Source organism: Raphanus sativus, chromosome 6 (assembly GCF_000801105.2).
Source record: "Raphanus sativus cultivar WK10039 chromosome 6, ASM80110v3, whole genome shotgun sequence".
In the NCBI taxonomy this organism is placed as follows: domain Eukaryota; kingdom Viridiplantae; phylum Streptophyta; class Magnoliopsida; order Brassicales; family Brassicaceae; genus Raphanus; species Raphanus sativus.
Window position 1 is genome coordinate 22,038,675 of NC_079516.1, and position 141,511 is coordinate 22,180,185.

A 141,511-nucleotide genomic window follows, 5' to 3' on the forward strand; every position below is an offset into this window, starting at 1 on the left:
TGCGGTTCAAGCTGATAGATCTAGACCAAGAACCTCAGAGAATGTATTAGCATCATCAAAGGACACAACAACACCAGTGAGTTATCTTAGAAACAAGAAAATATTCTTTTGTAGGCTCTTGAAATCTCTTTTCTTGAAACTTTATATTTCTTGATTGAAACCAGCAAAACTACGAGAGGGTCGAGAGACCAATATCGTCAACCAGACACGCAAGTTCTTCAAGAAAAGCCATTGTCTCAAGCGTTCGAGCCACTTCCTCAGCTGATTTCACTGAGAACCGCTCAGCCAGAGTTGTCCCAAATAATGGCCGTTCCTCGACCGCTCAAAGGATTCAGCTTGTACCCGATTCGACCTCTAGACCATCGTCTTCTTTCACCCGGGCTGCGCCATCGAGGACTGCTCGCGACAGCATGCTCCAGAGCTTGGAGCTACTCACGATAGGGAATGGGAAGAGGAAGTGAGAGGCTTTTACGTTTTATGAATGTGGGACATTTTTATGGTTACTTTTTGTTTTTATGTTGAGAAATAATCTGTTTTGCTGATTGAAGGAATAAAATGTGATATATGTATATTTTATGTTTTAAGCTCTGCACCAATTTCCATGTTGTAGGCAATTGGGATAATACAAAAACAAAACTAATATTCCGTGTTCTTTTACTAGCAGGGAACAACCATATCTATAGTAGATGTAGTTAATTTTTGCTTTATTATGCTTGCTAGATTATGATTTGCCTTTCGAATAGCTGGTATACTTTTATTTTATTTTTTTAAAAAATAATTTTATATTTGAAGTTTTAATCATATTTAATATAATGTGATAGAATAGTCTATTAAATAAATGAAGTATATAGTTGGATATAATATTTATCAATAAATTATATTTTTATTTTTATAAAATAGATATACATATTATATCCATCAAAAACAACATTTCAAATACTTTTGGTATATAACAAAACCATTGAGAATAAAAAGTTGGTTTGAGTAAGTTTTTTTTTATCAAAAGAAAGTAGTGATATATAACAACCAAACCCGTAATGTATCGGTCGGGTTTATATTTAAATTTCGTTTGGTCCGTTAACCATAACCAATTTATATTTCTGTGATATAAAATTGTGTCCAATGACATTTTTTATCAAAAGAAAGTAGTGATATATAACAACCAAACCCGTAGGACGGCTCATGGACCTCTACTGATCGTTTTACCGGAATAGAATGGACTTGAAAAGATAGTATGGGAAAGATTCAATTAATGGGAACGAGAAACTTGAGGAGACGAGAATCATCACTACATTCGGAACTCGAAGCTCTAAAATGGGCAATGGAGACAATGCTGCAACACTCGGACTGCCAAAGATTTGGGACAGACTGCAAGGATCTTATTGCAATGATAATGGAGCTACAGGCATGGCCAACCTTTTCTACGAAGCTAGAAATGATAAATACCTTGAAGATATGCTTTAGGGATTTCTCCATTCATTATATCCCAAGAAACCAAAATGTAGTAGCTGATTCGTTAGCTAGGACTGCTCGTACTTTCCATCGTTCTCTTTGTTACTTTGGTTGTTCTATTCTGGTCTGGTTACCCATACCACCTCAAATTTGAGTAATAGAATGGCCTTTCGATGTTAAAAAAAAAAACCAAACCCGTAATGTATTGGTCGGGTTTATATTTAAATTTCGTTTGGTCCTTTAACCATAACCAATTTATATTTGAGAAATTAGGACTCATACCAAAGAACTTTAGCGTATTTAGCAATCTAACAAAATTCACTATTTCGTAACTGTACACAATCATATATGACTCTGCTACCCCTATAATACAACAACCCATTTTGCTCGAAAATATACACAAAATCTTGAAACTGGATACGTGAAGATTTTATTTTCTGTTAATATTTTAAACTTTTCATCTCTCTTTCACAAGACGTGAAGAAAACTAGAACATAGACTGCCTGTCAAATTAAAATCCCAATGGAAAAATAAAAACAAAAACAAGAAGAAGAAGAAGAAACAGAGCACGAAGAAGGAGAAGAACAGACAGCCATGGAAGAATCAGAAAAAGTTTTTCTTCTACTTAATTATAATTCTCATTTCTTATATTTAATCATATAATTTCAATTGCTAACTAACAAATATATCATTACAGTAGCAAAAGTCAAAGATCTGACAAACCCATCATCAGCCTCATCATCTTCATCACGGAAAACCAGAGAGGAAGTAAAGGATCTCTTTGTACAAATCTTCAGCAACGATGAAGGAGAAGAAGAAGAAGAGAATTCTCCAATACGAGAAGTAGCACTTATATTTCTCTCATCTCTACTATTTTCTTTATTTTCTTTCCTTGTCAATTCTCCAACCTGCCTTATCCCAAGAATTTTGTTTTATTGCGATATTTTGCAAGATCTTTCTTTTCCTAAGTAACTCAGAAATTAAATTGGAATAAGTTTCTTTATTGTTGTCTTCAAATTTACATAAAAGTAGAACTGAAACTTTCTATATTAATTGATTTGTTTAGGTAATTTTTTCTAGGAGAGATGAGTTTTATCAATCTACAAAATTTGTCTTTTAATTGGATTGACCTTTGAGGTACTCCCACCAAATCTCTATCTTTGAGTTGATTGGGAGTGTAGTTTTTCTTCATGTGTTCAGTTCTTCATGTGTCTTCAACTGATGATGCGGCAGCGAACGACACATTTGGTAGCCTCCTGGCTGTGGGTGATAACCATAAATTCTTAATGCCCTCAAACGACGAAGAAATTACAGTTGCAATTAAACACCTGTTAACAACATGGAGTGATTCTCTAGTTGTAATAAAATGCAATAATTATTTTCTGTGTAATGTTTAGATAACTAAATTTATTACCAGTTCGGAAAATTGTTAACCGTAAACTCTATTCAATGGATAGTCACAAAAATTATTGTACCATAACAATGAATTCTGGATAACTGAAAATCTGGTTTTTCATTACCGTTAACAAGCTATCAAATAAGTTACACATCCAACCACAAATTTAACAAGCACTCTTACATCATGGACTGTAAAGGTATAATAATTTAGAGCTAATATTTTTATAGGCATATCCATTAATTATGTTAGCCATCCAAAACATATGGTAACTATCCACAAAGAAAATTGGACATTTAATAATTGATATATATATATTTCTTCTCCATCTATCAAATCTTGGATTTAATGAAATTGTCTATTTGGTTGAGGGTCTAATTGTGTATCGTATTCTAGTATCAATTATGATCAATGGTTTAAGGTCTAAGATGTTATTACTGTGTTTAGTGTATTGGTTTAGAGCTTAGAGTTTAGAGCTTAGGCTCTAGGGTTTATTATTTAGTTATGGTTTATGACTTGGTTAGGTTTAGGGTTTACGATTTTGGGTTTAACGTTTAAGATTTAGCGTTTAAGGTTTAGAGTTTAGGATTTAGGGTTTATTATTTGATTAGGGTTTATGATTTGGTTAGGGTTTAGGGTTTACGATTGTGTACAGTTAGGAAATAGAAAATTTTTGGATGACTAAGTTTAGTACCAGTTCGTAAAATTGTTAACCGTAACTCTATTCAATGGATAGTTAGAAAAATTATTGTACCATAACAATGAATTATAGACAATTGAAAGTTCGGTTTTTCATTACCATTAACAAACTATCAAACAAGTTACACATCCAACTATTAAATTAACAAGCAATCTTACATCATGGACTATAACGGTATAATAATTTATAGCTAATTTTCTTATTGACCTATCCATTAATTATGTTAGCCATCCAAAAAATATGGTAACTATGCACAAATAAAATTGGACATTTAATAATTAACTTATATTTCTTCTCTATCTATCAAATCTTACATTTAATAAATTTGTCTACACGGTTTATGATCTAATTGTGTATCATATTCTAGTATCAACTATGATCAATGATTTAAGGTCTGGGATGTTATTACTATGTTTAGTATATTGGTTTAGGATTTATGTTTAGAGCTTAGGATCTAGGTTTTATATTTGGTTAGGATTTATGATTTGGTTAGGGTTTATGGTTTATGATTTTGGGTTTAACGTTTAGAGTTCGAGTTTAGAGTTTAGGGTTTATTATTTGGTTAAGGTTTATGATTTGCTAGGGTTTAGGGTTTAAGATTTTGGATTTAGAGTTTAAGATTTAGGGTTTAGAATAGATTATCTGGTAAGTATATAAAGTTTGAAGATTTTGGATTTAGGGTTTAGTTTTATAACTTTGAAGCATAAGTTATTTTAAATAGCTAACTAACAATTTTATTTGACGTTAAGTTAGTAACCATTTTAAAAATTTAACCTTACAATTTTCATGTTAACAAACCAAATATTTCCCTGGTTTTGTATCCAAAAAACACTGTTAATTTCAGAATTATGTGGATGAAAAACCTCTTGAAAATAGCACTGTGCCTTTTTCGTTAAACGAGACAAATTAACCATATCTTCACCATATCTTTGGCAATCTTAGCATATCTAAATAAATTCATGTTGCCAGCTAGTAAACCTACATCTTTACTCTCATAAAGCTGAGTCAGACAATGTAAAAGGTCATTAACGTCTTTTAATTTTGCCAACCAAATCCACATAATCTTATGTTTCACTGTATTTGGCATTCACCTAATTTCCCTATCTTCCATTGTTTTTCAACAAATTATCCCTTTATATTTCTATGATATAAAATTATGTCCAATGACATTTCATTGTAAATACTCTAGTAAATTAGGTTTATTTGTTTTTTTATTTTTTTTCAAAACAAGGGATATCCGGCGACCCGTAATCTGACATGTGGTTTCCGTTTGCCCGAGGGCCCGTAATCCGCACATGCTTTTCCGACTGTCAACCGACTAATCCCCTGGAGGCCTGCAACTCGGGTACTTGCGGACGGTAACTCTACAAGGCAAATTTATTTTAATAAGTGGACTGAGAAAGGTTATAAATGTGCTATATAAATAATGATTTTTTTATTAATTACACATGAATGCAAGATTATTTATTAAAAATGCTTCTCAAATAATAATAAGAGAATTACGGTTAGACTAGTATATAATCAGAAGCAGTTATGAAATAATCATTTTTTAAGTAGGTCCAGTGGCATTTTAATTAATATACGAAATAGGGATAATGGCAAAAATATAGGAGTGATCCTGTTTTAGTAATATTGATACTCTTCGTTTTTCTTGAAATAATGTTTCAAGTTTTTATTTAAAAATTGTGTTTTAAATTGAGATAAAAAAGTGTATTGAAACATAATTGTTCTCTAAATTAAAATGCTTCGATTCCTATCTCACTCACACTAACTTCATTTTGTTTTGTTTGAACCTGTAATTCGAAGTTATTTTCCCAATGAAGACATTACCGATTTATTGTTGTTTGCCTCAACAAAAAGGGAATAAAGTATACAACCAATATTACCGTTGAGAGGCCATGAATGTAACTATCAAGCCGATGACATATACATATCGGTCCATATATATATCTTGTCGGTAGTAAAACACTTTATAGACACTCACAGTCACACCTGGTGAAGGTGATCACCGTCGGATTTCCTATACTACCCCTGACGTCTTCCAACCTTTACATTTCCGCCACTGTCTTTTCACTCTACAATTCTTCTTCGTCTCCATCTGATTCTTCGGTTCGCGTTGTGGGTTCTTCTTTGGATGATTTAGTAATCTAAAAAGTTTCAAGATTTGGGATGAAATCGTCGACTCGGCTTGATTCTGTTGTGTTTCAGCTCACTCCCACTCGAACCCGGTAATTATAATCTGTTTAACTGTAATTGATCCATACTGTTTAGTTAACCCTTGTGTTTAAAACTGTAAAGTCGCTAACTTTTTGGTGATTGCAGGTGTGATCTGTTGATAATAGATGATGGAAAGACTGAGAAGATAGCAACAGGGTTACTTGATCCTTTTCTTGCTCACCTGAAGACTGCACAAGATCAAGTTGCTAGAGGTGGCTACTCCATTGTTCTCAAGCCTAAGGATAGTGACAGTGCATCTTGGTTCACTAAAGCAACAATTCAAAGGTTTAATACCACCAATATAAACCGTCTCTGTAAAAAAAACGGGACACAGTGACTGACAACACTTTTTCTTCTTTTAGGTTTGTTCGGTTTGTGAGCAATCCGGATGTCCTAGAACGTGTTTACACTTTAGAAACTGAGATCATCCAGATCAGGGAAGCAATTGGTATCCAGAACAACTCTCAAGTGGCATTAACTGTTGTAAGTTAAAACTTTTTCTTTTCTTTTTGTTTGGTGAATTGTTAATTTTAACGTTAGATTTTTGTATAAGCAGGTGAAAGACAATCTACGAGCAAAAAGAGCAGAGAAAAAGAGTACACAAGGTAATGCTATAATGATGCCAGCGTTTCTTTAATGCCAGTCACTATTTCAACCAGTATTTGAGAATGTGAATCAGGTGGTAGTAGGCCATTGATACATCACAACGAGGAGAAAGCCATTGTCCTTTACGAGGTTTCTATTATCAAAATAATTTTCTTCTCATCTTTGTTTGTCCTCTGGAGAAAACAATTAAAATTCCATCTTTTGACAGCCTGATTCGCATCCAAAGCAACCAAATTTGTCTACCACATCAGATGAAAACTCTAAGTATACCCACTAACTTTGCATGAAAGATATTTCTTTTCTGTTTGTTTAAAGAAAGATAGTAGTGGAGTATCTGATCAGGTGATAGTGAAATTGTTTTTTTATCAGAGTTCAAGTTCTGAAAGTTCTGGAGACAAGGAAGAAAATGCTGCAGAAAGAACAAGGAATGGCTTTTGCACGTGCCGTGGCAGCCGGTTTCCAAGTTGATGATATGCTGCCTCTTATATTTTTCGCCAAATCCTTTGGAGCCTCACGTTTGATGTGACAATATTTTTTTATTTTTTTTATTTGTTCGAGTTTGATAGAATCTTTTGAGTTATGACATTGTTTTGCTTCATCATAGGGATGCCTGCATAAGATTCATGGACCTGTGGAAGAAAAAGCATGAATCTGGTCAGTGGGTTGATATCGATGCAACACAGCCAAATGCTACTAATAATATGCGTAGGAACTCGTGGCCTGGGACAACTGAGAATAATAATGGTGAGATGATTAGCTCTGAGTCATAGTCATTGTTTTTTTGCACAGTCGATATGTATATACCAATAATACGCTTCTTCTATTCAGATGTGAAGTCTCCTACAGATAATAAAGGAAATGTAAATCAAGAACATGTGCCAATGTATGTTCACTCTCCGCCAGGGACCTTTCCTGTGTTTCAAGGTTATGCAATGCAGGGCATGCCGTACTACCCGAACTATCCATATCCATCTCCCTATCTCTCAACCGATGACTCTAGACGTAGCTCTGGCCAAAGAAAGGCTAAGAAACATCATTCTTCTTGTAGCAGCGAGGACTCAGGTTCAGAAGATGAGAAAGGAAAATCAGGTAGGAGAAGGAAATCAGGGAAGGTGGTGATTCGGAATATAAACTTCATTAATTCAAAGAAGCAAGATCATTCAGGAACAGAATCTGATGCTGCTGAAGAAGGAGAAGAAGGGGAAATAGTAGTAGAATGTTACAATGATGGTAAAGAGAGAGAAACAAAAGGGACAGAAGCTGGCACTGGGGATTGGCAGGCCTTTCAAACTTTATTGTTGCAAGATGCTGATAGAGAAGAACGTACCTTTGACCCTATGATGGAGAAGAAGAAGAAGCAAGGTACAGGGAAATATGATCCCTTGGCTTATGATGAACGTGAATCAGAAAAATATAAAGAAAGGGTGGATACAACTGACATTCGGAATGGAACTGTGACTGGTAGAGTCAGGGGATCTAGTGACTCTTTTATGGTTCACCAGAGAGAAAATGGTTTTGAAAATCCTCTCAACTTGAATGGTTTTGATAATCCAAGGAATGGTTTGGATAAAAGATCATCAGTAGTTAACATGGATGATGATTCTTATATTGTTACTCGGGAAGCTGCTGGAAGCAGTACTCGAAATGCTTTAGACATTGGATCAGAGATCTCATCGTACCACCAAGCTGATGGAAATGAAAGAAACAAGATCAATTATGAGCCTCATGATCTGAGCCTGATACCAGAGCGAGAAACAGAGAAGTTATCAGCTGGCTATGATCCTGCACTAGATTTTGGATCCAAAGCTTTAAAGAAAAAGAATAACCAGGAAGCTGGAGTTGCAAAGAAGTCAGTGAGAGATCATCCAACATCAAGACTTTCTAAGGATGCTGCAGATAAGAGGAAGGCTTCAGGGGTAATAGGAAAAGGAAGACCCACAAAGATGAGCCCTTCAGATGAAGCAAGAGCAAGAGCTGATAAGCTTAGAAATTTCAAAGCTGATCTTCTGATCATGAAAAAGGAAAAGGTAAAACTAACAATTTGATGAGATACTACTTGCTTTCTTGTGTTTAAAAACTTTGCATCACATATTCTTATTGTCGTTTTTAGGAAGAGGAAGAGAGGAAACGCATTGAAGGTCTGAAAATAGCAAGACAAAAGAGGATTGCTGCTAAAACCAACTCAACGGTAGGCCAGTCACAGTTATCTGCACAACAAACAAGAAAACATTTGCCAAACAGGTTTTCTCCTGGGGCTCCTAGAGCATCTAAGTTCAGTGACACAGAACCAGGATCACTATCACCTCTCCAACGCCGTCTTCCCATAAGAAGTGCTTCTTTAGGCTCAAATGAATCTCAGAAAGTTGCCCAAAATAGTAAACTGAGTTCCGGAAGTAAGTCAACAGGGGATAGGCTAACAAGCTCGATATCACCGCTACCTTCATCCAAGAGAGAAAACATAGCTACCAGAATCAGTCTTGATAGTCAGAGCAAGTCAGTTTCAACAACAAGACGAGTATCAGAACCTAAAATGGGTAATGCACCAAGTTCTGTAGTGAGATCACTGCACACAAGACAAACAAGGTCGATCTCACCGTTACCTCTTTCTAAGAGAGAAACCAGAGTTAGTCTTGATAGTCAGAACAAGTCAGTTTCAAGGACAAGGCGATTATCAGAACCTAAAATGGGCAGTGCACCAAGTTCTGCAGTGAGGTCACTGCGCACAATAGCATCCAAAAAAGCATCTGATGCTCCGGAGGTAAAGAAAATATCTGCCATTGTTAACTATGATATAGCGAAAATCGCATCTCTTCCAGAGCTGAAGATAAAACCATCCAAAGGTGCCAACAATGTTCTAGTGAAAGGGGCAGAGAAAATTAAATCTTCAGTTTCTGAGATTGAACCAAGTGGTAACAAGAACAATGTTGTTGATGAAACTCCAGTGATTGAGAAGACAGTGGTGATGGTGTTACCAAGTTCAGCTCGAAGTATAAGTGCAGATCAGACGAAACACGAGAAGTCCAAGGTAGCTGATAAGAAAGTCAATGAAACAATGCAGGAGAGTGGCAATGATCTGGTATTAGTAAGTACTCTTCATTGTAGCCAGATCAGTTTGATATTCTGCTTACAAGGTTTTCATGACTGCCATGTGTTTTTTTTTTTTTTTTTTTTTTTGCTTTCAGGTTAGACCGGAAACTCTGAGTGACTTAATAACAGAAACACCAAAGTTTCTGACAATTCAAAGTGTTGTTGAGAAACCAAGTGAAGCTCCAGATGCTCGGGTTTCTTCGTTGGAAGTTCCAGGTACAGTGTACTCAGAGTGTTCCCAAGAACCTGGACCAAGCTTTCATTCAAATGAAAAAGCGCAAGAAACTGTCAAAGTTCTTGCACCAGAGAAGAAGATAAGTGAGGCCTTGGAGAAATCTCAAACAAGGGAGTCAGCGACAAAAGGGCTCAGAAAACTGTTGAGATTTGGAAAAAAGAGTCTGTCCTCGTCTATAGGTGAATACTATACCAAGTCTAATAATGCTGCTTTCAGTAGCAACAAGGATCATGAACCAACTGTAACCTCTGCTACCACAAGCGAAGGTACAAACATTTTTACATTCTTGTACCTTAAGTAGAGTCAGTATCTGGTTATATAACTCGGAGGGGTTGAAGTTTATGTTTTGTCATCCAGCTTTGACACTGAAGCATCTCATATCTCAAGATGAAACACCTACAGCAGCAGCAACTACTTCACAGAAATGTAAGCAGTTTTTTTCCGTTTAGAAACACTATAAAAGGAGTTCGCTTTGGCCTTCTATGCTTTCTGGTCAGTAATCTATATGCGAGAGGTCTCACTCTGTTTTTCATTTCCTCAGCTTCTCGCCATTTTTCATTGCTGTCTCCTTTCAAGAACAAGAAGAGAGTATCATGAAGACAGAGATCAATCTCCATTTACAGTCTTCAAATCTTGTAGTGACTTAGTATTTATAAAGTATCCATCGAGCCTCGTCTGGGTCTTTATGAAAACTTAATTCCAAATGCAATGAGATGGATGCAATAGTCAATTGATATAGTAGGGTTCTTCTCTTTTCTTTTCTTTTTTATAAGAAAAGAAAAACAGGGAATTTATTTTGGATTTTGATATTCCACATTTCTTATTTTACTGCAGCTATTAGAGCATTATTTGGGAGTCTTTTTTTTTTTTTTGAGCAACAAATTTGGGAGTCTATTACTCTACATTTTCTAAAATTGAAATAACTTGTAAAATAAGATAACATATAACATTTTCACCAAAATTCTCTCATATACATTTGTTTTCCCATTTTTTAGCAGCCGTTCTAACAGCTATCAAACCAGTGTTCTAAAAATCAGTATAAACCTTGTTTAGACGTCTGTATAGTCAACAAATCAGACTTAAACAAAACAATTTTTCAAAAATGAATAAATCTATTTCAATAATATCATATAAATCACCTAACTATTGTCTAGCGATTTCTTGAACATTGCCTAAAACTAATTTTCATTTTTTAGTAACACTTTTCCATTTATTTTCTTGCTATTTGCAGTTCTATCTTGATTGGGTAGATTAGATTTAGAAAAGAAGTGTTTAATCTAAAACTCAATCCTTTTTTTTTCAACTCAATCATAAAACCTAAAAGAAAAACCTACCTAAAAATTAAGAGTGATTTGGGTAAATATACCCATTTGATGATAATATTAGAGCTTTAACCATGACAAGATGTAAAGGTAAATTGCTTTACCTTTTGTGTCTTGAAATGCCGAAATTGCACATATCTCTTTCTTCTTCATTAATCGTTCTCTGCAACTCATCCTGAAACAAACTTTCATTTTTTGAAAATCTTTTAGCAAAAAAAAAAAAAGAAAAAAAAACAAACTTTCATTTTGGTTTCTTTAAAGTTAAACCTTCCAAAAACATACATCACTCTTATCAATTCCAATTATTTTCACTCATTTTTTTTCAGCTTGAATCTTCTATATAAGCTCACGAGGTGATCCTATTTTCATTCTTACATTCAATTCTTCAAATCTGCCTCCCTCACTCTCGTCTTGAAATCTCTCTCACTCACCACCAATTTCATTTTCAGCTTTAATCATTTGATGGACTCTTCTTAATATCACCACTATTAAATCATATATTATTAATATAATAAAAAAATAATTTCAATAACGATTATGTCAACTGAATAAAGAATCAATAACTATTCTTAAAAAATAGGTAATAATTAGAAGATCACTAACAAAAATAATAATCAACTAGATTCTGATAAGGGCGGATATATTTTTTATTTTTTATTTTAATTTTTAATTTTCATATTTATGTTTTTATGATTATATTTGTGAATAAGTCTTAATCAAAATACATTTTATTAAATAATTACAATTTAAAAATTGATCCAGTATACATTCGGTTAGGACTGTGTTGCGGGTTGAACCTGGTTCGCTGACCCGTCAACCTGCGGATTTCAATTTCTTTTGGTCAAAAAATCTGACCCGCATAATCCGCAAAAAATAATTTTGTATTTGCTCTGCTTAATTTTGCGGTTACCCACATGCTATTTAGCTACGAAAGATCTACAAAATTAATCTCTCGCTATATAGCTACGGATAGCTACGCATTGCTACGAATTTAGCTACAAAAATAAAATTATGTGTTCTATCGCTATCTTTTGCTAATTTTGTAGCTAATAAATTTGGCTACGGAAGTGTTCTCGCTGGTCCGTAACTATTTTAGAGAATTCTTGTAGTGAAATTTTGGCATCGTTGGTGAGTGTGCAGTGGGGTTCCGACAACTCTCCTTAGGTATGGTTGTTCTCGTCCCTTCTCTCCTTTGGATGTCTCGCGCTAAATTGACAAGAAAGAATGCAAACTTGGCAAGATCACTGGTTACTAGCTACTTCAGGCGACGTCTTGGGATTCCGGCATTCCGAGGCAACGAGGTAAAACTCACCTTCCTGGAGTTAATGTCTATAGAAAAGAATGGTCTTTGATTATTTAGCACTCTAGCTGAACGCGTCAGATAGGTGGTATTGCAAAACTAGAAGTTGTAAATGTATTGATCTAGATTATTTTGCTCAAGTCCGCTTTGTATTCGAATTTGATGCTCGTTGGGGAATAATTTATATAACTATTTATATTTAAAAAGAAAAACAATTAACACGATTAAAAAGAGTGTTTTATCTATTTTAACAGCAAGACTGTAACATTTGGAATGTAAACCATACTTCTAGATGTCGGCTTGTAGTAAAGTTCTGAATATTGAATAGCCTCCTCTCAAGTCTAAAGTTTGTTTATATAGATCATCATCATTGGCCAGATTTATGTTAAATGTGATCATATCATAAGATATGAGAAGATTCTCCAGTATAGAATTTTTAGCTCGGAAGCAGGAGAAACACTTGATTGGGAGGCTGACCGGAAACCCGGAGATGGGCTTCCTGCTTTAATCCGACAAAGTTGCTAATGGGCCAAATTATTGCCTAACATTGGCTTTTTATTTTTCAGATTCACGTTTGAAGGCGGAGGATAACCTGTACTTTTCAGTTGTCTTGTGCCTAGACAGTATGTTCCTTGTAACCTTGGGAACATGTGTCCTCTGGTTTCTTGCTTGAAATCATATATAGTAAGACAATATATGACTGAATAACACTTCCTTAGAGTTTGGAATTGCAAAAACGTAAGTACCCTTTCATAGATATACCCAAGAAAGCTAAGAGAATTGTTTTTAACATATATAGCCAGACAAAAGGAGGAAGAATCCTCACTGTAATCCATCTTCTTTCCATATTTCTCTAAGAAGCTGGTATCTTACAGTCTTCCTGCGTCCATACCCTTTCGGCATCCACTCTGATGAACTGGTTGTTCCAGGAGGAGATATTATAGAGTTAATGGATGTATCCAAGTCATCCAACTCATCGTCACTTGTGTATTGTTTCTTATATACAGATGATCCGGTCTCAGATAAAGAAGGATTGTTCAACTCTCCTATGAAGCGTCTTATGGATTCTGTAGACGGCATTAAGTAGACTGTGGATGATGCAAAGGGAAGTCTATGATGCATCCATTGTCTTCCTCTGTTAACCCCTGAGTTGCAGGCAAAAGGGTCAACAACACACACAAAATCTCCTGTTATTGGTAATGTGAAGACGGTTTTTTTTTTAGAACACGAAGACGGTTTTTCTAACCTCGGAATTTAGAACATCAAATAGTCTTTTAGGGATTCTGTGGGGGTTAAACTCATCTGGAACAAAGTTTCGAAGATATCTCTTTATTATTGGTGGACAAAGTGTTGGACAAACCTTCAGACGGGAACAAGAAGTAAAAAAATTAGTCAAAAAGTGTTATACAAAAAAAATTATTGAGTGGTCTGGTCTAGTTACCTCTCTTCTTGTGGATTTGTCTGCAAGCATTTTGAATGGAAGCATCATTAGATCGCCTAACGAGTTGAGTAGATGGAACAATCTGAAATTTTCAGACTTCTTATTATAGCTATCAGATTTGTCTTCCTTTTGCTCGAACTGATCCTCAAGCCATCTAGACCAAGTTCCAATCTGCAAAGGCAAATAACATATTACATACCAACAAAGCAATGTTTTCTTTAACATTGTTTATGTGAGCTTAAGTTACCGCATTTTTTAGCTGTGCGCCTGCCCCAAAACTTGCTTTTCCTGCTGGAATTGGAAGAACATTAATGTCACCGATCGGATCAGAGACAGGATCTGTCGGCATTTCACCTGCTGACTCACGAAGTATCGCGTTGAACATTGCTACATCAAGTCTAATGATTAATTGTTCCATAACCTGATATCAAAAGCAAATTTTGACAAGAAAATGGCCAATCCTGTTTAACCTAATAGATAAAACAATTTTTTTTTAACTAAAAGCTAGTCTTATACCAGTTTAGCGAGCATAGATAGACAACCACATTCTTTTCTGGAACCTCTTAGTGGGCAGAGTCTTTCACAAGCAGCTTTAAAAGCATTCTTCCATAGATCTAATGCGTATAGTCCATGGTTTTTATGACCTAACCGTCTTTTCCCCGAAACTTTCCTTGAGATCGATCCTTTAACCGCTGCTGATTGCATATACGGCGTCATACTCTGCAATGTAATGATCATTTCCAAGTAAATGTTTAATTAGAACTCTTTTACAAACCAAATTTGTTACTTTTTATATTACCTGCCACCATACTGATTTAACAATTCGGGAGAATATCCAAGACTCGAACTTCTCTAAAGCCGCAAGAAATGCTTGAGGATCTTCCCATTCATCTGTACCGGGTTTAATAGAGACCAGGTTCAGTTTCTCTATACCACGGCTTAAAATTGCTCTAAGAACAGTTGAATTTGATAGCGAAAATGTTAACCTGTGGATATATATTTATAGAAACAAAAATACATTAGAAACTTATTGACTGAATAAAACCAAACTGATATGGTTATGCATATATACCTTGGAGAATATGATTATCTAGTGCATATTCTCTGTATGATACGTGATATTTTGTTGGAATGTAAAATATTTAGTTTACATTTTTAACGTTATCGGAGAATGACCAGTTTATATTTTCTTAATTTACAAAGAAAAAATAGAGAATTTTCTTAACAATTATAATCATCTCTTTTTCAAAACAAAATAAAAATTATAATCATAAGAAAAATTAAAAGAAACTAGAGAATAGACGTACCTCAGATCTAATTCCAAACACAGCGCCTCTAATCAAAAATTAAAAAATATATAAACAAACAAAAATATAAAAATTAAAAAATATATAAACAAACAAAATTCCAAACACAGCGCCTCTAAGAGCATGCTTATCGCGGTTTCTCTTAGGAGTTTTTAGAACTAATGGGGCATTTAATTAAATCAAAAAGAAATTAATTGCATATAACCGATCCTGAGTGTGGGACTTTCGCAACCGATTACTAAGGGGGTTCTATGAGCACGTGTCAGCTAACCATGATAGAAAGATTTATTAATGTTTTTTTTCTTCAATTTCTTTCTTCGACTTCTCTCTTCTCTCTTCTTTCTTCTCTCGTGTTCACCGAAGGACGACGCGTCTGATCCGTAGAGAACGATGCCATCCTCGGCATCAATCTCATCGCCTTCTTCTCTAGCTATTCTCTCAGCCAAGACTCGATATCCACTCTCCTTCTCCAGCTTCACTTCAGCACAAGGTCGAGAATCCTTGATCTTCCTCTTCTCTGTTTGCTTCCCATCAACCCTGCAATTTCATCAACGTAAGGATCGATTTTTCCTTTTTAGTAGATTCGATTTTTTAATTGTTTTTGTGTAGACGATTCAGTTTCTGGGTCTTGAACAAGGGGGTTTGTACTGTTCTGTTCATTGCAGGTGGGTTTGTTCAGGGGATCCTTGCGTTTTTGTGGATCTTGAGGCCTTTGTCGAGGTAAAGATTCATGCTTTAGTCTCGTTGGAGGCTTTATTAGGAGCGGATTGTTTTGTAATGTGTTCGGTACTGATGTTTTGTGATGTCTTGTCTCAGTCGATTTGTGTTGAATGTCCCTGAAGAAGATCAACACTCGTTGATGTGTTCGGTACTGATGTTTTGTGATGTCTTTGTCTCAGTCTATTTGTGTTGAATGTCCCTGAAGAAGATCAACACTCATTTGAGAGGATTTTGTTTCTGGTGAAGTATGCTTACTGGTGATGGTACGATTACTCCACTTCTCTTTACTTTCAATTTTCTTGCTTTACTCTTTATTGCTTTCGTCTGGAATAAATGCTGGTTAGAGTTAGGTTGTTCTGGTATGGAGTTAAGTTTCTTGTTCTTATGTCTACTTTGTGTTCTTGCGTTCTGTTTCTTTGGTTCTTCTTATCTTGCTGTATCTTGTTCTAATACTCATGCATATGTCACTTTGTACTAGTGTGTTCTCAGGGGCCATTCTCTTGTGTATTATGTGACTTGTATTCTTGTGTTTTTGAAGTCACAGACTTGTAAAGAATCAAAGTCGAATGCTTGTAAAGAATCAAACATGCTTATGTCTACATAATCACAACAACAAAGTCACTTTTTTTTCAAAGTTAATTTTTTTAAGAAACCCTAATTAAGAAACTACCATTGGAGCACATATTCTAATAGTTTCTTAACAAGTTTCTTAAGTACAATTAAAGTACAATCAATTAATTAAATAATCATTAAGAAACTCATATGGGATTATAGGGATAAAGATGCTCATATCGTACCATCACCAGTAAGCATACTTAGACGAACACTGCGACGAAGCATCATCATCGTCATCCGTCAACGACGCCAAACTAAATTCACTACCTTCTTTATCCACAGAACCTCTCATTTTTGGCCGCGACGAAGAACAGCTACTCCGATAACCTTCATCGTCATCCTCTCCCGCCGGCTCAATGGTCAGGTAAATCTCAGAGTTCACATCATTCCTCGAGCTCTTCTTGAAAGTAAACGGAGCTCCAACGGGTACAGAACTGGTTAACACGCCGTAATCAGCGAGGTTGACCACGGCCGAGCCAAGGAGCTTGTTCTTGACGCCCTGTTCTTTCTTCTTGGCGTCGTAGACATGAAGCTCAAGAAGATTCTTTTGAAACTTGTTTTCGGCCCCACCTTTGGGGTCAAGGGTCAGGGTTAGCCTGAAAGACTCGTTGAACATAATCGTGTCTTTGCCCACCACCGCGATGAATGAGCCTGAGCTGTTTTTGCCATGCTCCCATTTGAGAAGGACGCATTGTGCAGGGACTTCGCTCGTTGGCCATGGCTTTAGCTCCTTGATTGAGATTAGATACTCAACTAGCACTCCATTGTCTTTACGGCTCTTTGTTCGGAGATTCAGCATCATTTTTTGTATGTGAAACAAAACGTGATAGTTGACTATGATTTATTAAAGGAGTGTTCGGTTGGGTTATAATGGAGTTCATGCTTTGGATTAGTAATAAACAAAACCACCGGCCTGAAACGGGCGTTGAGTTGCACCATTTTCTTTTTCTTATTATTCGAGGAGGCATATCCATTGGCTTCAACGCCGGCGGGCGGACAGCGACCTATGGAAAATTTTTCAGTGTATCATCAATAAAATGATATTATATTTAAAAAAAAAAAAATGATATTATTATTGATATATATTCGTTAACTTTATACATATTATTCGTCTCATACCCATGTTGTTTCAAACATTAGTTTTCACTAATTTGAATATCAAATATTATAGTTTTGATGCTTGCAAATATAAAATAAGTAATAACTAAAAAATGTAACCAATCCGATTCGATATTATTCATTACTTGCAAAGTTTGTACAAAACAGTTTATTTTTTTTTAACATTCATTCAAAAAACTGATTATTTTTATTATTTGGCTTGTGATTAAAAAATGATAATTGAACTGTACGAAGACAATATATTTTTCAAAGCTCAAAACTAGGAAATATACATTTTTATTGTGAGTAAACAATACTCTCATATCATATCAAAAAGTTCATGTCTTTTGCTTTTTATTTTTCTTTATAACATACACAACTGAGTTATGTTTTCTCTTCGTAGAATAAATAAATTAAAATCTCATGTCCATTTTTAGTAAAGTATTATCCAGCAATAATTCTTAAAATATTTAAAAATAATTACAAGTAATTCAAAAATACTCGTAAATAGTAAATAATAAAGCATGATAAGTAATTAAATAACTTGTTCTTAAATACATATTTGAAATAATAAGCACCTGTTTTTGATAGGGCTGTGCAAAAAATCCTGATCCAAAAAATCGAACCGAATCCGATCAAAAAAAGTAGTACATAACCGAACTAAAATTCAATAAATATTCGAACTGATTCAAAATTTTGGTAGTTATAGAACCGAAACCGAATCTGCCCCAAACCGAAGTATATTAAAAACATCCAATATATACAAAATATATTTAAGTTGTCTAAAATACTTGAAATATATACAAATAATCAATAAATATCTAAAATAGATAAACTATACTCAAAACACCAAAAATATTTAAGAAAATGTATTGATTCTCTATCCAATTATTCAAATCAAATCAAACCAAACCATATCCACTAGCTTCAACACCGGCGGGCGGACGGCGACCTATAGAAAATTTTTCAGTGTATCATCAATAAATGATATTATTTTTAATATATTCGTTAACCTTATACATATTATTCGTCTCATACCCATTTTGCTTCAAACATTGATTTTCACTAATTTGAATATCAAATATTAGAGTTTGACGCTTGCAAGTATAACTATGAAATGTTACCTATCTAATTCATATTACTCACTACTTGCCAAATTTGTACAAAACAGTTATTTTTTATATTTAGTTTAACATTCATTCAAAAAATGATGAATTTTATTATTTGGCTTGTGATTAAAAATATGATAAATTGAGCCGTACGAAGAAAATATATTTTTCAAAGCTCAAAACCTTGGAATATACATTTTTTTTATGAAATGTTAAATTTATTGATCATCAGAGAAACAAATGTTTATTTACAGAAAAATCAAGAGAATCTGTAGCTATGTATGCCCAATGTAGGCTCTGAACCAGCACCGAAGAAGACCTCGTAGTCTCGGCTTCCGATAGTAACATGTAGACATGATTCTTTGCCTGATAGTTTTGTCAATAATCCTTGCAAGTTAATTCACTGGAAAAGCAGGTTGAGAGTGCCTTCTACCATTCCTTTCCCGCCAGATGTAGTATATGAAGACTTGAAAAACTAGCCTCAGCAGAATGGAAGTGAGCAGATCATGGGAACCTGCCAGAATAAAATGAACACTCTCCTCCCAGTCCGGGGAAGGAGCAGGCTGCAACAGGGTGCCTAAGACCTCCAAACAAAGAATAGATGTAAAAACACACGAAATAAAGGTGGGATCTCTAGATTCTTCCTGCTCTGAGAGCTAACTAACACTGGCTCAACATCCACCTCATCTGACCAACAAACCCAAATGCGCCCCAACCTATGGTGACTATAATTATGCAGACACTTCCAACCCATAAAAGGATCTGTTAATATGCTCTGAAACTTATCTTCATTAACTTTTGTCTCAACCAAACAGCCTATAGAAATTTTGTTAATCGCACCCAATTCTTCACTGGTTTTTGTTTGCGCGGCTGATTGAATCCACGCAAATTTCAAGCAAATATTAGCGTCATTTATTCATGTGAGAGGAATTCTTTTTGTTCTGATTAGTCACCACCACATGCACCAGTCCTCTCGAATTAGCAAAAACAGGTCTGTTTTTCACACGCCCTCGTTGGCCTACACTCAGACCCATGCGCTTCGGAGCTTCACTCTCTGCAACAGCATTTGACATTCCAAGGTCTGACTTAGAACAGTTAAGAGATGCAACCTCTGCAGTACCCTCATCCTCCATCACAACTTCCCCTCCTCATGGATGCTCTCGAGCATCTGAAACCCATTCGGAGAGACTACTTCTTCAAGAGAACTCAGATTATTTAAAAACAGTGTCATGTCTTTCGCAGTAGCATTAGGTGTGACTTCTGACAGACTCGCGTCCACTGGCAGCCTCTCTAGTTTTTCAAGCAGCTGAGAAACCACTTGTTTCCCCGAGCATTCCCCTACTTCTTTGACCGAAGGAGTAACATCCCGCATCTGCTTCCCCTCCTGTGATCTCTTAAGAATAACCATTGGCTTCTCCACACGACACTCTTTATTTGGGACAAACATTGCAACACGGAGGAAGCCAGGGATAGTGAACCAGAACAGTGGAGTCCTGCCCATGACATCCTTTGAAACAAATCTTCTGAGGCAGTGGTTTGTGTAGATCAAACTCCACTAACATTCTCGCAACACCCAATCGAACACACCGTTCCGTATAAGGATGTAACTTCACAAACTTCCCTGTAGTTCTAGCCAAAAGCTTAGCCCTTTCTTCGAATACAGATAACCAGGAACATTCTCCAGATCCACCCACAGCAGCATCACTGAGAGATTCGGAGGAGATTACGCAGACTCTGGTTTTCACCCTTTTCAAAACCAGAGGCACCTCTGAGATATGCCAGAATTTCTGTTTCAGAATCCTGTCTCGCAGTTGTGCATCCTCAACTTGAAACAGAACAATCTTTTTGCCAATGAACTGCACATCAATCTTCAAAACCTTTCCCGGTGAAGTCCAAATATGGTTCACCGTAAAATGAATCATACTAATGTGAGGTGTATCATTCATGAAGTAGCGCACTATGATATTATTATTGATATATTCGTTAACCGTATACATATTATTCATCTCATACCCATGTAGTTTCAAACATTGGTTTTCATTAATTTGAATATAAAATATTAGAGTTTTGATGCTTGCAAGTATAAAATAAGTAATAACTATAAAATGTTACCGATTCGATTCGATATTACTCACTACTTAGCCAAGTTTATACAAAACAGTTTATTTTTATATTTAGTTTAACTCTCATTAAAAAAAAAACAGATTAATTTTATACTACATTCTTTTCTTAAATAAAAGATAGGGAATTACCTAATGTTATTCATATATATATGACAATTAATGATTTTCAATAATAAATATTTGCTAACAATTTGTACACCTTCTATCATTTTTGTTTAAATATTTGTTATTAAAATAAATTACAAAATTACATTAACCATATAATAAAAATTTAAATTTTTTCGTATATATTGTATTTTGAATTTTTTAAAACGAGTGTAAATTAATAAAATGTTAAAAGTCTCACATAAACTTTTGTGATCAATGATAAATTTTTTTTGTTATAATAAGATACAAATTGATTATAGAACTACATGAGTAAGAAGTCTTATTCAATAGGTGTTTATAATAATATATATACATATATTTTTATATATATCATTTAAATTAAACTAAACCATCTAAAAATACATACTTATATTTTGATATTTGCATTGAACAAATATTGAGAATTTAATATTTTAATTTTGAAATATGGATTGAACTTTTAAAAATGATTATAAGTTACTAAAAATATTAAACAACCCACATTAAAATAGTTTATCAGTGGTTAAAAATTTTTGTATAAAAAGAGGCTGGTAATCATAAAACCATATGACTAGGAACTTCATTTAATAAATATTCATATTAAAAATATATTGTATATCTATGTTAATATCATTTAAATTTAATTATATATCATATACAATAGATAAAAATTTATTGTTTTGATTTATTTACCACAAAATGACCGTTAATAGAAAAGATTGATCGTTTGATTTACACATGTGCACTTCAATTTAGTTATATACGTAATAGTTATTAATTCCTCAACTATTCAATATATATATATATATATATATATATATATATATTTTTTCATAATATGTAAAAATCATAAAATATTAATACACACAAGGGAAAATTCCTTAAAAATATACAGACTGAATTTCTTTTGCTGAAAAAATACACGAACTTTTTTGGCTTCCCAAAAATACACAAACTAATTTTGATTGTTCATAAAATACACGAACTTTTGAATTTTGAAGGTTTCACACCTCGATTTTAACGGTGTAAACAGTGACTAACAGAATAGTAAGACGCCGTTAGACGCCATTAACTCTGATTAAAAAGTTCATGTATTTCATGGACAACCAAAATTAGTTCGTGTATTTTTCGGGAAGCCTAAAAAGTTCATGTATTTTTTCAGCAAAGGAAATTTAGTATGTGTATTTTTAAGGAATTTTCAAATGGAGTTTGGATATTTCATATACTATTCAGAGGCTAAATATCTGGACCCAATACATATCCAAAATTTTATATTTGTAAACTTTCGGTTTGGTTTTGGACCAGATATTTTCGATCTGAAAAATCAAGATCCGAAAAAAAACGGCCCAAACCCGACCCAAAGACCTGAAAAAAACACATTCTCTATCACATGATACAGGTCCGAAATTTTATATTTGTAAACTTTCGGTTTGATTTTGGACCGAATTAATGTCTAGCCGGATTCAAAAACTTGAATCGGACCTGACCCAAAAATATTCTGTCCAAAACCAAACCAAAAGTTCACAAATATTTGTTGAGTCCAATTTAGTCGAAATCTATCATATATATCTAAAAATTCACAAACAACTCTAAATTTTACATTGAAAGTTTCATATTAATTAAAAATGTTTCTGTTACAAAAACAAAACTAAAAAATATTGCAAAAATAATAACAAAATTGTTTGCAGAAAGATCTTGTCGAATTGAATATATTCGTGTCGATTTTATTAGGCCCAAGTCTATTCGGATCAGTTCTTTTTGGTTTCAATTCTATCAAGTAGAAGAGTTTTGGATCCAACAAATATTTGTAAACTTTCGGTTTGGTTTTGGACCGAATATTTTTGGGTCAGTTCCAATCCAAGTTTTTGAATCCGGCTAAAATGTCAAGATTAGGTCTAGATATTTTAGCCGGATTCAAAAACTTGGATCGAAACTGATCCGAAAATATTCTGTCCAAAACTAAACTGAAAGTTTACAAATATAAAATTTTGGATCTGTATTGGGTCCAGATATTTAGCATCTGAATAGGATATGAAATATCCAAACTCCATTTGAAAATTCCTTAAAAATACACATACTAAATTTTCTTTGCTGAAAAAATACACGAACTTTTTAGGCTTCCCAAAAAATACACGAACTAATTTTGGTTGTCCATAAAATACATGAACTTTTTATTCAGAGTTAACAGCGTCTAACGGCGTCTTACTATTCTGTTAGTCACTGTTTACACCGTTAAAATCGAAGTGTGAAACCTTCAAAATTCAAAAGTTCGTGTATTTTATGGACAATCAAAATTAGTTTGTATATTTTTTGGGAAGCCAAAAAAGTTCGTGTATTTTTTCAGCAAAAGAAATTCAGTTTGTGTATTTTTAAGGAATTTTCCCTACACACAAATATAATTTGTATGTATAATTTTTTTCCGCGCAATGTGCGGATCTTAACCTAGTATAAAGTTATAAATTAACAAATAACCCCAATTTTTTAATAAAGTCAAAAATTCAAATATCAGTAAAATAGTTTATATTAATATTGATATTATATAGTTTACATAAAAAAAATGGGTAGTGGATTGCCCATTTTCCAGAAAGAGAATGTGAATGCTTTGGTGGCCAGCGTGAGTTGAACATATATGTGGCTTTTTGTATTGGAACCAAAACTCCCTCGATTAATCACCATTGGACCAGTGAGCCGGTTTAAGTTTACATAATAATATCTTTTCATATTCTATTCTACTTTAAAATTTATTTAGTTAATCTTGTTACTCGATTTATAATTATAACTAAACCATTTTTATATTCTGCGAAATTTAGAAAAGAACAACATACGTTTTATACAGTATAACCATAACCAAAACCAAAGCATATTCTTGGTTCGAATTAGTGCAAGTTGAACATCCTTAGTTTGTTCGTTGTTCAGAAGGTATCATAGCTGCAAAAAATGATACAATGATATGTGAAAGAAAGATGAAAACTAGTTCATGCGAAAAGCACAGTTCGGTTGAGCATTAATCAATACTATTAATTCTTCAACATGACCAGTTGATATAGGTTAGGTCCAATTTTAAAAAAAAATTAGTTTTATATAACTGCATCTATTTTATAACACTAACCACGTTATGTTTTTCTATAACAAAACAGTTACTTTTCTCCTGCATCTACTATTTCTATAACAGTTATTTCTTATAAACGAGAGAAGGTTATGTTCGCCTTTTTTGTATCCACTCAATCCAATTTTAAACTTTGAATTCACTCTAGATATAAGCGTAATCTTTCACTTCTCTGATGAGAATCTCTAATTATGAGAGTAATTATGATGGTGGATTCTAGATCAAAAGAGAAGAGATGTACGTTCAGCAAATTACTGCTCTATACTTACCAATAGTTATTTTTTTTCTGAACTGAATTACCAACAGATATTGGGTTTCTTAATCTGGTGATTTCATAGTTTTTTGTTATCTCTGTTACTGATCGTGGAGAAGAAATAAATGGGATAATATGTTCTGTGCCAAGATTAAAGCTCATAGAAAAGAAAAAAAAAACAAAAAGAAGCTCATAGATTGTGATCCGTGATCGTCGGCGGAAGCAGATTGCACAAAAAAATATATATTTCATCTCAACTAGATACGTGTGTAAATCCCTTGCAGACTATCTTGGGTTTTTTTTTTCCTAAAATATTTTCTATTAGTTAATTATTTTGGGCTTTAAACCTAATATCTCATTTATATTTTTTATATCCTGTTTTAGGATTCTCAACAAGTTTTTTTGGATAAAATATAGTTCTTAATAGTGAATTATTGGTAAATGTTATATCCAATTATTTATTTATTTTTGTTTAAGGAATTATTTATTATTACTTTTATATAAATGTATGTAAGTTTATTTAATCACTAACAACCACATTATAATTGTATTGCCAAAAAGAGTTCCACATTTTACTATTTGATTACTAAAAAAAGTTGTTACTATAATTTCTTATAAAAATCACTATTTAGGATTGAAGTATAAAATTAATATGTAAAATAGTTACGACCTAATTGTACAGTTATGAACATCACAAATTCAATAAAATTATCAAAACTTTTTACTAAATAATTTATAAAAAATCTTATACACAAACATATAAATCAATTTTTAATATAAAAGAAAAAGTTATACAAAATGTTACATATTTACACAGAAAACTAAAAAAATTACAAAACAACTTTGTATCTATTATCCACAAATTACATATTGGATTATATGCATTTTCTTTTAAACCATAACAAAAACTCGACCAACTACACAAATTTACAAACTGTTAATGGAGTTTTGTATCCAACTTTTGAAGATGCTTATAATGCTCTCTTTTTTGAACTACTATTTTTTCTTTAGGGGTTTTTTTATTTCTTTGTAAGCTTTCGTCCAATAATAATTTCATTTCAATGTTCAAAATAAGAAGCCTAATCATTTTGAAAAAAAAAATACACAAGTAAAATTAGAAATAAAAATAAAGATTTGCCCAAAACACACATATCTGATGCAAATATATATATATATAATAACAAAAAAGCATACGCTTAGAAATGCAATTTCAAAAAAACATACAAAACAAAACATATACCCGCCCTCTTAGGGCGGGTCCAAAACTAGTTACTTATTAATTACTTACACAGCGCTTAGCATTACCTCAATATCAAAACACCAATTTAAAGTTCACCATCTTAATATCTTAAAGATGTTTGTCTCTGATTAGTTTTATGATCTATATATAAACTGTAGACGCAAACCAAATCAAATCGTACAATCTTTATTACATTTGCTTTGACCTTTTGTTATCAATACGTTGTAATATTGTGTTCCTTAAAAGCTACAATACCTCAATGGCTTCTACTCTCTGTTTTTGCAGTTGTCCACAAGTCCCAACATAAATTAGTTGCGTTTTTACCTGGTGGCAATTTTCCAGTCAGTTTCGAGGTGACTGCATTCAAGTGAGTCGTGGACTTTATCCAATGCTCTCCTCCGGTGTTGCAACAAAGCTTCACTCTGACTCATCTCCTCTTCTTTGTCTTTCTTTCTCCTCCTCGGTAACTTTCTCGTGAAGATCTTCCATTTCGATTCAAACGAGGAAGCTGGAGGATTCAGACAAAGGGGAGGCAGGCTCATCATTCATAACTCATAAGGCAATGTTTACGATTCCTAGAGATGAAGAATACCTTGTCTTAGACAAGTGAATCCAGTGATGATGCAGGCACAAACCCAAGGTCTTCCTGCACTTGAAGCTTTCGCACCACCTTTGATTTCACCATTGTGCTGCTTTAATCTTCAACCAGCGACAAAAACGAGAAGCATTTTTCTTTTTCTTTTTAGAAACAAATTAGATTCAATTTAAAAGGAGATGAAAAGATTTGACGAACCGGCGTGCGAAATCGGTGGTGATGCCGACATAGGTTTTGATGGGTTCGTTGGTCGAGAGAATGAGATAAACAGACCATAATTTGGGGTTTGGAATCTCGGAATTTTCATGGGAAGAAGAGGATGAAGATATCGGGACTTGGGTTTTACAAGTTTTCGATTTAATGGAGTTTGGAGATTTTTTAGAGATAGGGTTGTAATCGCGAAGCTTGACGGACGGGAACGTCCCAGATATCAATCTCATCATAACCTCAGTGATCTCGGTTTGAAATCATGATTGTCTCTCATGATTTCGTGAAGCGTTGATGGGGCAATACGAAGAAGAAGGAGAGGTGCTAAAGATTAAAAATCGACCCGATCTGCATAACGTGTTCTGTTCTGTAGCGTTTTGTCGTATTTCTGTTATGGGCTCACCTCTATTGTCAAGATGGGCCCAAAGACTAAATAAAACCCAAAGTGTCAAAATGGAGTCGCTAAAAAGACGTCGACCTTTTTTTAGAAGGTTTCACCAAACGAGGTCTTAATTTTGTTTTGGTAAGAAATGCACGAAAATTCAGAGCAAGAAACAAAATTCACAACAATAAGCATATAAGACCAATTATATTAACAGATATTTTATGCATAGATTTGAAATCTATATTTTCTCATAGTGTTATGAATTTTTAATATATTTTAAAAATAAATTTAATTTTTAATTTAATAAAATATATTAAAAACTACCGGCTAAAAAGCAACAAAAATCACTGATACTGAATATCATATGGTTGTATTCGTTATCATCTATTTTCATATGCATTAATACGGGAAAACGACCACTTATACCCAACATATCGCATTATATTCAGTTTATGCCCGACTTATATGGTAATGCAAAAACATATCTGAACTTTCGAAAATTTCAAATAACATATTTTTTTGGAAAATCATACACCAGTCGACACATCAATTGTCATGTCATCTAATTTTGCTGACGTAGATGTTATGTGAGCTAATTTTTTCATGAGGATGCCCCGTGAAATTTTATTTTGAAAAACTTAAATAGTCTTTTTACAAAAATAAATTTATATATTTTTATTATTTTAGTAAAATCAACACAAATTAATTAAATAATTAAATTTTAATCTTGTATAAGAGATATATTCATAAATATTTAAATCCTCAAAAACCGTCGTTATAAAAGTTATATGTGTTGTAACGATTTCAAATTCGATGCTAGTGTTGTAGTCGTGTTACTCTTGATTAATCATGGATGTGTTTACATTTTATAAATGGAGTTGAAGATGGATATATTGGATCTGAAAATCTCGCCTAAACATTCTATAAGTGTAAACACAACCATGATTAAACAACACTAGCATTGAATTTGAATTAATCAAAACATTTACGAATATATCTCTTATTAAGATAAATTTTAATTATTTAATTAATTTTTGTTAATTACACTAAATAATTAAAATTAATAAAATTTTACATTTTCTATAAATTATTTTTGTAAAACGACTATTTAGATTTTTCAAAAAAAATTGTGTACACATGGCATCTTATTAACAAAATTAGCTAATGTAGCATTCATATCAGCAAAATTATATGACATGGCAGCTGGTGTGGCGACTGGTGTATGATTTCGCCAAAAAATAAACATCGGACATGTAATTTGAAATTTTTGAAATTCAGCTATGTTTTTGTACTGCCACATAAGTTGTGTATGAATTGAACATATAGCGATATGTTAGGTATGAGATGACCATTTTTCCCCATTAATATTTTTTTTGCTAATTCTAGTTATATTGTATAGGTCTAAAAATTAAAACTCTTGTTGCCCAAGCAGATAGTTATAGCTCAAGAACTCACCCAAGATCAATATCATTAGATCAGACTACACATGGCGAGCAAGAGTAGAGACAAGCGCTGGACAATGCTGAACCCAGCAGCCGAGACTGTTTGAACAATGCTCCAAGGAACCGACCTCCAATCACAGATAAGGAATGATGCTAAGACACAAAACCAGGGACTAATACATTGCGTTAAAACCGCACAAATCACAGTAAACACCATCCCAAAGAAGCTGATGAGCATCTACCGATTCTGGAAAAAAGGATTCCACTGTTTACCACCTACAAATCCTACTCCTCCGGGAGACTACTCCGGTGAAGACGAACTTGCGACACGTTGCGTCCGAGAACCAGAGCAACAAACCATTAACCGCCGTTTGACAACCACTTCTCCATTCTTTACACCACCACGATAGGAAGTAAATAAAAGGTGGAGGAGGAGACCCACTGGCTTCACGCACTGTCAACACAAAGATAAGACCGGATGCAGTTGAGCTTGAGAGAAAAACCTTGACATATCAAAGAGTTGACCATTGTTCGATCTTGAGAGAGAGACACGTCCAGGAAGACCGGATACATCTAGTTTCATCATTCCATCCACTGATCTTGTTGAGAAAGACACACGTCTGGCAACAAGGATCCCATATTCCATCGATCTATCTTTTCCTTTAAACTTGTTTCAGTATCGCATATCATTCATACATCCATCGACCATCCATCTATCATAATCATCCCCATTCATATCTTGCCCATCATTGCTAGATTTCTCATATTTTACTTCTGTTTGCATTTATAAAACACATAAACCTTATAAATATTTATTTTATTTGTTTTAGGTTGCATCTCGGTTCCGTCTTGTTGTCGGATCCGGAAACTTCAGTCGATCCAACTGATTGATCCGATCGGTGCCTACAACAATAACACTACCACATATACATAATAAAATATAATAAAAAACTAATCAAACATTTACCAATAAGCATTAATAATTGAAGAAACTGAACCAAACAAAAATAATCCAACATCTAGAGTGTAAAAAGTGTCATCTCTCATAAGTGTTGTGATTGATGTTTCTGAGTTGGAGCCCCGGTTGTCATTCTCAACAGTGTTGGAAAAGTTTTTGGAAAGCAATGTTTCCATGTCCACCCAGAAAGTATACCATGTGCTGGAATATCACTTATCTACTGTTCACATCACAAAATTTTGTTTCTTCGACACAACATAAGATTTATGTCGTGTTCCAGAAATCTCTTAACTCTTCAATCAACGGATGCAAGTAAACATCCAAAAAAAGTTAGATGCTTAACACAATAAATTCCCTAACTAAACTAAAATAACCCTAATCACAAACACTAAATAACTCTAAACTAGTCCCATTACATAAGGTACATTGCCCAAGGAAAGTTGGTTCACATACCACATCGGTTTCAGAAAATGTGCTCATCCTCCCTATTGTTCTCCTGGTGCAAATAAAGTGACAAAAGTGACATATAGGTAATGTACTCTCTTTTTATTTTCAAAAAATATATGTGTGACTTGATTGATATCAAAACATCGACGATCAAAATCAAGAAAAAATATGAGAGTGGAGGAAACTTCTTAAATTAAGAGACATGGCTTATGAGTTTATGAGAGTGGAGGTCAGAGATTGTGCTACTACGCATTTTTGGTTTGATAATTGGATGGGGGTAGGGAAATTGATAGATGCCACAGGCGCCATAGGCACTACGTATTTGGGACTTACTCGCCGAGCACTGGTTTGTAATGCTGTCTCTGGAGACGGATGGAGTATGAGGAACAAACGAAGCAGGCGGTTTCAGCTTCTGTATAATCAGATCCTTGCGGAGCAAGTTCCAAGTGTGGACAGGGGAAGCGACTTGGTTTTATGGAAGCAGGGGGAGGATGATTATAAGGACAGTTTCTCTACGACTAACACATGGGAGCAGATCAGAAGTAAGAAGCCAAAGGTAGATTGGTGCAGGGTCGTTTGGTTCTCCCAGAACATTCCTAGGTACGCGTTTATCACTTGGCTGGCGATACAAAATAGACTATCCACGGGAGACAGGATGAGGAGCTGGGGTATCACGCAGGGCTGTGGACTATGTGGAGAACAAGATGAGACCAGGGACCATCTTTTCTTTGCATGTCCCTACTCTTTTACAGTGTGGGAAGGACTGGTGAGAGGACTCTTTGGGCGCAGAACAAACCCCGACTGGTCTATCACCCTGAATGAGATCAAACGAAGTAGGACGAGTCAACTCGACACCATCCTACTTAAGTTGATTTTCCAGGCAGTCATCTATCACATATGGAGGGAGCGTAACTCAAGACGACATCAGGGCAAATGGACGACTACAGATCAAATACATAAGGTTATAGACAGATCGATGAGGAACAGAATTGTCTCACTGAAGTACGGGCCGCAGCACAAGCACGCGGGACTACTGCAACGCTGGTTTCAGCTCACAAGCTAAACCAGTTATCGGTTTCTACTCTTTTTTCTTTTCCTTATCTCTTTCTCTTCCATAGCTTAATCCTCATTCCTTGATTCTTTTGTAAATGTAATTCTTTTTTACTCATGATCAATAAATTTGAAATTTCATCAAAAAAAAAAAATCAAGAAAAATATGGTAAATATCTATTGCTTGAATGTCCTATTTTTTTAATCTCCCCATCATAATCAAGTTTCAAGAGTATCCATAAATAGAAAATGGCCAAAACTTCAAAAGAAAATATAACAAAACTACTAAAAATAAATATTAAAACAAAATAAGAGATGTCATAAACATGTTTGAGGAGAACAGGATTTTTTATGTGTTGTCATTTTTTCTTCTCATCCCGGAGAAGAAACTCAGGAGATGGGAAGAAAACCATGGAGTTTGTTAATGAACAACAATATAAGACACATCAAAACTTTTACACGGTACGAAGACAAAGAAGAAGAAGCTGCGTTGATCTTCCCAAAAGATCCTCCATGGTTCAAGGCATGGATGGTTCCAGTGATGATGCTTTTTGTTTTCTTTATCATTGCTGTTGTAGGAATTTGTCGACATTGTCGAAATTGTCGTCGTGGTGAAAATTCTCCCAGCATCCATCCTATCTCACAGACCACATAATTTGTTTAGATTGCTTCTTCTTATCAAATGCAAATTTTTTTTGTGGTGCAATGTGAATTCTACAGTTTCACCATCAATTTTCTGATCACTTTGGTCTAATGGAAAAATTAATAGCATAAGACTATAAGTTGAGCAATGCGGAAATAGAACAGAGATAATCCATGTGAGGGAACAAAAAGAAAATAATTTTCAATCTCATTTGTATTTTGCAGCAGTGAAGAAAAATGCCAATAAAAAAATCTATTCATAATCCATGTCCCAAATGCATGCAAGAAACAAAGGTGATTAATTAAAATATATGGGAATTCTCTAGCTATTAACTTTAGAAATTTTATTGGATTATTTACTTCGAAAATGTCAAATTCGCAACAAAAATTTACATAATTCTGAACTAGACATTCATATTATTGCTTCAAAATTTAATATGGATTTCTGAATGAAAAATGTTTATCTATATATACTTATTTTTATAGATGTGGTTCATTTTCAAAATCATTATTTGAATGACTTCAAAACTGTAATCATATTTAATAATGCATAGTTGCAAAATAATATACAAAATCAATTATTAGAGTATGGTTGATGGATTTCAAAATCAATCCAATAAAATATTATTGACATGAGAGTTTAAGATGTTTACTCCCATCAGAGTCAGTCTTGACTAGAAGCTAGCCAAGCATGTGCTTGGGACCAAGGTTGATTTAATAATTGAAGGGGCAAATAATTTGTACAAAAACGTCTACATCCCTATTGGTAAATTGCTTTATATGTGAGTTCAATGGTTCAAAATTTGCAAGTACTTTTGACTTTTTCCAGAAGTTAATTCACCGTTGACATTGGTTAGAAATGAAAGAAAAAGACTTTGGTCAGCTGCGATTGCAGAAGTAAAGACTTAGATTCAATATTTCCAAAAAAGTTTCAAAAATGGATTTTTTCTTAAATATAAAAAAATTCAAAATATAAATTTTTCATACTATGAAACTTTACTAAAATAGAAACTTAAAAAAACTAGAAATTTCCAAACTAGAACTTTTCTAAAAATAGAATTAGAGTATTCTAATTAGAAGAACAAGGTTTGGAATTTTCATATTTAGACAAATTGAGACAAGTAAAAATTAAACGGCAATAACGTACATTGGTTTGTCGATTAGGAAGATGATCGGGAAATCTGACAGAGATATATTTTCGATAATACCTAACTTACATAATAGGTCCTTCTGGATCAATGGAAAATAGCTGATGAGGTTGACTGTCCGTTGATCTTGATCTGATAAGTAGAGATCAGTCTCGGAGAAGCAACTATAACACTTAGACCATAATTTCAAATGATGATTAGCTTTCAGCTATAACTAGATCTATGTGTGCAGAACATACCCTGGAATATTTTCTTCAAAATTCATTGTTCTAAGAATATATTTTCATGGTCTCCCAAAATGTGTCCATATGCCTTATTCCCCTTTTCGGTATATGTGATAGCTCCTCCTTCATGGTGCGGTGACATTTTGGCAGGGCTCCCTCTTTAAATAGAGAATATCTAGGGAATTCTTAAAAAAAATACACTACAAAACCATGTCCATAACGAAGAATATTTATAAGAAATATGTGTCGTCGTAAATTGATGAGGAGGTGACGATGATATTACGAGGAGGAAAAAAATTTCTTAAACTCGAAGTAAATTTATTAGAAGAATATTTCCTTGTAAAATACATGCAACTTTACCATAATTATACAATGTAAGAGAAGATTCCTCATAAACAGTTGTAAAATAACAACCATTTTAAGAGGGGAGTTTTTACAATTTAGCTGCATGATCAATATAGTGATGATAACTTGAATAATGAATCTGGATGATGTAATATGTTCTCAGAATTATGTTTCTATAATTTCATATATTTTTTTCCAATAGACTGAATAAGGCAATTTTGGTCCGAAGAATAATTAGTTGGAAAAATCTTCCTTCAAAGGTTTTTACGAGAATGTTAAAAGTTAAACAATTGTTACGAAAAATCCATAAAACTAACTTAGATATGTTTTATGGAACATCTTAACGTAAAAAGAAACTAAACATTTTTTACGAAACATCTTTTATAAAAGAACTAACAAAATTTACGAATTAAAATTCTATAAAACTAACTCTGAGTTTTTTTACGAAACATCCTTCATAAAGTGAAACAGTTCTTTACAAAACAAACTTCTGTATAACTAACTTCAACACATTTACAAAACATCTTTTGTAAAAAGAAGCTAAATTATGAAACAAAATCCGTAAAATTAATTCTGAAAGAGTTTTATGAAACATCTTTTTAAAAATTAAATGAAACAGTATTTACGAAGTAACTTTTTAAAAATCAAATGAAATTAATGATTTACAAAATAACTTTCGGGAAACTAAAAGAAATAAAACGAAACCATCAACGATCAATTACATTGTTCTCTCTCTCTCTCTCTCTCTCTCTCTCTCTCTCTCTCTCTCTCTCTCTCTCTCTCTCTCTCTCTCTCTCTCTCTCTCTCTCTCTCTCTCTCTCTCTCTCTCTCTCTCTCTCTCTCTCTCTCTCTCCCTCTTGTTGTTGCATATTATCTCCCTCAGTCTCTCTCTCTTAATTTTTCGTTACCCATTCCTCTCATTTTCAAGCCGTCGCACACTTCTCCTCGAGCAAGATTCATTGCCCACTTTCGTCAGCCATAGAGTTTTCTCCCGTAGAAGTATCAGTTCGATTAATGTTCTTACTATAGAACAATTAAATACATAAATAACTTAATAATTATATTAATTAGTTAGTTAGGTACTATTGTATTTTTAGTATATTTCAGGTTTATGCATGTTTTATTTTTTGGATATTCTTTTCTCTGGTTTTAGGTACATTTATGATTTGGATATTTTTTGTTTTCGAATAATTCTCGATATTCTTTGACTTGTGGCAGAGTATTTGCTGAAACTAGTTTTTTGGCATCTGACTCAGCGGAACTTAGTTGGCAACTTCGCATCTTACTGAGCATGGTTGACCAACTACATTTCATTCAGTGTTAATTTTTTTATTAAATTTTATATTTCAGATAGTTTATCTGAAAAGTAGTTAAATCGGCGCGATATCAAAGATTTAAATTGTAAATTTTTTCAGATAAAACAATAGTTCTATTTTGATATAAACACACACAAGACCCACATAATACACATCTAAAATACCAAGTTTTGCTTCTTATATTTTTGAGAGATAAAGATGAAAACCATGAAATAATACACAAAACAACTTAAATTTTTTAAATACATGAATAAATGATTTAAAATTTAGTGTCTTTATGTTCAAAATGGTCACTGAGAGGTTAAAGGTTAAAGACTGAATATTAAGAATATGGTTCAAAAGATCCAGCAAAAAAAATGTAAATTATATTGATATAGAAAAATAAAAGTTTAAATAGATTTTAAATTCTGTTACTTTATATTTTTTATGAAGTATAACAATTATAGTCCAAATGAAGTCTTCTAGACCACAAATTTGTAAGTTGAATTGAAATGAAATTTTCTAAGCCCTAAAACTCTAAATCAAATCTAAAAAATAAATTTTAATAAAGTTTTCTAGACAACAAAATTTTAAGTTGACAACAAATAAAATTTTTAAACTCTAAAGTATAAATCAAAATATTTTCGAGTTAATAACCAAATTATTATTTAGTTGCACTAATTTTAATTTAAATAGTTAAATTATTTTTATAAATTTTTAATATCTATTTTATTTTTCTTTTTCAGAATTTGAAACCATGAACTCAAACCCCCACCCTTTTAACTCTAAGTATACATTTGTTAACCATATGGACTAAGTGTATATTTAACCTTTAATAAAACTTTTCTTAGTCAGTTTTTTCATTGAAAACTATTTTTGTGAAAATAAACTAAAAAGACTATTCTAGGGAATTTCTCAGGATTATGATATTCTTGTTTCCAGTTGCATTATTTAATAAAGGTAAAATTTTAATCTAAAATCTAATTTAAAAAATATTTTAGAAAATTTCTTTAATATTTATGGGATTTATATAAAAAGAAAGGCAAATGAGGTAGTTGCATTTACACAAAAATTAACGAGTCGTGACTATTGTTAGGTGAAATGTCTACCAGAAAAAGCCATCACATCATCACACAATACTTGTTGATTACTCTTTTGAGAACTGCCCTTTAAATAAACTCAGAAGCAGCCGACACCTTTATACAACAAACATAGAGTAAATGCACACTTTATTTGGACACATCGGTATCTAACATATTGATCCTGACATTTCTTCTTTCTTCGTGGATTCATTGGATGAGAACTCCTTTTTAATTAAGATGATTTTCGTTGGCCACAAAATAAAGTCTCATCTGTTTAAAGGAATATGCATGTCCTTTTTTCTTCTACTTTTCCAAATGGAACGATTAAAAATGACAACCTAGATCCCACTATTATCGTGGAAGCCCTTACTCTATTGGTTTGACCAAGAGTTCATAAACGCTTCTATATATGAGATCTGGATTTCAATTCCTAGAAATGACGGAATTATGCGAATTAAAAGGGAAAAAGACGTACAAGAGATCTACAGAATGGCGCAAGGAATACCGTCAAACGTGGATTCCATAGGACGACTCAGATGATGCAGTTAGTCGTGAATCCTCATACGGCAGGTAGAATAGAATTATCAGATGTAGAATCGTCTATAATATTTCTCATAGTTTTAATAGCATAACTATTCAGTGTAAAAATGATACCACTATTATTCTCTTTATCCAAAAATTTAATGACTTTGGCTCCGAATTGTGAATATCCGATCCAAATTACATCGCACCAGAGTAAATATTAACAAAAATCTCTATATATACACATGTACGTATCTAGGAATTTCAAAAGATATTAGCGGATCAAAATGCAAGGAGGAAAGGATGGACGGATAGATGAATTTCGAAAGGAGGAAAGGAAGTATTGATCAAATCTATCTTGCTTGCTCTCCCGACATATGTTATGTCTAGTTTTTTTCTCCCATTGGAGATATGTGAAAATCTTGCAAGTGTCATTGCACAATTCTGGTGGAATTCCAATCCCTCGAAGAGAGGAATTCATTGGACAAAGTGGGAAAATGTCTGATTACCACGAGAGGAGGACGGGAAAGGTTTCCATATGATCCATGTGTTTAACCTACTAGCAAAACAAGTATGAAGGCTAATTCAATACCATGATTCGTTGGTGGCTAGAGTATTGAAAGGAAGATACTACATAATGAGTTTGTCTTTAAAGGAAATCTTGTAAGTATTCCATCATATGTGTGGACCAGTATTTCATCAGCACGAAAGCTATTGTTATTGGGAATCAGACAGAAGATACACTCAGGATACGAGGTCAAAATATGGGAGGATCCTTGGATCCCTATAATACCAGCTATACCAGCTCGCCCCTTAGCCACTGGATAATCTGGTACATTTGGAAGGCCATAAATGATAAACTTTTTAAGGGAATAGACAGAGATATTTTGGACCTAGTTCGATATGCAGAGCGTGAATGTCAAGCCTGGTTCAATGCAAAAGGATGGTGCCATCAACTCCACAACATTATAGTATTGAAGAACCTCAAGTCTTAAGCATAATATTGATGAACCTCAAGTATTAAGCATGGGTAATATCTGCATGATAGACGGGTCATGGACATCTACAACACAGTTCAACGGGTGCGGATGGGTTTGGATGGACAGCTTAAGGAAGATTAAACTTATGGGGACACGAAATTTACATTCGGCGAGAGTCTTCCCTGCATTCAAAAGTGGAAGCACTGAGAAGGTGATGGAGAATATGCTTCGGCACTTGACATGTCAGAGCTTCGGAACGAACTGCAAGGATTTGATCACCATGATTAAGGATCCCCATGCTTGGCCAAACTTTTCGACATAATTAGAGAGGATAGAGACTCTGCAGATATGCTTTCCATATTTCAAGATTACTCATATTCCACGAGTGAAAAATCAGATTTCAGTTTCTTTAGATAGGACGGCAAGTTCTTTCCATAAAGAGCTATATTTTATTGATTGTTCTATTCCGGTTTGGTTACCAAGACCACCTTAAACTTAAGTAATAGAATAACCTTTCGTTCTCAAAAAAAAATACTATTAGAACTTCACCATAGTTTTTTACATGTTTTCAGACTTTTTATCATTGCATATATTCTATTAAAATAGAAGTCACAACCTCATTGTGATTTTTTTGAGGAAATATTAAATTTATTAATCATCATATGAATAGGAGTTTATGTACAGGATTTGAATAAAAGAATAATCTATCTATCTAGCTGTGTGCTTGGTACCAACGCTGCATTAGTCCCCTTAAACGAGGCTTCTCCCAATATCGCACATACAAGATTCTATTTCTTACTGTCTTGTCGATGACCTTTGCCAGTTGATGAACCTGTCTAGGTTTCTTAGTGTGCTTCCTATCATTCATCTCCCTCCATATCATGTAAACTGTGACTTGAAACACCAAACGCACAAGGATAAAGCAAAGTTGATCAAAAACACCCTTTTGTAAGTGATCAAGAGTAATATCCCAGTCAGGATCAGGGTCTCTTCTAAGCAGGTTACCTACCACATCTATCCAGGGTCTCTTCATTTTTCCTTCATAAGACATCATTTCCTGTTCGGTCCTCCGCCAAGCGATGATTCTCGATCATGTGGATAATTTCTCGCATCCGGACATCACGACACCGACGAAAGGTCCACTGATCACCATTCCATACATCACAGATCAATGCAGACCTTGCAATACCCAGTTTTTGGGTCAATTTCACCAGCCACTTCTATCAATCTACCAGAAAGGTGCCATAGATCATAAGAACAAAATGTTTTGCAAGGCAACAATAATTCATGTGTGATTTTTAAATTGGACTACCCTTTATAAATTTTACTAAATGTATTTTAACAAAATTATTTATTATAGAATCTTTGAACTACTTTATTCATAATATATTTTGATATCTTTTAATTTAAAATTTATATTTTTGTCATTAAAATTTTATATATATATATATATATATATATATATATATATATATGTCTGTGTGTGTGTGTGTATGTATTAAAAATTCAAAAAATCTGTTTAAAAATAATTTAACAAGATCTTAATTTCAAAACATATGTGTAAATATTTTCACTAATTTCGTAATTAGTTTTGAACTATTAATATATTCAGTTTTCGTTTATAAAATGAAAAATAAATATTATATCATATTGTGATCTATTAAATAATCACAATCAATCATATTAAAAGAAAATTGAGATTTTTGTATTTATGACTCAAAACTCAAAGTCAAACACAAAATTAACCCATGACTTTTTTGGAACTTTTATTTGACCTATTCACCCCCAAAAATTCAGATTATTCACGAAAATGTAATTATTATTTTTTCGAAAATGAGTTTTTTACTCTCTCATCCTCATCTTGTTCAAGTATTTACAATATTGTCATTGCCATCAATAAACCAACCACCATGAACAACTAATTTGAATCTCTTAATGCACCTAAAATTGATTTACACTCTTTCTTTCTCATTCCTTATGAACTAAAAATAACATCTCTTTAACTTTCTCTCTATATTCTTCCGAAAAACCCAAGATTTTTATTCTAAAGTTTTTATGGTTCATAGAGTCATTCAAGCTCATGACTCTTGGTCATTAACAAGTGGGTCTCTTTGGGGGTGATGTTTTGTGTGGTTAGAGAAGTTTAAAAAGTTATCTCACTGGTTGAAGCTATGAAATCAATTTTTTTTTCACATGTGTCCGTCAGAAGACTTCGTTCTAAGTCTTCTGGTAGTAGACGGCTTACACGGAAGTCTTCTAGTCAATGCAGATGTTAGTTTTGAAATTGACTTTATGTATTTTTAGAGATGACTTCTATGGAAGTCTTCTACTATTCTTTGTTAACAAGAAAATATCAAAAATACCAGAGAAGACCTCCCGGTAAGTCGTCTAGGATAAACATGTTAGTTTTGCATATGACCGGACAACGTCAGAAGTTTGACTTTTTCTGAACGACTTACATGTAAGTTATCTATCAAAAAAATAAAACTTCAATATTTATTTATAATTAGACGAGTTTCATGTAAGTCGTATCGGGTTATTTTTGCAATTGAAAAATAATACATAAATATTTAATTTTATCTGGACGGCTTACACGGAAGTCTTCCAATAGACGACTTACACGGAAGTCGTCTGTAATAACCAAGGTTTGACCAACGACTTCCGTGTAAGTCGTCTACCAGAAGACTTCCGTGTAAGTCGTCAAATAAAATTAAATATTTATGTTTTATTTTTCAGTTGCAAAAGTAACCTTATACGACTTACATGGAAGTCGTTTAACAATAATTAAATATTGAAGTTTTATTTTCGGCTGGACGACTTCATTGTAAGTCGTTTACGAAAAGTCAAATTTCAGACACAATCCGGTTAAATGAAAAACTAACATGTTTATCCTAGATGGCTTACCACAAGTTTTCTCTGGTATTTTTCGAGATTTTTTTGTTAACAAAAGTAAGCCTCAATGTTTAATAAACTTTCATTTTCTCTAAAACTGTAAAAACTTTTTAACATTTTCTTGTTAATTCATGTATATTAGCCGATTTTTGAGCTTCTTAATGAAATTCATAACTTAATTGGTTTCAATTATGAGTTTACCAACAATCATGTGTATTAATGTTTCCAACTAATTCGAGAAGACTTCCATGGAAGTATTCTACATTAGTTTTTAGAAATTTGTTAAGTAACTTTAAGATATGTTTTTTATTTTATTTTTATAAGTGTTAAGTAACTTCAAGAATATCAAGTCATATGATTTAATGTGTCTTCTTAGATCATAAGATATATTTTTTACCTTTCATGGAATTTTAAATTTCAATTTTCACTCAAAATTTTGAGTGATTCTCCTGTTCTTCACTATCTCATCATTGTGTTTCCAACTACTATATTGGAAGTGTCTGATTCCGTGAAGACGACGTCGGCAGCGGCATCCCGCTACGATGTCTACAAATCAACTTACAAAGCAAGAATTCAAATCAAGGCAGCCAAGTCCTATCAATCTAGCATAAACAATGAAGAATAAAGGAAGATATACAAAAAGAAGTAATAATCAAGAGGAGGTGATATGAACCACCCTGATTAAAAATCATTTGAACAGAAAATCTCGTCACTCTGAAACCAGCTGGAAGCCACACCATCTTCAAGCTTTCAACTTTCAACGCCTGATGAAAAAAAAATGAAAGCAAACGCAACGTTAATCATCGAAGAAAGGATAAAGGAGAAGTCTTTTATGCTGAGAATCATATTCGACAGATCGATATGAGATAAGATTCGAAACCCAACAAAGAGAAAGAGGATCAAAACATGGTGTGGTGGGACGGCGAGCATGACATAGAAAGGAGGAGTAGGATTCGCTAAAAGACAGAGAGGCTGCTCGTTTGATTCTTCGTTCATTGAGTTCATTGGCTGATTTCTCGTAATGTGACAGAGGAGATAATTGATTTTTTTGTGTATAAAGTCTGGTCAAAGATTAAAGTATTTTTTGACTAACATTTGAGATATTTTACATTTACGATAGCGTTTAATTTTGGATCTGCAATGGTAAGGCGTCTATACTTAGAAAATTAACACAGTTAAAAAAAATTCCGTGATACCAAATATAGCGTTTTAAATTTATAAAAGTTATTAAAACAGTGTTGGTATACAATAGTAGAACTGTCATAAATGCTATAATTTGAAGCTATTAATACCCACATTTCATGTAGTGAATTTCCCGCTTAAATTTTAATTTCTCGCTTAAATTTTCTGCTTATATTTTAATTTTACGTTTTAAATTTAAGTCTTCCGAGAATCCTTACAGGATACTTCTAGTGAAAGTGTTCTATTTTTGAACCTATTTAACGTTTGATGTTTTGTGAATTTGACTAAGTTTTCTTGAGAATTCTTCTCCCTTAGTTGTAATAAATTTGATTAATTCTTTGTGTTATTGTGTTTTGTTGTTGATGTTGTATCAATAACTTCAATAATGTCAAATAATTTTGGAAATATAATATTATGGAAAATGAACATATTTACCAATTTTATCATTTATATCTCTTCATATTTACAAAAAAAAAATAAAGAATACAAATACAAATCACAAAACAAACCACAAAAAAAATTATTATAGATCATTTCACCACAAAGACAAGCTTGGAGGGAGAAGACGAGCCCATTATATGTTAGAAGACTTCTCAGAAGACTTCCCATAAGTGTTAAAAAGTCTGACTCAGATCTAAAAACCTGCAAATCCAAAAATGTTCAAATGGCTTCAAAAAGAGAAAATAAGTGGAAGATGAAATAGATCTACCTCAAAGAACACACAAAAATACATATCCAAAAATTTAGATCTGCTTTTAAAGGAGTGAAAGATGAGAATCATGTGATAAAAACCTACAAAAACAAGATAATTAGTAAGAAAGACATGAGAAAAAAGAGAAAATTATATAAAATTTGGTGTTTTCATGTTTAAAGAGATTAGAGAGAAGTTGGAAAATTTTAGTTTAGGAAAAAAGTTAGAGCTTTATGCAACAATAAGTTACTAAATATTGAAAATTAGACATGAAAACTTACCAAAACACTCAAATCTGTTATGAAAGAGGAGAAATGGGAAAAGACTCCGTTAGAAGACTTCCTAGAAGTCTGATTCATGTATGAAAAACATGTATATTTAAATCCAGACCTGGAAAACCTTCATATCCAAAAAAATTCAAATGACTTTAAAACAGAGAAATGAGTGGAAGATTAGATAAATATACTTTTATAGAACACACAAAAAAACATATCCAAGTGGAAGATGAGAACTATCTAATTAAAAACTTTTTTAAAAAATAGATAGATTACTAAGAAAGACATGAGACAAAAAAATGAAATATTCATATAAAGTTTGGTGTTTTCAAGTTCAAAGAGATTAGAGAGGAGTTGGAGAGTTTTAGTTTGGGAAAAAAGTAAGAGCTTTATGCAACATGAGGTTATCAAATGAATAAAGTCAGACATAAAAATTTCTCAAAACACTCAGGTCTGTTATTAAAGATGAGACATGAGAGAAGACTCCGTCAGAAGACTTCGAGCACATTATATTTTTGAAAATTTTCGAGAAGACTGGAGAAGAATTTATTACAACTATTATGACATTTTCTTCTAAAATATAATTTATATCAATTTCTCATTTTTGTCTCATGTCTTTTTCACTAATTTATTTTGTTTTTGCAATTTTTAATTACATTGTTCTCATCTACCACTCATTTAAAAGTAGAACTATAAATTTTAGATATTTATTTTTGTGTGTTCTATAAAGGTAGATCAATCTAATATTCCACTCATTTTCTTTGTTTTAAAGTAATTTGAATGTTTTTAGATATGCAGGTTTTCAGATCTTGATTTGATTAATTCTCCCTTAGTTGTAATAAATTTAATAGTTTTATATTTATGTTAAAAATATAAGATGATGACAGAACGGATTAACATTAGTAAACTATAGAATACATGTATCAAAATAAATGTAAAAAGATATTGCTAAAAGAAAATCCAGTTTTGAAGGGCGGATAAAAATTTAACATAAATTAAATGAAAAATAATTTTCAAATATAATTTTTCATGCACATATTAATATGTTTAATAACAAAGAAACGTAAATATATAATAAGAAGCAACAATTACATGTGACGGTTTTAAACAGTTGATTATTTAAAACATGTTAACTATAAATTATTGTATTTGAATTAGTTATATAAACATTTAAATATATGATTGAAATTAAAAATATATACCACTAATGATCTAAAATAAATATATATGCATATAAAACTTAAAATAATACTAGCGCGGTTGCGCAGATCAAAATCTAATTCTTCAGAAAGCGGCTTTTTAATCATCCAACCATTTGAATATTTTGACATTTTTACGAATTAAAAAATAATAAAATATATTATATGTCCAACCCAATACAACTAGAACTTCTGGTAACTTGAAACAACAAGAACTTTTGAAATTATTATTTCTTTCATCATTTTCGAACATATTTAAACTAGGTGCCTATGACAAGAAATTGCTTAGAAGTTCTAAAACTAATAATTACTTATGAAGTTATTATAGTATAAATCTTTATTTTAAAAATAAAACTTAGGGGCTGACTGGTTTTCCCGCTACCACCCGCAAACGCAGCTTTTGCGGTTCATAGCGGTTGTTGGCGTTTCGAAACAATCACAGAAAATGATATAAATCGCTTCAAACCGTTCCGAACCTCTTAAAATCAAAAGCTGGTTCCAGCTAGCGTTTGCGGCTGCGGGCGGTTGCGGGAGGGTAAATTTTTTTCTTTAAAAACAGAATAAATAAAAATAATACTAAAAATATCCAATAAAATTTTTCAATTGAAATAATAGAAATTGTAAAATGTATTCATATTATATTTCAATTTATATTATAAAAATTCAAAACTAAAATATTTTCTATAAATTTTCTAAAATTGAATAATATGATTTTATAAATATAAATTTTATATTTATCATATTATTATGATTTTAATATTTTTTATAATTACATAAAATGTAAATATTGTTAAATTATTATTTAACAGATGTTGCGTTTGGTAGTTTACTAGTCATAAGAGTCCCGCAAACGCAACAATTTCTAACAGCTGTACCAGTCGTACAAATCTCTAGAAAACGCTTCAAACCGCAACCATCCGCACACGCAAACTCCCGCAACCACAACCGCAACCGCTGCGGTTACACCAGTCAGGCCCTTAATCAGATATAAATTAAGGGTGCATGAAAGAAAATAATTACTAGTATTATAAATTAAGGTGTAAAAGTATATGATGAAGTCAAACAACTGATTCAAATTCATACACAGTAAACGATATGATCAAAACTCATGCAGTCAAAACCCTTTTAGTGTTAAACTCAATGTCCACTCCAACGTACAAAACAAATTTATTCCTATCATTTTTTTTGCTTTAACCATTTTTCGATCGTCTATCTTTCATTGAATGCGACTACTTCGGTAGGAAGATCAAGAGGTTGAGATCGGTTTACTCTCTTCTTGTTTTCCTTAATAGGCTTTGATTGACAAGACGATATCGTGACAAATTGTAATCCTCCAGTGATAATGTTAATTTTTTTGATGATAACTGTTATTTCACTGTATCTGGTCTTCTCCCGCATTTAGCATTTTGTTTGGCCAACTCCATTGGGATGTTTTGTTCGACGGCGAATTTCAGCGGTACTTGTCCGAATGGTCATTCTGGCAGTCGGGATCCTTCGTGTTAGTTATATCGATGGGCTCTTTTGTGATCAAATCTGCAGCCAGTTTAGCAGCTAAAATTTTTCAGTTCGTCTTTGAATGTCTGTTAGCCTGATGGTACTCAAAGAAATCACTCTCGCCGTATGACATATTTTGTGTCCAAGTGTTGCCCGAAGTCTTACGTGTTTTGTTCTGGATTTGATGTGATAGTTATATGCACCTTCGACATCTTCACCCTCGTGATCGTGATGGACGTATTTGTCGTTATAAGAGTTCTTTCTTCTTAGTATGCAGTTTTTGAGGGATACTTTTTCTCTGTACCTTTAGAGGCTTGTGATTTTACGACAAAATTTTTATCTTTTCGTCGTTAATGATGAATCTAATGCGCGATGGAGAGCATTCTGGTTATTTTCGCGGTCATTTGGGTGTGACTTAGTTCTTGAATTTGGACTCCTACCAGATTGCCTTCTTCAGTGCATTCAAGGCTACTTTGTCGCTTATGACATCGGTTCTTGACATCACGGCCTTGAATCTCGTCACAAACTGTGTAGAGATCCGGTGGGAGATTTCTCTTAGTCTCATGTGTCCTCATTGAAGGTAGAATATATATCACATTACCAAAAGAAGGTAGGTTATATATACTGAAAGTCATAACTTATATTCAAGAAGAAGGTATACCGACGAGTTATATGGTCATGATATAGATAAACAAATTATGGTATGAGTAAAGTTGTGTGTGTTTCTAATGTAAATGGGCAAAATCAGAAAAACACATAGATAAGCGTAGTAGCATCAAAGTATGGAAGCATTTTATATCTTATATACAACAACATTCATGTAATGATAAAATTCATATTACATACATGGAAACATGCCATGGAAATACGCCAGATAAAACCGTTCAACCTCCGATTTTATTATTTCCCGAAATTTGTCAATAACCTCACCACAGTTGCAGGGGACCCGTCAAGGCTCTCACAAATTACAACTATGGTTTGGAACTTGTTTAGGTTTTAAAAAAAAAAAATATTTATGATCAGAATCTTTGGCAAAGATATGAACCGAAGAGATTCCAACAAGCTTTCTTCTTCTGTTGAATTCGTTTATTAAACTGTGTGCTAGGCGTCGGTGAAGGATCTTCGATCTTGTGCAACAGATTCCACATGATGTGTATGTCTTCGTACTCGCAAGAACTCACGTCGTTTTGTAACCTCAAAAGTCCTGCAACACACAAGAAAGACCCATCACTTAATTGTTTGTCAAGAACAAGAAAATATGATATTTGTAAACAAGAGCCAACTCTGAATTTAAATCCAAACCAAAAAGAAGATTCTGAATTACAATTTAAATCTTCTACCGACAGTTTCAGGAAGCACATAATAAGACAAAATCTAATCTTAATTATGATGAAAAACTTTCTCAAAAAGTAATAATAAAAAAACTATGATGAAAAACATGAGGAGGAATTCGATTATTTTTTTTCTTAAAGAGATGATACAGAAACAGAAACAGAAACCGAAACAGGAACAGGGAGAGAGATGATCATCAGACGTGGACGGTGGAGGGAGGATCAGAGCTTACCGCTGTGGTGGAATCCGACGCGAACGGTGAAACGATTCCAGATTCGCCGCGTGGGGAACGCCATCGTGTTCCACCACTCTCTCCATCTCAGGCCGGCCATATGAGAGAGCTTACAAAGACAGAGAAGAGAGGAGAGAGAAAGGGGAGAGAGAGAGACTGTACAACAAACCGAACTCCCAAAACTGACGTTACAAGCAATAGCTTCAATTAAATAGGCGGAAAAGACAGTTGTGGTGATCATTTTATAATGAGAAATTCTTAGTTTCACCCAACCAATATGATTTCGTTATTTCATATTCGACTTATTCTTAGGTTCATCTCTAGAGCGAATCTAAAGGTTCACCCAACCAATAGAAATCACTCATTTCACAGTTAATATCTTTTAAAAAAAGAAACAAAATATTATCAAGTTATATTATATTTTTAAAATAAAAAATATTAAAAATAAACAAAAATAGTAATATATGCAGCAAAAAAAATTAAAATATTTTAATTCCGTCCTCAAAACACGAAACATTAAACTCTAAACTCTAAACTAAAAACATTAAACACTAAATCTTAAAAATACCAAACACTTAATCCTAAAAAAAGTTTAGAGATTAAGATTAAGGTTTTAGTATTTTTAAGATTTATTGTTTTAGTGTTTAGTTTTTTTAGTTAAAATTTAGGATTATCCAAGTGTTTATGATTTACCTAAGGGTTTAGAGTTTAGTATTTCGATGATGGCATTAAAATATCTAATTCTTTTTGCATATACTAGAGTTTAGGGTTTAGAGTTTAAGATTATACAAGGGTTTAGCGTATACCTAAGGGTTTAGCGTATACCCAAGGGTTTAGATACTTAAGGGTTTAGGGTTTATGATTTAGGGTTTAGGGTTTATGATTTAGGGTTTAGAGTTTATTTTTTTCGATGATGTTAAAAATATATTTTTAAATCATTTTTTAACTACTATTATTTTTATTTGTTTTCATTTTATTTATTTTAAAAACATAATATAACTTGACAATATTTTATTTTCTTTTTTAAAAGATATCAATTGTGAAATGAGTGATTCCTATTGGTTGGGTGAACCTCTAGGTTCACTCTAGGGGTGAACCTAAGAATAACTCTTCATATTCAGTATCTTTTAAAAAAGGAAACAAAATATTGTCAAATTACATTAATATTTTTAAACTAAAAAATAAAAAAAATAAAAATGAATATTAATTGCAAACAAAAATACGTTTTAGAAAAATATATTTTTAATACCGTCCGCCAAACACTAAACCCTAAACCCTAAATCATAAACCCTAAACCCTTGGATAAATCCTAAACCCTTGGTAAATCCAAAATGTTTGGATAAATTCTAAATCCTACGGTTTATGATTTATTGAAGGGTTTATGATTTACCCAAGGGTTTAGGGTTTAATGTTTTGCTGATTGTGTTAAAAATATTTTTTTTTAAATCCAATGATTTAAGATTTATCCAATGGTTTACAATGAATTTAAGGTTTATGATTTATGGTTTAGTGTTTTGTTGACGTATTTTAAATATAAAATTTTTTTTTGCGACTACTACTAATTTCTATTTAATTTTTATTTTAAAAATATAATAAAACTTGACAATATTTTGTTTCATTTTTTAAAAGATACTGAATATGAAATAACGAAATTCTATTGGTTGGGTGAACTTAAAGGTTCACTCTAGGGGTGAATTCTTGGGTTCACCCCCTAGGGTGAACCTTTAGGTTCACCAACCAATAGAAACTTGTTATCTTAGATTGAGTATTTTTTTAAAAAGGAAACAAAATAATTGTCAAATTGCATTATGTTTTTAAAATATATGTAAAATAAATAAAAATAGTAATTAACAAAAAACGAATTTTAGAAAAATAATTTTAAATCCGCCAGCAAAAAACTATACCCCAAACTCTAATCCTAACCCCTAAACCTTTGGGTAACCCTTAAACCCTTGGATAAATCACAAACTCTTATTCATAGATATCAAACTCTAAATCATAAAAACACTGCATTTTTAATTCTAAATCTTAAACCTTTAGATAAATTTTAAAACTTAGGAATTATATATAGTTTTTTTAAACACATTTATACAATTACTATTACTTTTATTTATTTTTACTTTTTTATTTTAAAACATAATATAACTTGACAATTATTTTATTTCCTTTTTCAAAAGATACTCAATCTAAAATAACTAATTCATAAAGGTTCACCATAGGGGGTGAACCGAAGAAAAAGTCTTTTATAATTGGTCTCACTGTTGTCAAAAAAAAAAAATTGGTCTCACTGCCTCAGTAATAAACATTTTAACGAAAATAAAATATCAGCGGTATTCTTTATGATTTGTTCTTAATTAAATAAAAAGTAATGCTATATGAATACTGAATAAATCTATGCAGAGACCTTTGAGTCCGTCTTCACCTGGTGACAAAAAAAGTTTCCAAAGAGAGCAAGATAATATTATTTGTCTTTTTAGATAAAATATAGGTATTCGATTCAATTTTGTTGTCATCTATATTATATATATATATATAAAATAAAACTGAACCAAAAAATATCATAAATATTCTTATAAGATCAGTTCAAATAATAATATTAACAGTGGTATTTTATTAGTTAAAAATATTAATTCATTATTAAATAAAGAAAATTAGTTTGCAATAAAAAAATTAATTTATATTTTATATATTTTTGCCACGAAAATTTTTATTATAGTATTTTAAAATATTTTTCAGTTGTTTATTATTAGTTGGGGAGAAATTTAAAAACTTGAAAGGAGAATAGAGTTTGTCCAGAAAAAAGAGGAAGGGAGTAGTAAATGAGTTCACCTTATTCAGGAGTGGGCACATATATCCGAAGTTTTAAGAAAATCTGTGATCTGATATGTTCTGTAGGAATAATCAATTTTCGATCTGATCCGTAATATTTCGGATATCCGGTATTATGTATATCCGATATTACGTATATCCGAAAAATCAGTATTTTTACTGGATAACCGATTTGATCTGTTGATCCGGTAAAAATAGTAAGAAATTATTTTTTTTGAAAAGTATTAAAAGAAAAATCAAAATTTTAATATAAAATAATAATATTTCATAACAAATTATTTAAAAATTACATTCTTTTAAAAAATTAGTGATCAAATAATTAATTTAGTATATAAAATAACTAAAGTCTATATAGAGATATAAATAATATATAATTTTGTATATATTTATATATGCTATATGTATATTACAGATCGGATCAGATATCTTTTTTTAAATGAATATTTGTGATTTATTCCTTATTTGATGGATATTGGGTTTTATTCGTAAATTTATGGATATTTGGATTTTCCGTATAGAATCGGAACAAATAAGAGATGGAATCAACTTTCACTGAAATTTTGATGAACTACCTGCGTTTTTATGCTTTCGGCATGCTGTCGTCAGAAACGTCAATTAGATTTCCGCCACGTATAGAGAATCAATGTGGGTCCTTTAGTCGAGTGCTTTCGATTATGACAATTATATATCATACATACTGTCGGTACGTCTTAGTTGTTCCCACGTGGATATTTCTTGATGGCTTTAGATTACAAGATGGTTTTTAATTCATTTTCGGGAAAATTTCATAAAAAACCCTCAAAGTGTCACTTACTAGCACTTTAAACCTTGAATTTTTTTTACTAACACTTTTAACCTTCAAAGCGACATTTGTATCATAAAAAACCTCCAAATCAAAAAATTGACCGGCTCAGCAAGTAATTTTTCAAAAATAATTATTTAATTAATAAAATAAACAAAACAAATAAATAAAAATCCAAAAATAAATAAAAATCGAAAATTTTAATAAAATTTACAAAAATCAAAAAAAAAGAAATAAAAAAAATAAATTAAAATTTTAGAAAATTAAATAAATATATTAAAAATTAAATTATTTTCTAAAATATTAATAAAAATAACTAAAAAATTAATAATAAATAAGATTAAATTTAAATAGAGAAGAACTAAATAAAAAGTTCACAGTTTTTTTTTAAAAATGGAAAATATAAAACTCAAAATTCAAAATTCACAAGTGACGATGATGGTTTCTCACGTAACCATTAACAATGACGATGTGGAGAAATGACGAAAAAAACAAATATCTAATGTTATACTCTTTTTGTTTATTCAGCAAGTATCTCGTGAGTCGTGTTCAAATTTTGTCAAACAACAAGACAAAAGAGACCAAACCAAACAAAAACTACAATTATATTTCAGAAAGATTGGTTATTCTTCTGGCCACTATCAAGATTCACGAGGATGTTTTATGATTGAAAGCAAAATCCTAAGTTCGGTTTGAAATGTCAATTAAGTGGTTAACTTCATACAAATTTCTACCATCAATAGTTCTGTCTGTATATATAAATTAAAAATTTAGAGAGAAATAATGAGCTGTTACAAAATGTAACGAATGATGTTATTCTAAAGGGTATTAAATTAAGTAAACTAGCCATCCACTAGTAGAAAACTCTGATAAAGACACGAAAATTTTCGTTACTGAGTCCATTTTTCGTGACTATAGGACATCATAGACACGAAAAGTCACGAAAATAAATTGTGTATATAGTTTCCCGTGAGAATTCGTGACTAAAATAGTCATGTTTTGGATACAGTTTCGTTCGTGATTAGAATGGTCACATTAAGTCATAAAAGTAATCATGTCTACTCAATCATGTTTTTATTGTGACTTTACGTGATTATTTACAAAAAATATTAAAAAAAAATAAAAACAATAAAAATATTTTTTATTAACTTATTTACAAAATAAAATTATGTATTTTTTTTGTGACACACAAAATAAAATTATGTATATATACATAATTACATATATTTACAGAAAATACATACATATAATACATATTATATGCAATCAACACCTCCACCGCTCCACCATCGGTTCCGCCACCGGCTTCTCCACCTACACCTGCTCCGGATGCCATGGCTTAAGCGATGACTCAGTATGGTGGTAGAGCCACCGGTGTTACGGCTGACGCGACGAAATGAGATGCTCGCGACACCTCCTTCGCCGCCAGGCTTCTAATGCCTCCTCCGCCATCAAGCCTCTTCTATCTCCTATGTGTCAAGTTTCTTCTGCTCCCTCCCTCCCGATCTGTTTCCTAATATCTTCTTGTTTTAAATCTGCAACTTAGTGATAAATTCGTGTCTATTTGCTGTCATGTTTTCATCCATCACTATTTCATAACTCTTTTTTGTCACGTTTCTAATTTTGTGACTATTTCTAGATATTTTAGTCACGTTTTTTTTTGTTTCGTGACAACTTAGTGCTAATTCAGAAATAGTCACGTTTGTTCGTGACCACTTCGTGTCTATTTGAGTTTTTTTTCTACTAGTGATCTTTTATTCTAAGGAAAATTGCACCTTACAGCATAAAAAATTATAAATCGTTATCTAATTATAAAAATCAAAAACCCATCACTACAAGAAAACGTCTTCCATGCTGAGGGCCATGTTTGTCGGAACGTCATCGGAGTAACGTCTATCGGACCGTCTGCCGAGAAACCATAATTGGTCGGAGTTTGGGCGTCGGAAATAGACGTACGTCGGATAGTTGTCAGTAACTACCGATGCGTTATATTCTCGGAAAATTTGTCGGAAACATTTCTCGCTAATTACCGAGACGGCACCGATGAAATGCTATGATACAAAAGACGTCGGAGTCTGATCAGAAATTAAATTATTATATACAGACTAAAACAAAAAAATAATATATATAAATACATATATGTGTACCATCTTTATACACATACACATACATACATGTGTACCATCTCCATCATAATGGAAAACCATCATAAGGAAAGGCTTCATGTTAGCCCAAAAAAAAAAAGGAAAGGCTTCATGAATAACAACATACATGTACATTCTTTTTTATTAAAAAAATACATAAAGGACATGAGAACCACCGTGCAATTAGGAGCCAACTAGAAGTTTCACCGGAAAAGAAAAAATGATAGTACAAAACTAGTCACAAACCTTGGAAGATCTAACTAAAAGTCTCTGGACACAAATTGGCGAGTAAAACGAGTTTCAGAGTGAGACGGGAATCTGACTTATCCTGTCACACAGAGTCTCCCCCAAAGACAAAACCAGAGCACCGGAGTTTCTGTTTCCGAGACTACAGCCACCGTCAAGCCATCAAAGCATTTGCTTCATGTTGTCGCTCCGATAACCAAGCCACATCGTTTCAGAGAAAACAGGGCATCCTCAATTCGCCGCCTCCACTGAAGTACAACGATACTCATTAACACAGATTAAATATGGAAAACAGACTAAATCTAGATCTAGATCTAAAAACAGAGACATTGTCATGGTCATCACCGTCGTTCCGAACCGTCGTCATCAGCTTTGTTGTCGCTTGGAAGAGAAGAAACGTGAAGAGGTTCTCCATTGTTTCATCACCGCCAATCATCACCACCATTGTCCATGAGTTGTACACAATCGAAGGTAGAGGAGAGATGTGATAATGGGAACCATGAAAAAAAGAAATCATAACCTGTAGATATAAAAGTTATAATTTCCGTGAAATTGGCGAGAATCAATTGTCGGTATCTTATCGGTAACACAATAATCGGTATCTCATCGGTAACACAATTGTCGGTGTCTCGTCGGTAACACAATTGTCCGTATCTCATCGGAATACTCCTACATCGAGAACATGTGTTTTTCGCAATATCTCATCGGAATACTCCTACAAGTTTTCGCAATATGTCCACTTTGTCTACATCGAGAACATGTGTTTTTCTCCTAAGACGTTTGTTTGCAAGTGCAACAATTAAAGCAGATTTCATAACATTTTTTTTAGGTTTTCCTGATGTTGATGAATAGACGGAGGCAAGCATGGTTGGTTAGCTACGATTTCTGGAATAGGTTGCGCTAAGTCAACCGACATGACCGATTCAGCGTATCCGTTTACCAAATAAGCGTTGTTATAGTAAGGACTGTACATGGATATACGACAAATATTCATGTACTCCACAGCTACAATTGTGTCTACACATGGTAATTTCTCGCGTTCAAAACGCCGGCATATGCACTTTCTCTCTACCAAATTAACAACATGCAAAGACTCGCCAGAAGATCCATATATAACTTCAGTGTGATGATCATCAATCCTTTGTACCTTCAACAATTTGACAACAGTTACACAACCCTATTAAAAATACAAAATAAAAATGTTACGGCTGACTTATTACATTTAAAGGCTGACTTAATAATTATTATGGCTGATTTATGAATTTAGAGGCTGACTTATGAATTTTAAAGGCTGACTTATAAATTTAAAGGATGACTAATATCAGTATTTTTGTAGTGTTTGTAATGTAAACTAGGGAAGTGACAAAAGATGTAGGCAATGATATCCTTAGAACACAACAATATAATCGGAATTCAGTTGATAAAAATGGACTTTTATTAATTAAGAGGTCGATTACAAGGAATAACGAAGAGATCGACTATAACAACGAGATCGATCAATAGTAAGATCTAAAACGAAGTGAGAAAGGTGAAAATGTGTGGTGTGCTCTCTCTCTCTAGGGTTTTCGCTGTGTCTTTAGCATTGATCTCTCCTCCCTTTTATAAGCTCGACTCCGCTATCCTTGCAACTGCTTCCGCGACCTTCTCGACTTCAGCGACCTCCTTTTCTACTTCGTTGACGTCGCTATGGGCCCTAGCTTCACGGCCCATCTGTTTTGATCATAAAATGTTTGGTTGAAGTTCAACATCTTCCTTGTTAACTTCTTTCGAACACATCGATATTCTTCCGCGGGCTTCTCATTCGCGGCCCGTTTCCGAAATAGGCCCAATAGTTTAAATGACCGAAATTTGGTCCAACATTTGTCCCCTAGCCCAGTCGGTTTACTTTTAAGAAACCGAAAGGGCGATCACCTTTCCTCTTAGTCGCGAATCTCGGAGCGAAGTAACCACGCGTGCTCGTTTGATTTGACCTGTCGGCCACTCTCCTAGATCGTGCGGCTCTCATTAATCGCGGGGATTGTCTTGGGAACCGTCATTTTTCTTTTATTTATTCAGTGGATTTTTTGTAATGGACTCATCTTCTTCTTCTGCTTCGACTTTCTTTCTTCTGCAAATTACTTCTATCTGCTTGTATTCCATGGCGTCACTAAACAAGCCAGGCCCGCTTAACGGAGCCGAATACGAGTCCATCCGGGAACTTTGGGGAGTTCCGTACGAAGCCGTCATCGATTATCCGAATGGGGATACTCCGGAGAATGTGAGACCGGGGTACTGTGGAGCTTTCATGTCCCATTTTCGTGATGGTTTCATGTCATTACCTATTCCTTCATTCCTACTCGAGATTCTAGCGGAGCTGGGATTGGCGTTTACTCAGATCACCCTGACCTTCTGGCGTTACGTCTTGACGACGTTCGTTCGGGGCAGAGAGGAAGGGCTGGAGTTTGGTTTAGCCGAGTTAAATCAGCTTTATACCCTAAAACGAAGTAGCGGCTTTACATGAGCGATTCTTCTTTCTCCGCGCGTAGGCCGCTCAGTTATTAGCGGCATTCCTAATAAAGATGTCAATTGGACGGACAAGTTTTTTGTCTTCAAGATCGACCCGGTGACGGTTGGGGATTTTGACTTTTCTCGGATCCCGATGAAGTGGAATGAGAACGTTGGTAAGTGGTTTTTTTATTTATTACTTGTTAAATTTTGATCTCGGTTTTTCCTCAGAGTTGTTTGGCAGCTCGAGTTTGACTCCGGAGTTACGAGTTTTAATCGCGGCGCTTCGTCGAGGCGAGTGCCATTGGTCTAGTTTTAACTCGGAAAGGATTCGTGCTGCTTATGCTTTGCCTCCTGGCCTTAATCACGGCGTTCCCATCCCACTTGCGGAGCCGATCCGTCCTCGAAGAGATCAGAAGGGGAAAGGTGGGTTATTTCCTTGTATTTCAAATAATTCAGCGATTTTAATTTGTGGCTATGGCTGGACTTTCAGGGGTGAAGAGGGTGGAACCTCCTGCGGAACCTTCAGATGCTAATTCTGACTCCGTGCCCTTGAAACGGGCTCGGGGGACTCTGGAAAGACGGGTACTTCGATCGAGCTCCCAGGCTCAGTCTCCGGTTGTTCTGGCTACACCGGTTTCTGTGGTTCGCCTAGTTCGCAGTGACCAACCGGAGTCTCGAGTTCCAGGTGAGACGGATGCCGGTGGAGAAATTGCTTCCAAGGTTCAGCGACGTCGTCTAATTTTGGGGGAGGAGACGTCCGGAGATCCCAGCGCATCGAGCTCGGAGCCTTCGAAGCAAGACCCAGGAGAGGGTACTTCACGGCTTAGACCGATCAATCTTCTTTCGGATTATCGGAGTGGCTCTCCGATGACGTTCTCGTATGACGTCGATGCTCCGATTCTGGAGAATCCTGAACAACTTGCATCCATCTGGCGAAAATTAAGGAATCCTTCTTGCGAGCTCCCTCCCTTGGAACATATGCGAGGTCGTGATGCTTATGTTCAGATGGCTGTTGCAAATGACAAGGTAAGTCGTGTGAAATAGTTTTAAGATACTGAAATCGTAGCTCCAATCTTTTTCGTTTTTAGGCTATGGAGGATAACAACGAGTACGCTGCTTTGATGAAAGAGCGGTTGGCAAATTTCCCTACTCGGGAATAGCTCGATGGCCAGCTTACTTTGATCCAACAGTTGCGATCAAAGTTAAGTGCATCGCAGTCGAGCGAGCAGCAGCGAGCGAAGGAGGTCGAAGACCTGAAGGTGCTACTGACGGCTAGTGCAGCGGAGAAGGTCACGCTTGAGGGGGACCTTGAATCTTTGAAGACGAAGTTTAAGCGAGAGGCTGAGTTGCGAGAAAAGCGGCTCGAAGGGAGAGGCGAGCTGCTTGTCGGTTGGTAGCCAAGGGTTACGATGCTGCTCTTGATAAGGCGAGGGAGACTATCCGGAGGAGGAAAGCGGAAAGCGCTGCGGAGATACGCTTGCAAGAGGTTCGTGCGAAGATCGAGGCTTTAACTGAATACGGGGAAGGCGATTTTGATCTCGAGGAGGAGCTGGATCGTCTTAAGAGCCTGGAGACGTCGGTGGAGATCGATTATGGCCTGCCTGTGGTGTCGGATGACTCTCTTAGGGGTCTCGACCTTCCTCAGGTCTCTGGTGATTTGGTCAATCAAGGAGGTTGAATGACGTCGATTGGACCGACGTTTTATGTTTTGTATGTTTTAAAAACTTTGTTGTTTGCTTTGTTTTTGTTGTTTATGTATGTTGTGTTTTGCTGTTGTTGAAGAACCTTTATATATGTTTTCAACGGATTAATGGATGATACCTATGCGTTTAGTATTTTTTTAGATATTTTTGATGAAGTAGAGACTGATCACGAATCTACTTTGTTGGAGTTCGCGTGATGAACGATGTTTTGTTGGAAGATTATTTGGTTGTTTGGGCTGCGCTCGATGTTGAGCTGCCTACGTACCCCTACTCGCGGGATCAAGCCGATTCGTAGTTCTGAAAGAGTTTTTTATTTTATGTCGTTGGTGGCCCCCAGTTCGATGTTAGATCGGAGATGTAATTGTATATCGGGGTTCTCCAATCCGGTCTGTTTTCGAGCTCGTCCTGGAAAGTTTTTTGTGATTCGTTGTTCACCTCGTAAACGGGTATTTCTTTGGGAATCAAGTGAGCAGGTACCATCCTAGTGTTGCCTGATCGGGTTCGTCGAGAGGACTCGCCTGGAATCCTCTGGTTCTGTGGAGCTTCGAGTGACTCCTCGTCAGGTTCTTGAGTGTGTCCCTTAGATTTACTGCGAGTGATGATCAGAGCAACTAGCGGAAGATCGTCTTCGTTGTTGGTGATCCCTCTCCGAGGGATGTCTATACTGGGTCGATCTATTCTTTCTACCAGAATTACTCTTCTTATGGTTGGATTCAACGTTGATGCTAAGGCAGCAAGGGCGTCTGTCGATGTGTTTTGTCCCCTTGGGATTCTTGTAAGTTCGAATTCGTCGAACTGTTGTGCAATTCCCCTTAGTACTGCTAGGTAGGCTTCCATCCTTTCGTTTTTAGCCTCATATTCGCCGTGAAATTAGCTAGTGACGAGCTGTGAGTCGCTGAAGGCGCTTATCTTCCGGGCTCCGATTCTCTGTGCGAGTCGTAGTCCGGCGATCATAGATTCATACTCAGCTTCATTATTTGACCCGTTGAAACCTAAACGGAAAGATTGTTCGATCATCTCTTCAGTTGGGGATTTGAGTTGTATTCCAACGCCCGACCTCTGCTTCGATGAGGCTCCATCGACGTGGAGTTTCCATTTTCTGGTCTTGTCATTAGCGTCAGTTTCGCTGGGAACGAGCTCGATGATAAAGTCTGCTAGTACTTGTGCTTTCGAGCTCGTTCGAAGCTTGTACTTTATGTCGTACTCTCCGAGCTCGATTGCCTACTTTGCTAATCTTTCGGATTGGCTTGGGCTATGTAGAACCGTGCGTAACAGTTGCGACGTCATTACCATGATTGTATGGGATTGGAAATATGGCCTCAATTTCCGTGCGGCATTCACCACTGCAAGGGCCAGTTTTTCCATTACGAGATATCTTGTTTCGGCGTCGAACAAAGATCTGCTGATGTAGTATATTGGTTTTTGTTCGTTGTTTTCTTCGCGAACTAGAACTCCGCTTACTGCATGTTCAGAAGTCGCGACATATATGTATAGAAGTTCGCCGTGAACCGATTTAGATAAGATAAGAGGTTCGCTTATGTGAGCCTTAAGTTCGCTGAGAGCGGCATCGCAATCGACGTTCCATTCGAACCTTTTGTTTCCTTTAAGAAGTTTGTAAAATGGAATGCATCGATCCGTTGATCTCGATATAAAGCGGTTTAGCGCAGCGATCTTTCCGGTGAGTCTTTGTCCGTCTTTAATCGACTTCGGGGGCAAAGTTTCGATAAGCGCTGAGATCTGTTTAGGAATGGCTTTGATCCCTCTTTTGGTCACGAGGTATCCCAGAAATTCTCCAGATGCCACTCCGAACGTACATTTGGTCGGGTTTAGTTTCATTCCAAACTTATTGAGGATGCTGAAGCACTCTTGGAGTTGAAGAACGTGGTCGTTGGCTACTGAGGATTTCACCAGCATGTCGTCTATGTAAACCTTCATAGTTTTTCCCAGTTGGTTGGAGAACATTTTGTTTACCAGCCTCTGGTAGGTTGCTCTGGCGTTCTTCAATCCGAAGGACATTACTTTATAACAGTACGTCCCTCGCTTAGTGATGAAGCTCATTTTTTCCTGATCCTCGGGGTTCATGAGGATCTGGTTGTATCCGGAGAATGCGTCCATGAAGGAGAGTAGCTCGTGGCCCGCCGTAGCTTCGACCAATCGGTCTATATGGGGCAATAGGAAACTGTCTTTCGGGCAGGCTTTATTTAGATCTGTGAAATCGATGCAGACTCTCCACTTCCCATTCTTTTTCTTTACGACGACTGGGTTGGCGAGTCAGTCTGGGTATTGAACCTCGCGAATCGATCCTCTTTTCAACAGTTTGTCGACTTCATCGTTCACTGCTTTAGCTCTTTCTGGCCCAAGCTTTCTTCGTTTCTGTTTGATTGGCTTAAATGTGGGGTCGACATTTAGGTCGTGCGATGCGACGTTGATATCGATGCCAGGCATGTCGGCGGCAGACCATGTGAATGTGTTGATATTATTTCTTAGAAAGATTATTAGGTCGTCCCTGATCTTTGGTTGGAGATCACGTCCACTGCTAACACATTTCTCCGGGGATTGCGGATCTAGGGAGACAGTACATGCGAGGTCCTTCTCAGGATCTTTCGTCGAGGGATCTCGTACCACTGGTTGGTTCGCTCCTTGCGGGAACATCTTGCGGTATTCTGCCATGTAACAAGATCGAGATTTTTTTTGATTTCCGTAGATGGTCTTTTTCCCGGTAGGGGATATGAATTTTACGCATTGGTGATAAATCGAAGGGACCGCCTTCATTTAGTGGAGCCAAGGTCGGCCTAAGACAGCATCAAACGGCGAGAGGTCGTGCATTACGGAAAATTCTGTTTCTTTTTCGAAGTCGTGTGTCTTAACGGCGATCGCTATGTTTCCTAATAGGGGCACCCTACTTCCACCTCCAAAGATGTAGAGAGGGGAATCGTATTTATTGATCGCTATATCAGGTCGACTGGGTTTCTCAAAGGTATCGTACGACAGCAAATTAGCTACGCCTCCAGAATCGATGAGAACCTTCGAGAAAGAGACGCCGGCAAGTTCTATTGTGATGATCAGAGCATCATCGTGGGGCATGTCGAGCTCGACGTTCTCGTAAGGGGAGAAGGTTATTGTGCTTTTGTTCAAGGTCTCCTTTCCGAGCAGATGATTGTCTCTTGTGTCGTGAGATGGAGCGTCGCGTGCGAGATTCTTGGAAACCGCGGGCTGCTTCGACCTTGAGTTATTGGATCTTTGTCTGCGGATCCATAATTGTGCTTAGAAATCCTAGATCGGGTTCTTATCAAGGATATTTTTCGTTTATCTTCCCCACAGTCGGCACCAAAATGTAGAACCTAAAATCTACACTCAGTATTTTGTAGTGTTTGTAAAGTAAACTAGGGTAGTGACAAAAGATGTAGGCAACGATATCCTTAGAACACAACGATGTAATCGGAATTTGGTTGACAAAAATGGACTTTTATTGATTAAGAGGTCGATTACAAGGAATAACAAAGAGATCGACTATAACAAGGAGATCGATCAATAGTAAGATCTAAAACGAAGTGAGAAAGCTGAAAATATGTGGTGTGCTCTCTCTCTCTAGGGTTTTCGCTGTGTCTTTAGCATTGATCTCTCCTCTCTTTTATAAGCTCGACTCCGCTATCCTTGCAACTGCTTCCGCGACCTTCTCGACTTCGGCGACCTCCTTTTCTACTTCGTTGACGTCGCTATGGGCCCTAGTTTCACGGCCCATCTGTTTTGATCATAAAATGTTTGGTTGAAGTTCAGCATCTTCCTTGTTAACTTCGTTCGAACACATCGATATTCTTCTGCGGGCTTCTTATTCGCGGCCCGTTTCCGGAATAGGCCCAATAGTTTAAATGACCAAAATTGGGTCCAACAGTTACCCTTAATGAAATACACGGTTTAAACTAAAATACACGGTTTAGATTAATCAGCAGGAGCAATTAGGGTAAAAAATTGAAGTGTAATATATATTCTAACCTATTGTAAACCAACAATATCGTATAAACATGAAAAAGTAGGCAAATAAAATTGGGAAAATTGTCATTTAAATCACGAGCTTTTAAATTTGATTGAAAAAAACATGAAGTTTCCCTTAGACCAATTAAAGCACAAACTTGGTTTGAATAGTCATTTTAAATCTCAATTTAGTTTGACTAAACCAAATTAAACATGATATTAACTCGGGTAACAGATTGATTAGACGGGGCTAATCGTCATCTCTAATCTTCGTTAAGTCCAAACGACGTCGTTTTACATTTTAAGAAAAATTGCACCTGAAAAGAATCGACAGCAAGTACACCTTGACGTTTCTGTATATTATTTTGAAAGGGATACAGAAAGTAGAAGGAAGCGCTAAGCAAGTGAGAATAACTGTAGTACTTACGGAGCAATGAGGAATCGAATGAGAATTGGTGAAATAATTTCCCTGCTCATTAGGCCAAAATCTTTCACAAATTTAATTACACCTACAACATCTGCGAGTGTATGAAAAGTTACTTATTTTAAAAGCAAATGAAGTAAAAATATTGATTAATTAACAATTTTCATTATTTAATATTTTTAATAATACTTATAAATAAATTAATAATTATTATAAATTTTAATATTTTTATAATACTCATGAAGTTTTTAAATTATTAAGTTATTTACAAGTTTTAATATTTATAAAATCATTTACGGATTTAGGGCGGAAGAAAATGATTTAGAGATTTCATATATCTATTAGTATTCATTCAAGTCAAGAAAATTGCAAGTGGTCTATTGGTTCAGTCTTGAGTGTGTCTTTGGTCAAGGATTCTTATTCCTTTCAAATAAAATTGGGTTCCGGCTTGGAGTTAAACACTCTAAACCAGGAAAAGAAAGATAACGGTACCGAGAAACCTAATTACTCATTTATATAAGGACTGATTCCGCAATTTTAATTTTTTCGTCACACGAGAATACTTTTCCTTGTCTCTTTTTCTCTCTTACAACAAAATCAATGGATCCTTCAATTTTCAAGCTCCTCGAAGAAGACGAGGTTAGGTTCCCTTTTTCAGAATCCTTACATCTGTTCTGTGTGCCTTATTGTGAATTGTGTGGCTAGGATGAATCGATGCATTCGGGAGCTGATGTGGACGCGTTCCAGGCCGCTCTAAATCGAGACATTGAAGGAGGAGGTTCTACTTCCCTCCCTACGAACCCTCCTCCTGGTATGGTTCCGTTTCAGTGTTCACCTCTGAGATTGTATATGAATAGTTTGTGAGGAACCCTCCCTATACCACGTTGAGTGTGATTCAGGTGCTCTGTTAGGGGTTGGTTTCTGTCTCCGCATGTTTAGCATACTTGTGTTCGTTTTCTATTCACATAGTTTACTATTGTTCCGTTAATTGTGGAATATGGTATTATTATAAAATTTAGAAGTCAGTCCATTGCTTTGAATTATTTTTCTGTAGGAAACGACACCCATTCTCCCAACCAACACTTCACAACGACATGGAAGAATGGTGGTATAGGAGGAGATGCCAATATGAATCTCCTGACGCAGCAGCACAGCCTCGAAAGCACTCAGATTAAGGATCAACAAGGATCGGTTATAGACAGTCAACAACAACAACATGATTCAAAACGTGCAGATGAATCTCAGTTACAGCACAACCCGCCTCAAGACCTTCATCGACCAGCTCAGCTTTGGGAGAAGAATCCTTCGCAGATTTCTGAAAAGAATCCTAATGAACCAGAAAGACCGCATAATCAAGAGAGCGAATCTCAGTTTCCGAAACTGCAAAAGATGAGTAGTAATCAACAGGCTCAGGCTCGTGGAGTGGAGCAGCCTGTTAATCCTCTGAACCGTAACCCTAAGCAAGTACCGTTTGCTGCTTTGCTTCCTACCTTATTGGCTCAACTCGATAAAGACAGAGCGCTGCAGCTCCGTACCCTATATTCTAGACTTAAGGTCTGTGAAATCATTTGACACTTGCTCCATCATTATCCCTGATTTCCCTCTGATACTTGCTTGCAGAAAAATGAAATCCCCAAAGAGGGGTTCACACGACATATGAAGGATATTGTAGGCGATCAGATGCTTAGGTTAGCAGTTAGTAAACTACAGCAGGTATTGCATATATTGTGTCTTTAGTTTATATATTTCCGGATACTGTTTTGTTGTCTTTTTACAGTTAGGAGTTCAGTGAATGTATAACCTTTTTTACTTTCACTTCTTGCAGTGGTTTAACAAATTAGTAGGATAACATATATTATATTAAGCAAAGCCCTCAACTTACCCTATTTTAAATCACAACCAAACAGTTAAAATATACCTTTTCACAGTATGTTATCTTAGTTGATTATAATCTTTTCTTAGGCTGTCACACTTGCGCCTGGGATGATTTAGTCATATGGTTTTACCGACTTACGTTTGTCCCACATTGCTTTTGTATTAGTTTTGGTGTTTTCCCCTTTGCATTACGATTAGGGTGTTTTCCTTTTTAAGTTAGATTTACGATTGTATAAGGGAGGCTCTCTTATGATCTCTCTTAAATACTTCTTTATTAGTAACTTGTGATCGTTTTCAGGTGGGTTATAACCAGGGGAAAATAGGAATTCAAGCTCCTTCTACTGGTATTGATAATCAAAAATCTCCGTCTGACCCTCGTGGAATCGTCCACCTTAACCAACTACCTTCGTCAACAGGCAGTTCAGTTCCTGTGCAGGGGCTTATCAAACATCAGCCGCACCAGATGCAGCTTCCACCAAGCTCTTTTCCCATGTATACCAGCTCCGGTAATTTCCACTCATTCCCGGGTTCAAACACCAATGTTTCTGGTTCCCCATTGAGACCACACCTTCATGATCCCCATATGAGACATGTGGCACATAACCAGACCATGGGATCATCTGGTCTCGGAGGACCGCAACAGTCTACAACAAACATGATGACTATGCCCAAGTTTGAGAGGCCAACTTCTGTCAATGATCCTAGTAGGGTTCAAGGTGGCGCTACACCGCACTTCCAGAACAACTCGTCATTGCCTCTAAACTCTGCACCTGGTCAAGGATCATCAATGTCTCATGTGAAGCAGGAATCAGTTGATCAAAGTTTTGAACAGAAGAATGCAGCCTCAGGGACTTCGAAGGAGGATTTAGAGAAGGACTCCTCTAGAAACATGGCGCAGACAAGCTCTGTTTCTCCTTCCATGACAACTCAACTGGATGCTAGCACAGCGGTAAGAGCTACTTAATATATATAAAAAAAAAGTTAGTTTCAGTTTTTCTTTGTTTGCCTCTTCTTTTTTAGTTTTTTTTTTTTTTTCACAACCTTTGCATCTATCTTATTGGGGAAAAAGTTTCAGTTTTGGAAAGTATTTCTCGTTGACCAATTATTTATGAACACCAGATGAATTCTCGTGGTCAATTGGGTACGTCTCAAGCAGGAGTTAATACTAGGATGCCACCCAAAAAGCCTTTCGTTGGTCAGAAGAAACCTCTTGAGACATTAGGTTCTTCATCGTCACCACCAAGGTAAATCGAGCTCCTCTTGTTTAGAAAAAACTGAATTATTTACACTTTTCTTAAGTCCTTCGTTTTCGTTAGCCAGTTAAATTGTAGTTAAGAGTTCTATAATCATATGGTTATTCTGCATGGTTCAACTTGCAGCAAGAAGCAAAAAGTGGTACAGAATTCTATGGATCAAAGTATTGAACAGCTCAATGATGTCACTGCAGTCAGTGGTGTTAATCTCAGGGTGCGTTTTCTAGAATAATATAAATCTGCTTATGTATGTAATACTGAATTTTTTTATTTTATCTGGTTAGGAAGAGGAAGAACAATTGTTCTCTGGGGGCAAGGAGGATGGTCGTGTTTCTGAAGCATCTCGGAGAGTTGTGCACGAAGAGGAAGAAAGACTAATTTTGCAGAAAATTCCTCTGCAGAAAAAGCTGGCGGAAATTAGTTGCGCTACTATCCGTATCTTCTTATCTGCTTTCGGTTTGTGAATCACTTAGAGAAACTTATATATTTATTTGTTTATCATATGTGACAGTGGCGAAAGTCGGTTTAAAGCAGATAAGCAATGATGTTGAACGGTGCTTGTCTTTGGTGAGATGTCACAACTTCTTCTGAATTGTTCTGCACATAGTACCCTCTTTTTTGTTTGTCTTTTCCTTTCTCATGCATTTTGTGCTCTCAGTGTGTGGAGGAAAGGATGCGAGGACTGTTATCTCATATAATTCGGTTGTCAAAGCAGGTCAGTCTAATTGTGTGTTACTTGCTGCCTCAACATTGTTGTATCTGATCTTTCTGAAGTCTTACAAGTGTTTCTGCAGCGGGTTGATACTGAGAAATCTAGACACCGGACTGTTATCACCTCAGATGTTCGGCAGCAAATCAACGAAATGAATCAGAAAGTGAAAGAGGAATGGGAGAAGAAACAGGCTGAAGCAGAAAAACTTAAGAAACCGAGTGAGGTATATTCCGATTATATCTTAATTTAATTACAGCATACAGACATTGCAAAGTTTTTCTGAATGTTGCAGGGTGAAGAAGGTGATGGTGGAGTTGATAGTGAGAAGGAGAAAGAAGATAACCGTTCGAAGGGTTTGAAGGTAAGGGAGAAATTTAAAACACACTTTTGGAGGCAGTTTGAATGTAACTTTGCAATGTTTGGTTTTTAATGTATGAAGGGAAACAAAGAGGATGATGACAAAATGAGAACGACAGCAGCAAACGTTGCTGCTCGTGCTGCTGTGGGAGGAGATGATACGTTTTTAAAATGGCAGTTAATGGCAGAAGCACGTCAGAAATCTGTATCTGAATCTGGTAAAGATGGGACTCAGAAAGCTACTTCAACTGGAGGAAGAAACTCCAAGGACAAGCAAGATGGTGGGCGACGGTTTACTGGAGCTGGTGAGTTTTTTATTTTGTCTTAACAGCTTTTTATTTACTTCACGGTTTTGTTCCATATAATAATCTCTGGATTCTTGTTTTCAGGTGGTCGAAGATTAGGGAAGAACCAAGGTTCGTCGCTTCAACCAAAAGTGGTGAGGACAATCTCGGTGAAGGACGTGGTTACTGTCTTGGAAAGAGAGCCTCAGATGTCTAAATCTATTCTAATGTATCGGTTACTTCAATAGTCCTTATCACAATCGTTATATTTATAATCATTAATGAAGTTAAACACAGCTTCATAAGATCTTAAAAGGAGACTAAATGCATATTGTGGTGTGATATGGGACGCTTCAAGGAATGTTTACTGAACTTGGTTCATTGTTTACTGTAAATAGCATAACCTGGTTTGTTCCAGTCGATCTATTACAACAACTGTATATAGTTAGGGCTGGACATTTTATCTCCAAACCATGTGTTATTCACTTGTGACGTGGTCAGACAGGTGTTGGCTCTCTCAAACTTTCCATCTCCTTTGAACGGGTTCCATCCTGATTCTATGTTTGTTAATTTCCACTATTTATTCCAAATGAGTAAGAATATAAGAATCCCAATGGAGATTAGAAGTTGTTATCCTTGGATACCATGATTCCTTTGGAAGACTAGGAACAAATTTCTGTTTGAAGGACCTGAGTTTAAGGCAGGGGAGATTGTTGACAAAGCTTATGATGAAGCTTCCGTTTGGTTCGCGGCTCAAAAGTTAGACAAAGAGAGAGAAACATGTGATTTTGAGCCAGAGCTACCACATAGAAGAACTTGGAGCAAACCTTCTCGGAACTGGCGCAAATGCAACTATGGAATCACGTGGTCCAAAAAGAAAAAGTTGTTGGGCGCAACTTGGATTGTTAGAGACCATAAGGGTGACACTCTTTTGCATAGTAGAAGATCTTTTGCTAATGTGTTGTATTTTAAGGAGGCAAAGATGATGGCTCTATGTTGGACCCTTGAATCTATGGCTTATCATAACTTAGATAATGTTATAATAGCAGGGGAGGATGCTACTTTGCTCAAAGTTATTGAACGCCCAAGAGCTTGGCCTTCTTTTACTTCAGAGTATCAGTCTCTGAGAATCCTTTTGAGTAGATTCAGTGGGTGGAAAAATATAGTGGAATCCCGCAGCTCAAATAGATATGCCTTTTTCATAGCCAAAAGCGCTCAACAAGTGCAGTGGGGTCAATCCTATGTTGCTAGGGGAGCTTCTGGTGGTTTTTTGGTTATAGTAGTTGGTGTTTAGATTTTTGGAATGAACGGTTCTTTGGTACCATGTTGGTTATAGTCTCTTGTACTTATTGGTGGCTGCTAAGCCTTTTATATAAAAATCTTTTGAGGAAAAAAAAAGATTTAATCTTTTTTTTTAGAAAAAAGTTTCTCAGCTACACGAGATTTGCTATAATATGGTGCAAACCATCCGAAGTATTGAAATGTGTCGGAAACTACACAAAGTTTATGATAATGCATGCTACATATACCAAGTAACATTAAATATAGTACCAACATCATAGACGGATTAAATTGATTTTAACAAAACATAATAGGGTCAAATTGTGATTACATTAAGTTTAAACCGGTTCAGTCAATCCCGACCCGACCCGGACGTTATATCCACCCCTGGTCGACTTTAATATATGTCCTTCTCCAGAAATCGAAATTAGGGTTCATAAGAGAAAAATTGATTTGTTACAGAGTCGACCACAACCCAATATCATTTCTCTCGTTCTCTGTTTCGATTTCTCTGCGATTTCTAGAGAAAGACGTATATTAAAGTCGAACAGGGGTGGATATAACGTCTGGGTCGGGTCGGGATACATAGCGTATAGTACTTTTTGATACATAGCGATCGATCGATGATATGAGATTAGCGTCAATCAATGGTCTCTTAGGCAAGCTTTAACGAGCTGTTCGATAGGGTCACTAGGGTTGTCTAAAGCAACTATCGCATGTTTCTAGCAATCCTATCTCAAAGGAAATCTATTCATGTGCAGAACCTACGGTGATGGTTGTCCACAATCATAAAATCAAGATTCTATTTAGCTACTCTAGAACATAGGCAATGCAAACAGTTCATTGAAGGAAATCTAACACCTTAGCAGTTCTATATTTTGTGCTAATATTTCATAACCTATTTGAACCCTAAATCTAACAAGTGAATTATTCAGAAATAGAAAAGTAAATCGTAGAAAACATAAACATAAATTGCATAAAAAGATAGAGTAAGAAAAATTGGAGTTCCAACAGCTCTGAAGGAGTCTTGGATTTTCTCTCCAAACTACTAAAAACCCTAAATATGTTTTGTTGTGAAAGAATAGAAAAATAAGAAAGCGTGTGTTGCCTAGAACAATGGCAGAGCACATAAATATTATGTTAAAACTCGTTATGGACAATCTCGTAATTAAATATAACCTTGGACTTTAAGTCAGTTGGGAATTAAGTCGGGCCCTGCGTGCTTCATTGTCGATCGACGACACTTAGTGTGAATTATTAGGAGTGATTGGTTCGACCTTAACAAATGACTTTAGCTTCAAGTTTCATCTACAACCATATAATTTACCAATCATGCTTTATCTAGTTTTTAAAGCTAAAGCAAAAACTTAAAAAATATGACTGCAGGAGCCTTATTTTCTAAAGCAAAAAAATAGTGATGGGCCGATTGGTAATGACTGTAGCTTTAAAATTTTTGTTGTAGGAAAAAAGCTGTAGATTTTTTGCTGTGACTTTAGATTTTATTGCTGTAGATTTTACAGAAAGCTAAAGAAAATTGTTTTGAATATTTGGCTTTAGAAAGCACTTGTACAGCTGTACGTTATTTCAGGAGCTGTGATTTTTAAAAATTCATTAAAGCTTGATTGCTGTGAATTTAGTGCTTTAGAAATAAATAGTGCCCTGGAGAGAACCTACAGCCTTTACCAATCACACCCGTAGGAATATTTTTCCTTTTTATTATTTTTTCATTTAATTTCTACATCTACATTAGATACCGCTAGATCAAAACATTCTACAGACTAAATTCTACAGTAAATCTCTACAACTACAGTTTAACTAATTGCCCCCATTGACTCTGAATGTCAACTTCCGGACTAGTTAGATGATCAGCTACGAAACTTCTTCTATCTTTGTCTGCAAAATACTTCAAAATTACAATTTTATTCCAAAATACTCAAGTTTTTGTCTTTGACGTTGATGCCCTATTTTGGGGTTATTAATATAGTTATATTTTCATTTTCTTAAAACACTAAACTGTAGAAATAATATTTGGAAATAACTCTTTCTGAATGTCATTTTCGCCCAACGACAAACTGGTATCCATTTTCTATGTTCTAGAGTAGCTAACTATATCTTCAAAATTTGAGTCTTAGCATGTGGGTCTCGCCCGTTTGACCCGCCGTGGCACGGATGCGGGTTGAACCATTTGGAAAAATCGATTTGTAGGTGCAGGTGTGGGTAATAAATATTTTATGTGGGATGAGTGCGAGTTGGTTGATTTTGAATCATGGATACTCGAAAAAAAAGAAAATTTTGAAAAATGATTTTCTTTTTATAAAAAGGTATATATTTTGTAATGCGTGATAGGTAAAAAAAATTTATGTAAAAGTAAAAGGGTAGATAGGTAAACGACGGCGTTTCATTGTCCAAGCCAGAGAAGAAGAGCAAATCGGTATTTTAGCATTCGACTAAACCCATCGCCCAAGAAAAGTTAGAACTAGGAAAAGTTTGGTGACTCGTTTGAGATCTGTCCGTAGCTGAAGCAGTCAGAGAGGATGAGCGAGGGGGACGATGCCGTTAGACGCCGAACCGCAGCGGTGGCCGATTATCGGAAAAAGCTCCTCCAACATAAGGAGCTCGAATCCCGTGTTCGAACAGGTGATTTTCCGATCTGTAATAGGGCTTTGATTAGTGTAGATCTGAAGCTCTCTCTGTTGAGTTAGTTAGTTATATACATGAACCTGATGACTCGTGAGTTGGTATTTTGTGCAATAATAGCGAGGGAGAACTTGAGAGGATCTAAAAAGGAATTCAACAAAACTGAGGACGATCTCAAGTCTCTTCAGAGTGTTGGCCAGATCATCGGTGAAGTCCTTCGTCCTCTCGATAACGAAAGATGTAACTCTCTTTTTTTCCTCTTACTATAATATCTTCAGGTTTCCTAAAGCTAATAATATATATTTGTTTTTTAATTAGTGATTGTGAAAGCGAGCAGCGGTCCTAGGTACGTGGTGGGATGCCGTAGCAAAGTGGATAAGGAGAAGCTCACATCTGGAACTCGAGTTGTTCTCGATATGACTACTCTTACTATCATGCGTGCCCTTCCCCGTGAGGTTGATCCCGTTGTCTACAACATGCTTCATGAAGACCCTGGCAACATTAGCTACTCTGCTGTCGGTGGTTTAGGTGATCAGATTCGAGAACTCAGGGAATCTATTGAGCTTCCTCTCATGAACCCTGAACTTTTCATCCGTGTTGGCATCAAACCACCAAAGGGAGTTCTTCTGTATGGACCTCCCGGCACCGGCAAAACTCTACTAGCTAGGGCTATTGCCAGCAACATCGATGCCAACTTCTTGAAGGTGTTTTATTAATTCTCAAATTGTTTTATGGCAATATCCTCCTGAGGTTTAATCTAAAATCTATTTCCTCTTTGTTAGGTTGTGTCTAGTGCAATCATAGACAAATACATTGGAGAAAGTGCTAGGCTCATTCGGGAGATGTTTAACTATGCTCGTGAGCACCAGGTAGGTCTCTTGCCTTCTGTGATTATATATATATATATATATATATGTTTCTGTTCTATGAGCTTCGTATCACGTTCCTGACTTTATTATATATATGCTTCTTCTTTCATCTGGCTAGCCTTGTATCATTTTCATGGATGAAATCGATGCTATTGGTGGGCGTCGTTTTAGTGAGGGAACTAGTGCTGATCGTGAAATTCAAAGAACACTTATGGAGTTGCTAAACCAGCTTGATGGGTTTGACAACCTCGGAAAGGTAATGGCTCTCTCTGTTTCTCAATCTATATTTGCATAAGATTTGGTATATATTGGCTGTCATGACATTTGTTGGATATCTTTATTGGATTCTGTTTGCTGCTACACTAAAAGCCATCATCGATGCTATTAGTGTGTGTGAGTGTGAATGAATGTGCTTTAACTTGGTTTGTATAAATGTATTAGGTGAAAATGATAATGGCAACGAACAGGCCCGACGTGCTTGATCCTGCACTTCTCCGTCCTGGTAGGTTAGATAGAAAAATTGAGATCCCTTTGCCGAATGAGCAATCAAGAATGGATATCCTCAAGATCCATGCAGCTGGTATAGCCAAACATGGTGAAATAGAGTACGAGGCTATCGTCAAACTTGCGGAGGTTAGTTTTAGTTTTTTTTATTATTATTAAACGTGAGTGTTGCTTTTAGCTCCATGAGGCTTTCGCTAAACGTTTTCTCCTCTCCCAAAAAGGGATTCAATGGTGCTGATCTGCGTAACATATGCACGGAAGCTGGAATGTTTGCAATCCGAGCAGAGCGGGATTATGTGATCCAAGAAGATTTCATGAAGGTATATTTGAGATTTTGTGGTTAAATCATGTTTTTGTAATTAATATCTTGGTTTATGATTTCGAAACGAGCTAATTTTTGCAGGCGGTGAGAAAGCTGAGTGAGGCCAAGAAACTCGAGTCGAGTTCACACTATAATGCTGATTTTGGAAAAGAGTGAGAGAAGATACATTCATTAGGTGAAAAAGGGACAATGCAATATCAGTTTCGTATTGATTATTTTTGTTTTTTTTTCTTGTGACAATGTCAAACTTCTTTCTTTTACTTCTTCGAGGAGCAAAGATTAGTGCTTACTACGTTGTAGTAACTTATCGCTTCAAGCATGCGTCTCTTTTAAGTAAGTTCTCTTGCATTTGTTCTTAGTAAACAGCAATTTGCCCAAACCAAAAGAGCAACCTACAGTTAGTTTATCTAGGCCTTCGGTTCTGAGCTTGACTGAACATGCCAAACTGAATCAATATCTTTAGTTTTTGGTTCATGCTCAGTTTTAGATTTGAACCATTCAGCAATTTTCCAATATTAATTTATTGATTTAGTTTTGCAGCGGGTTAGTTTGCTTTTTTGAGTTTTTCATATTTTAACCAGATCAAACTGACTTATACAAAGCTGTGCTCGACCGACCTAACACAATCATAACAAAACTTGACGAAAATACAACAAAATTATCTTTTTGGAAACTCTTACAGGATCTCTTGTAAAGATAGTAAGTTTGGTAGTGGTCGGATGAATGCTTGACAACATTTTCTATGGGGCTTCTTATTCATCTTTTTGGACGAATGAGAAAATAAAAAACGAGAAGAAAATATCAGTAACAATTATTTTTATCGTGAGACACTTCACAATATCAAATAGATCTATTATGCGCTTTTGCACTTAGGCAGACTTCATAAATTATACTGTATATTTGATCAAAAAAAAAAAATTATACTGTATATATTGTCTCTTGTTCATTTCAAAATACATTTAAGATTATATTGACTAATGAATATGTAAATGTTCTTTTTTTGAAAAAGGGTTTGCTAATATGTAAATGTTAGTATTGATATTAAATTTGAACTTCATGTCCTCGTTAAAATCAAAATACTGGATACTTCATCAAAATTTCCATGTAGTTGTATAATAGTATACAATAGTAATTTTCTTTTGACATTTCACTTTGTTTCGTAAAACACTATTTACTAATAGTTTGAAAAAAACAAAGACACTGGACCATGTCCTGTCCAAATGTCTTTGCAGTCTGTTGAGAAATGATTTCTTGAGTAAAACCTGCAAATGAAAGGAGTGAAGACAGTGAGGAGAAGAAGAAACGTAAAGCACAAGAAACAAGCAAGAAGAAGAGAAAGAAGAAAGAAGAAACGTGAAGGAAGGAAGAAGAAGAATAGTCAAGGTCAAAGTTAACAAGGAAACTAGTTATGTAACTAGTAGTTACGTTAAGGTTTAGTTGGTAAGTAATATAACTAGTTCACAGTTGCTAAGAGAATTGGTAAGAGTTGTTAAAATAGTTAAGCTATGAAATGTGAGAATGGTCTAAATATTAGAGGTATGCGCTAGGTGTGAGTGAGCAAGAAGGAATGATTAAGAGTCAGTAAAGTTTTTTTATAAAGACAGTGTGTGATCGTTTGTAAGAAAAATAATGTAAGAATGAATGAAAAATCAGTTTGGTAAAACAAAGTCTTACATAAACAAAAACAGAGAAAGAGACAAAACTAAAGAACAAAACTGAAAACAAGACTGAATCACTACATGGTATCAGAGCTCACTTGATCGTGGAGCCTGTTCAAGAAAATTACAAGAAGAAGCGAAGTTAAAAGAAGAAGAAAGGAATGGCGATTAACCTCATATCATCTTAACTGGTGGATGTGTTCGATGGTCAGAACTACGAGTTGGGCGGAAAGGATGCGCACAACTCTGATGAACAAAGAACTATGGGAGGTGGTGAAAGATGGAGTTCCAGATCCTGCAACAAAGACTACAGAAACATTTGAGACACCAGGAGGAGACCATGCAAAGACGATGACAAACCTGAAAGCACTAAAAGCCAAAGATACATCAGCTCTACAAATCATTCAGCATGGTATCAAATGTAATCTTTGACAAGATTCTCTCAGCAACAACAGCTAAACAAGCCTGGGATCTCTTGGAGCATTCATACCAAGGAAATGAAAAAGTGAAGATGGTAAGACTGCAGTCCTTAAGAGGAGATTTTGAAAATCTGAAGATGAAAGAAGGAGAGAAGGTGAAAGCTTACTCTGACAGAATTCAAGCTGTAGCTAATCAAATGAGAGCTCTAGGAGAAGGAAGATCCAACTTCGATATGGTGGTGAAGATGCTAGCCTCGATGCCAAAGAGCTATGCACCTCTATCTTCATTGATGGAAGAAACTAAAGATATCAGAACAGTCACATATGCTGAACTGATTGGATCTTTAGAAGCACATGAGAAAAAGTTCTTTCCTGAAGAAGAAGAAGAAGAAGAAGAAGAAGAAGAGAAGAAGAAGAAGAAGAAGAAGAAGAAGAAGAAGAAGAAGAAGATTCAGAAGGAGCATTCCATGCTCGGTTCAGAAATATGAAGATGGAAGACAAAGAGAGAGCAAACTCAAGTCAGACAAATTACAGAGAGAAGAGGTGGTGTGGTTACTGTAAAAAGGATAATCACAATGAAGATGTATGCTTCTTCAAGCATGGAAGAAACCAGTTTGATGCCAACAGAAATAGAGACATGAAAACTTGTTTCAGTTGTGGCAAACTGGTCATTTGTCAAGAGACTGCAGGAGCAAGAGACTTGAACAAGCTCAAGCAAATCAAGAAGAAGATGGTGATGAAGAAGAAGAGGAGTACCAGATGTTCTCAGCAAGGCAAGAAGACAAAGAACCACTTGAAGAAAACATGTGGCTCATCGATAGTGGTTGCACAAATCATATGACCTCTAACGAGAATCTGTTCACCAGAATCAACTCAAGGGTCAATGTTCCAATCCGTGTTGGTGATGGAACGGTGTTGATAACTAAAGGAAAAGGAGATATTGAGGTGGAGACAAAGAAAGGCAGGCGAATCATCAGAAATGTCTTCCTAGTCCCCAACATAGCCAAGAATCTACTAAGCGTTTCTCAGATGGTTGAAAACGGCTATGGTGTTACCTTCAAGGATAAAAGGTGTGTCATCCATGACAAATCAAGAAGAAAGATAGCTGATATTGGAATGGCTAAGAAAAGCTTCTATCTTCACTTGGAGATAAGCAAACGACCAACCACAACTACTGAATCAAAGGCAAGTGAGGACGTATGTACCCAAGGAGCTGGGTACGCTGAAGTATCAAAACTGAAATCATGGAAGATTGAAGCAGCTGTCAATGATGAAAAGCAGAGAAAGACAGAGTCTAACAAAGAGAAGACTGAGATGAAGAAGATCAAAGAAGTGATTCAAGGAACGAGAATGAAGAAATTCATGATCAAAGAGAACACCAACCAAAGAAAAGAAATCATATTTGAGAAAGAGAGGGAGCAAAAATAGATTGGCAGACCAGCTGATCAACACTCAAAGAAAGAGAAAGGAAGGAATGAAGAAAAGTCTCATGGAAAAGAAAAGATTGATCAAGAGCCAAGGCACAAAGGATTTAACTTTGGAAGTTTCAAGAAAGTGGACAAGTATGAGAAGAACTGCCCACCAATGCAAAATATTCAACTACCAAGTGGGGAAGGAACAAGTGAGTTACGTGTATGTGGCAAGTCAACCACCAATGAGAAAGAAGGGAACGTCATTGCGAGGTCAACAAAGGTTCTTACATCAGAGGCAAAAGTTGCAGGGAGCAATGTGATATCAATTCAAGAGGGAGCTGAGAAAATCAAAGTTGGAAAAGAAACCAAATCTGACAAGATTCAAAGTGCAAGTAAAACAGAGAATTTGAACATGCCAAGGAGCTATGCAAGTGTGTTGATGAGTCCTCCTCCAACAAACAACAGAACAAGCAAAGAAGCTACTAAGGTAACTAATCTTAAAATTCTGAGTTGGAACCAAGGCAACAACTCAAGGAATCAAGAGGGAGTGTTGAGAAATGATTCCTTGAGTAAAACCTGCAAATGAAAGGAGTGAAGACAGTGAGAAGAAGAAGAAACGTGAAGCACAAGAAACAAGCAAGAAGAAGAGAAAGAAGAAAGAAGAAACGTGAAGGAAGGAAGAAGAAGAATAGTCAAGGTCAAAGTTAACAAGGAAACTAGTTTTGTAACTAGTAGTTACGTTAAGGTTTAGTTGGTAAGTAATATAACTAGTTCACAGTTGCTAAGAGAGTTGGTAAGAGTTGTTAAAATAGTTAAGCTATGAAGTGTGAGAATGGTCTAAATATTAGAGGTATGTGCTAGGTGTGAGTGAGCAAGAAGGAATGATTAAGAGTCAGTAAAGTCTTCTATAAAAACAGTGTGTGATCGTTTGTAAGAAAAATAATGTAAGAATGAATGAAAAATCAGTTTGATAAAACAAAGTCTTACATAAACAAAAACAGAGAAAGAGACAAAACTAAAGAACAAAACTGAAAACAAGACTGAATCACAACACAGTCCAACCGACCATGCGGTGAGAAGTAACATATGTTTTTACAGGCATTTGTGGGAGATCCCTGGTAAGGGATATTATGTCTCAAATCTGATCGAACCATGTAAATACAGAACCAATGTGCAAAGGTAGTAGAAACAAACAACAGTCACCAACATCTCCACCCATTATCGTATGATGAGTTTTTAGTGAGATCATAATCTTATGCCTATACGTGGTCACGTAAGATGGAATAGAACTAAACCAAGACACATGCATAGGTGGACTAAACCGACGCCAACAACAAAACTCATAAAATAGACATGAAAGTAAATCGCCGATGGTGAGTATGAGATGTGACAACAACTATATCCTCATAGCAAAACTAAAACATTTTGGACGATTTTCTTGTAATGGCTTTCTTTATTATTCAAAGCCTAAACTAATAGATATATTAGACACATAGTTGTCCCACATCGGTAGTTGGAAAGGATCCTTAGTAATATATAAGGTGGATGGACCACTCCTCTTATCACCAATTGGTTTTAAGTGTGAAGCTCATCTAGCTTAACATGGTATCAGAGCCCGATCCACGCAGTCCAACCCGATCTTCATCGATCTGGCCCAAAGTTGGCCCATCGATCCTTACCCGAGCATTCCGAGATTGACGCTCAAAGAGTCATCATCTCGAGGGGGCGTATTAGACACATAGTTGTCCCACATCGGTAGTTGGAATGGATATAGGTTAATAATTAAAATGAGAAGAAGTATGGTGTTAGGAATAAAAGTTCAAATGATAACCATGCATTTTGTAATATAAACGATACAAACTTAAACTGCAGTTTCCTTTTTCAAAAAAAAAAAAAAAACTTAGACTGCAGTACGTTTAACGGCATAGTTCCGTTGTTCTGGTTGTATCCGTTCTTCATGGCTTAGATTTAGACAAGTCCAAAAGATTTCACAAATTACAATAATTTGTAGGAAGCAGAGACAATGAGCTTTGAACCGTACCTAGTGTTCTTGAGCTTTCCCAAAAGAGAACAATTTTAAAACTCAACTCATACAAAACAAAGAAACAACAGAACTCTAAATAGGACATCATCGATTTTTTAGCATAAAAACATAACTCTAAATATATTTTTAGACCAAAAATTCTAAATATATTTGGTAAGAAAATTATTATATAAGTAAATATAGCGCAGTTGTAGCATGAAATTTTGTCAAAGATGTTTGAGCAGGATCTATATTATAGAACTATAATTTAGTTAAGACCACCTCTTCAAAAATTTGACATGCCGACATTACGTACGTCGTAAATCACCAAACAGCCTGGGTATTAACTGTATCTATACTATTAAAGCAGGATCCTATTGGTTTTTTTACTAAATCTACCCTTCTATTTTAAAGAAGTTCCATGTTTCATTAAGGGTATTTCTGTTATTTTGTATCATTTTCAATTAATGGGTCCTTTAATTATAGGCCCAAACTTTTTTTGTTCCTTTAATTTCACGGTTTTGGGCTATTTGGGCCGATTTTAATATTTATCTAAGTTCACATTTTTCATTTGGGCCATTTGGGCCAAGTTCTAATATTGATATTAACAAATATTTACATATAATTATTATTATTTATTTTTCTCAATATAACTAAAACTTTCTGAAAATATTTTAATATTGATAATGAAAGACTTAAAATTATTAAAAGAACATAATATTAATTTATTCACAAGTTAAATCTGTTAAAAATTATATCTTTCAAAAATTCAGTACATAAAAGTAAAAGTTGATTGAAAAAATTTAAAATACCACTTCAAATTTTTGAAAAAAATCAAGTTCAATTTTAAACATAAATAACCATTTATAAAATAAAAATAAAAATAAAACAATACAATAAAAATAAATGAAAATATTTCATTTCACAAACTTATTCAAAATTTATAAAAAAAAGAAAAATAAACCCGCGCTTTTAAAGCGCGGGTCAAATCCTAGTATTATGCTTAAAAAAAAAGTAGAATATTGATTTTCATTCTCTTATAGTGTCCAGCTTACTTGCAATGATAAACAAAAAAGGACCTGAAACGCAAAATACAAAATAACTTTATTTGGTTCCCTATGCAGTATGAAAAGTGAAGAGTTCTTAATTAGCACAGAATTTTCCAAGCTTAACTTTTTGACTTTTCTCTCTAATCATGTGCTAATCGTCCCTTCACATCACTATAAAAAGCACCACGTACCAAAGTTCGTAATATCATATTTTATTAGTTTTAAATTATTATTTAGAAAAAATGCCGATCCTAACTCCGGCAATCAAACTCGTGGTTTTCAGGCAAAGTCTTCGACCACATTCCGCTGTTGCATTCCTCGTTGAGTTCCTCTGCTTTGTCTTAGAGCTACTCGACAAGGAGAAAGATCTAGCAAAGATATTCGGCATAGTTTCTGCTTGCGACACATTAATCTTCACTATGCTCGATATAATCCAAAATATGATCGAAGAAGGAGTGAAAATACGAAGATGCGGTCAAGTGTTTTGGCTTTACAAAAACGATGGGAGTCTCTATTGGCACACGCTAAACGCGTATCTACTGATGTTGTCCATTGTCCACGTCATTGGCTCTGCCATTTCTTATAGGTCTCGTAGACGTTATCTAGTGTTGCTCCCGCTTTTTATTGCTGGCCTTGAACTTCTTCCTCAAGAGGCATATCAGGTTCTTGGAAGTGATCAGAGTCTGAACCTTCAAGATTACGTTGAGCCAGATCAAGTGCCACAAGATTGTATTGGGCCTCTTCAGAACCCATTAGATGGTATTGAGCTGGAGGAAGGCGACAGAGTGCTAGATCAAGAATTTGCTGACAACATTGGACCTGATGGTGGACATGGTGGCTCGTAAAAAATTAAGGCTTACAGAGGAATATAAGCTGAAAATATATCGTATTAATATATACATATATTTTGCTAAAAAAATACATATATATTATGGATGTTTGATGCACTCTATCTTACAAATGTTATGTACGATTCTAATTAGAAAGACAATTGATATAGGAGATGTGGTAATGTAAAAGAATATTTACAAGAACTTAGTATGAATTACAAAATGTGAAAATACTTATTGAAAAATGTTTATTCAAGCAATTAGGTTTGAGTTTTGTGGCATTTTGTAATTTCTTGTATGTTTGATGTTGAGCTGGTCATTTTTTTTCCAACGGAGCGGTTACATCCGAAGACATACAGCAATTGCCATATTTGTTTATGTGTTAAGATTCTCGTGTTCTTGATGAGAGAAGAAAACCTTTAGATCATGCATAAGATAGAGAAGAAGAGAGAGAGATGTAATGTGTATTGTCTATCTTTAACAATAAGGAGGAGATACATATATATACAAAGTATATGGTCGACCCTAAGAGGGATATAGGCGATGTGGGATGTTCATAAGGATAAACTTGGATTTAGACATCCATTAAACCATTCGGTTTACAACACTCCCCCTGATGTCAAATCCTTATAGAGCTCGTGATACACTTTACCAATAAATTGGTGTTGCCTCATTAAAACCTTTCCATGGTAAACCCAAAACCCAATGTGGTAAAAAGGGAAGCCATGGATAGGAAAAAGAGTACAACATGTATCACTCCCCCTGATTTGTACCTCCATATGTGTCTTTCAATTTGGCACGTCCAACTCTGATGAAGAAGCTTCATGGCCGCCAAGTTGAAGTAGATAAGTAGTACCATCTTGTTGCAAAGGCATAACCTTCCATCGTGTAAATCTTCTAATCGAACTTGTACTACTTGTAACTCGTCTGTCTTTGCAACTCATGGACCGCAAAGGTAAGGCAGTACCATCACGTGTAAACTGATGTAAACTAAGTACTTTGGACTCTCCATCCTTGTCCAAAACGTGAATGCATAACCTGTTTGAGATCTTAGCATTGTATGGGTTATAAAACATAACCTGCATCATCAAAATCAAAACCAAAACAAACTTTCATTGGGTTGGTTAGTATAAATCAATCTCAAACCTTTAGTTCCTTATATATGTAACATAAGATGTATTTAACATCATGTTTCAGTGCCTCATGGTCGGATCTAATCAATAGATGACAATACTCATGTCCAGAAGTACCAACTACATCAAATGCCTAATGGCATTTGAGTAAGGAACGTGTATGCTTTGACAAAGTTATGTCCGGACGTATAGGGCCTTAAAGGCACTAAGGTATGGCTTGGATAGTATAAGACAATCCCAATTCTATTGTCTTATGGTCGGATATGAGCTGAACCAAAGATAAGAGGCTCATAGTATATAATCTGTCCGACCTAGAACTGCTTGTGTCAAATATCACTTAATTCACTTCATGGACCAAGGGCTTCTTCCTTGTCCATCTTAGGATCAAAGGATCCGTGTTTAAGGACATATATCATGTCCTTCTTGAGACCAGACGGGTCTAAGTCCAAGCCAAAAGGATCATACGACCATGGGATTTATAAACAGTTTGTATCCGGACCAGAAGACAACTTCTTTGTTCTTCTTTCGACCAATGGGTCTCATGTCCGAACCAAGGGACTTTATGGGACGTGGGACTACTTATTGGTCTATGCTAAAGCATTCTAGGACCTTTAGATGCACAAGGATTCAATCCTTTTAAGATTTCAATCTTGTAGCCCAAACAAAACTTGTTTGTCCCGAATCTTTCATTCTTTCTTTAGATATCTCTCCAGAGGTTCCTAGGATATTCTTAGATTTTATCATACACTTATACACTTTAGTTCTCTAGAACTTGTTGCATTTGGAAACTAAATATCCTCTGGGACTTTCATGTCTATTCATTTATCCAGTGGACCTATTCATTGTCGGTTTCTACATCCTTTAAACCGAAAGTCTAATTTCATTCTTATGGCCAGACTTACTAGGAATCTAATCGTTTATTGCATCCACCACAAGGAGTATGTCTCCTTTATAATTGATTCCTGGTCTTTGTGAGAATCCTTGTGCATATGGTCGTGCCTTATAATTGGCTATCTCACCATGTCTCATTTCTCTTACTCACAAAGAATCATTCATGTCCAACTGGTTTTATGTCTGGAGGTGTCCGAACTATGGGACCAAAACCTCTCTATCTTTATGAACTTAACTCCACGTCTCCTTATTCCTTTGATCTTAATCCCATGTTGAATGCATTCATCTATGGACGTGGGTTCATGATCCTCATTCGTTTCATAATCTCAAGTGCTACGTTGCATGCATATTATATCATCAATGTTTGAGTACTCATTTGTTCCATTGTGTCCCAGACATCTCATAACTCTTTGAGGTTTTAATATAACCTTCAATACCCTGAAGCTTGGCGTCCCAAGCATCATTAGGTACCTTAGGTACAACCATGTCTTATGGTTTCCTCATCCACGGCCGTGGCTTTTGGTTTATCGATGTTTAGATTGATCATGTCTAGGATTCCCTCGTCTACGGATTTATTAGCACCTTTCTATGATTTTCGAGGGATCTTAATATGGAACTCATTAGTCTATCATGTTTCAAACATGTCATAGACTCATTAGCAACTTGATTGTGTCCTTCTTGGACATCAATTCGAAATTTGGTGCTGCTGGTATATATATGACTTAGTCATTCTATTCGGGTCAGGAATCTGGCAATTGTACTAAGCTAGCCTTTGTATAATCTTTTGGACTTTCAAAGTCTCATTCTTTAGTCTGAGGATCTTGCCAATATAAGGATGTATGATTCCATGTAATCTCATTTTATCCAGCTTATTCTTTTCTCCCCCATGAATGTTGGATGCTCGGATTCACTGAGGTGACTATCCGTGTACTTGGCCTTTAAACAACTCATCCGTAGTTGGCTCAAAGTACTTAAGAACGTGGGGAACTCATATCAAGTCATATCCAACATCTATTCCCATCCTCCCATCTTATATCTCTGTGGTGGAGCAATTTGGATATCCATATATCTTAAGATGGGATGTCTGGCTCTTTGACCCGTTTAGTTATTTGGGATGGGTATCTATGTTCACTCATATGTATATGTATGTCCATGTGCCAAAGGAGTTATTTTATTCTTACCCCCATGGACATATCACACTCTTTGAATGCTTAGGATGTGAACATATCAAGACATATAGTCTTTTCTTTGAAAGGAACTCATTCCTTTGCTCTTAGTTTCAACCGTATGGTGAAACATCTTTCTTTTACTTTTTATACACGTCCATATTGAGTATGTCCATCTTTCATGGAGTGTTATACACTTACCCCATGGACATATCATGCTTATAAAGTACTTGGACGTGAGCACATTGACTTTTATCAAGACATGTAGTCTTTAGGCATTGGTGAAGGAAGTCTTTTCCTTACCTTATGTTTCATTCGGATGGTTAAGTTTTTAGTCCTTTATCCACGTCCATATGTATGTGCATGTGCCTTGGGATGTTTTATTCTTACCCCCATGAACATACAATGGTCATTAAGACCCTTTTGGACGTGAATACATTAGCATCCATCAAGACTTTTAATCTTTGCCACTTTCTTAACTCTTTGGATGATTCTTTAGATGAATGAACTCTTTGTTCTCTTTGCCCATGGTTTCAATATGAAACCATTCATCCATTAATTTTAAGTTTTTCATTAGGCAAAGGAGCAAACAAATTCAAAAGAAACATTCAAGGAAAGAAAACTCAAAAGTTTTGATGCTGAAAACAACTTGAACTCTCTTTAGACAATCTGAAATTTCATACTCAATAAGATCATTTTTCTTATGATCAAAATCATCTTCACCATCTTTGTAGAACATGTGGGATTATGTATTCTTTTAAACTCTCTTTATAGAGATGAATAAGATGTTTTAGGAGTCTTATGGGTCTTAGCCCAATAGTTAACTTATAATACACTGATTTGGTCGAGTGTTGTGGTTCTAAAGAGATACCACGGCCTATGTCACTTTCATGGCATCCCCCACGGCCTTATAAGTTTCCTTGACCTTATCCACAGACTTATAGTCATAGATTCAATCACATATAGCCTTTGGTATGATCACTGCAAAGGTGATCATATTTGATCTCAATTCTGTCCAAAGTGCTAAAACATTTGGTATCTGTCCAAAGGTCTAATGGATTCTCAATTATAAGACTCTCAATAAGATGATGGTGAAAGATCAGTATTAGATCTTTTAGACAATGTTCAATAGAACAAGTCAAGTATGTCCGGACTTTTCAATCGGTTTGTGTCAGGACTGATCAATATGTATATGTCTGGACTGATGATTGTGGCTATGTCCATGTTGCCACGGAGTGTACTCTATTCTTACCCCCATGGACATACCATCCTTATTAGGATTGGGTCCAGACGATTTCAAAGAGTATGTCTAGACGGTTTCAAGTTAATGGTTCATCCGGATGGTACATGGTACGTCTGGATGTGTGATCAAGCAATAATATGCTTAGGCATGTCTAGAATATGATGTCTAAGAGTAATTTCGTTCATTCCATCAAGTAAGAAATGGTTAACCACCAAAAGAAACATGTTTGGTCGAATATAACAATCTGTGGTACGTGCTTATGACCTGATGGTCGTGCGATCGTACCATGTACGTACCAAAACGTACTAGGGTGTACCATGTACAAACTCAACGACCCGAACAATCAAATATGCTTTCTGGTTCGTTCCAGCAACCTATATGATCCATGAATGGTGCATGGGACGTGCTATCCTCTTAGGGAAGCAATGCTTAATGCATAGGACATGCTAGCAACCTTAATGAACAAGCATGGCTTATACTAGCCACTTAAAGTATCAATGCTAGTTCATGGTTTGTACTAGCAGTATGAACGACCAAGTGGTTCATATAATGATCATGCAAGTATTGATTCATTCTTTATCAAACTATTATGCAAATATAATCTTGCAACTTAATGAATCAAGTGATCATTATAATCAGTTCAAGCAATTGTCTTTAGACAACAAGCAAATCGATTTTCAAAACCAAGAATGTTTAGGTTTGGTATCCAAAACCTATTTGGTTTATGACTTGATCAAAACCAACTAGACATAGGATTTGGTCAAGGTTTATAACCAAGACCACTTAGGATTATGAATCCAAAACCTTTTAGGTTTATGTCTTTTGATCAAGTCCTATTAATTTGTTTCTAGCTTTAAGAATTCTAATCCGATAACCTAACAATTTGTTTCTATCTCAAGAAACATTCATTGATCAATCGTTCAATCATCTAGTAACCTAGGCAATTGATTCTATCAAGATATTCAATCAAACATTATGATCTCTAGATTAGGGTTACCTTAACCTCCTATTGGGTTGAATGGTATTATGAATCAGGAGTTTGATCTTGGTTAAACCTTAAACACAAGAGTCAAAACGAGTTAGTATGAGATCAATACAAATCGTTTGAATGAAACTTTAAGCTAGAGAGATGATATCTTAGCTTTGGGTTTAGGTCAAGAGCTGGTTGTGAATCAGGGAAGCTCTTGGTCTAGGATATCAATCTATGTCTTGTGTTTAGCAAGAACAACTCGTGCCTTAAATACCTTAAACACAAGAGTAAAAGCAAGTTAGGTTAAAGATCAAACATAAATCACATAACAAAACAATGAAAGAGATTAGGGTTTTGCGGCTTAGGGTTTTAGATCAATTGACGGCGCATATTGAAGCTGAGCGTGAGGACGCGTCTATGATCGGATTGTCGCGAGGTTTGCGGCACTGAATTCTCCTTGTCAAGATCTTCAAATTGGTATGTGGTACGTTGTCTGGGTCGTTACGGTTTGAGAGAACGATCGATTTGAAGTTGCGTCGGAATTAGGGTTTTTAAGCAATTGACGGCGCGGCTTGTAACTAGCGGTGAGAGCGCGTCTGATCACGGAATGAGGTGAGGTCAGCAGCGCTGGATTCTCCTCTTCAAGAGCTTCGGTTTTATAGGTGGCTCGTCTTCTGCTTCTTCACCGTTTTGGAGATACGTCGGTTTGAAGTCTCGTCAAGGATTAGGGTTTTTAGGGTTTTTCTCGATCAAGTTGAGCTCGTGGTTTGGAGGCTATCGTGCTGATAACGTGTTAAGATTCTCGTGTTCTTGATGAGAGAAGAAAACCTTTAGATCATGCATAAGATAGAGAAGAAGAGAGAGAGATGTAATGTGTATTGTCTATCTTTAACAATAAGGAGGAGATACATATATATACAAAGTATATGGTCGACCCTAAGAGGGATATAGGCGATGTGGGATGTTCATAAGGATAAACTTGGATTTAGACATCCATTAAACCATTCGGTTTACAACATTATGTATTTTTTTAGTTTTTTTTTCGTTTCTTCACTTCTTACTCTCTCACAGAGTTGGTTCTTGATAGAAGTTGACGCTTGAGATGTTTTGACCTATAATAATTTTTGGGGCCAAACGTCTGTGGCGGATCTAGAACTGCATTTAGTCGGGGGCACATAACTTTTTTCACTGTATTTTATAATTATATAGGGGGCACTGATCTTGATTAACTATAATTGCTTAAAGAAAATGAAGAATGAGACGGGGGCACGTGACCCCGTACGTCCCTTACTACGTCCGCCCCAACGATGTATATAGATTTATGTTTAGGTGGTATTAGGTTGGTTAAGACTGTTAGTTCAGTATGCATCAACATTCTTACTGTAGACAATATATGGAAAGGACACTTGTGTAATTATGTTGTAGCTAGAAACCCTTGTATAGCTAACTATATATTCTGAAATCACGTCATCTAATAAGATCATTCAGTCTCTTAACCTATATGGTATCAAGAGCTTAGATCCTTAAAACTTTTTTTTTTTTAACGCCGCCATCTTTTATTCATCTTCTTCTTCTCTCCTACAACAATGGCGACCTCACCACTCTCTTCTTCTTCGACTGAGACCGTTATCGTTCCTGACTCGAAGAACCTTCTCAATGTCAATATGACAAACGTGACCAAGCTTACGGCCTCCAACTTCCTCATGTGGAGTCGCCAGGTCCATGCTCTCTTGGACGGCTATGCTCTGTCCGGCTATCTCGATGGTTCAACTCTTGAACCCGCTGCAACCATCACCGTTGACAACAACACGACGGTCAATCCCGACTACCTCTTGTGGAAACGACAAGATCGTCTGATCTATAGTTCGTTACTTGGTGCAATCAATGTCTCGATTCAACCAATTCTCTCCACTACAACAACGTCGGCTCAGATCTGGAGTATCTTGTCCACTACGTATGCGAAGCCTAGTCGCGGCCACATTCAACAGCTTCGACAACAAGTTAAGAATTGGACAAAAGGAACAATGACGATCGATGCCTACATTCAAGGCTTTACTACTCGGTTCGATCAATTGGCCCTTTTAGGGAAGCCGTACGATATAGAGGATCAACTTGAGTTTATTTTGGAGGGCCTACCAGAAGACTACAAACAGGTTGTAGATCAGATCGAAGGACGTGATCTTCCTCCCTCGATCACCGAAGTGCATGAGAAGCTACTTAATCAAGAGGCGAAATTGCAGTCCAAGTCTCCAACTTCTGCAGTTCTTCCCATTACGGCCAATGCTGTCAACTACCGACCCCCATCCAGCAATCAACGCAACAACTCCTCAGGCCAGTATCGCAGCAACAATCGCAGTCAACCCACTTGGCAACAACATCAGTTCTCTCCTCGCGGTAACCACCAGCAGCGCAATGATCAACAGCCTCGGGGTTACCAAGGTCGTTGCCAAATTTGTGGGATCCAGGGACATAGCGCGCGTCGTTGCCCTCAACTTCAGAACTCCTTGCCCTCTTACAGCAACCCGCAGCGTGCTCCCTCTCCCTCTCCTACATCGTGGCAGCCAAGAGCTAACATGGTCAGTGCTTCCGCGTACAATCCAGGCAACTGGATACTCGACAGCGGGGCCACGCATCATTTAACGACTGATCTGAACAACTTGTCATTGCATCAGCCGTATACAGGAGGCGAGGAAGTCACGATTGCTGATGGCACCGGTCTTGCGATCTCTCACACTGGTTCAACTTCCCTTAACACCAACTCTCGAAACTTTACTCTTAATGATATACTTTATGTTCCCAATCTCCATAGAAACCTAATTTCTGTTTATCGCTTGTGCAACACTAATAACGTCTCAGTTGAATTCTTTCCTGCACATTTTCAGGTGAAGGATCTCAGCACGGGGGTCCGGTTACTCCAAGGGAAAACTAAAGAGGAACTGTACGAGTGGCCAGTCTCACCTCAAAACACCATCTCTCTCTTTGCGTCTCCTACTTCCAAAAGTTCTTTAGATTCATGGCATTCCCGTTTGGGCCATCCCTCTCTTCCTGTTTTGCAATCTCTTGTTTCTAAATTTGCCTTACCTACTTTAGCTACTTCAGAAAAAGAAAATCATTGTTCTCATTGCCTCATTAATAAAAGTCATAAACTCCCGTTTTATTCCAATACAATCTCTTCTACACAGCCTTTGCAATACATATATACTGATGTCTGGTCTTCCCCTCTTCTTTCTGTTGATCAATTCAAGTATTATCTTGTTTTTGTTGATCATTTTACCAGATATACATGGCTTTATCCTTTGAAAAGAAAATCCCAAGTTCACGATATCTTCACCTGCTTCAAACCGTTGGTCGAGAACCGCTTTGGTACCAAGATACAAAACCTGTACTCCGACAATGGCGGAGAGTTCATCGCCTTGCGGCGTTTCCTCTCTCTCCACGGCATCACTCACCTGACATCACCCCCACATACACCAGAACACAATGGCGTAGCTGAAGGCAAGCATCGTCACATCGTCGAGACAGGTCTTGCTCTTATGCATCAAGCGTCAATGCCTCCTACATATTGGACCTATGCCTTTGCCACTGCCGTGTACTTGATTAACCGCCTACCTTCTCTGGTTCTTGGCAACGTATCTCCATACCTCAAGCTGTTCCAAGCTCCGCCAAACTATCACAAGTTACGAGTTTTTGGTTCATTATGCTACCCTTGGTTGCGCCCCTATACAAAGCACAAACTTGAAAGCCGGTCTCTCCCTTGCGCTTTTCTTGGCTACTCATTGACGCAGAGTGCCTATTTGTGTTTACATATTCCCACGGGTCGCATCTACACATCGAGGCATGTCCAGTTTGTGGAATCGGCGTTTCCTTTTGCCACCATCTCTCCTACTTCCGGTGAGCCTGAGGAAGCCACTACACCCGCCTTTACTCCTCCTGATCATGTTCCCTTCTCAACGACACCACTAGTACAGTCCTCGTCTACTGCACCCCCGGGCTCGGATTCTTCACGACAAGAGCAACCCAGAAATGTGTTGTCTCAGCCGACAGGTGATACTGTTGCAGGAACTAACTCAACTGATTCTGTTGTTGGTGATGTGCAGGTACGAACAGAGGTAAACCCTGAGCAATCTATCCCACCTCCTCCACCACCGCAACCAACGCCACCAAACCAAAACACAAACCCTGAGCCTACTATCCTACCTCCACCCGTCTTACCTACCCCACCTACTGATACCACTCAACCTACCGCCCCTCTTATTACTCCTGAAACCACAACCACCCAAAACGTCCACCCTATGAGGACCCGAGCCAAGAACAAAATCTCCAAACCCAGTAACAAGCTGTCTCTATTAACCTTAAAACCAGAAACCAAACCCCTGATACCCACGACCGTTGCGCAAGCGATGAGAGATCCAAACTGGAGAGGTTCTATGGGAGAAGAGTACAATGCTCAAATCAGCAATCATACTTTTGAGCTCGTCCCACCGAATCCAAACCAACATGTTATTGCGACTAAATGGATCCATACGATCAAATATAATCCTGATGGTTCTCGTCGCAGGTACAAGTCTCGGTGGGTCGCTCGTGGATTCAAACAAGAATACGGAGTTGATTATGCAGAGACGTTCAGTCCGGTCGTAAAATCACTTACTATACGGCTAATACTACAGCTTGCGGTCACGAACTCCTGGAGTATACAGCAGCTCGATGTCAACAATGCGTTCCTTCATGGCACCCTTATGGAAGAAGTCTACGTCACGCAACCTCCGGGCTTCGTCGATCCTGATAAGCCACATCATGTCTGTCGCTTGAAAAAGGCGCTTTATGGTCTCAAGCAGGCTCCCCGCGCCTGGTATCGAGAACTAAAAACTTATCTCACTGACATGGGCTGTCATAACTCACTCGCGGATACATCAGTGTTCATCTACATTCATGGATCTCACATTCTCTATGTTCTTGTCTATGTTGATGACATCATTGTCACCGGAAGCAGCCGCAACTTGTTGAATGGGTTCATCGCGGTTTTAGCTTCACGGTTCTCGCTGAAGGAACCAATGGAGTTGACATATTTTCTTGGCATAGAAGCAACCAGAACTTCGCAGGGTCTCCACCTAATGCAACACAAATATATTCTGGATCTTCTCACCAAGACAAACATGCTTACGGCCAAACCGGTTGCGACTCCAATGGCTACAACTCTGAAGCTTACGTTAAGCTCAGGCGTTCCGATTGATGACCCGCGTGAATATCGTATGGTGTTGGGCAGTCTTCAATATCTTGCCTTAACTAGGCCTGACATCGCCTACAGCGTCAACCGGCTCTCTCAGTTCATGCATAAACCCACAGACTATCACTGGCAAGCGCTCAAGAGGATTCTCCGTTACCTGGCTGGCACAGTCTCCTATGGAATTCTCTTGCGTTCTAACTCACCTCTGATGCTACATGCTTTCTCAGATGCAGATTGGGCTGGAGATAATGATGATTTCGTCTCCACAAACGCCTACATACTCTACTTGGGCTCCACCCCAATCGCATGGTCATCAAAGAAACAGTCTGGCGTCGCACGTTCCTCGACCGAAGCTGAATATCGCTCGGTTGCAAACACAGCAGCAGAAATTCGATGGGTCTGCTCACTTCTCACAGAACTCGGCGTCACTCTTCCCGCAACACCGGTGGTGTATTGTGATAATGTCGGAGCAACTTATCTCAGCGCCAACCCTGTTTTTCATTCAAGGATGAAACACCTTGCTCTTGACTTTCATTTTGTTCGGGAGAATGTGCAGTCGGGAGCTCTTCGTGTTACTCACGTCTCCACCAAGGACCAGCTAGCAGATGCCTTGACAAAGCCGTTACCAAGACCACAGTTCCTTGATCTCGTACGCAAGATTGGAGTTCGACCACTCCCTCCATCTTGAGGGGGCGTGTAGACAATATATGGAAAGGACACTTGTGTAATTATGTTGTAGCTAGAAACCCTTGTATAGCTAACTATATATTCTGAAATCACGTCATCTAATAAGATCATTCAGTCTCTTAACCTATACTTACCACAAACACATGGGAGCAATTAAGATTGAGGAAAGACAGAGTTGATTGGTCTAATATGTGGTTCTCACAATGTGTGCTAAGATACCTTTCGCGCTTGCTACAAGAAACATGTTAGAGCATCATTATCCCAAAGACTCAAAATGAATCTCTTAATATTTTTTTAATAGTATTAGTAGTAAATGTGAAGTTAAGAGACATATTTAAGAGACCCAACGTTTGAAGTCCTCCAATGCAAGTCTCTTATTTATGAGTTCTAAAAAAAAATAAAAAATTTGTGAAACACAATCTAGCAAAATTGTGTACTGATGAATCATATTTACCTGATTCCATAAGGAGTTGTTAAAGACGTCAGCTTCAAGGAGCTCTTGGCAGTAATCAAGCTCATTCTCCCATCCACCTAATGCTTGTAGTGCCCACTGCAGATTGTTTCCCAACATAACATAAAGCAAAGAAGATAACAAACATAGTGAATGCTTTAAACAAGTTCTTGAGATCACCAACCGGCCTATGTGACTAAGTCAAGTTCCTTTCCTGCAAAGTCAGGATCCAGTTTCCCTGCAACCCATCTCCGATGATGCCTATAACAAAACCAAAAAAAAAAACAAAGCAGAACCATTGATCATCTCTGCAACCCAAGTCAATGATCCTACTACAAGACATAAACATGTGACAACCATAAGAAGCAGAAAAAAATACATGTGAGAGATGGAAGTGGAAGTGTACCTGTCATGAAATAAAGAGATGGAAGTGGACATCTTTAAACCTGCGTTTCTACTACAATAAGACTAGAGATAAACATTGATTTCATCAAGAAGCTAAATCAAAACATAGATGAACCTTCTTAGAGAAAACCAATACAAGAGATTGCTCATGTAATCTCTATCTTCATCATATCATACAGTGGATTTGTCAAACCGTTTTTTCTTCAAATATCACATACGTTTTTATTAATGATTTTAACTTAAATCAACAATTTAAAGAAAAAAAGCCAGAAAATTTCCATAAACCAATTACCTTTTATCCTAGTTCTCTACCTTTAGAAATCAAATCATACGAGGATTGTAAGAATCCAAACCCTAGATCTTGAATCAAACTGTTCTCCAGATCTAATTGGACTCGTTTCACCATTGGAGGCTCCGATTCAGTTGATGCAAGGCGGGAGCCAATTCCTGCTTACAAACCAATAAGGCAAAAGCACCTATGTGGTTGTGTCAGCCAATCAGTCCCGACCTGCATCAAGCGGATCCGAGCCCGATCAAACAGAGACAAGATTCGAGGAGAGATGACCAGAGACAGTCGGTTTCGTCGAGGAGTCAAGAGATAAGGAGAGAAGAGCATCCGTCGAGAGAGAGAAGAGAAACGTGAATTTATGACGCGTGTCCCAAAAAACCGTCTCTTATTCACCATAATTAAGTGACGTCTCTTGTTTAATTGAGCAATTTTCCTTTTTTTTTTAAAGCTAAAAACACTAAATACGGGCCTAAAAGACCGCGATGAAGGTGCTCTTAGTTACCCTCCAGAGATCGTATATAGAAGCATGCGGATGCATGTATCAAGCATGTGTGTATGTTTTGCAGCGACCTTGATGAAACATGGGATTTTTTCTATACTTAAGGGTCGGAGGTAGCCTTTTTTCATCTATGGTAAGTAACACCAGACTGTACTAGAGTGAGAACGTGAAACCTAGTAATCGGTGTAACTAAATCATATATTATTCTGGAAAAGATAAAATGTAAATTGAATATTAATCTCTCTCACTTTATATAATGTGAGTAAACCGTAAGTGTTCTTAGAACATGATTAATCCCGGTCTTTTAATCGGGAGTTCTTAACTCATGATTTGACACTTTTTTTTTATATTTTTGGCTAAGAAACGACTCTTATATCTCTTATTTAAGAGATGATTTTTAGTTTTTCATGTTTAAAATCTAAAAAAAGCTAAAAACTATCTCTTAGCCGAAACTAAAAGTCTCAGTTTAGAGATCGGGATTAATCATGGTCTTAGTATTATAAATAACAAAACAATGGTTTTTTTTTTTTTTGGTAAAATGTTAAATTTATATTAGAATGGAAAAGGGTTTATGTACAAAAGAATCATATGAATAAGAGAATAAGAGAAAACTATCTGTCAGCTAGTGACCCCTAAACCATCTCTGAAGTAACCCTTGAAGCTTGGAGGTTTCATAATATCTCGTAGACATGATTCTGCTCCGAACTGTTTTATCAATGAGAGCAGCCATCTGAGTAGCTGACTTTGTCTTCCCTTTGTGCCTCCTTTCATTCCTCTCTCTCTCCACAGGTAATAGATAGAGGTTTGGAACACCAACCTGAGAAGTATAAAGGTCAATCTGTCATATTTATGTTCCATCAACCTAGCCAGAGTTGCGTCCCAGTCTGGATCAGCATCAGTTTCCAGCAGATCACCTACCACCGCCAGCCAAACAGTAAAGGTGTACGGACAGGCGAAAAATAAGTGGTCCCTAGTCTCAGACGGCTCTCCACAGAACATACATCCTTGTGTTACTCCCCAACTCGCCATTCTTGCTCCTGTTGCAAGCATGCCTCTGATCGTCAGCCAAGCAATGAACGGAACCTTGGTACACCTTGCGCAAACCAGATCACCGTACTCCATATCTTCTTTTCCTTATGCATACGGATCTGTTCCCAGGCTTTTGTGGCTCAGAAACATGTTGTGTATTCCTCATCACCCAAACGCCACAAAGTCCTATCCTCCCCTCTGTCAGCCGTTGGAGCGGTAAGACGGCAGATACTTGAGATTAGCTGTTGCAGATTGTGGTCTCTGCATCTCCTAAAGTTCCAACCTTCCAAATTAACAGTGTCTGCCACCATTGCGTTGCGCCCAACTCCAAGCCTTTGGGGTCCATTGTACCCAATGAAATCAATAAGCCTGCCTTGGGGAAGTCAGTAATCCGACCAGAAAGAAGTACTTTGACCATTTTTTATTTTCACTCGAATAAACTGAGCTGCCAGCGGCCTCATCCTAAGGAGGTTGATTTTGTCTTGTCTTTTTGTTGAGCTCGAGTTCTTTCTCTAGCATAATATTAAAACTCATTTGATTTTTATTTCCTTTGTTTTCTTCTTTTCATTAACCTAATATTTTGATCATTCTCGATCAAAATTCTATTTTATCTTTGTGTGTCAAATCACCAAGAATCAATAATAGTATTTATTCGCAATGGTGGATCTAGAAGTTATTTTACCTGGAGCAAAATTTTAATATGAGTGTATAGTTTGAAATATCATCAGAGGAATTATGAAAAAATGGTATACAATTACATGAAATTTTCAAATATCATAGGGGGCAACTGACTCACCCAAAATGGGCATAGCTCTGCCACTGCTTGTTCGGAGCTTTGGATCTTTAATAGTGGTGATAGTTCTAAGTCTACATTTTGAATAAACAAAGCAACATTGTCATCTCAAAGAATGTCCTTTACTCTAATGGTGATCGTTCTAAGTCTACATTTTGAATAAACAAAGCAACATTGTCATCCTATAGAGACACATTTTCTTTATAGTAATAGATATTTTTTATTAAACTAATCATAAAGCTAATTAAAATGTACAATTACTATTTTCATTTCTTTAATTAAATAATATGAGTAATAAATATATGAAAATTTATGATTTTAATAATAAAGATTCAATAACAATTTTTATCTCCTCCATCATTTTTCTTAATTCAATATTATTAAACTAAATTAAATAATCAAATTAATTATAAAATTAAAATTTAGATTTTTTCTATACGTTATATTTTGAAATTTTAAAAACGACTATAAATTATTAAAACTGTTAAAATTCTTATGTTAAAAATTTATGATCAATAGTTTAACATTTTTATTTAAAAAAATATACATGACCTTAAAATCATATAAGTAAAAAAAATCTTATTTAATAGAATACTAGATTATGATCCGCCCTTTAAAGGACATGTATATTTTTGTTTCACATTTTTTAGGAATTTAATTTTCATATTTCGTGTGTGTTTTAGTCATATTGTATCTTTTCTTGTAATCATATTTGTTTAAAATATTATATTTTAAATGATTAGTAAGAAGTTTTAATAATTATATTAAAATAATTAGACTAAACATGTATCGATAGGTCATGTTCATGTTTTAATAAAATATATTTTAACTATATACCATATAAGAATACATAAATATTTTAATTTCAAAATTTGGAATAAATTTCGAGAACATTTATAAATTATAAACTTATTAAAATTTTGTTATCAATGTTTTAAAAAAATTATAGTAAAAAGATACTAATTATCATAAATTGTTTTGATTATGAAGTTTCACTTAATAGATATCTATATTAAAATATAATATATGTTAGTATGATTTAATTTAATTATATACAAAATAGATAAATATGGTTATCTATATTTACTTACCATAAAGTGATAGTAAATAAAAAGAGTGATTTTCTGATTTATATGTTTGCACCAATTTAATTATATACTTAATAATTCATGTTTTTCTACTATTTAATATATTTGTCATTACATAATATAAGAACATAAAATAAATAATAAAATATTAAATAATTTGTATATACAGTGTTTATCCTCCATAATATTCAGCATGTATATATTTGTGACATATTCTTAAATACAAAAGTGTATAGTAGAATTTATAATTACCAAATATAATTATTTTTATAAATTTATTCCGGGTGCAGGTTATCACCCGATAAACATTTATTTTTTTCAATAAATTGTTTTGATGAATCAAATATAATTGATTTTTGGTTTTGTTTGCCTAAATCTTTGTAACTTAGGTTTTACTTTTTCTATGGTGAGCACTGTTTCGACGCATTCCCGATGTTTGATTATATTTAGTGGAATATAGAAAACAAATTGTATTTGTCATAGAATGTAACTAAAACTCATAAACTACCCTGCAGTGTAAAAAACTCTAATATACAAGCCGGTGAAACCTATCTCACTATCTTCTCAAAATTTCTTTCTGCTACTCTAAATTCTTTCTGAAACAATAGCTGCATTTACTGTAAAAAAAGGTTTTTTGAGGTGAATAAATTTAGAATTAATTCAAAACAACAATAATAATACATATATATATATAATATTTATATTAGAAATAATTACATGTTTTCTTTTTCTTTAATTTATGTATTATTAACATATTTTTCTTTTTCTTTATATTTATTAAATATTATTATGACATAGGTTGGTACTTGGTACTTAAACCTAAAAGGGGGACATCTAGGGAAGAGGTTCGAGTTACGTTTTACTTTTCACCAAATCCCAGTCTCGATTTTCTGGAGTTTTAGAGATGAACAAAGGAAGAATGAATCTGAAACAAGTGGATTTCAAGCTTAAGCAATGTCAGAGTATTGCCCAGGTCGTCTCTTCCGACCAAATTGAGGTACTTTTTTTTTGTGTTCTCTCGATTGGTTGGCTTAATTGGTCGTCTCTTCCGACCAATTCATAGAGTTTCCAATTGATTTGTTCTTAACTGCCGATTTATTTGCAGATAATGGAGGCAAAAGTAGACAACTCATCAACATTGTTTAAACTGAAGAAAAGAAGATCAAGTCCTTTGATAATGGGCTCTTTTTTGGGTCTAGCTCTCACCCAACAAAACAGAATAAAAAGAAGAAGAAGAACAAAAAAAACAACCAGAATAACAAGAAGAAGCAGAGATACGTCCGAGATTCCTCTGGATCTATTGATTGAGATTCTTTGTAGACTGCCAGGAAAGTACTTGGCGAGGTTCAAGTGCGTCTCAAAGCAGTGGTCATCCCTCATCTCTCCTCGATATTTTTGCGAGCTTTTATTTACCACCACACGAGGAAAACAACAACCACATCTGTACATGTGTTTGGTGGATGACGACGAGAAAAGTGCACTGCTGTCCATGTCAGCAACGTCTCCAGACAACACTTGTTTTGTGGTCGACCAAGATTTGAGCATCCCAGCGATGGGAGGCTACTTCTTGAATATTTTCCACGGCTTGATCTGTTTCACAGTGAGAAAAAAGGCTTGTGTATACAACCCCAGCACAGGACATCGCTTGACCTTACCCATGATAAAACCCGACATCAGAGCCGATCGAGGTCAGGTTATGTATATTAAGCGGCACTATATGGGATACGACCCTGTTGATAATAAACACAAACTATTATGCACAATTGTTATGTACCGCGACCGTTTGTTTAATCTGAAATCAGAGCACTGGGTGTTCGTGCTAGAAGCTGGAGGTTCTTGGAAAAAGGTTGTTCCCCATGAGATTTATCGTCCTCATGCCCCATTCGCAGTTGGACAGTACTGTATCAGTGCATCAGTAGTACATTATCTGGCGTGGCATGATATGTACACTTGCGCGATTGTGAGTTTCGACTTCAGGTCTGAAGAGTTAACTACCATCATAGCACCTGATGATGTCAGGGCTAATATGTCCATTCCTGCACTTGAGATGAAGGCAGATCTTATAGAGTATGGTGGAAAAGTAGCTATTTTTGAACATAGCAACCTAAAAATTGAGGGTATGGTGGTATTATGGGTATTGGAAGATGCTGAGAAAAAGGAATGGTCCAAGAGGAGTCTGGTTTTGCAGCCTTGTCAGAGGCATTTAGTCCAGTACACTGAGTTTATTGTAAAAGGCACAACTCGAGACGGCAAGGTTATCTTGGCACCCTTTGAGATGCATTATGGGTTCTATATTTTGTGTTATGATTTGGGAAGTAATGGCTTGAGTAAGGTCGATATCAAAGGAGTACCACACCGTTGGTTTGACAAAGAATGCTATTTTGACTTGAGGTTGATGGATGAGAATGAGAGCCTCTTCTACTTGGAAACTTGAGCACTAGATTTTTTTACTATATATTTTTGTTTTGAATAAATTTTGGCATTAGAATAAATATAACTAATATGCCAATAAAAACCATATAGTTTTCCCTTTTTAATCTCTTTTAGCATATTTAATTTAATTCAATAATCCTTGTTATCTTTGTACTTGTTATCTTTGTACGCCTGAACTTACTTAAAGGAGAACAAATTAAGATTTTCACTATATTTTTGTTATATCTCTTTTCTGATATCATTAATTATCTCCATCGATTCTCAGTTGTAAATGTGGGCAAGAAACTGAACCCAGTTGTAAAGAGGAGTCTGGTTTTGCAGCCTTGTCAGAGGCATTTTAGTCCAGGACACTGAGTTAATCTTAAAAGGCACAACTCGAGACGGCAAAGTTATCTTGGCACCTTTTGAGATGCATTATGCGTTTCTATATTTTGTGCTATGATTTGGGAAGCAATGACTTGAGGAAGGTCGATATTAAAGGAGTACCACACCGTTGGTTTGACAAAGAGTGCTATTTTGATTTGAGGTTGATGGATGAGAATGATTTGAGGTTGGTTTGAGTACCACACTGGCTTTTTATTACTTTGTTTGTCTTTCTCAAACCGAGCTACTTGCTCTTGATTCTTGTTTCGTTCAGACTAGTCTCTTATTTAAATGTTTTGCTTCACCAACAGTTCAATCTTAATGAGCACTGAAAAAGTTAAATGGTGTTTGTCACTGGTGATTTCACTGGGCTTGGATTCGTATTTTACTTTCATTTTTTTGTTTAATCAAACTTTCGTTTTTGTTGGTTCATTGTTTGCTTTGATGTTTTTTCTCCCATGAACTTCGTGGTCCTTAGAATTTTGGTCAGTATTTGTAACAAAAATGAAATAAAGCCTCTTCACTTTGGCTACAGAAGAATAATCAATGTGTCATCAAAGTCATAATTAAGTTCATTATTTCTCAGTGTCCGAATAGAAAGAAGTAATCTCATCGGTGAATGGTGATTCACAACCAGATGATACATTGAAGGATCCAAGAGCTTACTGCTCTCTCGTGGACAGTAGTGGCCCTGATACCAAACGATAGAAGCCTGAGCTTCCGGCCTATAGCAAATATGTATATAGTTTATCGGCCTTTTTTTTGTTAACATTTGTCTACAGCATAATGGTTAAGACGTTTGGTAGTGACTTTGGGGTAACGAATTCGAAATCTATATCCTCCAAATTCTATTTTTTTTTTTCACATATTTATAAATGGACTTTAGTTTCTGTTGGGCTTCCGGCCTTCATATTAATTGGACCGGCACGAGTTGTGGATCGTGGTCTCGAGCGAGTGGAAGAGTTTAGAGGGAAAATGACGACGAACAATATTATCAAATTTTGTTATTCTAATACATGAAAGTTATTTACGAAGACATTACACATCCAAACAAAAATTAATAATATTTCCTACATTTTAATGTGATATGTCGTTAACCTATTCTATTTGACTCAAACCCCTTAATAGTATCCCTAGCATTCTGCCTAGATATCTTCTTCAGTGCATATTGTGTTGCAGTGAAAATGTTGATGTACGTAATAACTTTATCATGTTTTTCACCACCTACATAAACAAGATTCACCGGCTTTTTCTTATTCCCTCTTATCAGCGGTTTCTTCTCAGCAGCAAGGAGGCTTCGTCTCCGTTGAAAATGGAGAGGAAGTTTGGATCGGGCTCGTCTTCTCGGTTTTAGGAATCCTAAACATCATTTCTAACAACAACATTATACTTTCACCTCTTTCACTTTATATGTTCGCACTTATAACACATTCATAAAGTTGTTCTAATGCTACCTTAATTACCAATACTCGATCGGCGCTAAACATTTACCCTCGATGAAATGATGAAATCTACTACTAGGGCTGGGCAAATAAACCGAATCCGAAAATCCGAACCGAATCCGATCCGATAAAAATGAATCCGATCCGAACCCGACATAAATACCGAATGGATCTTGTTTTTTGGTATTTTGGGTTATGAGTATTATCCGAACCGAACCCGAATTTAAATGGATATCCGATAGAACCCGAAACATTCAAAACCCTAGAAAGGTCTTATACCAAATATGATCTCAATTCCTAATATGTGTTCAAAATACATTAAGATATATTGAACATCTAAAATATTTATGTATTACATAAATATTGATGGTTCTATTATATGAAGGTTGATGGTTAAAGGTGACTGTTAAATTTTGAAATATTTAGATTTAGATTTTGTTTTCATTAAACAATGTTTCTCATTTCATGAGGTCGTGGTTTTCATTTTATGATTTTATTTATTTAGTTTTCTTTTATCAATAAATATGTTTTCCTTTCGTTTAATTTTGAATGATCATGGTTGATGTTCGTTTCTTAATTTTAAATCGATTTTACTTATGTTTTAGTTACAAAGAGGTACAAATTAGGTATTTGAAACCAAAACAAACCAATTTTACTTAGGTTTTGGTTACAAAATAGGTACAAATCAGATATTTTTAAACCGAAAAACCGATTACGACCCGAACCCGAAAATACATTGGGTTGTACCGGTTCTTTGAAGATTTACTAACCCCGACCCGAACCCGATAGAACCCGAACCGGTACCGAACCGAACTTTCAAATAATCCGAATGGGGCTGATTTTGATAAACCCGAAAAACCGAAACCCGATTGGATAAAACCGAAACCCGATTGGGACTCCGAATGCCCATGCCTATCTACTACCATCTCTTAAGGTGATCTCTCGTTTCTTGATCAACAACATATACTTAAAAGCAGCACAAATTGGAAAGACATTCTATAACTCCCATGATAGAGCGTAATACAATAATAATCTGCACATTCCTACTTGCTTACTAATTTCAGAGATTCATAATGTATGCTTTTTAGAGTAAAAAACTCTAAGACACACAAATAGACGTTTCTTTGAACAACAAGTCCAAAACTTGAAAGATGCTCGACACAAATTATTCAAACTTTTAACAGAGAGTCAGACCAATTTGAAGTTTTTCTTCTTTTCGTTCATGTAAATAATTACTGAAACTAAATAAAAAACAATGTTTGCTTAAACACCTAATTTTAAAAACAACTAGATATGGATCTGCCCGGTCACTATCTTTTCATTTTCTTAAAAAGACATAGTATTTTTTTTGAAATTCAAAGAATAACAATTCAAATCGTTTATTCAATTTCATATACTATTTTAAAATATGTAGGAAAATTAATCATTTTAAATATTATCATATTATATTCATTTTATCGGGTCAACAATTGTCAGTGAAGGTTTATTAGTGGTTTTGGGTTTTAAAAGGTTTAATTGTGTATTTAAATTACGTATTTTTAGTTAAATCTAAAACTGATTATATGGTCACCTTATTTAGCGATTTTTTCACGTATTCGGATTGGATAAGAAAACACTAAAAATCAAACAATATAAATGTATAAGGTTACAAAATTTTAAAACGCATAAACTTATAAATACCAAATATTTTTTTTCTAATAAATTCCGCGTTTTTAAAGATTTGGTCAAATGTAGTTTACAGTTGAACATGATATTTATAGTTTGCAATAATTCAACCCAGTTATATTTATATGCTATCTATGAGTAGTATGTAAACTGTATACTAACATTTATTTTTTATTTTTTGAAAGCAAGTATACTAACATTTATGAACGTTTGAACATAAAACTTTGTTAAATTAATAGATTCTGGTTTTATACTGTAAAATCAGAATGTTGTAGTGTTTCTGCTTTTATAAGATAGATAATTCATAGCTTCATAAATATTTGTTCATAAAAATAATAACATTCATAATTATAGTCAGTGAATTTGGAACAATAAATATTTAAAATTTTACAATATGTTAGGCTTTAAGTGATGAACGGTTCAATCTCTAGGAATAACTATTAAGCAACTATAACATGTGATAATAAAGATACTTAGCAATTAATTTTCATTTGCAGAGTAGCATAATATGCCCAAAAATACTAATATTCTAAGTAGTTTTAGCAAAAAATGAAATTGTTTCACAATATAAGTAGTTTACGTATTTTAACATAGATTAGTAAATAAAAAAAATTATTGATTAGTACTTCATAGATGAACTTAAGTATTATTCTATTATGTTGACTATTTAGAAGCGAAGAACAAAATCACATTTATAGATGGTTATATAGGTAAAGTAGATCTGCTTTTGGCTCCGGCGTACGGCCGGCGCGTTAGCGTCCGTGCCGTCGCCGGAGACCTTCATCCTTCTGATTTTGTCTAGTCGCCCTCCTCTTATTCGTCTCCTTGTCATGACGGTCTTGTCGAAGCTCTGTCTCAGGCTTAACTGTCGCCGTTTACTCGGGGAGTACACCGACAGTGGTGGTTCTGTGGATGGAGTGACGACGCTGTCATGTGGAAGACGAGGCGTGGAGAAATCTGTTCGTCGTCTTTAGGGTTTTTTTCCGGGAGGCGGAGGCTTTACTAGCTCCGTCGCCGCCGGCTCTGGTTACCGGGAGGAGGAAGCTTCTTCAGCTTCTCTGTCGCCGGTTCTTGTTCCCGGGGAGTGAAGGCTTCCACAGTCTTACGCCGCCGGTCCTTAGTATCTCTATTTTCATTTGTCGGTTAGGGTTTGTGGTCCGTTCTTGGATCGGGATTGTGGCTTCGCTTGTGGTTATACGGCTCGCGGTTGTGCGGAGATGGATGAGGCTCTCCTAAGTAAAGAAAAGCGTGGAAGCTAAGAGATGGTTTCGGTTGGAGGCTCGCCGGTATTTCGAGGAGATCCGACGTTACAAGTTGAGATGAGGTGGAGACGGCGGCGGTTCGTAGAAGAGGCGGTCAAGTCGAGGCAGATCGGACGAGTGGAGTCCCGAGGTGAAGATCGCAAACGCGATTGGGCCTCCTTGACGCGTGGGCCTGCTTGAACCCGTCTGGTTCCGTTTGGTTTGGGGCATAGGCCCGTTTGGTTTGGTCTTGTGGGCTCTGGTTTGTGGGCTTTAAGCTTTGTACCTTTTGGTTTGAGACTTTGTAATTTCTGGGCTCGGTCCGTTTGATTATTATTATAAATTCCTTGACGGAAAAAAAAAAAGATGGTTATATAGGTAGGTCAAGTCAATCACATCCTATTTTTTAACTTGGCTTAAATGCAACTCAATGGTTAAATATTGAATACTCAATTCCAATAAATATGCAAAACTCTTAGAGTACTTCCAACGGAAGTTATCAGTTGGAGTTCTCTGACACGGAAGGTTTAAAAATAAAAGCAAAATAGGAAAGAGAAATTCAAGAAGTTCTTAAAACTATAACTGCAAGAACCGAATCAGAAAGAAACAGTAAATCCATCTGTTTAACAATTAATGGTCAACTAGATTTTGACCCGTCCTTTTATTTTTTATTTTAAATTTAACTTTTGATATTTGTTTTTTCTTTCTGATTATATTTGTATTTTTTGTAATTTTATTTGTGTATAAATTTTAATCAAAATGTATTTTATTAAATAATAGCAATTTAAAAATTAGTCTGGTATACACACGGTTAAGGCTGGATTACGGTCAAACTTGCCCGCTGACCCGCCAATCCACGGGGTTTAAATTTTGTTTTTGGTTAAAAAATATGACCCGTACAACCCGAAAACAAATAATTTTGTATCTGCATCCGTTCCGCTTAATTTTGTGGTTATCCTCGGGTTATATACATATTTTAAAAATCATTATTTTATTTAATTACTATAAAGTATATATAATAAAAAAATATACATTATTTAAATTTTAAATTATTATTTTTCAATTTCTGTATTTTAAAATACTTGGACCAAAAAATAATTAGTTAGTGAAAGGGTCCAACAATTTTTTAAGCAGATTTTTTTTTAATGATTCTCTTTTAGTAGTATAGATATAATTTGTTTAGATACATATTTGAAAGAAAATGAATCAATTTTCAAAAATTTGTTAGATTGTTTGTGTAGATATTTGAAGAATTAACTTTTAAAAATTAATATTCAAAAATTAATATTCAAAAATTAATATTTTTTGTAATGATTCCCTGATCTAAGGTTTTCTCTCTATAACTGCTATAATCCCGACAAAACAGTGAAACACCCACATTGGAAATCCACAATTACTTACTGCTTATGCTCTATGCGAAATTTCTTTGATAGAAATTTAGGATCAAACATATTTCGACAACAAACCACAAACTCATTGTTGCAACCGATTATTAAAGAGAGATGTGGCGGTTTCATCCGTAAATCAAATTTGGAAACAGTTTAATTTAAAAGGTATATTTAGTTGTAATAATAGTTGGACCCAACTTCATATCAATAGGTCATGCTGCAGATTTAATAGTATTGATTGATATAACCAATAGATAACCACAAAATTAAGCGGAGTGGGTGCAGGTACCAAATTATTTGTTTGCGAGTTGTGCCGGTCATATTTTTTTAACCAAAACAAAATTGAAAATCCGCGGGTTGGCGGGTCAGCGGGCGAGTTCGACCTGCAACCCATCCTTAACCGTACGTATACCGGATCAATTTTTAAATTGCTATTACTTAATAAAATATATTTTGATTAAAATTTATACACGAATATGATTAAAAAAATACAAATATAATCAGAAAAAAAATATATATATATTTGATATTTTGTATGATCTATATACTCGAACAGTTCTTAAATTATTATATTCGAAAATTAATATCAAACTCAACCCGCAACTAAAACCGAATAATTTTTTTGAAAAATGTTTAAAGAAATACTCCCTCCGTTTTGTTTTATATGACGTGTTGGAAGAATTTTTTTGTATCAGTTTATTTGACGTTCTCAAAAACCAAGGTAAATTATAGTGTTAAATGACTCTATTTGCCCTGCATTTATTATAGATTACATGTTCTCCACGATAAGAAGAAGTCAATTAGTGAAGGATAGAAAAGATATTAGATGAGTGTCTTAATCTCCGTGCAAATCAGTAAAACGTCATATAAAGAAAAACAGAGGGAGTATTGTTTAACATATTCTGTTATATATATATAGTTGGGTTAAAATGGTATTCACTAACTTTAAGTAGAATCACATTTAATAAATATTTTTTATTCGAATAACCTATTTAAAACCCGTTAAACTAAATGAGTTTATATGAATATTTATTTCTATTAAAAATTCACTTAAACCGGTTAAACTCCGTCTATAGTTTAAATAAAATCCCAGATTTAAAGTATAAAGTTATGTGCTTTGGATGTAATTAGTTAAAATCTGAACATATGAATTTACGGTTACAAAAGAAAATAAAGAGTCGTGTGTTTTGCATTTAGGAAGTAAGAGATTGGGTCTAAGTTTATATATGTAATGATACAGGGTATATAGATCGGAAGAAAAGAAACCTACAAATATGTTTGTTTTTAAAAGGATGTTCAAAAAGAAAAGTTGTTTTTGTGATAATCGTATAACGTGTATACAGAGAAAAATGGATTCCGCATAGTTTGCAAGTAAACTGGCAGTTAATTTGTAAGTAAACTGGCAGTTACAATCGAATAATCTATGTTAATGGCAGTTAATTATTAAAAAATGTGGTTATAATTAATTGGACATAACTTATTATCAATTGGACATGTTGAAGAATTAATAGAATATATCTTAATCTATTAAAAGAAAAGTACAAACAGAATATACTCCTCAGTTTTTCTCTATAATTACGAGAGATTGCCATTAGCATATAATACACATCTGTTTAACTAAACTTTTTTTTTTGGTGGACGCCCATGTAATAAGATCAAGTGGTAGTCGGTCTTGAGATGTTCGCAAGAGACGCTCTGTCCGGCTGGATCTGATCTATATGGGAAAAAAACACCACTAATTCTCGTCTTTTTGGCGAGAGAATCTGCCTGTTTAACTAAACTAAATGAAATAAATCATTTTTGTCAACCTTATATCACGGTTGTTTAACTAAATTAAATGAAATAAATCATTTTTGTCAACCTTATATCACAGTTACATATACTCTCTTTATTATTATTTTCCTAACATCAAGTGATATCTTACCTTCACATATCTCAACTACAATCTAATATTTGTTATTTAGTTTTAAAAAAAAAACAAGCTTTACGTGATACCATAATATCTTAACATGTATCTATATAAGACTATAATAAGGTCCACACATAGCTCGACTTCTCCACTACTAAACAGAGTCAAAATGTCTTCAAATAGAGTGTTTATATTTGATTGATGGGACAACTAAACTTTGCCATATTCATATATAAATTTTAAAAGTCCCATTTTTAAATATTTGTGTAAAATAATTGTTACAATATTGTCATTTTATACAAATATTCACCAAAAAATTATAATATATTTTGTTTTTAATTTTAAAATAAAACATCAGTTTAAGTAAAATAATTAAATTACAGTATCCCTATTTTAAAATATGATTTATTACAAAAAAAATTAAAAACATTTAAGTGATAAAACTAAAATCAACTTTTAAATTTTATAAAAATGATTTCTATAAATAATAAAAAATTAATAGATTAAATAATATTCACATAAATGTAATTCAGAAATAATTTTATTTAACATACAAGTTATTTAATATATTTATTTGATTATGTCAATATCCAAAACCAAATAAGTAACCGACATAACTTATAAATATTTAAAAACGTCAATATGTATAGATCGAACAAGTAGTTCAGACAACAAGATCTATATCACTTATTTATAGATCAAACAACAATAAAATGTCTATATTACTTATGAACAAAGTAAAATATATACAAATATATCTTAACCAAAAACAATTATAAATGTTAAAATTTATGTTACAGATTAAAATAACACCCGCACGGGTGTGCGGGTTAAAAGTCTAGTTATTCAGTTAAAGTTTAAATTTAAATACAAAACTAATTTAAATTAAACATATTAATACTTTATTAATAAAAACCCCACGTTGACAGCCAGGCCTTGGCTATGTGCTTTTTGAGCAAGCCGGTACTGTTGAAATCGTCGAGGTGAATTTGATAGGCCTAAATTGTTTCGTTTATGTTCATCATGCATTGCTTAAGTTCATGTATGTTCTGTGCATTGCAATTTGCATCCTTTGTGAGTCTAATGGATGAGAGAAAAGTAAAGTTCTTGACTTTTAAATGTTTGGAGCATCTCTGGTTTTGATCAAAGTTATTTTGCAGTGTTCAGAATCGTGTGGATTGAATTGATATATGTCGACTTACAGAACAAGATGGAATTATCATACTTGAGTATATTTATATAGTTGATGTTATTCTTACACTTGTTTAGTGAAAGAGAGAGCATTTGCTAATACTAACTGGTTCTTTGAATTCTTCTGGTTGAAGGTTATATACAACAGGGAAACCAACCAGAGTCGTGGGTTTGGATTTGTGACAATGAGTACGGTGGAAGAAGCTGAAGCAGCTATTGAGAAGTTCAATTGTTATGTGAGTTCATATATGTGTATCAATCATTTGTGAACTATTAGCATGTATTGGTGGAGGGTGTGAGAATTAAGAATTGTATGAGAGATTAGATGAGAGTTTGTTGAGTTTAGTTGAGAGTTAATCAAAAGAGAGAATTGTGTGAAACATATTGCGAGAGAGAGAATGAGAAGGATGTAATGTAATTCCTTGATTTACTTTGGTTCAGATACAAGTCTATAAATAGACTAAGACAAACATTAAACAAAGACAAGTTGTGAAGCATAAAGGAATAAACAAATAGGGGTCTGAACTGTGCAGGGCTCGTTCAGCATGGCGAGATAGGGACAGGTGATAAACGGCTCTCTTCTCCTTAACTTCACCCGTGACTCTTTCTCCTTCAACTCCAACGTCTCTTTGATCCCTTGTCGACATTCCCATATGTTTAAACCAACTTGAAGCTGCCTTCCTTCTCAAGTAGACCAGTGACTTGTCTTCTAGGGTAAGTTAGGTCACACTTGACCTAACTGTACGGACAAGCTCACGTGCTCTTTCTTGATCACTACGGTTGCTTTACTTCTTCTTTGTCATCATACTTGTCTTGTTTATTGCTTCATCTCAACACTCCCCCTCAAGCTTGACCATGTGGAACAAGTCAAGCTTGGAAGATCATGAAGCATTCCCTCATTAAAACCTTGATATGCAAAACCCAGTGGGACAAAAACATATCAAGGAAAGAGTAGAACACTTCATGATGAGGGGATCACTGAGATGAAAGATCCACGAGTCCAAGCTTTGAATGGATGAACTCGCAAACTTTAGTACTAGCAGCCTTGGTGAAGATGTCAGCCAACTGATCCTCACTTCTTGTATAGCATGGTAAGATTATCCTTTGCTCTACAGCCTGCCTCACTTTATGGCAATCCACCTCAATGGGTTAGTCCTCTCATGAAACACATTGTTGGATGCTATATGTATTGCAGCTTGATTATCACAGTGCATGGTGATTGGAGATGAAGTCACTATGCCCAAGTCGTTAAGCAGGTTCCTGATCCAGATCAACTCACTGGTTAGCTTCCTCATTGCCTTATATTCAGCCTCAGCACTTGAGCATGGCACAACCTTTTGCTTCTTGCTCTTCCAAGTCACTAAGTTGCCTCCAATGAAGGTGCAATAGCCTGTAGTTGATCTCCTATCAACTCTATCTCCTGCCCAATCAGCATCACAATACCCAACGATTTCTGTGCTCTTGTTGCATCCCATCCACACTCCTTGTCCTGGCGCCTCTCTTAGATATCTTAGTATCCTCTCAACCATGTTCCAATGGTGTATCTTGGGTGCTTTCATGTGCTGGCTCACTTGATTAACTGCAAAGCATATATCTTGTCTAGTGATAGTGAGATATATAAGCTTTCCCACCATCCTTCTATAGTGCTTCACCTCTCCATATGGCTTGCTATCAATCTCCCCTTCTCGCATCACTTTGTACCCATCTTCTAGTGGAGTCTTTGCAGCTCTTCCTCCTAGATCACCAGCCTCTTTCAGTAGATCCAATGCATACTTCCTTTGAGATAGAAATAGTCCTTCCTTGGATCGGCATATCTCAATGCCTAGAAAATATTTGAGCTCTCCCAAATCCTTGATATCAAAGGATGACTTGAGATATGTCTTGGTTGCAAGTATCCCCTCCTTGTCACTGCCAGTGATGATGATATCATCCACATACACTAGGATCACAATGATTCTCCTCTTGCTGGTGAGTGTGAACAAGGTGTGATCAGCTTCTGACTTCACAAAGCCTCTCCCATTGAATGTGGTGCTTAGCTTGTGATACCAGGCTCTTGGTGATTGCTTCAGACCATAGATAGCTTTCTTCAATCTGAGAACATTGCCCGGCTTCACTAAATGTTCAAGACCAGGAGGTGGCTTCATGTAAACTTCATCTTCCAACTCTCCTTGTAAGAATGCATTCTTCACATCCATCTGCCATAGATCCCACTCTAAGTTGACTGCTAAGGATAGGACTATCTTTATGGTGTGTAGTTTTGCAACTGGCGCAAAAGTATCAAGGTAATCCTCTCCATAGGTTTGAGTGAAGCCTCTTGCTACCAACCTTGTCTTACGCCTTTCCACAGTACCATCAGCATTGTACTTGATAGTGAATATCCACCGACTAGTTACAGCTCTCTTGCCCTTTGGTAGTTCTGCCTCATACCATGTATCATTGATTATCATGGCATTTGACTCACTGCCCACTGATTCCCTCTATTCTGCATGCTCCATAGCTTCCTCATATGATCTTGGAATATACTCCTGATCCAGCTCTCCTATGAACACTACATGCTCTTGTGGGTATTGTGCTAGAAAGCCACACTGCTTGGATGGGATGAGCTACTGCTTGAGAGTTGAAGTAGACTCTGTTGTTTTTCCAGTTTGTTGCTGGCTGCCTGACTCTAGTGCTTCTTCTCAAGGTCGGTTGAGTGTTGCCTTCTTCACCACTAGGTCCTGAACTCACAGTAGGCTCCTCTTTAGTCTCTTGTGTGATGTCCTCATGCGCATGCTGTTCAGCTTGTTGCTCAGCTTGATCAGGACTTGCTGACTGCTCCTCTTGATGCTCAGCTTCATTGTCCCCCTCATGATCAAGGTGAGTAACCTCAGGAGTAGTTGCTGGTGTCACTGGTGCTTCTTCTGATATCCCGGTTGACCTCTCAACAGGTACACTGATGCCCAGACTTTCCATGACTCTTCTTAGGTTGGATGCTCTATCTGAAGCGGATTGAGATAGATTCTCTAAATCTTCCCAACTGTTTCCATCATAGTATCCTTTGGATTCCAAGAACTTGACATCTCTGGAGACTAAGATCCTCCTGGTCTCTGGTACAATGCATTTGTACCCTTTCTGATGAGGAGAATATCCAATGAACACTGCCTTTGTACTCTTGGCCGCCAACTTATCTCTTTGCTCTCCTGGAACAAAGACAAAGCAAAGGCAACCAAACACACGCATATGTTCAATAGAGGGTTTTGTGTTGTTCAATACCTCATAAGGAGATTGATCTTGTAGGATCCTGGTGGGAATCCGGTTGATCAAGTAGCATGCGGTTGTAACAGCATCACTCCAGAATCTTTTAGGCATGCTTGTATGGAACATCATGCTCCTGGCCACCTCCATAAGGTGTCTATTCTTCCTCTCAGCGACCCCATTTTGTTGTGGAGTGTAAGGGCATCTTGTTTGATGGATCATCCCATGTTTGGCTAAGTGTTGCTTGAATGCCTTGCTTGTGTATTCTCCTCCATTATCTGATCTCAAAATTTTAATCTTGGCATTGAAGTAATTAGTGACATAGTTTTGAAAATTTATGAATGCTTCTAAGACCATATCTTTTGATGGCAATAAGGTTATCCAAGTATACTTAGATTTTTCATCTATGAATGTCACAAAATATTTGTGATGTTCTCTAGATACACATGGTGCGGTCCAAACATCAGAATGAATAAGATCAAAGCAATTTTCATAAATTTTACTTGATCTAGGGAACACTGTCTTGCAATGTTTCCCTAAGATACAAGCTTCACAGTCACTTTTAAAAGAGATACTAGGCAACATGATGTTCAAAGCACGAGAATGAGGATGTCCTAATCTAGCATGCCACAATACATCTTTAGGTAAAGCTGAAACAGAATTTAAAGCATAAGATAAATCGGTTGAGGTCTTGGTGTCTTCCAGCAAGTACAAGTCTCCCTTGGTTACACCATTGCCAGGAAACCTACTAGTCTCAATATCCTGAAAGTACACTTCATTAGGCGTGAATGTAACACTGCACTTAAGATCATTAGTAACTCTTTTTACAAATAACAAATTTGAGGCAAAGCTAGGCATGTAAAGAGCCTTAGAATCTTTGTTAAACAACTTAAGATCACCTATGCCTTTAATTGGTATCTTATCCCCATTTGCAATCATAACATGTCCTAGAGCAGGAACAATGTTTTTAATTAAGGTCAGGTCACTAATCATGTGATGACTAGCTCCTGAATCTATAACTAGAGGTTTTATCAACTTAGAACTAGTTAAAGCATTCATGGAGATATCACTGATAAGTGCATGAAAAGAGGTACCAAATTTGTTACCAGAGTTATCTTTGAGGAGTTTGATGAGAGTTTCAATGTCCGAGCGCTTGATAGTCTCATCTTGGGGGTTCCTCATGGTTGAGCTGGATGCTAGAGCCTTCTCCCCTCCACTCACTGCTCCGGGTTCACCCATGTCGCCTGAATAGTTAGCTCTTGCTTCATTGTTACCGGTCCGGAACTTCTGTGGCTTCAAATGAGGATGAAGTAGCCAGCACTTGTCTTTCCCATGCCCCTTCTTCTTGCAGTGGTCACACACCCACACCTTCTTGTCTTCAGGTTTGAAGTGACCTTTGTTAGCAACACCTTCTGCTTGGTTGGCTATCACAAGGTCTTTCTTTCCTCCAAAGAGACCAACTGAGCCTTGCTCCTTTTGGATCTGAGCACACACTTCATCCAGAGATGGGAGACTAACTCCCCTCAGTATGTGCTTGATCAATTCATTGTACCTGGGGTTAAGAGAGAATAGCAAGGCAAAGACCTTATCTTGCTCTCTTCTCTCATTTAGTACATCCGGGTCAAGGGTTGCTGGTCTCAACATCTCCAGCTCTGCCCATAGAGATCTGAACTTCCCAAAGTGTTTATCAAACTCAGTATCCTCTTGACACAGGTTGTTGATAGCCCTCTTGACTTCAAACACTCGGTTAATGTTGGATACATTACCAAACACCTTTTGGAGTGTATCCCATAGTTCTTTTGAAGTCTCACAGTAGGCGTAAGACTCCAAGATTGATGCCTCAAGGCTGTGTTGGATGATAGACAAGACCAGGAGATCCTCTTGAACTCGCTTCTTGTCATCAGCTTCAGCTTGCACCACTTCTTTGCCATCATCTCCTAGGACAGTCTTCTTCTTGTTGCTCCTGCCTTCTTCGACCACCTCCCAGAGCCCTCTGCCTCCAAGAGCGGTTTTAGTTAGCCTCGCCCAATGTAGATAGTTAGCTCCCTTGAGTGTAACTGGAATGGTCACCATCCGTGAGTGTTCACTAGCAGAATCCATCAAGAGAGTTTTGTGAAAAGAAATTTAAAGATGAACTTTGCTATTTTTGGCAAATTCTGGAGGTGAAAATGAAGAACACTTCAAGAACACCAAGAACTTTACTCAAAATAGTAAGAACACTGAGAAATTGCGGAAGAGAAATAGGTCTCAAGAGCTAGAAAGCTCTGATACCATGTGAGAATTAAGAATTGTATGAGAGATTAGATGAGAGTTTGTTGAGTTTAGTTGAGAGTTAATCAAAAGAGAGAGTTGTGTGAAACATATTGCGAGAGAGAGAATGAGAAGGATGTAATGTAATTCCTTGATTTACTTTGGTTCAGATACAAGTCTATAAATAGACTAAGACAAACATTAAACAAAGACAAGTTGTGAAGCATAAAGGAATAAACAAATAGGAGTCTGAACTGTGCAGGGCTCGTTCAGCATGGCGAGATAGGGACAGGTGATAAACGGCTCTCTTCTCCTTAACTTCACCCGTGACTCTTTCTCCTTCAACTCCAACGTCTCTTTGATCCCTTGTCGACATTCCCATATGTTTAAACCAACTTGAAGCTGCCTTCCTTCTCAAGTAGACCAGTGACTTGTCTTCTAGGGTAAGTTAGGTCACACTTGACCTAACTGTATGGACAAGCTCACTTGCTCTTCCTTGATCACTACGGTTGCTTTACTTCTTCTTTGTCATCATACTTGTCTTGTTTATTGCTTCATCTCAACACTCCCCCTCAAGCTTGACCATGTGGAACAAGTCAAGCTTGGAAGATCATGAAGCATTCCCTCATTAAAACCTTGATATGCAAAACCCAGTGGGACAAAAACATATCAAGGAAAGAGTAGAACACTTCATGATGAGGGGATCACTGAGATGAAAGATCCACGAGTCCAAGCTTTGAATGGATGAACTCGCAAACCTTAGTACTAGCAGCCTTAGTGAAGATGTCAGCCAACTGATCCTCACTTCTTGTATAGCATGGTAAGATTATCCTTTGCTCTACAGCCTGCCTCACTTTATGGCAATCCACCTCAATGTGTTTAGTCCTCTCATGAAACACATTGTTGGATGCTATATGTATTGCAGCTTGATTATCACAGTGCATGGTGATTGGAGATGAAGTCACTATGCCCAAGTCGTTAAGCAGGTTCCTGATCCAGATCAGCTCACTGGTTAGCTTCCTCATTGCCCTATATTCAGCCTCAGCACTTGAGCATGACACAACCTTTTGCTTCTTGCTCTTCCAAGTCACTAAGTTGCCTCCAATGAAGGTGCAATAGCTTGTAGTTGATCTCCTATCAACTCTATCTCCTGCCCAATCAGCATCACAATACCCAACGATTTCTGTGCTCTTGTTGCATCCCATCCACACTCCTTGTCCTGGCGCCTCTCTTAGATATCTTAGTATCCTCTCAACCATGTTCCAATGGTGTATCTTGGGTGCTTGCATGTGCTGGCTCACTTGATTAACTGCAAAGCATATATCTGGTCTAGTGATAGTGAGATATATAAGCTTTCCCACCATCTTTCTATAGTGCTTCACCTCTCCATATGGCTTGTTATTAATCTCCCCCTCTCGCATCACTTTGTACCCATCTTCTAGTGGAGTTTTTGCAGCTCTTCCTCCTAGATCACCAGCCTCTTTCAGTAGATCCAATGCATACTTCCTTTGAGATAGAAATAGTCCTTCCTTGGATCGGCATATCTCAATGCCTAGAAAATATTTGAGCTCTCCCAAATCCTTGATATCAAAGGATGACTTGAGATATGTCTTGGTTGCAAGTATCCCCTCATTGTCACTGCCAGTGATGATGATATCATCCACATACACTAGGATCACAATGATTCCCCTCTTGCTGGTGAGTGTGAACAAGGTGTGATCAGCTTCTGACTTCACAAAGCCTCTCCCATTGAGTGTGGTGCTTAGCTTGTGATACCAGACTCTTGGTGATTGCTTCAGACCATAGATAGCTTTCTTCAATCTGAGAACATTGCCCGGCTTCACTAAATGTTCAAGACCAGGAGGTGGCTTCTGTAAACTTCATCTTCCAACTCTCCTTGTAAGAATGCATTCTTCACATCCATCTGCCATAGATCCCACTCTAAGTTGACTGCTAAGGATAGGACTATCCTTATGGTGTGTAGTTTTGCAACTGGCGCAAAAGTATCAAGGTAATCCTCTCCATAGGTTTGAGACATTTTTGGCAACTGAGTTAAGTTGAGGGTTTTCTCTGTTAGCTTCTGATTTTTCTGTTTGTGAGAATATTGTTGAGCATCTGTGATGATCTTATTCATGTTTTTTTTTTTTCAGGATCTGAACGGACGGCTTTTGACAGTAAACAAGGCAGCTACCAAAGGATCAGGTCCCAAACGCCAACCACGGGTATACGAACCTGCATTCAGAGTGTATGAAGGTAACTTCCGGTGGTAATTTTAATTTTTTTGGTTCTATTCTTTGAAGCAAAGCTTGGAGTAGAGAAACACAATCTCTGTGTTGTTAATAATACTACGAACATCTTATAAAGTGTTGTTATGTTTGGTCCTTCTGCAAACATAGGTTGAAGTAAAGATTCAAGTGTGATGTATATTGAGTTTCATTGTGCATTTTTACTTGTAATGAATTTTGAAATTTTTAAGAACCCTTAACTAAGAAACTCCCATTGGACCATTCAAAATGGAATTTTTTTTAACTAAAGTTCTTAGGTTACTTTTATTAATTAAAAAGTTACTAGGTGACGATCCGCGCCTTGCGCGGAGTGAAGCATTTTATAAAAATATATGTTACATACATATAAGAATGATTGTTCGGGTTTTATTCGGCTTTGGTTCAAATCTATTCTGTTTTCAAGTTTTCGGGATCAAAGATTTCATCCACATTCAGTGTTTATAAATTTCGATTGATTTGGTTCGGATCTTTGCGGATTCAATACCTGTTCAGATAACCCTTTTAAATTATTTTAAAATATCAAAAATTTCATTTTATAAATTAAATTTCTAAAAATCTACAAACAAAATAAAATTACATGTAAACTTGAATAACATATGTCATAATACCTAAACTTAGTATATATATATTGGTTTGGTTTGAATATTTGGATAGATAATAAATAGATATTGTAAGTAATTTTAGTATTTTGAGTATACTTAAATTTATCTATTTCTGCACATTTATTTTTGACCATTTGTATATATTTTAAGTATGCTGGACAACTTAAAAGTATCTTATATATATTTTGGATATTTTAATATACATTAAATCTAAAATAATTAATATATTTAGGTATATAAACATATTTCAGATATTTCGGTTACCCAAAATATTCCAGTTCGAATTGGTTTCGGTTCTCTAAATACCAAATTTTTTAACTTGTTCGGATATTTAATCAATTCCGGTTCAGATTTAATACTATCTTCGGATTGGGTTCGCTTTAATTTTTTTTATTAAGATTTTTTTTCTTGCATACATACGTATATGTACTTACATATAAAATGCATTTATTTCATACAAAGTGTATATATATATATATATATATATATATATATACACTTTGTATGAAATAAATGCATTTTATATGTAAGTATATATAAGATACTGTAAAAATTTGTAAAACTTTTAAGACACCTAATTAATTTCAAAGTGTATACCTAAATTTTGTGTACAGTCGGATATAAAATTTAAAATCCGGTATTATATATAATATTAATTTATAGTCGTTTTAAAATTGAAAATATAACATATAAAAATATAATTTTTTTATTATATGGTTAATGTGATTGTTTAATATATTTTAATAATATAAAATCAAACAAAATAGCTAAAATACAAAAGATGTTATCAAATATTTATTATTCATAATCATTGGTTGTCATATATACGTTAATCATATTAGTTAATTCCGTAGCTTTTATTTAAAGAAAGTAAATATTATTCTCCGTTAAGTTAACTCTCATTTATGCAATTGTTACTCTTATCGACATTATATCATATTATATCATATAATATTGTATTGAATGATTCTGTGGAGAAATAAAAATCGAATTGGACCTCCTTCTTTTTTTCAATTTCATTGTATGATGTCACATATAATTAACTGACAAATGAGTTTTTTTTTTTAATTACTACAAAATTGAGGTTACTATTTTTCAAATGTTCCTCCTTTAATATATAGGAGATGTATTAATCAAATATTATGATCGTAAAACAAATATTGAAAAGATTTCAATTAGCTGTGTGGTTATTTTATGTGCTAAGATTAACATATGTTTTATATAATTAACACTATTGATTATTCAAAATGTTTTACATAATATTGTAAATTAAAATAAAAAATGTTTAATATAAATTAGGTTAATCTTATTATAATATAAGTTCTCGGTTATATACCCATTAAAACAATATAAATTAATTAATATCCGAATAATAGCTTACGCCTAATTCAATTTAAAAGTCGTACAACTAACTTATTGAAAAAAAAATCATCTATTTTCCCCTCATGCATTTGTCGGCACCGATATTTTCCATTTTCTTGTCGACATAACTCTGTTCTTAAGATAACTAAACTCCATTATAAAAATGATGCATAACTCATTTTTTTCTAATACAAAGAATGGTCTAAGTATAAATATGTATTATAAAAACCAACTTTAAACTAAAAAGATGATAAAAAATATGTTAAAAGATCTTCAAGACTTCAGAATTCGATGATTGGAATCCTGCATGACATAAATTCAAATTATTAGGTAAAACCATTTTTTATATATACTACTCATATAAAATAACCAACTTATTAGAATAATCGCTTACTACGATTTGAAGAACTGAATCCCTCAGATGTCAATATCAAATGGAATTTCAGAAACACGTTTTAACTTTGTAACATAATTTAAGCAACCGATAAAGTGATATCAACAATAAATAGACAAACCAAACATTCTGAATATTAAATAGTACAAAAAGTATAAATTACATGCTCCCCACTCAAGTCGTTATATCCTTAGAACACATACAACAACATCTGCAGTAGTAGAATGCCATAATGCATTTAAATTATGGGCTAGGCTCCATAAGCAACACACTTTATATGAGTGTACCTGTTATATTTTGGAAAGTTATCTACCAATATAAACTGACCTCATATGCTCGTACTAAAAAGGGAAAATTGCCGAAACAGAACAAAAATTCAGCATGGTTGTCCCTATGGTATAAAACCATCATTTAGTTGTCCCTTAATATAATTTTTTCATAATCCCAAAAATAACCCTTGATTAATGTAATTAAATACATTTAACTAATAGATTTTTTTTTAAATTAACCAAAAACGTTTTAAAAAGGGAAAACAAAAATAAATTTTTATAGAAATTTTTAATAAAAATAAAATTGGTAAAATTTATAAAATAAAAATAATTTACAAAATTGTTTTAATAAAAAATTAAGAATTTTTTTTAAAAAACGTTTTAAATTTTTTTATTTTTTATAAAAAGTTTAAAACATTTTTGATAAAAATTTAATAAAGTAAAATTTGTAAACTTTATAAAAATAAAAATAAAAATTTACAAAAAGTTTTTAATAAAAACTTTATACAAAATATTTTACAAAGTTTTTATTTTATAAAAAGTTTAAAATGTTTGTAAACTTTTTAAATTTTATCAAACTTTTAATAAAAATAAAACTTTTTAAAATTTTTAATAAAAGTTTAATAAAATTAAACTTTTTAAACTTTATAGAAATAAAAATAAAACTTTACAAAAAATTTTTAGTAAAAAACTTTAAATAAACTTTATAAAAAACGTTCACAAAGTCTTTTTTTATAAAAAGCTTACAACGTTTCTAAATTTTTTAGTTTTATTAAACTTAAAAAAAATAGAAGAAGAGTTTGTGAAAATCATAAAGATAACCTATGGAGATATCATAGATTTATGAAGAAAAAAATGCAAAATCATTTTTCACAAGCAAAATCATTTTTTCACAAGCAAAATCATTTTTTCACAAGTAAAATCGAACCATAACACGTTTTAGGAAGTTAGAATATTTTTAGGAGATTTTTAGAATATTTCCTTAACTGAAACTTTCATTAATTTTCGCAAAAAAATCAGGTACTTTTATCCGTAGAAGGCGCTTTCTAAAAGTTTAGAACGATGACAAAAATCCTGAACACACTTTCTACTTTTAGTAGATGGAAGAGTACATTGTAGAAAACACATTCTCCGAAATTTAGAATACTTAATAAAAGTAGAAGATGCATCCAGACGAAAAGTAGATTGCTTTACGATTAGTAGAATACGCATTCCTCTTATTTAGAGATTTAGTGAACAGTAGAATGTGCGTTCTAAAAGAAGTAGATGAACATGTTTATTTTAGAAAATGTTTTCTACTATACCATTTTCCGTAGAAGATACATTCTATTTTTAGTAGAACGTATGTTCAAATTTTTATTTATCAACTTTTTGAAAAAAAGAAAAATACCAGCTTGTGTATATGAGTGTTTTATTAATTGTTTATATTTTTAATATTTTTTTATTCACAAAAATATTTATTTTATTAGTTTTCAGAAATACAAAGGGTAAAAAGGGGAAAAATTGGACAAAAAAGATTTATACCAAAGAGATAACACCCTTGTTTTTTTGTTCTCTATTGGCAATTTTCTCTATTAAAAATTAACATATGTACAAATAAAATTTAAACCCAAGATTTATCAAGGAGAACTCTGTCGAATATTAGAATATGATTGTAAATGTTAGTAGGTTCAGCTTTCTCATGAGCAATAAGATCTCCTACACACACCAACACTCCACATAGATTAACATAATCAAAAAATTTATATAAAAAAAACCTTTGCTATACATGTAATTTTAATAGATTAAAATGAACTGCATACGACTGAGAACCTTTGCTATAAATGTAATTTATAAGAAGTTCATTAATATATAAAAAAACTTACTTTCTCATCGACTAAGATCATGATAGAGTGATGATCTCTTACCACCAGCAGAATACTGTTTCCATTAACATATGATCTTCACCATAATCTTCCACATTGATTTGAATGGTTTCAAATCACACACAGCAGTAATCGCAGCCATTATAGTAGAATGAGTAAAATTTCTAAGGTTTCGAGTGTACTTGTGAAGTCTCACATCGGATATTCCTCCTACAGTGACTAAGATGAATGGGAGAAGCTTGTCTTTTATAGATTTACTAAACCTATTCGATGCACGCAGAATCTCTTCCCGTATAATGCCGAAATAAATATCATATATTTTTAGCTTGTCAATCACTCTTTGATATATATATTTCCGTAACATAAAAAACTTTGAAATATATGCCATTTAATATCATTAATTTAGCTTGCATCGAAAGACTGGACAATTAAATATTCACAAAACAAACATGGACAGTTTAATTCGGTACTCTTGATTGATTTTGGTTTAATATTCTTAACCATTATTTCATAATTTTCGTAAATCACAATACGTGTTCTCGTTTTCTCATAATGAAATCACCTACATGCATGAATATACAACAAAATCACAAAGACACGTTCTCGTCTTCGTTCGTCTTTGACAAACATGTGTAACCCAATATAAAATGGACCAGGGTCTTCTCTGACATTCGTTAAGCTTTCTAGTGTGTTTAAGAGATCGTTATGTCGCTCTATACGGAAATTCATATAGCTTTGTTGCTGAACCGATTCTTTATAGAAATTAACGCATATAGACCTCTTCTTGGTATAGTTTGATTCTTTAGACAATGAACTAACAGATATTGCTGCTCTCGTTAGATACTCATCAACTTCTTATGAACATATATTCTCCTCAAAAAGCTGGCTTATATATTCACTATTACATTCGCATCTCATTAGATTATGAAAACTTCGCATCTTCGCTACTGATCAAACTGTTATGAAAATTGATGCTTCTCATCGATTGGCCTCTATCAAATCATTTGATGAACATATACGCTTATCAAAAATTGGCTTCTATAATCCTCTTTACATTCGACTTTCTTTAGATTTTCAAATCTTGGCAACTTCGCTACTCAAGAAACATGTTATGAACATTGATGCTTCTAATCTTTTGACTTCTATCTGATAGAACCGTATTTTATAAACTACGGATTACTGAATATTGTAAAAAATAAAAATGATAATACTATACCAAAGAGTAAGAAAATGATGATACAACTGCAGAGGCGAGATATTATCTCTTTCCTTAACTCAAAATACGTCCCGTAGTGCGACGGTTCGATAACGTAATGAGTCCCAGGATACAACTGCAAACAATCTTCTGAATTTGCGTCACTCTATCAGAAGCCTGGCGAAACTGGTTTTGTGTTGCACTCTCAGACACAAGAAATAAAAAATACTAACATGACTATTCAATATAGGAGATTGTGGTTTTTCTTTTGGTATTTGATGTGTGTTTTTCTATCATGCTAACAAGCCATTTATATAGAAAAATAATGAGAAGCACAAGTTTCATTTTCAACATAAAAATAAAACCTCCATGGTGCACTAATGGAGACTTTATTTCTTGTCATTATTATGTGAATTCATTTCACATTTTGACCAAGAAAATAAAGAGTATAATTATTATTATTTGACTCATTCAAACAAAATAATATACTTTAAATGGATTTCTTTTTTTTTATATTTTATCAATATAAAAGATCACATATATTTGGTTTATAAGATTAAGTTAATGAACATGAAGTCCAACTAACAAATCAAAACCCAAATCCAAATATCTAATGTGTATATTTGTAACTTTATACAAGTTTCTCAAATCACACACATTAGACCCCCATTTCTCATTCACACTAACTCTATTTTTAGCATATGAATACATTGCTAAAAAAATAGTTCCAACAATCCCCCACATGAATAGAAATCCTTCTAAACACTAGACGACTCGACAGACTTGACTTCCTAGACAAGACTCGACAAGACTCAACAAGACTCAACTAAGGACTGTTGAGAGTACAAACGAGAAATTCACTGCATGATGAGATGGTAGCAATTTTTCAGCCTTGAACCAGTCATTGTTAATAGCTATCGGATTTACTCGGCCAGGAGGTGGCCATGATGTCTTGAACCTCCCGGGCTTTGGTGTAAACCTAGACAATAGCCAAAACACAGTTTCATTCTCTCACAAAACTAATTTCTCTATTGTGTTCATTTTGGCCGTGAACATTCCTAGTAATCATGAGTGAACTTTAGAGAATATAGCCATTTTATTCTCCTAGAAACGGCCCCATTTCACACCCACAAGGTGATTTGCCATTAGTTTTGTTTAGAGGAGTATCATGTACTACTCCATTCAAATTTCAAAACAATTGGCACAAATCATTAAAAGCAAATGCTTATCCTCTATTCCTTACATGTAGCACTGTTTAATCATCCTAGGAACTGGGTATAGACCGAAGTCTTACAGTGCTTTGGGCAGATTTAGTTTGACTTAGTTGTCTCCTTGAACCTATTTCTTGGGATCTCCAATCTGATAAGTAGAGTTACCGCCAAACCTCATCTTAGTTCATAGGCTAAACCCATTCCTCTTGATGATATTACAATTTGATCTCATGACACACCTTTAATAACAGGATCCTAGGTTGTCATCACAGTGAACATAATCTCTTGAGATTAGTCGAGATCAATTGTGTAATGATTTTTGTCATCTTTTTTTTTTCCAAGATACAATCAACCATTATACATAAAACTTAGTGCATAACACTAGTTTTTTTTAATCATATTTTGATAACTATCACAAAGTTCATTTGGCCTCTTGCCAATTACTTAATATGGTAAGCAAAGCTTCCCCCACATTTCTTGAGATAGTTCAAAAACATACATATTTACATTTAACATCTCTTAAGAGCTTAGAAGATTAATCTACAACTCCTTTAGATTTAAATGAATAATAAAAACAATTTCGAATATTGTTACAATTTTCTTTAGAATGTATTTCATTCTCAGAAAATCACTTTTTAGATACAACTATTTTCATAGTTCTCTCAAGTTGATTTATAAATCTAACTTGTATATCTTTGTTTTTTTTCAAAATATATTTTTGCTTTATAGCAAATATACATATCACTATGTGACATTATTTGTACCATCAAAACCACCATTCTATATGGTTATTTTCAACCATATTGACTTTAGAAACTACAATACATATGTCAGTTTCAGTTATATTGGTCTAAAAATTCTCATTGGTTTTGCATGGTCAACCTTTTTTAAAAAGGTGCATTTAAGCATTAATGAAATACAAATGTTTTGATCAATATCAACAAACATTTTATTTCTTATGGCAAATGATTTATATGTGGCAGATCTCTCCCAAACTTAATTTGGGGCGTCGACTCACAAAATTCATTTCCATCCATACAACTTGATCTCAAAAGATCAAAATGTTATTTATGACTATGGTTTCACCATATTTTTGAAACTTGAATCAGTTTTTTTTTTCTCATGGTCATCCATGCTTAATAACTCAATTAAGTTATCCCAAAATCTGAAAAAGAAATCAAAAACGTTAAACCATTCTTGATAATTAAAGCAAAATAATTATCATTTACCCAGTCAAAGCAACCATTAACCAAGTAAAAAAAAGTTTACCAAACGTTACAAAATCTATATTAGCTTTATGAAAGCTAAAAGACAATGAATCCTGCAATTCACAAGCAAGCATAAAAAATGCAGAAAATGATTTATAATGAAAATTTCCACAAATCCTGCAAAACAGATAATGTAAGCGAGAATAACGAGATACTTCAAGCAGCACAGAAAAATATATTAAATCATGGACGATGACAATCTGATGGAAAAAAAAATTGATCTCCATCAATATATTTCTCCAATTCAGATTCCATTCCGGCATCTTTAACCTGTCCTTACAAAAAAAATACTTTTACAATAATCAGTCCGGTTAGTGCAAAGCAATAAACGGATATTTTGAGTTAAGACTGATAGAACCGTATTTTATAAACTACGGATTACTGAATATTGTAAAAAATAAAAATGATAATACTATACCAAAGAGTAAGAAAATGATGATACAACTGCAGAGGCGAGATATTATCTCTTTCCTTAACTCAAAATACGTCCCGTAGTGCGACGGTTCGATAACGTAATGAGTCCCAGGATACAACTGCAAACAATCTTCTGAATTTGCGTCACTCTATCAGAAGCCTGGCGAAACTGGTTTTGTGTTGCACTCTCAGACACAAGAAATAAAATATACTAACATGACTATTCAATATAGGAGATTGTGGTTTTTCTTTTGGTATTTGATGTGTGTTTTTCTATCATGCTAACAAGCCATTTATATAGAAAAATAATGAGAAGCACAAGTTTCATTTTCAACATAAAAATGAAACCTCCATGGTGCACTAATGGAGACTTTATTTCTTGTCATTATTATGTGAATTCATTTCACATTTTGACCAAAAAAATAAAGAGTATAATTATTATTATTTGACTCATTCAAACAAAATAATATACTTTAAATGGATTTCTTTTTTATATTTTATCAATATAAAAGATCACATATATTTGGTTTATAAGATTAAGTTAATGAACATGAAGTCCAACTAACAAATCAAAACCCAAATCCAAATATCTAATGTGTATATTTGTAACTTTATGCAAGTTTCTCAAATCACACACATTAGACCCCCATTTCTCATTCACACTAACTCTATTTTTAGCATATGAATACATTGCTAAAAAAATAGTTCCAACACTATCAAGGCGATATGTTCTGCCACATTGATACTCTTCATTTGTTTTTTGTTTCAGATTCAATACAGGTTTCGCTAAGCCGTTCCGGAGTGTAATGAGCAACATTAGTGTCATCTCCAAAGCTGTAGCGTTCTGGTTTTAGTTCGAAAAATATCAGTTTGTTATGTAATGTAGTTTACGTGATTTGTTTAAGAAGATTTTTAAAGAATGTAATGTTTGCATTAAATTTATAATTTTTGTGACAAACGTTCTCTGCATGACACGTATGCAATTTTTAAAATAAAAGCTTCTCAGGAAGCCACGTCAGACACGTCGCCAATTCAGTTAAGGAAACTCTTAAAAATGCTTCTCATTTAATATTAAAAAGTTATTAAGAAACCCATTAAGGGTGATAGGGATAATCATGCTCTTATATGCTTTGCTACAAAAATATGGAAATATTTTATGTCCAAATTTCATATCACAAATCATCCTAGATTATATCAACAAATTTAAAATCTAACCAAAAAGATGAGAAAATCAGAGATTGTATGCTATGCACTAGTTATATTTATTATGATAAAAAGTATAAACCAAAAATACTTTTATGTTGTAAATTAGTTTTTCTGCCTCAATTTAAACTTCATTCACATAAAGCAAGGAGAAAAAAGAAAAGAGATTTGTTAGTTTTTGTGTCTTAGCTTAAATATATACTATATTTTGACCCGCACATCCGTGCGGATATATATTTCAAAAATATATTGCTATTTATTTTTCATGTCAATATTAAAGCTGGGTAAAAATTTCAAATCTGAAGAACCGAACCGATCACGATCTGAAAGAGTAACACCAAACCCGAACCAAAGTTGAATAAATATCCAACTTATTCAAATTTTGATATTTAGACAACCGAAACTATAACCAATTCGAACCGAAATATTTTGGATATCAAAAATGTATCTGAAAAGGATTTATATACTTATATATATATTAATTGTTTTTAGTTTTAATGTATATAAAACATCAAGAATATATATGATACTTTAGGTTGGTTTAAATACTTGAAAATATATAAAATAGTCAAATATAAATATCTAACATTGTGGAAGTACACTGAAAACACCAAAAATATTTAAAATAATTATTGATTTTTGATCCAAAATTTAAACCAAACCAATTTATATGTTAAGTTTAGGTATTCTCACATATGTTATTCAGATTTATATACAATATATTATTTTATTCATAGATTTTAAGAAATTCAAAATATATATGAATTTTAAAAAATAATTTAAATGGGTTATCCGAACCCGAACTAAACCCGTAAAGATCCGAATATAATTTGAACTGAAATTTAGAAATATCTGAATGGAGCTGAAATCTTAAACCCCTGAAACTCAAAACTCAAATAGGTCTGAAACGAACCTAAATGGATACCTGAATGCCCAGCCCTAGTCATAATTCGAACTGAAATTTAGAAATATATGAATGGGGCTGAAATCTTTGCTCCCGAAAACCCGAAACCCAAATAGATCCGAAACGAACCGAAATTGATACCTGAACACCCAGCCCTAGTCACTATTATGTATCATATATATGTCATCATATAATTAATTTTATTGGTCCATTAGATAAATAATCATATAATTAATAGTATTTTATATGTAACATCTTAAAATAATCACATATATTATATTCTTAAAGTTTAATGTGAAATATAAAAACCATAATCTAAGTTGGTATATGAAATTAATTTTTTTGTTGTATTTTTCTATATATTGAAAAAATTAATAATGGTTATTGGAAAATATTTTAGTAAAAATAAATTATGCATATTTTAAATAATTTTTTGATATAAATCAACTTTAAATTATTATTTTGATTTGAAATATGTATATAAAATTTAAATTTTATTTTATGATTATTTAGACAAAACAATGTTTTTAGTTAATTAGATTAGTCCATTTTGTATATTTTAAAACTGATATAATGAATTTCCAATTTTTATTAATAACATAAGCCATTACTTTTTTCTTCTTGACATAATTTTATCCATGTTTCAAAAATTTAATTTCTTGCATTAGTTTTCTATGAATTTACTAATTTTATGATTTTTTTTTTTGAAAATTGAACTCTTGAAATTTTTATATTTGACTAAACTAAATAAAGTAATAATACTGTTTTTAAAAAATTATTTTATATAATATACTATTTAAATTTCAGTTTGTGTTTTTATTTTGACCATAAAAATTGTAAATATAGTTACAGAATTGTAAATAAAAAAAATATAGAAAGAAGGTTGTTTAATTTATTGTAAAAACAATGGCTAAATGTTTAAATAAAAAAATATTAAATATGTTATTCATGTTTCTAAACAATTCTCATTTGTTATTAATTTATTAAAAATATAATTGCTAAATGTGGAAATAAAAGAAAGCACACATCTTTACTACCCATGTTTTCAAACATATATCATTTATTCTACTATCCTTGTTTCCAAACAATTCAATTGTGTACTTGAACTTTAATAATATAAAACTAGATTTTGATCCACGCTTTAAAAGCGTGTGTATATTTTTATTTTAATAAAATTTAATTAAAATTGTAATTTTGATTAGACAATAAATAATTTTAAAGTTTTCTATTTTTGTTTAAAAAATTGTTCTATTATAATAATTGATTTTCAAGCGTGTTTTCATATCCTATCCATACCTATGAGTTAACCGATAAATCCAGTGATATGTATATAATTAAGTTCAATTTAATAAAAAGAATTATAATTATAATCTTAGAAAACCTGGTAAAATTTTTAAAAAATCATCTATTAACCTGAGATCCAAAATGAGACGATCCGCTGAAAACCAAAAAAAAAAAATTTTTGAAATGCTTATTAAATTATTCATACTTCTTAAGATTATATAAAATTGAAAAAGTAACTATATATTTAGACCTTAATGAAATTTGTATTATGTTATTTGAAGAAAATAAAACAATGGTGATAGGAAACTTTATGAAAATATGATTTTTTTTTTTACTATGATAAGTTTGTATTTTTATTTATGTTTAGATCTAAAACTTAATTTTAAGATAATTTTAAAAAATTGAACACTCAAAATTGACATATTGTTATTATGTAAAAAATGGCATAATAATTTTTTTTTTAGTTTGCATGTATATATTTATATCTGATCTTTAAATAATATTATAGATGAAAAATGATATTCAAATTAAATGGAAAGTATATACTGAATAAAAATTAAAATTATTATCATTCACAAAATATGGAAAGTATTAATTACCAAAGTTATAGAGAATATTTTATTTTTAGTTTAAATTAAATTCTAATAAAAAGACTTGTAAATATAATGAAAGACAGAGGCAGAATTATAAAATTTTAAAATATGATATATATTTTATCAAAAGCTTAAATATAAAAAAAAAAAGGCTCTCTCTCTTCCGGAAAGAATACAACTGAAATATAACAAAAGAGAATCGTTAGGGTTTCGTTTGGATCAAAGAAGAAGAAGAAGAAGGCATGGAAGAAGCGTTGAGGAACGCTTCAGCAATAGGTGACCAGCGTCAGAAGATCGAACAGTACAAACTCATCCTCTCCTCTGTTCTCACTTCCAACGACCTTCTCCAGGCGAAGCGCTTCATCGAGCACAGTAAGCGAGCGGAATGACTCTGCATCGATCGATTTCCGTCGCAAATTGATTCACTAAAAAACAATCCAAATATATTTGTTTTGCAGTAATATCGGATGACGTGGCTTTGGTGGTTTCGAGGCAGCTTTTGCAGTCTTTCGCACAAGAGCTGGGGAGATTGGAAGCAGAGACTCAGAAGGAGATTGCGCTCTTTACACTCACCCACATTCACCCCAGAGTTGTTTCCTTCGAGGAACAGGTTTTCGATTTTTTCTTTTTCTTTTTTTTTAATTTAATTTAGAGATAGAGAGATAATGTAACATTGGTGTTGCTTGACAATGAATCTCCTTGTAGGCACTTGTTATCAGAGAAAAACTTGCGGCTTTGTATGAATCAGAGCAGCAATGGTCAAAGGCTGCTCAGATGTTGAGTGGCATTGACCTCGACTCTGGAATGAGGTATTATTATGAGATAACCAGCTAAAATTCTAGCTTCTTGAGTCTGCTTATTATTGTCATTATTCATCAGGGCTGTTGACGAAAACTTCAAGCTCTCCAAGTGTATCCAAATTGCTCGTTTGTATCTCGAGGATGATGATGCTGTAAATGCAGAGACTTATATTAATAAAGCTTCTTTCTTAGTGAGCAGCAGTCAGAATGAAGTTTTGAATTTGCAATACAAGGTCTGTTGACCTCCTTCAACTAAGATTTTATGTCCTCTATCTTTTTTTTTAATATATAATAATAATATCCTTTTCAGGTTTGCTATGCTAGAATTTTGGATATGAAAAGAAAGTTCTTAGAGGCTGCACTTCGGTATTACGGCATTTCTCAGATTGAACAACGACACATAGGTGATGAGTAAGTAACTCTCCTCTTCTTCTTCCCCCTGCTACAACTTTTTTTCTGAAACGTGTTTCCTGGTATTTTCCAGAGAGATTGATGAGAATGCATTAGAGCAAGCCTTATCTGCTGCTGTCACATGCACCATATTAGCTGGAGCCGGCCCTCAACGTTCTCGTGTTCTTGCTACTTTATATAAAGTATAAGTAAACTCCTTGTCGACTATTTATTGATATGATAAAGTCATTTTTCTTACTTGCTTTCCTTCTTAATATCTCCTTATCAAACAGGATGAGCGTTGCTCCAAGCTGAAGATTTATCCCATCCTGCAGAAGGTTCTATCCATTGTTTCCTTCTATCAGACAAACATGCAGTTGGACATATAATATCCTTCACCATAGCCTATAGAAACACATGCTCAACATCAGATTTCCGTGTATTTTTTCTAGGTGTATCTGGAAAGGATTTTAAGGAAACCAGAGATTGATGCTTTTGCCGAAGAACTAAGGCCACATCAGGTCTGGACTCTGACTAAGATTCGGAAGTACTGTATCATTTAAGTTGCTAGGTTCATAACACGCTCTTGGTTTTCAACAGAAAGCATCTTTGCCTGACAAATCCACTGTTCTTGACCGTGCCATGATTGAGCATAACCTTTTAAGTGCAAGCAAACTGTACACTAACATAAGGTAAATAAGATTATATATAGAATCAGTATCTTTTACCGTTGCTTTTTGTTTCTGAGACTCCCTTGATTCTGTAAATTCATTTCTTTGTTTGTATCTTAGGTTTGATGAATTGGGAACTCTGCTGGGGATTGACCCAAGCAAGGTATTATTCGAAATCAATAGGTGAAATCCTATTTTATCCTTTTGTTTGTCCTGTGTTTAATGGCATACGTTTTCTTTCTGAAGGCGGAGAAGATAGCATCTAATATGATTTGCCAAGACAGAATGAGAGGTTCCATCGATCAGGTTAGCAATTTGTCAGTTTATTAATGCGAGCCCATCCCTGAGAGAGAGAGTTCTTGTTAGTGTTCATTATCAAGAAGATTCTTACTTGAGTTTTGATCTGTTCAGGAGGAGGCTGTGATACATTTTGAAGATGACATTGAGGAACTACAACAATGGGATCATCAGGTTCACTCTTTCTTCTGTTTCTCTCTCTTAACAGATATTTATGTTATTTTCTTAATGACTGAAAAGTGGAAGCTGTGTGCAGATATCGGGAGTATGCCAAGCTCTCAACGATATTCTGGATGGCATGGCGAAGAAAGGCTTGCCGGTTCCTGTCTGATTGGTTCCACCAAGTCGTGAGACTCGTCTTTTGACGATTTACTTAAATATTAGCCGATGAGCGCATTGGTGTGTTTTGGGGACAGTCAGTTTTCATTTGCTCTTTTTTTTGCAAATTCATGTTTATGCCTTTGTTAATTTTGACTGAGAGAAAAAAGATTGGGCATCGGAGGAGGATATTATTAAGAAACATTGTCAGATTTTCGTTAAAGATAAAAACACAAAATTGATTGTTTAAGAAATACTAAAATACTCCAGCTAATTTCCACTAAGCTTTTTAATGTTAAATTTTTTTTGCTACCCAATTTAATATTCTAATTAATTATATTGTTCATTTTAGTATACAAACTTTTAAAACTGTGTCCATTTTAATGTTTGAACTTTATTTATTTTAATTAAAAATACTAATAAGTGTCTACCAAAATTTAAAAAAAAATCTCTAAAATTTTAAAAATAATTTCAGAAATTTCTAATTTTTATTTTAAGATTTAGGAATGAAGGTAATAAATTAGGGATAAAATTTTTAAATTTTTATTTTTTTAAATTAAATTTTGTAGGAAAACAAACTAAACTCAATACTTAAAGCTTAAAATTTTTATTTCAAAATTTAAGACTATACACAGTTTAGTTACTTTTTTCTCAAACAGAAAATAAAATTAAAACTTTCTTAGATGTTTTGTAAATTTTAGAATTTTTTAAAATTTTATTTGAAACTTATTAGTTTAGATATTAAAATGGGTTTAGCTTGAATAGTTTGTATATTAAAATAAATTAAAAATTTAACGAAATTTAGTTGGAGTGTTTTTATTAAATTTTCTTTCGTGTTTATGAATCTGATGACTTCGAAAAAGGGATTTATATCTAAGAATTTCTTAAGACCATTCATCAAAACCCTCCTTAGTTATAACCTGCTTGTTAATCCAAATTCTTTGTTATCAGATTCAGTATCTTTATTTTTCATATAGATTGTTTTTCGAGTTCTTATTTTTTTTCAAGTATAGTATTATTTTACGATGCGACTAAAATTTTTCGGAAACCCTTAGAAGTTCAAAACTCTTAAGAGTTTTCCTTTCTTAAAAGCCCCACTCATTAAATTGGGAAATTTTGGGAAAAAAGAACAAGTAAACCAAACTATTATCCCCTTAGAACATAATCAAATTTTGTCACCTTTTGACTTTTATTACCCTTCTTGTAAATAAAAATTCATATCAATATATTTACAATGCAAAAATTTTTGGAAAAATATAAAACATGAAGTAGTCAAGCATATATAAAAAATATTTTTAGATTTAAAAAATATGTGCAATGGTAACTTTAAAAATGGGCTAAATGTGTTAGAATATCAGATCTACCATCTACGGCGACTTAGAATATGCAATCTACGTAAGATACAATGATCTACCATATGTAGAATGCGCAATACACCGAAAACATATCCATCTAGTAAGGAAGAATATCGAATCTATCTAAAAGGTATACATCTAGTATAGAAGAATGTGGAATCTGCAGCTCCTTCTATGTTCTGTATTTTTGGTAGATGACAAGAGATACCAAATATTCTAATATTTGTCTTCACAGAATATACATTCTACGTTGTTTTTTTTATCTATAATTTCAGTATTTCCTATCTTCAACTTAATCTCTTTTCTGTTTTGGTAGAATAGTTCTACTAAATTTTTTAACAAAATCCGAAAATCTAGGAAAAACGGTTAGAAAATATTCTCTAAATCTCTTAAATTTTTTTATTTCCTTTTTTAAATAATATTGACAAATTGTGAGTCTCCTTCGTTACTTGCACGATTTTGGATTGTGCATCTTGGGTAGTCTTCTTTTCTTAGTTGTTCCAAGCTTTTGTCAATCTAACAAAAGATGATGCACATCTACGCTTCTTCAGGTTTGTGGAAATCGTCCAAAAGAAGTGGATGGAAATTTCTTGTTGATGAAAAAAAGGAGATAGATTATTTATTTCGGACACAAGCAAAATTTTTGACAACGTAAGAATTATGGTTTGTGAGTACTTTGAAATCGATGTAAACATGGTCAATATCGAGCTGAGTTACTTATCCTCTGAGTCACAAACTTTCTATGACTGATGAGCTAACAAGACGGTCTCTCTCTATCTCAACACAATCTACTCGTTTTCTACTCGTGCGTTCGTTTTCTTAACCAAATAACCATTGTGATAAGAAACAAAAAGGACCAAGTTTCTTCATTAAGCTGCTTTAAATTGGACAAGACGGTGATTGTACAAAGTTTATTTCGAACTCTTAACTATCTCTAAACTCTCCGAAAGCAGCACGAAGACACTCTGACTCAGATCAGTAACAAGTTAATGGTAAATAGTACATGTCGTAGCAAATGGTTAGGAGTTGTGGAGAACAGTTTTTGGAGATTATGATTGTGGTGTTCCTGAATAAGAAAAACTGCAAAGGGAAGTTTTCTTTAATAGAACCAAATTTGTGGACAATACAGAAAGAGAATCATAATTATATATAAAAAAAAGTCGAAGACATAGTAGCATTGTTTAATAGAAATATAGTAGTAATCAGATATTGTGATGATGAGTTCTAAGGTCTCCGACCAACTAAGACGGCCGGAGAAGAAGGTGTTGATGGCGAAACTTAATTGCCTCTTCGTTGGAGAGAAAGAAGAGTCGGAGTCGACGACGTGTTCTAAATTTTTACTTTCTGCTTTTTTTTTTACTTTTTAGATAGTAAAAAAGTAAAAACAATATTAGTAAATGATATTTACTTTTTAATAATTGTATTTAGAAATTCATAGAAAAGGCTAAACGGGATTTGCATTATTGTTTATACTATAGGGACAAAGATTTTGATTTTTATACTAAGGGGACAAACTAGTAGTTGTTTTGTTCTTTATTTCTAAATTTCTCAAAAATTTATAAACAAACAGTTTAGTCTGATGACATGCAATGAAGTGGGATATGACTCAATAATTAATAATATTTCATCTGATGTGGTAGCTGTATCAGCATCCAATTCACCTTTTGATCTTGTCGAAGGAGAAGCCATTCGGGAGGTCATGTATAGTGCCGTTTTGACCAAAAAAATGTATAGTGCCGTGAATGATCAGCAGATTTGGGAAAGTTCCAAACAACACGAAGCTACACACTTAATAAAAATATTAATCAAGTACAAATAGGTTGAATAAACATATTCAATTTTCTAATTACAGAATCATTATAAATGTACCTATATGAAATAGGTTAAAAGATATACTATCATATTTCATTTTTTTGGTAAAAATGTAAATATATTATTACGAGGTTTTTTAATTTTTGACTAACATATTAACAAGAAGCAGAAAAAAAACAAAATCTAAACAGAAGCTTAATCTAGCCTAAACCGGAACACGACATAACACACCAAAACATCAATCCAGAAGCACGGCCAATACGGTATCTACCGTTTGCCACAAAAGACTGAACCAAGTTAAACTGAAAGTCAGAGCTAGATAATTTTGGCCTCCCTGATGCAATATCTCTTAAAGATATTGGCTCAGCCGAAAATAGCTCGCGGAGTACCTCCTAGCTAGCACATGCCCACAAGAACAAGCTGTAACATTAAAGGCCAAGCACACCGACACCAGCAAAAACAAGCAATTATTCGACTTGGAACCATCATGTACACAATGCCGGACCAAGCGAAACAGATTGTAACAACCTCCGCACTCCCTGACCAGTAGCCCCAAGCCTGCACTAAAATGAAACCACACACCACCACCAACGCTCAAGCAAACTTCAGTGATGATGTGATGTGAGCGAAAACAAAGCGCTCAAAGCAAGCAGTCAAAGACACGAGAACCACTTGCACGTTTGAACCCGTTGAGAACCAACGATCTAACTCCAGTGCTGAAACAATTTGTCGCTAGCAACGGTAAGGACCTTATGAAGACCAGAGCACATACTTAATCAAAGAACAGACGTCTTCATAGAACGGACAAGCCAGAGAATCGGGAAGAGAGAATTCGAAGTGAAGAGGAAGAACAGGAGGCCACTGAGGAGGCATAGACAACTGTCCTTTGAACCGCACATTAGAAATACACGAGCCTTATTTGTTCTCAAGCATCAACACATCTGCAAACTCAAAGCAGAAGACACGCTGTCGTGGTATATAGACCCACCAACACAAACTCTAGCTAGATAAGGAAATCCAGCACCCGACGAGAATGACGAGAACCGAGAAACTCCAGATCAAGCCGAATCACACCATATACCGGAAGGAGAGACCCCCTAACGACCTAGAAGAGTGAAACTGAACCTCCTCCTCGCAAGCAGAAGAAACAGAACAGATCTGAGATGAAAACGATCTAGGTTCAAACACAAAAAGCAAACAGCAGCTACCAAAGATAGCTCCACCTTCTCGCCAAGGAACCAAAGAAAATAGAGAAACCTCTGGAAATGCAAATCCTCAGTAGCAGAGCAATCTTCGAGGCCAACCCTAACCCAGAACCTTGCGTATATTGAAGGGTAACCTGACAGTCGAAGCGGCAGTGATAGAATCCTGGTTGAATAGGATTCGTTTTCCCTTGATCTTTGAAGGATGATCAGTGGTTTGGTCGATGATTGATTGATCTGAAGTGCGGAATAGGATAGATGGATGGTTGTTGATGGATGGAGATGGATGGATGGATAAAAGTAGAGATGGATGGTGATTCTTCAGTTGTGGATCGATGGAGAGATCATAACTTGTTTGATGTGTAAGTGATCAAGAGAGTAAACTCCTATTCTGATCATAAACAAGATTGCTGTTAGAGAATGAACTCGGTAGCGGATCAATGTTCAAAGATAAACAAGGGATTAACAAGTTTAGAGAGATTTTTGATAAAAAGCGTGAATGATTTTATTTAGGTCGTGCAGCCTCCTTATATGGTCTTACATTGTGTGAAAAGCTAGAAAGAAATGTAGAAAACTAGACAACATAGGAAATAGAAACAACACTGAAGACCAAAGACCGAAATTAATGATTTTTGACTCTCTTCTTGACTGATCACGACCAAGGCTGGTTTGCTGGACTTCTTCTTGGGTTTTGTTGATGAGAATGGGTCAGAAACAATCTGACAAAGTGCCTGGTCGAATTTGGTAAGGAACAAGCCCAAACTGAATTTGTTATGAACTTTTCTTGGGCTGAAAAAGCTCATTTCGACCGGCAGCTAAATAAGCTCATTTTTCAGTGTCATTTAGCTCACTTAACTCATCAAGCTCCAAACTAGTGTTACTTAGCTCATCAAGCTCCAAACTAGATGTGGTTCATCTCTGTTACGAACATTTTTAACTGGATTACTACTATTAGCTTCATTCATATTATCACCCTTTCCCTGGTTAAACCAGATATAGTAATGTGGAGTAAATCTTCTATTTACTATATGTTTTCAAACCGTTTCACTAGCAACAAACTTGGTATTGTTTCATTTATGACAGGGACAAAACATTTTACCCGTTTGTTACTTCTCCTCATGAATCTTTATGCGCATACATCCAACTCCGAAGTTCATAGATATTTCCAGACATTTTTTTTTACTCTTTTTCGTTTTTTTTCTTTGTGTATTTTAAGAATGAGGGAAAATATCATATTTATAGGGAAATTTCGATTTTGGTAGGTAACAATGTTACAACGAATTTACGTTTGATCATAACTTAACTACGAATGTACAACTACGTTTCTCGTAAGTTGGTTGTTAATCAGATGATAACTGTTCGATGTAATTTAGTTGTAATGTTACGACTACTTTACGACTACTAGTAAATGTAATCGTAAATGAGATGTTATTTTACATCTACTTTACAACTAAATCTTTTAGTAGCAAAATTACGTTTAGCTTACGACGAACAATACCATAGTCGTAAGTTAGATGTAAGGTCGACGTTATTTTACGACTACACATTTGTAGTTGTAAATGATTGTCGTTACTCTCACGTTTTCTTGTAGTGTTAGCTGGTTCAAGCTTTGGTTTAAGTTCGGTTGCATCTTCACTGAACTGGTTCAGCTCATTCTGCTTTAATTCAGCTGCTGGTTCAGCCACTTGTTTAGTCATGATTGCATCAATCTTCCATCCTGGTTTGTCGTTTGTTGGATATTCGGTTGGTTCGGTCAGGGTTATATCAGACAGCAACAAAAAAACATAGACTAGAAGATGGAGCCTCCAACGTTGGTATGCACGCATATGCGCAACCAGACGTAGGACAAAAGAGAATTTTACTTTAGCAGAGTTTTACAAAAGATAAGATAAGAAAAAAGAGAATTCCTTTAATCTATTCTCGTATTTCGATTTTATAACATTTAAAATATAAATTAATATAATTCTTATTACTTTTGAAATATTTTCATTAAATTCAAATTTTATATTTTTTTAATTTTAAGTCACAAAATTAACCTAAATATATATAAATAAAACATTGCAGTATATATTCCAAATATTTTCAACAAACACAAAAAGTAAATATATTATACACCATAAACTAAATTTTCACAATATTTTTATATTTAAGTTCGAAAGCTAAAATATGATTTATTTACCAAATTATTATTAGAGTCCGTTTTGGTTAAATTCTTATTACAATTATAATATTTTGTTCTTATCTAAATTTCAATTATTTTAGTTAAACTACTATATAGTGTAGCACACTTTTATAACTTCAGAAAGTATATAAATAATATATGGAATTATAATTTTTATTTAAACTTTTTGTCAAATAAAAAATGATTCAAAGATCAAAATATAGTATATATATATATGTATATATATATATATTCTTTTTTTGGCTGGCAAAAAAGTGATTCGCACGTGCGAACGAAGAACACACGAAGCGGAGAATAAGACCGTGTGTTTTTTTATCGCCTTCTCAGTTCTCATTTCGCCGCCCTCACCAAACCAAACCTCTCTCTCTCTCTCTCTCCACTCTTTCTCTCTCTAGGGCGAGACGAAATGATGAAGGCTTCAGTCAAAGGCAAGTACGATGGCGACAAGAGCACCGGAGTCGGTTCACTCGCCTTCAACGCTGGCGATCTTAAGCTACGCGCCACGATGACCGATGCTACCTTCGTCGCTGGGCCTACCTTGAACGGCCTCTCTCTCGCCGTGGAGAAGCCTGGTTTCTTCATCGTCGAGTATAACGTCCCTAAGAAAGTAACTCCTTTGATTTTGCTTACGATTAAAACCTAACTAGGGGGGTGGGGAACTCAATTTTTAATTCTCAATCTGTCTCGTGTGGTGGTTACAGGATGTTAGGTTTCAGTTCATGAACACAGTTAGAGTTGCTGAGAAGCCATTGAATCTGACTTACATTCATAGCAGAGCTGATAACAGAACAATCGTGGATGGGAGCCTTTTAATTGATCCTGCTAACAAACTCTCTGTTAATCACATGGTGGGAACAAACAACTGTAAGCTTAAGTATACTTATGCTCACGGGAAGATTGCTACCTTCGAGCCGTGCTACGACTTTGCCAAAAACGCCTGGGATTTTGCCGTTTCTCGCAGAGTTTATGGTGATGATGTTCTCAAGGCTACTTATCAGACGTCTAGTAAGTTGCTTGGTATGGAGTGGTCAAGGACCTCCAAATCCACTGGATCTTTCAAGGTAAACATTACGAAATAGTCTAATATCAGATGGGATTGATGATATCGCTGACTTAAGAAATAAGTGTTGTTTTCATGGGATGCATAGACATGTGACATTATCCCATTGTTGGGAGTGTTAGATTGTTGTGTGTATTGAACTGTTTCGTAAAAGAACTTCCGAAACTTTAGTATATGTTTTAGACAAACACGATGAAAGGTTTGATTGTTGATGGGCTTTTTCTTCTTCTTGTTTTCAAACAGGTATGTGCGTCTGTGAATCTGGCGGAGGAAGTGAAAACGCCCAAATTGACGGCAGAAACAACATGGAACCTTGAAATGTAATCTCATTTTACTATTAACCAAGTTTCCCACTCAATTTTTTGGTGTTACATACGATTAAACTGGCCCTTGCGAATCATCTTCCCACATTTTATGGTACATTTCGTGAAACATCATACATGCTTCTATTATTCCTTGCATTTTCTTTTTCTTTTAAAGTTTTGTTTGTTAGAGGATTAAAGTTTAACATAAGTAAGACATTGATGTACGAATTAACTCTGAAACATAAGAACTATGACTTAACATTGAGATGAAAGAATGAATGTCAAATCTGATTGGTGATGCAAAGGGATAAAAGATCTTTTAATATTAAGGAATTTGTAGACTTTAATACAGCTATGTTACGGAAACAATTTTGGAGATTGATAGAGAACACTAATTCTCTCGCATGTTCAAAGGTAGATATTTCAGAAATGTCTCATCTCTTGAACCCATTAGATCGTACTCGTTTTCTTATGGTTGACATAGTATTGTATCAGTTAGATTTCTGGTTAACAAATGACTAATCAAAAGGGTGGGAACATGATCTATCTCAGTAAGGAATGATCCCTGAGTCCCATCCACTCGTCTGAGACCAGCAAATAAAAATCAACATAATCTTTATTCAGATCTTACAGTGGACTCCCTTATCAATGCAACAACGAGAACATGAATTTACAGGTAATTCGGAATTTGGTGGACCCTCAAGATGTCAAAATAATTGAAAGTATACATTTAGGATGAGTCAGTGCAGCAGATAGAGATGGATGACATTTTATTAATAATGGGAGATACACGGTTAAATCTAGATACCAAGTTGAACGAGTGTATCCTGATAGAGACATGATAATACCAGAGTATGGTCTATTAGTCAATCCGTTAAAGGGTTTTTTTGCTGGAAAGTAAGATGCCCTCTAAAGATTAAATATTTCTTATAGGAATTGGTTTCAGGTTGTATAGTGGTAAAGAAAAACTTTAGGGCTATAGAGGAATTCAGGGGGATACAATTTGTACATGGTGTAGATATGTTGAGGAATCCATAAACCATGTGTTTTTTGAATGCCCGCCGGCGATTCAAGTTTGGGCACTCTCACGTATTCCATCGAACCCTAATAATTTCTCCATCCAATCAATTTTTGCTAACATGGATCATTTATTTTGGAGAGTCACCCCGACAATGAAGGATCACCAATTTTCATGGATTAAAGTTTTTTAGTGATTTGGATACTGATCCTAGGGACACTCTTAAACTGGTAGAAAGGGAATCTATACTTTGGTCTGAGGCACAAAATACACTTATACAGGGCACTAATCATAATCGATCATAAGCAGAACCGATAATACTGAACATCTAAGGTAGATGGTGTTTTATTGATGGATCATGGAAAGATTATGAACAATTCTCAGGAAAAGGATGGTACGACACGTTAGAAGTTTTTGAGGGTTTAATGGGAGCGAGAAACACACGAGCGAGTCAGACACCTCTACATTCGGAGATAGAGGCGATTATCTGGGCAATGAAATACATCTACGACAATTCACTATCATATTTGCAACAGATTGTTCTCGGTTGGTGAAGATGGTTTCAGAACCTGAAGAGTGGCCAGCCTTTGCAAGTTACTTGGAAGACATTGCGAATTTGAAGAGAAGTTTCAACAGCTCACTGCTCATCCATATACCACAGATGCAAAACAAAATGGCAGACATACTAACACGTAGTGCAAGGAAGCAATTGTCGTTTGTTGTCCATATGGATGCGGGCTACCTATTTGGAGTACATAGTCTATTTGAGTATGTTTTCAGTTGCTGATAAAAAAACTAGCTTTGAGCTTTCGGCATGAGTAATAAAATATCCATTTGATGTGAAAAAAGAACTAGCATTGGGCATTCGGTTAAGCTTTGGTTTTATTTAGCAAATTTGGTTCGATTTTGATTTAGTTATTTTAATTTTCGGGTTTGTATGTATAACAACGTTAGAAAAAAATAATATTATGTAATTTCTGATTCTACTCGGTTTTACTTTGGTTCGGTTTTTTCGATTAATTCTGGATGAAAAGTAAGGAAATTCAAATTTTCAGATTAAATATCAAATTGTTTCCATTGAATAATTCTTTTTAAAAAATTGGATTATTTTATGATAAAAAGTATCCTGGTAAATATTTTTTCTTTTGGTATTTTGATTTATAAATAATATTTTTAAAATTATTTGATTATTTTATAAGTATATAAACTATATGTAGATTATTGAATATAAAACTGTAGACTATTCCATATAAAACTGGATTTATCATAAATGACCTTGTAAACTGGCTCAACTAATCCATGCAGTTTCAGAAAGAAAAAACTAATCCATGACAACTTGACACCTCGTTGAGATTCTTGGGATCAGATTGATCTCGTTGATGATGTTGCAGAAACTCGTAATTAGTGTCAGTCTCTTCAGAGATGCACCATTCTATAGGAAGTATTTTGCTAATTTCATCTTACTCGATGTTCCTGTGAGTGGTATCCCTTCCTTCTCAGCGATGTTTTTCTTTATGATTACCTGTCCACGGATGATGCCATAAAACTCATTTAGACCCGCAAGAAACTTGATAATCTTTGCTTGTTCAGCCTGTTTGCTCATAACCTTGCAACAATCACATGTATGGCATGTTTTAGCACACGCAGCACCATCAGGTTCATCCCATAGCGTCTTCAAAGTAGTGTAGTATGTGGCAAGATCCATAGTTCCTTGTTGCAATGACCAGATTTGTTGAGACAGTTGGTAAGATCGTGGAATGTTAGTGATATGATAACGAGTCTCCAGATCTTTCCAAATCTGAGATGCATCATTGAAACGAAGGATATTCTTATAGATCTGCTTCGAGACAGAGTTCAGAATCCAAGATTTTACCATAGAGTTGCAACGAGACCAAATCCTAAAAGAATGATCTGATTCAGGTGATCTAACTAACGATCCATCTATGAACGCTGTTTTATTCTTCTCATCTAAAGCAATGTTCATAGCTATATTCCAGTTATTGTAGTTAGAGCCATCAAGTACCTCAGAGATGATTGCAGCTCCAGGATTGTCTCCATTCGTGAGATAGAACAGAGAATGGATGCTGTTGTATGATTCCGATGATACGAAGGGAAGTGGAGATGGTGGATCTGGCGATGGAGTTTCACGAACGGTAGATCGACGAGCCGATGCTGTTGCTCTGCTCACACGGCGACCAACCTTTCTTTCGATTACCATTTTCGATCTCGCTTATGTAAAAATTTGTGAATTGAGAAAAGTAATCCTCAAAACTTCCGCAGACAGAATCAATCGAGATAATCACTGATTGATTTAGGTCAAACGAAAGAAGAAAACGAACGGATCGAACGAGAGTTTGAGTCTCGCCGCTCTGATATCATATCAGGAAAGCTCTAGATCGAAAAAGAAGATGAGCACAAATGATAAAAGTGTTTTCTGTTGTTGATATTTCCGTTACATGCTGCTTTATATAGCAACTATACTCCGGTTACATCCGGTTTACAGACTCAATAACAATATCACATTGGACCAATTCTTTCTATACATTAATAGAGTCTAAATCCAAGACATGAATTGAACATGTAACCAGAGGTTTCTTCATCGCTTTGATAAGACGCTGGTGCAAACAGATTCCTCCGTGGAGAGGTCAGATAGTATCTTGCATGGTATAGCAATGAATCGGGTATGTTGCATATATCGTCGGAGTCCCTTGGTTTTTCGTTGGTGGAGGTTTCATCATCCATGTCTAACGCCTAAAATCCCGAATTTTGGAGGAATAAATCAGCAGAAAGTCAATGCAAAATCCCCAGCAAAAAAATCAAAACAGAAGAAAACGGAAAAGTGAATAAATGGTCACTCTCTTATCATCACTTGTCCTCAATAATATATTTGTAGTCTCTTTCTCTCTCTCCATTCTTGTAGCTTCTTTCTTTCTTTCCTTTTCCAGAAACACATACTATAAGCTTTGAAACTAAATCATGTTTTATGTTTGGCACAAACTGGTTAATTCACTTTGGTTTTACAAAGTTCATTTCATATTAAATTAAACTCGTTTACTCACAATAAAAAGGTTTTGTATGTCATTTGTTTATTTAAAGAGTGTTTCATTTCATTTTTCGGAAAAAGTTATTTGAAAGTTGTTTTATATAACTTTATCTATAATGAATCGTTGACTTATTATCTGAACATTTCCGTTTGGTTCTTTTGAGTTTTGACTATCCACTTTAGCACGCTTTGGCAGTTCTAGCCATGATCTTGAAAGACGGATTTTGACCCCAATAGTATTGTGTGAATGAGCGTTGTTGTGATCTAAACAATAAAAAGAGAGCCTCAGCAAGAAAGGTTTTTCAGTTTCTTGTATGAAAACAAACACTTAAAAGTTAAGGAGTTTCATTGAGAGGTTCTTATGTTTTGTATAGATCATTAAACGTGAGAAGTTAAATAACAAGTGAAGATGTCTTTAGCTTATTGAAAAAATGTTTTAGATAAAACTTCTGTACCCTTAGTAATGTATATTTTAGTAGAAAAATTCATTTGTGTTAAATTAGTTCATGTTGTAGTTAGTTCTATCACTTTCATTAAACAATATCTTCCTTAGTTTTATGTCCACATGTAAACGTCTAAAATGGTACATAGGTTTTGCATAGCATATCCGCAGTTTGCAAATCTCAAAGATGAAGTTTACATTTGTAATTAAATAAAGCAAAGGCGCATTATAAAGGGTGATAACAATTTCCAAATTTTGAGGTGAGTACCAGGAAATAAAAGGGTGATAACCGAAAATAAAAGATAAAGCTTGATAAAAATGATGGCAAACTTATTGAGGTGAATAGCAGGAAATAAAAGGGTGATAACAGTTTGCAAATGTTGAGAAACTTGGAAGAAATTCTTAATGTATCAAATATAAACAAGAGACATGAACTCTTCATCTGATTCTAAAGCTTCCATAAACTGTGGAACAAGACATATCTCCAGATCTATGCTTCCCCCTCCTTCTCTTCCAGGGTAAGCCGATACTTTCCCATCAAACTTATGTGCATAACCACTTCTAAGTGTCAGTGCTTTTCCCATCCCAAATTCACAACCATACTTGTGGAACCTTGGGG

At 34.8% G+C, this 141,511-nt stretch overlaps 16 protein-coding genes, 3 long non-coding RNA genes and 1 pseudogene across 34 annotated transcripts in view; 12 read left to right on the forward strand and 8 right to left on the reverse strand.

Moving 5' to 3' along the window:
* LOC108813820 (casein kinase 1-like protein 8) overlaps positions 1-587 on the forward strand; it is a 3,069-nt gene extending 2,482 nt beyond the window's left edge. For both annotated transcript variants that reach the window (XM_056989547.1, XM_018586490.2), the window contains 2 exons: positions 1-76; positions 165-587. The exon at positions 1-76 is cut by the window's left edge and continues 73 nt beyond it. In XM_056989547.1, the coding sequence (XP_056845527.1) occupies positions 1-76; positions 165-461 (373 nt within the window). In that variant the 3' untranslated portion in view covers positions 462-587. The remainder of the gene's footprint in view (positions 77-164) is intronic.
* A 4,952-nt stretch (positions 588-5,539) lies between these two features.
* On the forward strand, positions 5,540-10,541 carry LOC108812726 (COP1-interacting protein 7). Its single transcript, XM_018585063.2, has 13 exons — positions 5,540-5,776; positions 5,871-6,050; positions 6,128-6,248; positions 6,322-6,370; positions 6,445-6,500; positions 6,580-6,635; positions 6,741-6,893; positions 6,976-7,115; positions 7,200-8,398; positions 8,482-9,453; positions 9,554-9,959; positions 10,051-10,119; positions 10,235-10,541. The coding sequence occupies exons 1-13, from the start codon at positions 5,718-5,720 to the stop codon at positions 10,288-10,290; spliced, it is 3,516 nt and encodes a 1,171-aa protein (XP_018440565.1). The 5' UTR covers positions 5,540-5,717; the 3' UTR covers positions 10,291-10,541.
* A 2,522-nt stretch (positions 10,542-13,063) lies between these two features.
* On the reverse strand, positions 13,064-17,200 carry LOC108808098 (uncharacterized; annotated as a pseudogene).
* Positions 15,350-16,435, forward strand: LOC108811620 (uncharacterized). Of its 2 annotated transcripts, none has more exons than XM_018583688.2 (3): positions 15,350-15,616; positions 15,729-15,783; positions 15,880-16,435. In XM_018583688.2, the coding sequence occupies exons 1-3, from the start codon at positions 15,454-15,456 to the stop codon at positions 15,974-15,976; spliced, it is 315 nt and encodes a 104-aa protein (XP_018439190.1). In that variant the 5' UTR covers positions 15,350-15,453; the 3' UTR covers positions 15,977-16,435. The 2 variants fall into 2 exon arrangements, with proteins under 2 accessions (XP_018439190.1, XP_018439191.1); XM_018583689.2 differs by having other exon boundaries at positions 15,359-15,616; positions 15,963-16,435.
* An 8,325-nt stretch (positions 17,201-25,525) lies between the features above and the next one.
* LOC108807282 (structure-specific endonuclease subunit slx1) lies at positions 25,526-26,608 on the reverse strand. The gene is made up of 3 exons (XM_018579547.2): positions 26,247-26,608; positions 26,046-26,152; positions 25,526-25,961 (listed from the first exon to the last, which is right to left on the reverse strand). Exons 1-3 carry the CDS (start codon positions 26,489-26,491, stop codon positions 25,774-25,776), a joined length of 540 nt encoding a protein of 179 aa, XP_018435049.1. The 5' UTR covers positions 26,492-26,608; the 3' UTR covers positions 25,526-25,773.
* Positions 26,609-29,689: 3,081 nt separating this feature from the next.
* LOC108808096 (uncharacterized) lies at positions 29,690-30,550 on the forward strand. The gene has a single exon (XM_018580295.1). The coding sequence runs from the start codon at positions 29,690-29,692 to the stop codon at positions 30,548-30,550; it is 861 nt and encodes a 286-aa protein (XP_018435797.1).
* A 251-nt stretch (positions 30,551-30,801) lies between these two features.
* LOC108808095 (uncharacterized) lies at positions 30,802-31,588 on the forward strand. Its single transcript, XM_056988593.1, has one exon. The coding sequence runs from the start codon at positions 30,935-30,937 to the stop codon at positions 31,190-31,192; it is 258 nt and encodes an 85-aa protein (XP_056844573.1). The 5' UTR covers positions 30,802-30,934; the 3' UTR covers positions 31,193-31,588.
* A 3,407-nt stretch (positions 31,589-34,995) lies between these two features.
* On the reverse strand, positions 34,996-40,810 carry LOC108809536 (uncharacterized). Of its 3 annotated transcripts, none has more exons than XR_001942852.2 (3): positions 40,065-40,810; positions 37,785-37,954; positions 34,996-37,669 (listed from the first exon to the last, which is right to left on the reverse strand). It is a non-coding gene; the product is annotated as an uncharacterized LOC108809536 (long non-coding RNA). The 3 variants fall into 3 exon arrangements; XR_008935454.1 differs by having other exon boundaries at positions 34,996-37,663; positions 37,785-38,003; positions 40,065-40,809; XR_001942851.2 differs by having other exon boundaries at positions 37,785-38,003; positions 40,065-40,808.
* A 4,468-nt stretch (positions 40,811-45,278) lies between these two features.
* Positions 45,279-46,272, reverse strand: LOC108809225 (uncharacterized). Its single transcript, XM_018581370.2, has 2 exons — positions 46,073-46,272; positions 45,279-45,712 (listed from the first exon to the last, which is right to left on the reverse strand). The coding sequence occupies exons 1-2, from the start codon at positions 46,170-46,172 to the stop codon at positions 45,528-45,530; spliced, it is 285 nt and encodes a 94-aa protein (XP_018436872.1). The 5' UTR covers positions 46,173-46,272; the 3' UTR covers positions 45,279-45,527.
* A 5,691-nt stretch (positions 46,273-51,963) lies between these two features.
* LOC130496450 (uncharacterized) lies at positions 51,964-52,596 on the reverse strand. The gene is made up of 2 exons (XR_008935594.1): positions 52,422-52,596; positions 51,964-52,341 (listed from the first exon to the last, which is right to left on the reverse strand). It is a non-coding gene; the product is annotated as an uncharacterized LOC130496450 (long non-coding RNA).
* A 1,634-nt stretch (positions 52,597-54,230) lies between these two features.
* LOC108808094 (uncharacterized) lies at positions 54,231-56,258 on the forward strand. The gene is made up of 7 exons (XM_056987085.1): positions 54,231-54,537; positions 54,619-54,753; positions 54,809-55,003; positions 55,071-55,606; positions 55,669-55,716; positions 55,798-55,965; positions 56,007-56,258. Exons 1-7 carry the CDS (start codon positions 54,231-54,233, stop codon positions 56,256-56,258), a joined length of 1,641 nt encoding a protein of 546 aa, XP_056843065.1.
* A 4,910-nt stretch (positions 56,259-61,168) lies between these two features.
* LOC108813507 (transcription initiation factor TFIID subunit 4b) lies at positions 61,169-65,676 on the forward strand. 3 transcript variants are annotated; one of them, XM_018586083.2, is made up of 15 exons: positions 61,169-61,318; positions 61,385-61,490; positions 61,734-62,233; positions 62,300-62,392; positions 62,853-62,898; positions 62,971-63,503; positions 63,674-63,798; positions 63,934-64,021; positions 64,092-64,227; positions 64,319-64,374; positions 64,466-64,522; positions 64,602-64,742; positions 64,812-64,880; positions 64,959-65,181; positions 65,266-65,676. In XM_018586083.2, the coding sequence occupies exons 1-15, from the start codon at positions 61,280-61,282 to the stop codon at positions 65,406-65,408; spliced, it is 2,355 nt and encodes a 784-aa protein (XP_018441585.1). In that variant the 5' UTR covers positions 61,169-61,279; the 3' UTR covers positions 65,409-65,676. The 3 variants fall into 3 exon arrangements, with proteins under 3 accessions (XP_018441585.1, XP_018441584.1, XP_056845195.1); XM_018586082.2 differs by having other exon boundaries at positions 62,853-63,503; XM_056989215.1 differs by lacking the exon at positions 61,169-61,318 and having other exon boundaries at positions 61,411-61,592; positions 62,853-63,503.
* A 3,199-nt stretch (positions 65,677-68,875) lies between these two features.
* Positions 68,876-71,102, forward strand: LOC108805799 (26S proteasome regulatory subunit 10B homolog A). Its single transcript, XM_018577748.2, has 8 exons — positions 68,876-69,078; positions 69,199-69,318; positions 69,397-69,782; positions 69,861-69,947; positions 70,066-70,203; positions 70,389-70,580; positions 70,673-70,771; positions 70,855-71,102. The coding sequence occupies exons 1-8, from the start codon at positions 68,976-68,978 to the stop codon at positions 70,927-70,929; spliced, it is 1,200 nt and encodes a 399-aa protein (XP_018433250.1). The 5' UTR covers positions 68,876-68,975; the 3' UTR covers positions 70,930-71,102.
* A 6,419-nt stretch (positions 71,103-77,521) lies between these two features.
* Positions 77,522-78,270, forward strand: LOC108808093 (uncharacterized). Its single transcript, XM_018580292.2, has one exon. It carries the CDS (start codon positions 77,577-77,579, stop codon positions 78,177-78,179), a length of 603 nt encoding a protein of 200 aa, XP_018435794.1. The 5' UTR covers positions 77,522-77,576; the 3' UTR covers positions 78,180-78,270.
* A 352-nt stretch (positions 78,271-78,622) lies between these two features.
* LOC108811106 (uncharacterized) lies at positions 78,623-90,995 on the reverse strand. Of its 8 annotated transcripts, none has more exons than XR_008935178.1 (7): positions 90,627-90,995; positions 90,336-90,535; positions 90,114-90,190; positions 89,933-90,028; positions 89,613-89,709; positions 83,595-83,841; positions 78,623-79,243 (listed from the first exon to the last, which is right to left on the reverse strand). It is a non-coding gene; the product is annotated as an uncharacterized LOC108811106 (long non-coding RNA). The 8 variants fall into 8 exon arrangements; XR_008935173.1 differs by having other exon boundaries at positions 83,595-84,395; XR_008935179.1 differs by lacking the exon at positions 89,613-89,709 and having other exon boundaries at positions 83,595-84,395; positions 90,336-90,375; positions 90,450-90,535; positions 90,627-90,994.
* Positions 90,996-94,865: 3,870 nt separating this feature from the next.
* LOC108809348 (F-box protein At2g40910) lies at positions 94,866-96,678 on the forward strand. Its single transcript, XM_018581495.2, has 2 exons — positions 94,866-95,029; positions 95,138-96,678. Exons 1-2 carry the CDS (start codon positions 94,937-94,939, stop codon positions 96,464-96,466), a joined length of 1,422 nt encoding a protein of 473 aa, XP_018436997.1. The 5' UTR covers positions 94,866-94,936; the 3' UTR covers positions 96,467-96,678.
* Positions 96,679-126,146: 29,468 nt separating this feature from the next.
* Positions 126,147-128,735, forward strand: LOC108808091 (COP9 signalosome complex subunit 4). Its single transcript, XM_056989314.1, has 13 exons — positions 126,147-126,369; positions 126,456-126,607; positions 126,703-126,806; positions 126,877-127,030; positions 127,108-127,208; positions 127,282-127,390; positions 127,481-127,525; positions 127,640-127,708; positions 127,788-127,879; positions 127,979-128,021; positions 128,105-128,164; positions 128,270-128,329; positions 128,412-128,735. Exons 1-13 carry the CDS (start codon positions 126,240-126,242, stop codon positions 128,484-128,486), a joined length of 1,194 nt encoding a protein of 397 aa, XP_056845294.1. The 5' UTR covers positions 126,147-126,239; the 3' UTR covers positions 128,487-128,735.
* A 6,609-nt stretch (positions 128,736-135,344) lies between these two features.
* LOC108806957 (outer envelope pore protein 24B, chloroplastic) lies at positions 135,345-136,536 on the forward strand. Its single transcript, XM_018579174.2, has 3 exons — positions 135,345-135,631; positions 135,726-136,085; positions 136,328-136,536. The coding sequence occupies exons 1-3, from the start codon at positions 135,431-135,433 to the stop codon at positions 136,406-136,408; spliced, it is 642 nt and encodes a 213-aa protein (XP_018434676.1). The 5' UTR covers positions 135,345-135,430; the 3' UTR covers positions 136,409-136,536.
* Positions 136,537-138,655: 2,119 nt separating this feature from the next.
* Positions 138,656-140,145, reverse strand: LOC108809791 (uncharacterized). Of its 2 annotated transcripts, XM_056990047.1 has the most exons (3): positions 139,431-140,145; positions 139,014-139,205; positions 138,656-138,929 (listed from the first exon to the last, which is right to left on the reverse strand). In XM_056990047.1, exons 1-3 carry the CDS (start codon positions 139,623-139,625, stop codon positions 138,840-138,842), a joined length of 477 nt encoding a protein of 158 aa, XP_056846027.1. In that variant the 5' UTR covers positions 139,626-140,145; the 3' UTR covers positions 138,656-138,839. The 2 variants fall into 2 exon arrangements, with proteins under 2 accessions (XP_056846027.1, XP_018437437.1); XM_018581935.2 differs by having other exon boundaries at positions 138,656-139,205; positions 139,431-139,918.
* A 1,056-nt stretch (positions 140,146-141,201) lies between these two features.
* LOC108808924 (uncharacterized acetyltransferase At3g50280-like) overlaps positions 141,202-141,511 on the reverse strand; it is a 1,917-nt gene continuing 1,607 nt past the window's right edge. For both annotated transcript variants that reach the window (XM_018581030.2, XM_018581029.2), the window contains one exon: positions 141,202-141,511. This exon is cut by the window's right edge and continues 688 nt beyond it. In XM_018581030.2, coding sequence (XP_018436532.1) covers positions 141,303-141,511 — 209 coding nt within the window. In that variant the 3' untranslated portion in view covers positions 141,202-141,302.

What these genes read in the sequence shown, in the direction of transcription:
- LOC108808096 (XM_018580295.1), top strand. Translation starts at nt 29,690, where the DNA reads ATGGCTTATGAGTTTATGAGAGTGGAGGTCAGAGATTGTGCTACTACG.
- LOC108808093 (XM_018580292.2), top strand. Translation starts at nt 77,577, where the DNA reads ATGCCGATCCTAACTCCGGCAATCAAACTCGTGGTTTTCAGGCAAAGT.
- LOC108813507 (XM_018586082.2), top strand. Translation starts at nt 61,280, where the DNA reads ATGGATCCTTCAATTTTCAAGCTCCTCGAAGAAGACGAG. An exon ending in AGCTCCTCGAAGAAGACGAG is followed by an intron (nt 61,319 to 61,384) that starts GTTAGGTTCCCT and finishes TTGTGTGGCTAG; the next exon opens with GATGAATCGATGCATTCGGG. An exon ending in GCGACGGTTTACTGGAGCTG is followed by an intron (nt 65,182 to 65,265) that starts GTGAGTTTTTTA and finishes TCTTGTTTTCAG; the next exon opens with GTGGTCGAAGATTAGGGAAG.
- LOC108808095 (XM_056988593.1), top strand. Translation starts at nt 30,935, where the DNA reads ATGGGAAGAAAACCATGGAGTTTGTTAATGAACAACAATATAAGACAC.
- LOC108808091 (XM_056989314.1), top strand. Translation starts at nt 126,240, where the DNA reads ATGGAAGAAGCGTTGAGGAACGCTTCAGCAATAGGTGACCAGCGTCAG. An exon ending in CAACGACACATAGGTGATGA is followed by an intron (nt 127,209 to 127,281) that starts GTAAGTAACTCT and finishes GGTATTTTCCAG; the next exon opens with AGAGATTGATGAGAATGCAT. An exon ending in AAACTGTACACTAACATAAG is followed by an intron (nt 127,880 to 127,978) that starts GTAAATAAGATT and finishes TTTGTATCTTAG; the next exon opens with GTTTGATGAATTGGGAACTC.
- LOC108809225 (XM_018581370.2), bottom strand. Translation starts at nt 46,172, where the DNA reads ATGGCCGGCCTGAGATGGAGAGAGTGGTGGAACACGATGGCGTTCCCC. An exon ending in CGTCGGATTCCACCACAGCG is followed by an intron (nt 45,713 to 46,072) that starts GTAAGCTCTGAT and finishes TGTGTGTTGCAG; the next exon opens with GACTTTTGAGGTTACAAAAC.
- LOC108811620 (XM_018583688.2), top strand. Translation starts at nt 15,454, where the DNA reads ATGCCATCCTCGGCATCAATCTCATCGCCTTCTTCTCTAGCTATTCTC. An exon ending in AACCCTGCAATTTCATCAAC is followed by an intron (nt 15,617 to 15,728) that starts GTAAGGATCGAT and finishes TGTTCATTGCAG; the next exon opens with GTGGGTTTGTTCAGGGGATC. An exon ending in ATCTTGAGGCCTTTGTCGAG is followed by an intron (nt 15,784 to 15,879) that starts GTAAAGATTCAT and finishes GTCTTGTCTCAG; the next exon opens with TCGATTTGTGTTGAATGTCC.
- LOC108812726 (XM_018585063.2), top strand. Translation starts at nt 5,718, where the DNA reads ATGAAATCGTCGACTCGGCTTGATTCTGTTGTGTTTCAGCTCACTCCC. An exon ending in CTCACTCCCACTCGAACCCG is followed by an intron (nt 5,777 to 5,870) that starts GTAATTATAATC and finishes TGGTGATTGCAG; the next exon opens with GTGTGATCTGTTGATAATAG. An exon ending in CTCAAGTGGCATTAACTGTT is followed by an intron (nt 6,249 to 6,321) that starts GTAAGTTAAAAC and finishes TTGTATAAGCAG; the next exon opens with GTGAAAGACAATCTACGAGC.
- LOC108808094 (XM_056987085.1), top strand. Translation starts at nt 54,231, where the DNA reads ATGGCGTCACTAAACAAGCCAGGCCCGCTTAACGGAGCCGAATACGAG. An exon ending in CTTTGATGAAAGAGCGGTTG is followed by an intron (nt 55,717 to 55,797) that starts GCAAATTTCCCT and finishes AGTGCATCGCAG; the next exon opens with TCGAGCGAGCAGCAGCGAGC. An exon ending in AAGGGAGAGGCGAGCTGCTT is followed by an intron (nt 55,966 to 56,006) that starts GTCGGTTGGTAG and finishes GCTCTTGATAAG; the next exon opens with GCGAGGGAGACTATCCGGAG.
- LOC108809791 (XM_018581935.2), bottom strand. Translation starts at nt 139,625, where the DNA reads ATGGTAATCGAAAGAAAGGTTGGTCGCCGTGTGAGCAGAGCAACAGCA. An exon ending in GAGCTGCAATCATCTCTGAG is followed by an intron (nt 139,206 to 139,430) that starts GTACTTGATGGC and finishes GATGCATCTCAG; the next exon opens with ATTTGGAAAGATCTGGAGAC.
- LOC108809348 (XM_018581495.2), top strand. Translation starts at nt 94,937, where the DNA reads ATGAACAAAGGAAGAATGAATCTGAAACAAGTGGATTTCAAGCTTAAG. An exon ending in TCTCTTCCGACCAAATTGAG is followed by an intron (nt 95,030 to 95,137) that starts GTACTTTTTTTT and finishes ATTTATTTGCAG; the next exon opens with ATAATGGAGGCAAAAGTAGA.
- LOC108805799 (XM_018577748.2), top strand. Translation starts at nt 68,976, where the DNA reads ATGAGCGAGGGGGACGATGCCGTTAGACGCCGAACCGCAGCGGTGGCC. An exon ending in CGAATCCCGTGTTCGAACAG is followed by an intron (nt 69,079 to 69,198) that starts GTGATTTTCCGA and finishes GTGCAATAATAG; the next exon opens with CGAGGGAGAACTTGAGAGGA. An exon ending in TCCAAGAAGATTTCATGAAG is followed by an intron (nt 70,772 to 70,854) that starts GTATATTTGAGA and finishes TAATTTTTGCAG; the next exon opens with GCGGTGAGAAAGCTGAGTGA.
- LOC108807282 (XM_018579547.2), bottom strand. Translation starts at nt 26,491, where the DNA reads ATGATGAGATTGATATCTGGGACGTTCCCGTCCGTCAAGCTTCGCGAT. An exon ending in ACCACCGATTTCGCACGCCG is followed by an intron (nt 26,153 to 26,246) that starts GTTCGTCAAATC and finishes CGCTGGTTGAAG; the next exon opens with ATTAAAGCAGCACAATGGTG. An exon ending in ATTCACTTGTCTAAGACAAG is followed by an intron (nt 25,962 to 26,045) that starts GTATTCTTCATC and finishes TGAATCCTCCAG; the next exon opens with CTTCCTCGTTTGAATCGAAA.
- LOC108806957 (XM_018579174.2), top strand. Translation starts at nt 135,431, where the DNA reads ATGATGAAGGCTTCAGTCAAAGGCAAGTACGATGGCGACAAGAGCACC. An exon ending in AGTATAACGTCCCTAAGAAA is followed by an intron (nt 135,632 to 135,725) that starts GTAACTCCTTTG and finishes TGGTGGTTACAG; the next exon opens with GATGTTAGGTTTCAGTTCAT. An exon ending in AATCCACTGGATCTTTCAAG is followed by an intron (nt 136,086 to 136,327) that starts GTAAACATTACG and finishes GTTTTCAAACAG; the next exon opens with GTATGTGCGTCTGTGAATCT.